At 39.8% G+C, this 139,091-nt stretch overlaps 11 protein-coding genes and 1 long non-coding RNA gene across 25 annotated transcripts in view; 6 read left to right on the top strand and 6 right to left on the bottom strand.

Moving 5' to 3' along the window:
* The first annotated feature begins 1,971 nt into the window (after positions 1-1,971).
* On the top strand, positions 1,972-9,209 carry LOC122822796. Of its 2 annotated transcripts, none has more exons than XM_044101728.1 (8): positions 1,972-2,128; positions 4,318-4,359; positions 4,436-4,660; positions 4,754-5,035; positions 5,942-6,217; positions 6,767-6,976; positions 7,873-7,986; positions 8,264-9,209. In XM_044101728.1, exons 1-8 carry the CDS (start codon positions 2,095-2,097, stop codon positions 8,692-8,694), a joined length of 1,614 nt encoding a protein of 537 aa, XP_043957663.1. In that variant the 5' UTR covers positions 1,972-2,094; the 3' UTR covers positions 8,695-9,209. The 2 variants fall into 2 exon arrangements, with proteins under 2 accessions (XP_043957663.1, XP_043957664.1); XM_044101729.1 differs by having other exon boundaries at positions 4,321-4,359.
* Positions 9,210-11,746: 2,537 nt separating this feature from the next.
* LOC122822797 (vesicular glutamate transporter 1-like) lies at positions 11,747-30,998 on the bottom strand. 2 transcript variants are annotated; one of them, XM_044101730.1, is made up of 13 exons: positions 30,652-30,998; positions 22,731-22,983; positions 21,006-21,124; positions 20,817-20,931; positions 20,058-20,145; positions 19,446-19,532; positions 18,984-19,120; positions 18,032-18,181; positions 17,363-17,495; positions 16,614-16,724; positions 16,026-16,153; positions 14,863-14,932; positions 11,747-14,459 (listed from the first exon to the last, which is right to left on the bottom strand). In XM_044101730.1, the coding sequence occupies exons 1-13, from the start codon at positions 30,711-30,713 to the stop codon at positions 14,188-14,190; spliced, it is 1,725 nt and encodes a 574-aa protein (XP_043957665.1). In that variant the 5' UTR covers positions 30,714-30,998; the 3' UTR covers positions 11,747-14,187. The 2 variants fall into 2 exon arrangements, with proteins under 2 accessions (XP_043957665.1, XP_043957666.1); XM_044101731.1 differs by lacking the exon at positions 30,652-30,998 and adding an exon at positions 25,857-26,040.
* A 6,147-nt stretch (positions 30,999-37,145) lies between these two features.
* LOC122822798 (sodium-dependent neutral amino acid transporter B(0)AT2-like) lies at positions 37,146-47,751 on the bottom strand. Of its 3 annotated transcripts, XM_044101734.1 has the most exons (13): positions 46,775-46,869; positions 45,246-45,456; positions 43,924-44,081; positions 42,999-43,119; positions 42,753-42,928; positions 42,042-42,152; positions 41,733-41,974; positions 41,273-41,444; positions 41,003-41,204; positions 40,750-40,909; positions 40,516-40,678; positions 39,992-40,185; positions 37,146-39,961 (listed from the first exon to the last, which is right to left on the bottom strand). In XM_044101734.1, exons 2-13 carry the CDS (start codon positions 45,454-45,456, stop codon positions 39,856-39,858), a joined length of 2,016 nt encoding a protein of 671 aa, XP_043957669.1. In that variant the 5' UTR covers positions 46,775-46,869; the 3' UTR covers positions 37,146-39,855. The 3 variants fall into 3 exon arrangements, with proteins under 3 accessions (XP_043957669.1, XP_043957668.1, XP_043957667.1); XM_044101733.1 differs by lacking the exon at positions 46,775-46,869 and adding an exon at positions 47,680-47,751 and having other exon boundaries at positions 37,146-40,185; XM_044101732.1 differs by having other exon boundaries at positions 37,146-40,185.
* Positions 47,752-49,538: 1,787 nt separating this feature from the next.
* On the top strand, positions 49,539-63,696 carry LOC122822800 (epidermal growth factor receptor kinase substrate 8-like protein 1). 2 transcript variants are annotated; one of them, XM_044101735.1, is made up of 19 exons: positions 49,555-49,574; positions 50,028-50,065; positions 50,654-50,812; positions 52,561-52,710; positions 52,793-52,872; positions 55,616-55,728; positions 55,816-55,868; positions 56,505-56,634; positions 56,713-56,801; positions 56,881-56,955; positions 57,631-57,779; positions 58,583-58,727; positions 59,635-59,693; positions 59,764-59,866; positions 60,611-60,736; positions 61,228-61,378; positions 62,173-62,338; positions 62,419-62,551; positions 63,470-63,696. In XM_044101735.1, exons 2-19 carry the CDS (start codon positions 50,036-50,038, stop codon positions 63,554-63,556), a joined length of 1,998 nt encoding a protein of 665 aa, XP_043957670.1. In that variant the 5' UTR covers positions 49,555-49,574; positions 50,028-50,035; the 3' UTR covers positions 63,557-63,696. The 2 variants fall into 2 exon arrangements, with proteins under 2 accessions (XP_043957671.1, XP_043957670.1); XM_044101736.1 differs by having other exon boundaries at positions 49,539-50,065; positions 59,638-59,693.
* LOC122822803 lies at positions 56,596-57,593 on the bottom strand. The gene is made up of 3 exons (XR_006369227.1): positions 57,346-57,593; positions 56,825-56,961; positions 56,596-56,717 (listed from the first exon to the last, which is right to left on the bottom strand). It is a non-coding gene; the product is annotated as an uncharacterized LOC122822803 (long non-coding RNA).
* Positions 63,697-63,752: 56 nt separating the features above from the next.
* On the bottom strand, positions 63,753-71,657 carry luc7l (LUC7-like (S. cerevisiae)). 2 transcript variants are annotated; one of them, XM_044101741.1, is made up of 11 exons: positions 71,367-71,459; positions 68,991-69,061; positions 67,716-67,810; positions 66,757-66,855; positions 66,562-66,672; positions 66,339-66,482; positions 66,070-66,246; positions 65,321-65,409; positions 65,220-65,249; positions 64,953-65,114; positions 63,753-64,579 (listed from the first exon to the last, which is right to left on the bottom strand). In XM_044101741.1, exons 4-11 carry the CDS (start codon positions 66,850-66,852, stop codon positions 64,456-64,458), a joined length of 933 nt encoding a protein of 310 aa, XP_043957676.1. In that variant the 5' UTR covers positions 66,853-66,855; positions 67,716-67,810; positions 68,991-69,061; positions 71,367-71,459; the 3' UTR covers positions 63,753-64,455. The 2 variants fall into 2 exon arrangements, with proteins under 2 accessions (XP_043957676.1, XP_043957675.1); XM_044101740.1 differs by lacking the exon at positions 68,991-69,061 and having other exon boundaries at positions 71,367-71,657.
* Positions 71,658-71,750: 93 nt separating this feature from the next.
* Positions 71,751-79,718, top strand: fam234a (family with sequence similarity 234 member A). 2 transcript variants are annotated; one of them, XM_044101738.1, is made up of 13 exons: positions 71,751-71,769; positions 71,890-71,954; positions 73,132-73,422; positions 74,102-74,212; positions 74,287-74,469; positions 75,445-75,569; positions 75,644-75,776; positions 76,569-76,701; positions 76,768-76,908; positions 77,261-77,348; positions 77,437-77,589; positions 77,658-77,760; positions 78,333-79,718. In XM_044101738.1, exons 3-13 carry the CDS (start codon positions 73,164-73,166, stop codon positions 78,545-78,547), a joined length of 1,644 nt encoding a protein of 547 aa, XP_043957673.1. In that variant the 5' UTR covers positions 71,751-71,769; positions 71,890-71,954; positions 73,132-73,163; the 3' UTR covers positions 78,548-79,718. The 2 variants fall into 2 exon arrangements, with proteins under 2 accessions (XP_043957673.1, XP_043957674.1); XM_044101739.1 differs by lacking the exon at positions 71,751-71,769 and having other exon boundaries at positions 71,838-71,954.
* Positions 79,719-80,579: 861 nt separating this feature from the next.
* On the bottom strand, positions 80,580-106,031 carry LOC122822804 (katanin-interacting protein). Of its 7 annotated transcripts, XR_006369230.1 has the most exons (31): positions 105,934-106,031; positions 105,417-105,517; positions 103,881-103,969; positions 103,185-103,345; positions 102,775-102,890; positions 101,407-101,508; positions 101,143-101,277; positions 100,796-101,033; positions 100,060-100,185; positions 99,723-99,877; positions 98,597-98,703; positions 98,451-98,529; positions 98,159-98,374; positions 97,250-97,387; positions 95,667-96,327; positions 94,527-95,291; positions 94,208-94,416; positions 94,050-94,128; positions 93,482-93,659; positions 92,712-92,877; positions 91,676-91,842; positions 91,537-91,601; positions 90,043-90,153; positions 89,453-89,592; positions 89,105-89,206; positions 88,856-89,016; positions 87,825-87,851; positions 87,324-87,409; positions 86,115-86,238; positions 81,095-81,176; positions 80,581-81,007 (listed from the first exon to the last, which is right to left on the bottom strand). XR_006369230.1 is itself a non-coding variant. In XM_044101743.1 (29 exons), the coding sequence occupies exons 2-29, from the start codon at positions 105,426-105,428 to the stop codon at positions 86,180-86,182; spliced, it is 4,647 nt and encodes a 1,548-aa protein (XP_043957678.1). In that variant the 5' UTR covers positions 105,429-105,517; positions 105,934-106,031; the 3' UTR covers positions 83,203-86,179. The 7 variants fall into 7 exon arrangements, 4 of the variants coding, with proteins under 4 accessions (XP_043957678.1, XP_043957677.1, XP_043957679.1 ...); XR_006369229.1 differs by having other exon boundaries at positions 80,580-81,176; XR_006369228.1 differs by lacking the exons at positions 80,581-81,007; positions 81,095-81,176 and adding an exon at positions 82,285-82,414.
* Positions 81,330-83,056, top strand: LOC122822806 (cytochrome c oxidase subunit 6B1). The gene is made up of 4 exons (XM_044101746.1): positions 81,330-81,677; positions 82,266-82,371; positions 82,518-82,618; positions 82,821-83,056. Exons 2-4 carry the CDS (start codon positions 82,266-82,268, stop codon positions 82,872-82,874), a joined length of 261 nt encoding a protein of 86 aa, XP_043957681.1. The 5' UTR covers positions 81,330-81,677; the 3' UTR covers positions 82,875-83,056.
* Positions 106,032-106,509: 478 nt separating the features above from the next.
* Positions 106,510-115,676, bottom strand: dcun1d3 (defective in cullin neddylation 1 domain containing 3). Its single transcript, XM_044101747.1, has 5 exons — positions 115,246-115,676; positions 113,656-113,722; positions 111,320-111,364; positions 110,713-111,239; positions 106,510-109,926 (listed from the first exon to the last, which is right to left on the bottom strand). The coding sequence occupies exons 4-5, from the start codon at positions 111,141-111,143 to the stop codon at positions 109,404-109,406; spliced, it is 954 nt and encodes a 317-aa protein (XP_043957682.1). The 5' UTR covers positions 111,144-111,239; positions 111,320-111,364; positions 113,656-113,722; positions 115,246-115,676; the 3' UTR covers positions 106,510-109,403.
* A 1,563-nt stretch (positions 115,677-117,239) lies between these two features.
* Positions 117,240-121,099, top strand: lyrm1 (LYR motif containing 1). The gene is made up of 5 exons (XM_044101749.1): positions 117,240-117,296; positions 119,621-119,785; positions 120,381-120,441; positions 120,668-120,699; positions 120,775-121,099. Exons 2-5 carry the CDS (start codon positions 119,627-119,629, stop codon positions 120,886-120,888), a joined length of 366 nt encoding a protein of 121 aa, XP_043957684.1. The 5' UTR covers positions 117,240-117,296; positions 119,621-119,626; the 3' UTR covers positions 120,889-121,099.
* Positions 121,100-123,165: 2,066 nt separating this feature from the next.
* The window catches only part of gucy2cb (guanylate cyclase 2Cb), a 21,971-nt gene continuing 6,045 nt past the window's right edge, over positions 123,166-139,091 (top strand). Inside the window, exons 1-21 of the mRNA XM_044101750.1 lie at positions 123,166-123,204; positions 124,499-124,934; positions 126,929-127,041; positions 128,683-128,750; positions 128,856-129,071; positions 130,332-130,441; positions 131,235-131,337; positions 131,800-131,911; positions 132,313-132,454; positions 132,547-132,629; positions 133,981-134,089; positions 134,984-135,077; positions 135,272-135,374; positions 135,840-135,896; positions 135,997-136,068; positions 136,614-136,718; positions 136,788-136,874; positions 137,658-137,790; positions 138,169-138,306; positions 138,378-138,454; positions 139,057-139,091. The exon at positions 139,057-139,091 is cut by the window's right edge and continues 57 nt beyond it. Of these exons, the coding sequence (XP_043957685.1) occupies positions 124,733-124,934; positions 126,929-127,041; positions 128,683-128,750; positions 128,856-129,071; positions 130,332-130,441; positions 131,235-131,337; positions 131,800-131,911; positions 132,313-132,454; positions 132,547-132,629; positions 133,981-134,089; positions 134,984-135,077; positions 135,272-135,374; positions 135,840-135,896; positions 135,997-136,068; positions 136,614-136,718; positions 136,788-136,874; positions 137,658-137,790; positions 138,169-138,306; positions 138,378-138,454; positions 139,057-139,091 (2,159 nt within the window). The 5' untranslated portion in view covers positions 123,166-123,204; positions 124,499-124,732. The remainder of the gene's footprint in view (positions 123,205-124,498; positions 124,935-126,928; positions 127,042-128,682; positions 128,751-128,855; positions 129,072-130,331; positions 130,442-131,234; positions 131,338-131,799; positions 131,912-132,312; positions 132,455-132,546; positions 132,630-133,980; positions 134,090-134,983; positions 135,078-135,271; positions 135,375-135,839; positions 135,897-135,996; positions 136,069-136,613; positions 136,719-136,787; positions 136,875-137,657; positions 137,791-138,168; positions 138,307-138,377; positions 138,455-139,056) is intronic.

A 139,091-nucleotide genomic window follows, 5' to 3' on the forward strand; every position in this document is an offset into this window, starting at 1 on the left:
ATGAATACATTATAATTATTCCAGTAACTTGGTGTTGGGCAGCTCCAGAAACTAACCAGGCTGCTGCATTAGTCTGAATGACTGTATAGACCATCTGGTTTGTTATGGTAACTGGCCATAACAAACCATAAGGTACTGGTACAGGGCCTCATGAAGTCCACAGGATCCCAAAGCACGTCACACTTCATAATTCACCCATTCACAAATGCATTCACACGCTGATGGTGGAGAGCTACTGGTCAGTAGCCACAGCTCCCCTGAGACACACTGGCAGAGTTGAGGCTGCCCTGCACCCTGGTCCACCAGAGGCGGGAGTAGAACCAGCAGCCCTCTGAGCCGGTGTGTATAGTACAGGACTGTGGGCTGGGATGGTTCGGTACGGTTCAGTTCTGCTGGTTCAGTTCTGCTGGTTCAGTTCTGCTGGTCCAGCTGTGGGTCCAGCTGTGGGTCGCCTCTCTGCAGCTCAGCGTTGGGATGTTTCTCGGATAGTTTCTTCTGTTCCTCTCTGACCTCTTGTCAACGATGTCGTCTGTATTTTTATATTTCATAAAACTACAGTAGGGTCACGCCCTCATTAAATGAAGAACATGATAAAGACCTGAGTTTCATTCTGCTTCCAAAAAAGTACAAGTGAGCTATTAAATAAAAATCCTGAATAAATAATTCATCAGAGTTTAAACTGCGAGCACGGTTTATAAACTTGTGAAGCAGCAGGTCTGATGAGCAGGGAGGGACTTTATCTCTCAGTCTCTGCAGAGCGTCAGCGGTTTCCTGTATTGCCAACTCCCTTGACTAAATGAAGAAGGTGACTCATAACTTTACATTCAAAATAAACTTCCTGTCATGTTTTAAATTCCCGTATTTATTGTTTTTGCAGGTTGATCCAGCCTCTCTGATCTCCATTGTATCTTCTGGTTTACCTGCTTTTAGCTCAGGAATGAGTTCTGATTATATTTTCATTTTGTGGTTATTGGATTCAAAGTCTTTCAAAAATTACTAAAAACAGCAGCAAGTTTTGGTTTGCAAATGCAGATTATGGTCAATCGGATCAAACCTGTAAATAATCACTAATCAATGGCCAGCATGAGGAAAAGAAGCAAAACTGAACATGAACTTGATTAAAATAGTTTTCTTCCATTTTGTCACACAAATCATAAAGTGAGTTTTTTCAACATGCTCTATTACTTCACTGTTTAGAAGGTGACCCCAGATGTGATTGGTCAGATGAGAAAATGGAGGGAAAACGTCCAGGAAAAACCAAACAGGGAGAATCCTGACTGGTAATTACAGGCCACTGACAGACTGAGGACTCAGAAACAGGACAGACGGTTGTCTCTACAGTTACACATGTTGGGGTTTATTGTGGCTTTACCTTGAAAGGTCAGGGTAATAAGTCATTAGAATGTTTAATTGCCTTTTTGTCCCATTTAAATGTCTTTGCAGGTCCCTGTCATTACGTAGAGGACAGATCTGTATTGGGTCCTTTCAGTGCTGGTGTAGAGGAGCAAAAGTTACGAGACGGAGCTTCGTCTTAATAAAAAACAGAAGTGAAACGGAGCGGACTAATTAAAAACCTGCTGCAGATCATCAGTCCATTTCTATCATCTGAAATGTTAATCAGAGGTTTGATAACTGCTGTCTTTAAAGCCTGGGGGGGGAAACACCTGATGAGAGCGATGAGTTTATTCAGATGAAGTGACAGGAAGGACTTTCTGAATAAGCTTAACTGATTTATAATATCTCCTCATTTTCTCTGCATTTGTTGTTTGGGCAAATCATTGATCCTGGGCTGGATGTGCAGATTGATATCTAATATTTTAAAATGTCTCTGTGAAGAAGTTGGTAAATTCGCTGCAGGCTGCAGTGGAGAGACGTTCAGACGCAGCACCGATAAAAAAAAATTTATTTTATTTTATTCAGAAAGTGTGATCTGTTTCCTTATTGCAGCATTTTTGTGTTTGCTCCAGCAGTCCAGCCTCTTAACACCACTGAACTTCCTCCACAGCAGTGAATATTTGACTCTACCCTTTTGACTGAGGTTATTTGTCGGTGCCCAGCAGATCAGCCGACTTCTCGTCTGATTTGTTAGGAACGATGACAGGTGGACGAGAACTGCTGCTCCTGGCAGGTAAGACAGGAAGTCATCATCAGATCGATACCAGTTGATCTCTAAACATTCACCTTTTACTGGTTTGGCTGGTGTTTTTACTTAATGAGTAACAAAAGCTTCTGCCTTCAGTTTCAGTTCAAGTCAGTTCAGTTTTATTGTTGACTCATCATTTCCCTTAAAACATTTCTAAACCAACAAATATAGAAGCAGCAACGTTTCTCACTTTTTCAGGGTTTTCCTGGTGCAGCAAAACCAAGAACAGTTGAGATGCAGAGATGAATCACATGATGCAACTGTTACATTTTCTGGTCAACCAGTCTTTAAAAAACCCGACTGGCCGATTTTTAAAAATAATTAACATCTAATTGTTGCAAGGTCAGAATAGTTCTGATGTTCCGATTTCATTGAAAAACATTGAACAACGCCTGTAAAATAGTAGAAACATGTTTTATTTGAGGCATTTCTATCAAACATAAATCAAAAATTTACAGCATTTTTGCCCAAACTACTAAACTAAGTAAACTATACTGAACAAAAGTATCAACGCCTCATATTGCTGCCATGTGGAGTTAAAGACTGTAAACGAGCATTTGCTGACATTTTTTCGTAAAAAAGTAATATTTTTCTTGATCTGTGTATAATTTTAAATTCAACTTCCTGTCAGTGAGTGTTAGTGAGTTGATGTTTTTCCCAGTGCATTGTGGGGCATGTCCACTGGGTGGTCAGACAAAATGACCAACAGCTGGACAGTCTTTGGCCTGGACGATAAAAGGCCCCAAAATGTCACATCGTGTCACCAGCAGTGAGTCGAACCGTTTTTTTCAGTAACCAGTAATCTAACGTGTTGCTATTTCAAATCCAGAAGTCAGACTACAGTTACTTATTGAAATCATTTTGTGTTTCTATTTTATTTTGTTATTGAATCGTATTTCCTCTACTCGTCTTGTCGAGTGACCGACGTCTATTTTAGTTATTTTAGTTAACGAAACTATTTTGAGTTTCTGTCACCAAGTCCGATTATTATAAGCAGCTTTGGGGTTTTTTTTAATTACTGAAAATATAATTTGAGTTTCTCTATACATTGCGTAACCCAAATGTTCATAAAACTCTTATATTTGACATGAAGAGTTTATATTTTTGTTCAGTGTAGAAGAAAACTTCAGTTCCTTTAATTTTTCATATTTAAAAGAAAAACAAACTTGCACAACAGGATAGATTACAAACTTGTTCTGAGCCTCTTGTTAAAAACAAAGTAACCAACCTAAAGCATGAAGCGTTGAGGGCTTTAGGTTTCCTTGTGGTGCAAAATGAAAGCGTCCAAATACAGCAGCTTTGTGCAGACGTGACCTGGGCACTGGGAGTTTGTCAGTCCTTCTCAAAATCTAAAGATTAGAAGAGGACAGCGGCAGACTTTCAGACCTTTGCGATGGTAGATAAGATCGGCGGATAAGGCTGGTTTCACATGAAACCAATCCCACCAGAATGTCACAATCGGCTGAACGCCAAACACTCAAAATGAAAGAAACTGGTGCTGAACGATCCTACAGCATCCTTATAAAACATCTATTCACTGAGCAAAAACCTCCAATATGTATTTATTGAACATCAGAATATCTTTTCGTTTAGAAACTTTAGTTTCCCACAAAAACCTTTTCAAATGAATTAATTTCAGTTTATGTGTTTTTGTGTAGGATAGAATAAAAATAGCTTTATCTATCCTTCTGAATGAAACTACATCAAAATAGGTAAAATAAAAACAAAAACAGAGGAAAGAAGTAGAGCAGCTAAATTTAAGCCATTTTGTGATTCTAAATATATAAATAATTTTAAGTAATAAATAAATAATGCAGATCTAAATACCAGATTGTATTTTTCTGACTTTAAACATCTGATTACCTGAATGTGAAAAAATGTAACCAATTGCTAGTTTTAAAACCAATTGTTATTTTTTTTTAAAAGATTATTTATATAATTACATTTAGGTGTATTATTTGTTAAAGGTACAAAATGTAATCAAATATGTAGTTTGTTTTATAATGGAAGTCCTTTTCCGTTACAAGACGACATGCAGATGAAAAAAATTATCAAAAGGTTTTTTACTGATAAATTTGTTAATTTCAACGCAAGTTTAAGAAATACTTCCAAACTGATCAGGAATGTGTTTGATTACTGAGAACAAATTAACTTTATTTTGATCAATATTGCAGCAGTGATCGCTCTCCTGGTGCCAACAGAGCAGAAACCAACAGGTAATCCAGTTTTCCTCCATGTTTCTTCCTCATGGTCATGATAACGCTCTGATTTTTAAATGCTGTGCATCTTTAGTGTCCATGACTCCCAGGCTGAAAGAGATCTTCACCGGAGACTTGCTTTACTTGCACTGTGATGATGGTGATCAGACTGGGAGCCCAGCAACCTGGGATTTTAATGGCAAGCAGGCAAAGCAAAGTAATTCCCTGAAGATAGCAGCTGCGTCCGCCAAGGACTCAGGAACCTATAAATGTACAATCAACGGCCAAACAAGTGACGACTTCAACTTAAAAGTTCTTGGTAAAAATTCAGATGGAAAATATGGAAACTCCTGAAGATGACAAATGAATAGTTCACTGATTGTTATGATGAATGTGTTTGTGTCCAACACAGAATACGTTCCCATGGCATCACTTAGCATCGCAACAGGCCAGCCAGTGACGCGCAAGAACACCATAGTTGTGCTGGAGCTTACAAACGATGAAGGACTGGAGGGATGGCTCTGCAAATTCAACTGGGAAAAGAACATCAGAAGAGTTAAACTGAAATTGAACAACGCAAATCCAACATCATTTACCATTGAAACTTCTCCACTGACGGTACCCGAGAACATCTACTGGTGTGAAAAGAACGATACAAATGAAAGAAGTAACCAAGTTGTTCTCAGGACCACTGGTAGGGTTAATATTAACTTTATAATAACTTTATAAGAGACGCATCACCAACAAGTTAATATATGGCTTAAAGAAAGCCTGGTTTAGTCTGATCAGTTTGGAAAGCCTTGCCCTCCAACCTCTAAACAAACTGTAAAAAACTACAGTGGACTCCCACCTATTCAAGGGTTTTTCTGTGGAAGGTAACTGCAGATTATTTGCCTAGTCACAGATTTTTCATAGAGCATATCTAAAATATTGTAAAGTAAAATGCTGCTGGGGTGTGCTGTGGTGGTGTAGGGGACAGCGCGACCCACGTTTGGAGGCCTTGTGTCCTCGACATGGCCGTCGCGGGTTCGATTCCTGGACCTGTCAACATTTACTGCATGTCTTCCCCTCTCTCCTTCTCCCTTTTCTGTCAGCCTACTTTCAAATAAGGGACACTAGAGCCACAAAAGACCCCCCAGAGGGGAGGAAAAAAAAAAAAAAATGAAGTAAAATGCTGCTTGGGAAGCTGAAATACTGCGGTGCTTTGCTACTGGACGCTGATTGGTAAACCCCAGGAACATAGGCAAGGAAGTTCTTGGGGTTCTACGTTTTCCTTGGCTATCTAAGGAAAGTCATAGATATTAACTTCTGTGATGGTGCTAAAACTGTTTCCACTGAACATATCAATGCATATTAAGGTATATTTGACCTTTGAACTATAAAATAGGCAGTTATAACTGAGTTTTCCAGTATTCACAGATTTTTAGCTATTTGCAGCATTAGCCACTCCAAATACTGGGAGTTCACTGTGGTCTGGTAGTTTATGAATATTAAACTTTACCAGTGCAAAATAATCATTCCCAAACAAACTTTAAATGGTGAAGTGTATCTGGGCTAAAATGTTCTTCTGTCATTTAATCCTGTTTGAACTGTTTTTCAGACAATGAAGTGATTCTGGAAATGTATCCGTTTCCTGCAATAGAAGGAGAGAAAATGACCCTGAGATGTATCGTGTGGGGAACAGAGAAAGTTACCAAATCTGTTTTCTACAAAGAGAACATCGAAACCAAGAGCGTTCATGGAGATGCGTTTGTTATCCCTGAAGTTACTGAGTCTCAGGTGGGAAGTTATAAGTGTAAAGCCACCTACAGATACAAGGACCAGACAGTCGGCCCACATGTAGATGATTCTGATGTCCAGGATTTACCTGTCCATGGTATGTAAACTCAGCTGTCCCTTTCTGAACGTCACTGTTCCACATACGACTGATGTCGTCCATTTACAGTTTGCTGTTCACTGCTAAGTAGTTTTACTGGAATCAGACTAGCAGCTGTTCTTCTCTCCAGAAGCTGCAGTCAATGCTCCACTGAAGGCCGTTGCTCTTAGCTGGGCTTTCTTTTTATCAGCTTCCTTCGTCTGGTTCTGATCTGGTGAACATGTTATCAGCTCCGATCGACAGAAAAAAAATACCCAAACATCTTCTGCTTTTTTATTTAGTTGTGACCAAACAGAAGCTGACATTGTTAGTTCTTTTGGGTCAGTAGTGGTGCAGATGTTGGCGTTCAGGCCTGGGGCCCATCAGTATCTTCCTAACGATGGACACCAAAACATCCAATTTGGATAAAATGCTTGTCAAATTTATTTTAACAAAGCTGTTCATGTTTCACTTAAGTATTGCAATTAGCTGACGGATTTATATATTTGCCAGTAAATTTAGTTTACTGTGAGGTTTGAATAACTTTTGGAGTCTTTCTGCCTGTTCCAGATCGTCCCGTCAGAGCGGTGCTGTCTGACACCATGAGCTGCTCCTGTCCGTCATGTGACAGACAGGACACCATGTCATACATGTACTACAAGCAAAATGGTAACTCCTGGACGATGCTTGGTCAAAACAAGCATCCAGACGGTGACGGTACTTTCCACTGCAGAGCTATTTTGCGCAACATGAGGACTTTACCCAGCAATGCTGTGACAAGTGAGTATCTACTTATAAATCAGCTTCTTCCTGCAAGCTGCAAATCTTGCAGTTTACCATAACAAGTAAACTGGTCAGTGAACTGAGCGAGTTAATCATCAGCGGTTAATCATCCAAACTAGACGATTGTGTAAATTAGTGTCTTCTAGTGACAGTCTATAGCTACTCTCCTCACTGAGGAGCTAGCAACAACGCTGAAAACAACTTCTAATGCTGCGTTCAGACCAAACACATTTCGCATTTCAGACGCTTGATATCAAGTGTCAGAATTGCTCTTGACGTACATTGGGAGGCGTCTCAAGGCTTTTTTCTTCTTCCAGTCTCTTTGTACAATGGTGGGTGAAAAATTGAGAGTCTTGGTTTTAGTTAACGAAAGCAAGTACGCCTCTGTGCTATGTTTGAATTCAGGTGAGTTTCACCACCTAGCTGCGTGTTTACAAAGCCCAGTTTGACAACCTGCTGATCTGCGTTGGTGCCTACTTCTCCTGGCAGGACACCAATTACATCCCACCACTCTGCTATTCACACAGGCCAGTGAATAGCATAGTGGAGTCTCTCTGATTGGTAAAAGTTCAGTTCCAGCATTGGTTGAGCATCAAATGCTCAAAGCATTTCAAATGTGAGACGTGCTGCCAGACTTCTCATCACGCCATAGACGAACATCCAGACATTGCATGTAAACCAGTCGCATCTGAGACTTTTGATCTGAATGCAGTATTACTTCACTTGCCAATTAAACTCGGCAGCCCTGACTTTCCAAGTTGACTTTCCAAGTTGACAGTCCAACCTTAGGAAGCTTTAGGAGTTCGAGCATAAAAACCCCAACTTTATGAAACCTTGCTCACCCTACATGTTTCTATTCTTTCATATGCTGATGTTCCACGTTTCTTTTTCAGATAATCAAAGTATTCTTTCACAAGTGATTGGGATCTTGGTTTTCGTCATTCTGTTGGGATTGCTCATTTTTGCCGTGGCATTTTATAAGTGGAATAAGAAGAGAAAAGCAAGAGGTTAGTGCCAGTCTTCTTGTTTTGCACTTTTTGACGAGGGTGGTGATGGTGGTAGGAGATCAGACCGCAATCAGTGGGTTGCTGGTTCGATTCCCGCTCTGGTCGCCTCTGTCATCATATCCTTGGGCAAAGCACGTCACCTGCTGAGTGCTCAGAGGATCCAGGGCTGCCAATGCAAGGCAGCCTCGGTTCTGACTGGATAAAACGCCATAGAAGTACAAGCCAATTACAATTCTGCTAACACACACCGTCACATTTCTCTCTTTTATTATTTTAGAGGACATTTACGAGGAAGTCACGATGAGGGGAGGGGATGCCCATTATGAGGCTATAAACATGAGGCAAGTGAAAGAGGGTGAATACGACACGCTTCAACCTGGAGCAGAGGGCCAACAGAAGACGGGTGGTGAATACCAAGCACTGATGAAACAGGAAGGCAAAGTCGAAGTTTACCACACTTTGGGAGAAAACGTAGCATCGGGAGGAGGAGACAGAGCTTACGAAGCTCTAAAAACGGCAGGAATCCAAAAGGATGAATACGACACCCTGACAACCAAGCAACCGGAGGGCGGGACGGGCGCAGATGGTGGAGGAGACAGAGCTTACGAAGCTCTGAAGACAGCAGGAATCCAAAAGGATGAATACGACACCCTGAAAACCAAGCAAGCAGAGCTGGAGAAAGTGGAAGAGATAAAAGAGGAGAAATGAGAGAGAGGCTAGTAGAAGAACGGTGGGTTTCCTTCCACTAGATCAGTGTTTCCCAACCCTGGTCCTCAAGGCTCACTGCCCTGCATGTTTTAGGTATTTCCTTGCTTCAGTGCAGCTGATTTCAATTGATGACTGATTAACAGGCGTTTGTTGAACTGCAATCAGTTGAATCAGGCACATTAAAGCAGGGAAACCTCTAAAACATGTAGGACAGTGTGCCTTGAGGACCAGGGTTGGGAAACACTGCACTAGATGGTGGACAGACCCGCCCAAAAGTGATCCTCAGAAAATCAGAAAATCAAAACTTTGATACATTTTCACTCAAGTAGAAGAGAAAAGTGCATCCAAAATGTTAAAAGTGTTTGGTAAAGGCAACTCAATATCGAGTAAAGGTTTCATCACTATATTTGATTTAATTTGTGTAAATTGATTATCGGACAAGAAAAAAAAGTTGTTTGCAGATCCTGGTATTCTAAAGATTATGAAAAAATTATTTTGTTCACAACATAATGTTTATGAAAACAATACTTATAGAAGGTAAAGTATGTATTATGTAAGAACAAAGTACTTCTACTGACAGTAAATACTGTTTACTGTACATTAACGTCACCTACCAATAACACAACATGCAGAAAATACTATAAAAATTAACATGTCCAAACAAAAACTGTAGATTTGTGTTTCCGATGTATTTTTCATTTTTCTTCAGTCAGTAAAGTAACTAGAGAGTTGGTGGCGTAGGGGATAGTGCGACCCACGTTTGGCATCCTTGAGTCCTCAACACGGCCGTTCGATTCCCAGATCCGTCGACATTTACCGCATGTTTTCCTCCCTCTCCTGTCAGCCTACTTTCATATAAGGGACTCTAGAGCCACAAAAGAGCCCTGGAGGAGAGGGAAAAACTCCTGCTAGAGCTACGGTTTTATTATAGTTACTAAAGTTAATGCCAGTTACTTCTCACCTCTTCAAAACAAGTCAGTGACAATATGTACATAAAAAGAATCATAATAAAATACATTTAATATATTTCAGTTCATATAAATTGTGCAATTATGGAGAGAAAACGTTTTTGGTTCACCTCTGTCATTTATGTTTATTATTTAAATCATTTTAATTACTAAAATATCAACAGATGGATAGAAGAACAACATTCATTTTGGGAGATAAACAACCAACAAACAAAGCAGGTCAGGAATCAGAGTTTCTACTTTTCTTATTTTTCAGACATTTTTATACATGTTTTATTGCTTACTTTCATATTTCATGTACTTTGAATCGCAGTGATAAACATTATTTACTCATCTTGCTTAAACAGATTAAGCTGATGTAACTCATACTTTCAGTTACTTAAAGTTCTGACAATGTTTCTGTTGCAAGACATACAACTTCAGAATAGAAAAGTTAATATTTATCAGTAAGCCATGCAGAAAATGCAATATTACATGCTTCAGTATTAATCTTACAGATTTCTCTATTTTTTTGCAAAAATCACATTTTTGTAAGCAGTTGTAAACATTTTAACAGTATTTTGTTTTTTATTCAAATCTGCTCAAATAAAAGTTGAATAAATCACTTTTTGATCCAGTTGTGTTTTACTTCAGAGTGATAATAAATTATGACAGTAATAAGTCATTTGATGTATTGTTTTAATGTCCAACCAGCTGAAACTTTGGTGATTTTGAACATTTATTACAAACAAAACACAAATATTTCAGTATAAATGAGACTTTCACGCTCCTACCTTTAGACTTTAGGAAATTATTATATTTTTAAATTAATTCTACATTTTTAAAATCATTTTTTATCTGATTCAGTTACTATCAGACTCCATGTTGTAAACTGAAGTTTCTAACATAATTTCTGAAAAACAGGAACTTGCAGAAATTACCAGAAGACTTTTATCTGTGTTTTAAGGAAAGCATGCAGAGCCTCGAATTCAAGAATAACTTTGACTTAAAAAAATTATAAAATAACTTCAAAATTAATCAATTAGAAAATTGCAAATTAATAATTTACCTCAATGACTGAGTTAGAAATGGTGCTACATGTGAAATAAAGAGTTACTGTCACATTCTTACTTCATTTTTTACAGTTTCTTTAAATCTTTTTCCTATTTGTCATCATGTGGGTCTCCATTTTCTTTTAGTACTATAATCCATGTTCATTTTCTCTTTCTTCTTATCTGTATTTGCCTCCATAGTAACATATTTGTTGAAATAAAATTCTTAACTAGGTCAGATTGGTGCTTTTGTTTAAAATCCACTAAACCTCCAACTTCAGAGTTTGTGTTGCTCTTCCAGCCAAACGGTGATAAATCAGCACTTACCCGAGACGACAGACGCAACAAGCTGGCCGGCTAGCTAGTGGTATCGTAGCAGCTAGTTAGCGATAGCATCAACCGCCAAGAATCAGAACGTAATAAGACGTGTTTGCGCGCGACTCAAAATAACGTTTGCAGACAGAAAGGTCTCGCGAGAAAAATAATATTTGTGGCAGTTGACAAGCAACATATAGCGTGACATTAGATTAGGACGCTAAACAAAATAAATAAAATATTCATAATACAAGAGGGAAAATGTCGGTACCTTAGCAAAAAAACAATAGGATTCAGAAGTGGACATTTTGTCCAGCTGTAATTTCTATAAATAATTGCTGTCAGAAATCCAAACACAATTCCTTTCACAGAGTTTCATTATTTTTCACAGTTGTCTGCCTCATTTTCCTTTGGAAACAAAGTTATTGGTTAAAATAAAGTGATTTCAAATCTGACCAGCAGTGTGCAGCCAGACCTGGGGGCTTTGAAAGCTCAGAATGGTGAAGTGAAACCAGTTTCTCATTAATGCAGAAGTCAGTTAAAAAAACAAACGGTCTTCATATCATCAAGATCTATTTTCCTTCTTTGTTGTCAGTTCTTAGTTTTTCTTCCCCATTTTAATTGATTTCCTCTTCTTGCCCTTTAAATCAGTAACCATGGCGATGGACATCTATTTAAAGAAAAACAGCTTCAACAAAAAACAACAATATGCGATAACTGCACAAAAATCAACACTTCTACATTTTATTATACATTTCCACATGTACAGGATTTTTTAAACAGTTCAGTTTCACAAAGGAGACAAATCAATAAAAAAAACAAAAACTAACATTTGTTGCCTTTACACCACTCAGTACAACAGTACCATCCTGTGACTTAAACCAATGACATTTCGTTACATTGAGCATTTATTCTGGGATTTATATGAGAACATGCCACTAAAAATAAAACTAAGTGTGTTTGTACAATACACCAGTTAATTGATTTGTTATCGGCTCGTTTATTTAAGAGTCTGTCAGAGTGATATAAGACTTAATGTGCTGATGCTGTTTGTGCTTTTCCTGGATCGTGTTTAGATCTATGCTAACGCCAGACGAAGCTGGTGAACAATAAATTAACATAAATACACATTTGACATATAAAACATATTTAACAGAAATTAAAATGATGGATTTGAATGAAAACGGAATTGTGAAGAATCTAAACTCAGACACTAATTCATGAAGACGATGTTATTTTGCGTAATAACTTTCCTTCAATAGGCAAAAAGGTCAAAGACTTTTGTATTTTCTGTTCATTTTACAAAATAATTTTCTTCTATATCACTACAGACTGTTCACTTCCTCATAAACCAATACTACAGAATACACCATTATTTTGTTGTATTGGCACAATGCTTTTCTTAAAGGATAAAAGATTAAAATAATATTTTGCAAAAACTTTCTGCTAAATTTCTGCTGGCTGAAAAAAACTTTAGATTTAGTCAAATATTCACCCAAGAGAAATGTTCACACAGAAACCTGCTGGGTTACGTCTTTAATCCAAACACCAGGTCAGAACATTAACCCAGTTTACTGAGTTACAGAATAAACTACAAGACGGCCATTTTGAACTACAGACCAACAACCAGATCCGACCTCGACGAACCTCGTATTCAGGATGAAGGAAAGTATTTAGCAGTGTAATAATTATAATGTCACAGTAATAATCACATCACAGAACAACTTTTTTCACTTATGCTAACGTCAGCCTGTTAGCTGCTAAGTAGCTAGCACAAGCTAGTGCTAGCTATGCTAAACATTCAGACACTGACTGAAGAACTGGTCGTTAAGTAATTAAAACAAACTATATTTCATACAGTGTTTTTAACTTTAGAATTAAAATTTAACTGTCAGGTAAAGTCATTTTAGGCATTGTTAGTTTAATTGGCTTATTTTTCTTTGGTATAATTACATTAATTTTTTGTGTAGATAATATGTAGCAGGTTTCAGATGAACACCATTACCTGAATATTTTATATTTTACTGTAATTTCATTCATTTTGGTTCTACGTAACCAAAATAAAAGAGATTATGATGATCAGATTTGTGACTTCCAGTTGGTAATTATAAAGGAAATGTGATTATATAACCAAATAAATAACCATATTTGGTCATAGAATCACATTTCCTTACAGCAGACTGTTGCTGAATATTATAATATTCAGGACTTAGTTGTCTAAGGACTTTGGCAACTAAATCTTTAGTTGCCACAGTACGTTGAATGTTTCCATCGTTGGTCCGAATCAATAAAACATTTTAGTTTGATGCACAGAAAACAAAATCATGTTGGTGAAACTACGCTGTGTAATAATGACTTTAGTTTTAGAGAATGAGTTCAGTCACTTAAGCTAAAGTTAGCCTTTCACCTGCTAATTAGCTAGTGCTAGCTTAGCTCAACAATAACAATCTGACCAAAGAATTGGTCATAAAGTTTGTCGGTTTCAGTTGTTTTGTTTTGAAATGATTCAGGTACAAATTTTCATTGTTCTACATATAGAGAAAAAAAGGAAATGTTGGTATCAATTAGAACTGGGAAGAAACGACCCGAAAACAAAATGAAGGTTCTGTTGTCTTCATTTCCTAAAGAGTCCCATCTGATGTGTTTTTATGACCAGTTTCCATTTTGTCCCTGTGAACAGACAGACTCTTTCTGGCTTCCTTCCACAGACTGAAAAACGTATTTAGATAAATTAAACTCTCTTGCTGTGAGTTTCTGGGAACAACATGAAGGATTTTCCAAGGTGTAACCAAACTCTTAACCATTATTTAGATTCAGTTATCCAGGACCCACGCCGTTAGATCCGTCTGTTTCAACGCTGATCTGTGATGTTTCAGTGGATAAAACAGAAACTCAAATTTAAATGAGCATCAAACCAATAAAAACCAAGTCATGATGGAAACACAGAGCCGTCTGCCGCTATTAAAGATGGACGCCTCATCTTAACAACAAGCCTGATTCCAGTGAAAGTTTGCAGAAAGGCTTCTGATTCCTGACTGCAGTCACACATTTAACTACCATCCTCACTTTAAATGTCTTTAAAGGTCAAAGGTCGGGCTTCCTGAAAAGCCTGGTTGCTGTTTTAGTTCCTTCAGTGTTTCCACGCGGCTGCTGAGCTGTTAGTGTTTCTCTGGCTGCTTCTATGTGAACTCTGGCTCGCCTCCGTAAGCGTAGCTGTTGGTCCCGGCCGGCTGGACGTACTCCTCGGTTCTGTCCCAGTCCGAGACCCAGCCGCCGCCGCCTCCGTTGGGGTCGGAGCCCTGGGTGGTGGCGCCGTAGCCGGCTCCCCCGCTGGAGCGGTACAGTTCCTCCGTCTCGTTGGCGAGCTCGTCTTCGTCCAGGATGCCGCACTTCTCCACGCTCAGCTCCTCCGGCTCGGCCCACGGCTGCTTCTCCCCAGAGGCAAAAATACCTGCACAGAAAGTCCGACATCAGCCGCGGTTCCCGCACAAATACTCACCTGCACCCTGCTAATGTCGGAAAAACACAATTTAACAACCGCAGTGGAAACATAAATTAAAATCATGCCTGAATCAGCTTGTTCAGGCGATAAGTTATTAAAAATCATAATTCAGCCAATCAGAGGAGACATTGGCGTCTTTTTCAGGCGCTGGAGCCACAACCCAAAACCTTTCTGGGGCCCTAAGCAGATCTTCATTTTCAACAAAATGTGATGATTCATCAGTCCTGAGTTACAGTGTAACAAAGATACTCATCATTAAATCTCCTCTGCTGCCCAGCAGGAAATGTTTCCAGAACTCAGTTTGATAAAAACCACACCAAGACTTCAGAGAACGATGACGAGTTGGACTCACCATAAAATATAACCCCGCCGTAATGAACGAGTGAGGCGATCAGAAACACACCCTGCCACTCCTCCCGCGTCTGAAAACAGAAAACAAACAGAACAATTAGAAAGAAGGACATCAGAACTAAGACTGATAAACACAAACTGTTTTAAAACTTTCATCCACCTCAGGGCTCTGCCTTGTGTAACTTATGGAAGTGGTTAAATAAAAATTAAAACAAGAAGTCTTTCAGAAGAACAAACTCTGCTGTGTGGCAACATTTTCCTTCACAAACTCAACAGAAAAATGAGATTTCTGCCGAGTCAGAGAGAAAATCAGTTTCAGTTTTTATAAAGTCAATGTGGTTCTGGTTTTATCTCCCTTTTAGGATCTTAGTCATTTATTTCCATCCTTCCTTTTTTCAGCAGCATGATAATTAAATATAGAAATGCTGTGCTTTTTGTCCAGAATCGATGCTCCACTGCAGGTTTACAGTCGGTTGGATCAGAGGCTCCAGTTTGAACTTTTATGAAAATGTTTTTTTACATGTTAGTCAAAACTGACAGAATCTGTGAGAAGATTGATCTCCAGCCATTACACTGAAAAAATGCACCAAAAACAACCAATCAGAGCCAGGAGGCGGGGCTTAGCGCTGTTAAACAGCCCCATGTACGTGCTGCTAAATGTGCTAATGGTGGCGAAACAAATTGAAGTTACAGGAAAATCATTTGTCTGATGTCATCGTTGAATAAACGGCTAACTGAAGTTAGCTAGTTAAGGCTAGCAGCAAGCCATAACTAGCTAACTAAGCCTTAGCTAGTTAGCTAACTAAACCCTCGTTAGCCTTAGTATTTACGACAGGCTGCGCTAGCTGCAGCGCAGCACAGAGAAAGATGTTGAGAGAGAGGGAGGGTGGAGCAGCACCACATGGAGGGTGATTGACAGCACTAAAACCTGCCTTCTGGCTCTGATTGGTTGTTTCTAGTTAGCACTAAGAGCTTCATTTTTTTGCAGATTATTTGTCACAACAAACTGTTACAACATGATAACAGTTTCCACAAATATGTAAAAATATTTTCATAAAAGCTTTTTGGGTCGTTCTGGAGAAGAGTGTTACGATCATAAACACCGTGACATCGTTTGACCCGTTTCTTCAACCAGATAATCAGTAAAGTCAGACCAGCTCCCACCTTGTGTTTGGTCATGGCGCCAACGATCAGCGGGCAGACCATGCCGGACAGCGTGCCCACGCCGTTGGAGATCCCCATGAGGATGCTGGCGTATCGCGGCGCGATGTCCAGGTGGTTGACGTTAAAACCTTCACAGGACAGAAAATGCCGACAAAATTACGCTAAAAATGTATTAAATTTACGTTCAAATTGTGGGTTAGTAACAGTTACATTTACTGCTGTAAGTGTTTTTACTACGCTGTATACTTTTATAATAATTTTATTATAAAGTATTTCTACTCTTACTTGAGTAAAATTTCTGGATTTTCTTCACACTGAATGAAAAACAAACATGTTTTAATTCAACAAACCTGATGTTCTAAAGTTTCATCAGTTTTTATTGAAGATTTTGTTTATTTGATCTGGAAACATTTTCTTTGGCTTGATTTTGTTATTCTGTCCTTTTTAGTCCTTAAAATACCAAAACCTCCACTTAGTTTTCCATTTTGATCCATCTGATGATGTAAATGACGGATCATTTGATCAGTTCTGACGTTTTATTCTCCCGTTTCTGTTTTCGGGTCGTTTCTCTGCGTGAACATTAAAAACCTGAAATGGCGAAGCCAGAAAATCCCACCGCCAGAACCAGGAAGGTGATGGCGACGCCCTTCGTGTGCGAGAAGCCGACCACCAGCAGCAGGGTGGCCTCCATCCCGAACCCTGGCGCAGACCAGAGGTCAGAGGTCAGAGGTCACAACAAACACAAACCTGAGTGCAGAAAGCTCACTGATCTGGAATCTGTCTGCTAAGCGCCGTTATCTAACGAAATCGAACCTCAGCTGACACTCAGTCATCGTTTGTGTTTTCACACTCTGACTGGAGGGTGAGCGCGTTAAAAACACACAGAGTCTGCTGAGTCACCAGAACAAAATCTAGAAACATACATCTAGAAAATGTTTTTTTTATTTGACCTGATCTTAATGCAGGTCAAACTTTCTGCACTGCAAAGACAAACAAAGTATTTTTGGTTTAGTTTCTAGTGCAAATATCCTCGTAGCTTTTCTAACTTATAATTAATTACCTGCAGTTTGTTGTGAATGAATAATTTATTAATATTGATGGAAATGTTCAGTGGCAGATTATTTCATTTGTAACAAGACATTTTTTCCTTGTTATAAGTGAAATTATCTGTGGCTGGAACTTGAACATTTCCATCAATATTAATAAATTATTCATTCACAACAAGCTGCAGGTAATTAATTATCAGTTAGAAAAGCTACGAGGATATTTGCACTAGAAACTAAAGAAATATTTGTTTAGATTTGTTGTTTTTACAGTGAGTTTCTTCTTCCTCTGACCTCCACAGTTCATGATCTTCCTGACGTTGGTGGTGGTCATGATGTGGTTGGACCGCAGGTAGTCGGCGATTTGGCCTCCGATGGGAACGATGATGGTCATGACCAGGTGAGGCAGAGCAGAAAGCATTCCCACCTGGAGGAAACGCAGGCCGTCACAAACTTTAAAGATCATTTCAGATGAAACACTCTGAGTGTTTTATTCTTTGTCCTGTTAGCTTCTCTGTTTAGCATCACCTCTTTCATGTAACAAAAAAATATTCTTTTGAGGAAATATTCTGAATTTATTGCATCAAGAACAAAGAAAAAATGTTTTTTTTAATTACCTTTACATTTTTAAACATCACTCAGTTGGTTACCATGTTTTTGTCGAGAGTTTAATAGAGCCACATGCAGCTCTAGAATGGCCTAGTCAAAGTTCAGGCCTAAATGCCAAGAGACTCTGAGGCAAAACATTATTCGTACAGAGCAACATTAAAGGCAAAAATGATGCTGCTGCTGCTGGTTGGCCTAGTCAAAGTCCAGGCCTAAAGCTGTGAAATGACTTGATAACTGATGTTCACAGTTTGTGAAGCTCAGTGACTTTGAGTTGCAATAAAAGTTTTTTTTTGTTTTTTTTTACTTCCTGCTCTGCTTTGTGTTTCCTGCCTCCTGAAATAAAGGCTGAATTACCTTGCTGATCTCGAAGCCAAACACTTCCTCGAAGTAGGCGGGCTGGCTGATGAGCAGCAGGTAGAAGGTCCAGCTGCGGCAGAAATTGGCCACGATGATGGCGTAGACCGGCATGGAGGTGAAGAACGATTTCCACGGAGTGTTGAACTTCTGCAACACCAAAACGCTCAGCGGTTCAACGTCTGAAACGTTTCTCACATTCAGATCAATTATTAGCAAAACCACAACGACCAACAGAAACTAGAGCTGTGGTCAGACTGGAAACTTTGGGCCCACAGAGAAACAGAGGCGCCGACAGATCTGTCCGTTTCTCTGACTCGACACGACTGACTGAGAGAAAACCGACTGACTCTGTTTCTGCATGATGAAGCGATTTGGCTGGAATTAACTGATCTTTGGTTGTTTAGTTTGTTTTCTATGACGGAGAACTAAAACAATAAAATAAAGTCAGAATTTATGAGAAACAACAAAAAGAATAAAGTCGTACAGCAGCAGGTTGAAATGAGGAAAAAGTCATAATAATATAAGAATAATGTTGAAATGAAACAATAAAGTCACAATGTTACAAGAATAAAGTTGTAATAATAAGAAAAAGTCATAATAATATTGGAAAAAAAATATAATAAAATGAGAAAAAACTAAAAATGATGGGAGAAAAATACCAATAATACGAGAAAAACGTCAAAACAAAACAAGTTGTAATGTGAGAAAATAAAACAGTTTTTATATCATCTGAATAAAATGATAATAATGAACAAATGTTCTTAGTTTCTTTCTGCTGCTTTCATTCATGATTTCTGTTTCATGTTCATGTTTATTTTTGAACGAACTGATCAAATAGGAGTGTGAACGAGTCTGTGCAGTTTCACGTTTACTCTGAATCAGCTGGTGACCGGCGGCCATGTTTGTTTGTTGTGTATTTAGCGCGGCGGCGGCGCGGCGGCCGACTGACCGTCACCGTGTGCTGAGCCGACTCGCCGATGCTCTCCTCGATGTACGTCCGCTCCTCCTCCGTGATGGTCGGGTGAGCCGCCGGACTCTCGTAGGAAACCAGGATCCAGAAGCAGTACCACATGACCCCGAAGGTCCCTGCAGGGAGGGAGAGGTCAAAAGGTCAAGACAACCAGTTTGTGACCAGGAATCAGAAAACATGTCAATATTTATGCAAAACATCCTAAAAACATGTAAAGAGCTGCTACATCTGCCAGTGGAACCAATTCATCGTTTTTATTAAATATTTACAGAAAACAAGCTGAAAATGTCTGAAAAGTTACTTTTAAGTTTTCTTACTTTGTACTAAGATTAAAACTAGACCAAAAATACTTTGTAAGATTTTGTTTTTCTGCCGTGTTTATCCTGCAAACAGGGTTCTTTCTGTGTTTTCTGAGAATGTCAGAGGTCAAAGGTCGCTCACCGTAGACGTAGAAGACGGAGGACCATCCTGAGTACTGGACCAGGATCCCAGCCAGCGGCATGGCGATCACCGCGCCCGCATAAGATCCTGCAGAACCAGTCAGACGCATTGATGCCTGAAAACTAATAAATCTGTTGATCACATTATAAACTGAAACAAAGTCGATTATTTCTATTTGCAGGTTTTATTGTTTTCTCTTTCTTCCGAAACCTGGAGGATAAAAGTCTTCAGTCTGCTGCTTTGGCCTCAACTAGCTCTTATTTTAAAAGATCATTTTGTTTACAGTGAATTATAATTCATTGTATTTGTTGTTTTGATTATTTATTTTAGATATTTAAAATGAGGTTAAATGTTCCTGAGAATGTAAAGTTTAGATCTTTGAGAGTTTGTTCTAACATGATGTTACTGTAAAATGGTCTCAAAACAACAATATTATCGTTTATCGCGATAATTTCTGGGCCGATTTATAATCCAGCAACATTTATGCCAGATATGCAGCAGCTTTAATCCACAGCTCTGTTGGATTCAGGTTATCGTGAAAATGCAGACATGATGATTGCAGAGACAACAGAAAGAAGCAGCAGTGTGATGTACGGCGGACCCTGAACGCACCACAGAAGGCCGTCGTGGCCAGCCGGCTTCGCTCCAGCGGCGGGGCCCATTTGGCCCAGATGCCGTGGCAGGCCGGGTAAGAGACGCCCTGCAGGAGAGGAGAGGAGGCAGGAACACACCGAGAGAGAAACCACGATTCACAACTAGTCATGAGATCAACCACAGAGACAGACGTCAACTGTTTCAAACACACACTGCAACACACACTGCAACACACACACACTGCAACACACACTGCAACACACACACACTGCAACACACACACTGCAACACACACTGCAACACACACTGCAACACACACACTGCAACACACACACTGCAACACACACACAGTGCAACACACACTGCAACACACACACACTGCAACACACCCTGATATTCTCGGTTCCCTTAAAATAAAACCAAACTAACTGAAAAGTAACTTTTCAGCAAGAGATTAATTTATGTAAATAATTCCTAACATTATAGCTATTTTTTTACTTTTGATTGTTTACTTTATTAGAAGTAATTTTCAGTTAACTTGATATTGTAAATATTAATAAAAATGTATTTTGCTGCCTCCTGTTCTAGACGTTGTTTCAGGGATTCAGAGGAAAGCAGGATAGATCTTTAGATTTTTACGTCTAATAAACTCTGAAATCAGTCAGATTTATTTTATTTTTCACTCCCATAAACATTAATAAAGCTTCAGGTTGTGAAGTGAAGAGTTCTGAGCTCCAACGGCTTGGACACTTTCTGGACCAGAATGTTTCTCCGTACCTCCACCAGGCCCTGACAGATCCTCACTATGATGACGCAGCCGAAGTGCATCCGCGCCGCCGTGGGGATCAGCATGTTCAGGCAGGAAGTGGCGACGATGGCGAAGCCAAACACCCTACAGAGGCACACAGAGGTCAAAGGTCAGGGGGAAGACACCCAGAAATGTGAACATCAGGAGGATTAGCTGACCTGTTTGCTGCGAACCTCTGACAGATGAAACCTCCGGGGATCTGAGTGACGATGTAACCCCAGAAGAAGGAACCGTGGATCATCCCAACCGTCTCTGGATCCCAGGTGAACTGAGCTTTCTGACGGGACACAAACGCATCACAGTCACATTTACTGAGGGGACTCAAACGCATCACAGTCACATTTACTGAGGGGACTCAAACGCATCACAGTCACATTTACTGAGGGGACTCAAACGCATCACGCCCACATAAACTAACATTTACTCTTTAAAGCCTCCTGTGAGGATTAAAGGTGAGATGATGAGATCTCAGGTGAAATAAAGTAAAACATCTAAAGTGGCGCAACAGTGACACCTGCTGTCCGTTCAGCAGTACTGCATCTCTTTTGTTTGTTTTTCTTTAATTTGGTGAACATCATTGTTTATCTCCTCTGTTCCCCAGGGGCTCCCAAAGTGAGGCTCAGGGGGCCAAAGTGTGGCCCCCAGGGGCCATCTGTGGCTTTTTGTGCAGCAATTCAAGAATGACACAAATCTGAGGCGTCGTTTTATTGTAATCTTAATCTTGTTATCATTTATGTATTTTTTACATTTATTTTCTTTTGGCCTCTTTAAAGCTGGGTTTACTCTGACATTTTCAGTCGCATCATTTAAATTAAACAGAATCTCCAGATTGTTTGAATAGAAAATTGTTTGACTCTAAAAATCTGAATCAAATTGAATTGTTGAAAGATTTTCTTCTCTAACGACATTTTTACAAACATTCAGAATCAGAACGGAGAACTGATCAAATGAAGAAAAAACACACTTTTTATTAACGAACAATCAGCATCAAAGTTTATGAATGTTTCAGCGTACTGAAGGGGTGCACAAACTCTTTGCCAAGAGACAAAAATATAAATATTTTTGCAAATAAAAATGTTAATGAACCTTTTTCCTTTTACCAGCTCAGAAATTAATTAAAATATATATATTGAAATGAACAAAATGTTAACATTTTTACAAACAGAAAAAGTGATCTATAAGTGATTATAGATTCAGAATATAAGTTATTATAAGGCACCACTGCAAAAACACAAAATCTTACTTTTAATGTAGTTTCACTTAGATTTGAAATTAGACTAAAATCATTTAGAAGTAACTTTTCTGTGAGGTTTGTCAGTTTGCTTTTAGTCAATAATTCCTTCATACTGATTTAAAAAAAAGATTATTTCACTTAAAACATTTTTCTCCATTGGTGAAATAATCTGTCAATGGAACTGAACTTTTTCATCCACATTAAGAAATTATTGATTTAAAAGAAGTTTGTTTTTTTTTCTGAAAAGTTAAATGTAACTTAGTTTTATTTTAAGGACTCAGATATTTGCACCAGAAACTAGATGAAAAAACCTGGTAATATTTTGTGTTTTTGCAGTGTAGTTTACAGTTTTCTGGTTTTAGTTTTTTAATCCAAACTTAGCAACAGGAAGTTGCTCTTACTGAAATGAAGCTGTTGGGTATTTGTCATTCCACTTACTACAAAAATAATTTGAAACCTGGTTAATAAAAGAGTTTAATTTGAGTTGTTTTTGTCTTTCTGTAAAAATTAAATGGCTCCATTGCAGAACTGTGATCGGGGCCACAATAAACAATCAGGAGGGCAGAGAACGGCCCTGGCGCCACCGGTTGGACACCGAGGTCCTGGCCGTTCAGAGGGGAAGCCCGGAGGAAGAGCTGATCCAACTCACCACGATGACCTCCTTGTTGTCCCTGAAGACGGTGTGGCTGTTGACCATGCTGACGATGGCCACGCCCAGGTTGCACCTGATGCCGAACGAGATGCAGAAGCCGATCCCGGACAGGATGGCGATGATGTAGCGGCGGGGCAGGCCGAAGCAGGTGCAGTCCACCACCGGCATCTCCTTCTCCTGCACCAGCTCCGGCCGGCCCTCCGCCGACAGCTCGATGGTTTCGCCATTTTCCTGCTTCTTCTCTAGCGCCCTGCAGCAACGAGAGACGTTTCCTTCATTCGGCAACAAAACGCAGAACTCCACGTTTCAGCTACAGAAAATTTATAGAAACTCCTCTGTTAGAATAATAAGTATCAACAGAATCCAGACTTTAATATTCTGCTAACGCGCTAACAGCAGAGCTCATTTTTAGCGGTTATGCTAATTTTTAAAATGCTTAGCATACTTAGCTTCCCCTAAAGTCAGAGGTCAGCAAATTTCCAAAAACTACACTTGAGTGAGAAGCACGATTTATTTTTACTCAGCTGAGTAAAAAGCAGAAATGACTCCAGAGTTAGAAAGTATTTGGTAAAACGTCTGAGTAACTGATCAAACTATCAATCTTTAAAAACGATCATCAGACGGACTGAAACAGAAAGTCAAGAGGAAATTTTGGTATTTTAACAACAAGAATAACAATAACTCATATAAGCAATAAAAAAAATAACAAAATGAGGCAAAAAATAATTTTTCCAAATCAGTTTTAATAAAATCTTCAGAAACTTGAACAAAATCTTCAGGTGTTAAAACATGTTTGTTTTTATTCAGTGGGAAGAAAAAACTGAAATTTATCAGTTTGAAAAAAAAAAAAACATGCTAGAAAAAAATCCCAGAAATTTTTAGATTAATCTCAGAAATACTTTTGGCAGAAATTATTATTTTTTAATCTATAATGACTCCAACACGCCGTTGTAGATGTAAATTATAATCCCAAAATGAAAACTGGTGCTTCGGGGTTGTAGTCTGATCATTTGAGTTGGAGTTAGCGCTTCAGCATTAGCTTCCGCTAACACTGTGTTGGTGTAGCAATTTAGCGTTAGCGTTGCTAATGGTCATGACTAGTGCTTTAGGGCTAGCATAGCTAGCATTTTGTTAGCCGTGCCCACCACTGTTTTCCAGAGAATCGGCTGTTTTCCCAACATGAAGCTTTTCTCTGCTGGCTGTTTAAAACCCGTCTGGATGCCAGATGGTTTCTGAATCCGTCAGGCTGAGTGGATATTCTCAGCCTCTCCAGAGGAACACCAGCGTTTGTTTCTTACTTCTGCTGGAGGTGTTAATATATTTTGGTTTTTGCTTTGCACACATTTATCTCCTGACAGAAGCAGCTCCTAACGCCACAGAAGGTGTTGGGAACTGCAGAGAGAAACAACAACATGTTTCTCCTCTTCTTCACGTTTCCTGAGCAGCTCTGACCTTTTTCTGCCTCCTGTCTGAAAAACATCAAATATGTATCCAAGGAGCCATAAATGAAACATGACATGTGAAACGCTGAGCAGAAACCTCTTCATATCAATTCCAACTATGAACAAACAAACCGTGGCATGAAAACGTTTTTACTTACAATCATTTTTGCTTTTTTATGTTTCAGATCAACTCATTTTAACAGCAGATACATCAGTTAGCAAAAATCTGTTTAAAAATTGGGATTTTATTTGTAAAGAGTGTGAAAAAGTAATGACATCATAAAACTGATAATTGGTTGTTCCACATTAAACATGCAGTGTTGGTGATAATCTGGAATTAGTTTTTATTGGACAGTTTGAGGAAGTGATGTGCATTTTAAATGTTTATCTGCTCAAAAACAAACTAAAGTAACATTTTATATTATTGTAGATACAAACATTAAAAGGTTTTACATGACAGAACCACGGCTGCAGACGTTTTGGGCTGAATTATCTTCTTATCTGGGTTGAATGTTTTGCCTCTTGATGTTTGTGGTTCTAGTTATTAAACAAATGAACAAACATCATTAATAATCTGTATTTTATGGAATTGAAGATAAAATTTCGTCTGATTTCTAGTTTTCTTTTTAAAGATTTTTTTGTTCTATTGACAACAGTGGCGGCCCAAGAGGGGGGGCTCAGAGGGCCACGGCCCCTACATAAAAAATGTCTCTCTCCCAAGAGAAAGATGTTCATGTCATAGAAAGGCATCATCTTCAATAAAGACATAAATGTACAACCCAATAAATGGATAAATTAATTAATTAATAAGTAATTTTTTTTCTGTTTTGTCCGTTTTTTTCTCTTGATTTCTCTTGACTTTTTGTGTTCAAAAATAATTTATTTTTATCAACTATATGAATCCTTTTTTGTTCCATTTAATCAAAATTATCCACCTGATTTATTTTGATGTCAAATAAACAAATAAATAAACTACATTGAATTATTTCTTTCTTTATTCCTAGCTAAATATTTTTGAGGACATGCATTTTGTTTTACGCTCTAATGGCTGAAGCCGTTTGTCATGTCGCTGGTTTTAGTTTTTCTGTCTGAAGACGCTGTAAAAACGAAATGTCAGATCTTTTCAATCAACTCATGAAACAGGGAGAAATAAAAGCCTCGCAATAATAAACCAGAGTTACTTTGAGCGTGCTTAAAGGTTGCAACAATCCTCAGCGGTGATGAAGTATTGATGATTCTCCAAGTTAAATTATTAATAGGCTATCTCTGGCTCACTCAGTCTATTTTTGTCCGGGCGGGTCCCTCTTCCTCCTTCCTGCCTCCTCCTCATCTTCACTTGCCTTTCCCACCAACAGTCCACAAAACTCCTTTCTCTCCAACAATCACTTCCTGGTCTGTGTCCACCACAAAAATACAAATATTCACCTTATTTTTATATGATCTCAAATCACTTTAAATAGATACACGCTAGAAAACAAAATGGCAGATCGGCGGCCTGAAATCGCTCTGAAACAAGGAAGTGAAAAAAAAAAAATCTAGATTTTTCAAAGATTTTATCTTAAAGTCAGAAAATTCAGTCATCGATTAAATCACTTTGAAACCATTTCCCTCCCTTTCACAATCATCACACAGCACAACATAAATGCCAATAAAAGTTTCGCCGTTAGAGAGAATAACAGACCTTCAATGTGTTCGGATATTTTCTCCAAGGCGCCATATTTGTTAGCATGAAGCTAATCTGTTGCGGTGACTGTTCATCGCTGACCTGTTCAGGAAAATCTGCTGTAATCCCTGAAAGCCACCTGACCTTCCGCTGGATGCCACCTGAAGAACGGAGCCGGACCAGAACCAGAACCAGAACCAGAACCGAGAATCAGGGCCAGAACCGATAATGCTAATGAAAGCAGAAGCACTTCCGGTGCAGGCAGATTTGAACACGAAAATTACAACAGTTTATTTATATTTTATAATGATAATGTATTTAGTGTTTCTTATCGTGATAAACAGATTCATTAGAAAGATTAATTTTATTTGATGAATTTTATTAATTGGTAACGAGTATCCAAGTATCCAAGTATCCAAGTGTCCGAGTATCATCGCTGCTTTAACATGTTTTTACTCAAATAAATGTAAAACTCATCCGTCCAAAATTACTCCAGAATAAAACAGTATTTGGTAAAAACTCAAATACTTAGTAGGTTTAACTAATCAAAATTTACTTTAATATTTCAAAATTACATCATCAAACAGAGCAAAATATAAAGTTCTGTGGAAATTTGGGTATTTTAAGAAGAAAAATGATCCCTTCAAATCATTTTAGGCAAATGGAAAATTAAGAAAATCAGGCAAAAGAAACATTTTTACAAATCAGATTCTTTCAAAATAAAACTCATGAAACTTTAACAGAAGCTGCAGGTGAGAGTCTGTCTGGTGAATCTTTGGTTAAAACAAGATGAATATTTATTCAGCAAAGTTTTTCACAGTCGGTGTCCAGAAATTTTGCTCAAATAACAGTAGTGATTAATATAATTATTGCTTTATTGTTAAATCATTATTAAAATTTGATTACTTCATGATAGAATTACTTTAGTAAAAGTAAAAAGTACAGCGTGGTAAAATTACTCCTAAAAGTTTTTTTTGTTTTTTGTTATTTTCAAAAAAATTACTCAGTATAAATATAACTGAGTAATTGTAACTAGTTACTGAACTCTGACAGAGTTGAGTTGGATTATCGGTTTTGAATCATTGACACAGAAAGTCCAGTAACAACTGGAGGGAAGTCCCAACTGGACCCAACTGGTACCAACTGGACCCAACTGGCCCCAATTGGTACCAACTGGACCCAACTGGTCCCAACTGGACCCAACTGGACCCAACTGGCCCCAATTGGTACCAACTGGACCCAACTGGTCCCAACTGGACCCAACTGGACCCAACTGGCCCCAATTGGTACCAACTGGATCCAACTGGACCCAACTGGTACCAACTGGACCCAACTGGACCCAACTGGTACCAACTGGTACCAACTGGTACCAACTGGACCCAACTGGTACCAACTTGTACCAACTGGACCCAACTGGCCCCAATTGGTACCAACTGGACCCAACTGGACCCAACTGGTACCAACTGGTCCCAACTGGACCCAACTGGACCCAACTGGTACCAACTTGTACCAACTGGACCCAACTGGCCCCAATTGGTACCAACTGGACCCAACTGGACCCAACTGGTCCCAACTGGACCCAACTGGACCCAACTGGTCCCAACTGGACCCAACTGGTACCAACTGGACCCAACTGGTACCAACTTGTACCAACTGGACCCAACTGGCCCCAATTGGTACCAACTGGACCCAACTGGTACCAACTGGTCCCAACTGGACCCAACTGGTACCAACTGGACCCAACTGGTCCCAACTGGACCCAATTGGTACCAACGGGACCCAACTGGTACCAACTGGTCCCAACTAGACCCAACTGGTCCCAATTGGTACCAACTAGACCCAACTGGCCCCAATTGGTACCAACTGGACCCAACTGGTACCAACTGGTCCCAACTGGACCCAACTGGTCCCAACTAGACCCAACTGGTCCCAACTGGACCCCACTGGCCCCAATTGGTACCAACTGGACCCAACTGGTACCAACTGGACCCAACTGGTACCAACTGGTCCCAACTGGACCCAATTGGTACCAACTGGACCCAACTGGACCCAACTGGTACCAACTGGACCCAACTGGTCCCAACTGGACCCAACTGGTACCAACTGGACCCAACTGGACCCAACTGGTACCAACTTGTACCAACTGGACCCAACTGGCCCCAATTGGTACCAACTGGACCCAACTGGTCCCAACTGGACCCCACTGGCCCCAACTGGTACCAACTGGACCCAACTGGTACCAACTGGTCCCAACTGGACCCAATTGGTACCAACTGGACCCAACTGGTACCAACTGGTCCCAACTGGACCCAACTGGTACCAACTGGACCCAACTGGTACCAACTGGTCCCAACTGGACCCAACTGGTACCAACTGGACCCAACTGGTCCCAACTGGACCCAATTGGTACCAACGGGACCCAACTGGTACCAACTGGTCCCAACTAGACCCAACTGGTCCCAATTGGTACCAACTGGTCCCAACTGGCCCCAATTGGTACCAACTGGACCCAACTGGTACCAACTGGTCCCAACTGGACCCAACTGGTACCAACTGGACCCAACTGGTAGCAACTGGTCCCAACTGGACCCCACTGACCAGCAGCCTCCCACGCGCGTTACGCGGCGCACCTGGTTGCACGTGCGCCGGGCGGAAGTGACGGCTTGCAGCCTGCTGCCGTTTAATGAGAGGACTAATCCCGGTAGTTGGGCGTCCCGCGGAGGGAGGGGCAGAGATCGGCCCAGGTGTTCATCCTGCGGGGATTTACGCAGGCCGACAGCTTGGAGAGGAGAAGCTATTTCTGGACAGGATTTAAGAGTTGAGACGCTGCATCAAATCCCAGGAGGGAGAAAGGCGAGTCCATCGATAACCTCCATGCTCTCAGATTCCTGAAAATGCTCCGAACTTTTCCCCTTTAGCCCTACACTGTAAAAAATGAACTCGGAGTTGACATTAGAACGACGGAGAATCCCAGCAGAAAACTGGGGAAATGAGAAAAAACTATTAATAAAATTACAAAACGTGTTCTTTAGTTATTCTTAATTTTGGCATATTTTTATATTTTTATTTTTTATCTTTATTTCTCCCTCTCTTTCCCAATACAATAAATATTAGTGACCCTAGATTAATCAAAGAATATTAGAGAAACAAAAATAACAGAAATGCAAATTAGTCAATTACTGCCAAAAAACTAAAATAAGATTCCTCTGTTTGTTCGTCTGTAAGGTTTCTGTCTGCACTAGTTGGTGAATAAATATAAAAATGTATAAAAGAAAATAAAAAATAAAACACTTGTGTCCCCAAACTAAATAAATAAACAAATATTTTAACAAAAAATGTTTACGTTGTTTTCACAGCAACAATATGTGAATATAATTAATTTCTTACATAAATATTGTAACAGTCGTAACAAAACAATTCTGTTAATGTTTCATTCAAATAGCAGAAAAACTTTTTAAAATACTAAACATTCACGTCACTTTGTGACTTTATGTTGTTGTTTTTACACTAAATTAAAACTTATTTCTGTAGATTTAACAGATTATTGATGTAATTCAGCTGTGAATTCAATCACTGAAACTTATTTCACATATTTTTTTAGTGCCGTTAATTATTTAATGTCTATCGTTTTCACAGGAAACAACATTTTTTACAGTGTAAGTGTTGAGGTTTTTATCCCTTTAGCCTTTTATGACTCAGTGTCAGATTTCTGCTGTGTTTAGTCATAATCTGTCATTAAATCTGCTAATCTGCAGCACAATCCCTGAAGTTTATGTATTAATCCAAACCTAAACACTCTGAGTTTTAACTGAAATATAATTAATTTGTGATAAACCTGCAGACGGTGTTTAAGCAGCCGCTGCAGCATAAAGCAGCAGAAATTGATCCAGAAATCGATCCGACGTTTCATCTTTCGCTGAAAGGACATTTCTGCCTGCGATGAAACCAGATTCTGTTCCTGGATCCCAGGAAGAGACGGCGACTAATTTTACTCCAACTGCAGGTTGGAGCTTCAGTTCGGGCTTCAGCCCTCAGAATGGACCAGAAAGTTCTGGAGTCGGAGCATAAATGCAGATGTGTCAGATAATCCAGGCTTGAGGACATCCTGATCTCCTCCGCTGCTCTTATCGGTCAGACGGGCCGGCCAGAGGCACAAGCACAGTTTGAGGGATTGAACTCAGACAGACGAGCTCAAGTTTGACCAAACGTGACAAATTAAAGGTAATAATTACAAATCTGAGGTGGGAAAATCATGAAATGTTACACTGAAAAAAGAGAATGGCGCTCCAACTAAAAAATAAAGAATTTGTAACATGTCAAACTTCAATTTATAAATTGAAGATATTTAAGAAAACCATAATTTGATTATTTTCAACAAATCAAGTTGGATCTCCTTCTTTTTTTATTTTAACGGTTATAAAACACTAACATGCATCAATACCAGAAAGAATAAATAAATCTCTGAATGAAACTTTTCAGAACAAATATGGAAATCAAATATGAAAAATATTTAAAGAACCAATATAAGACAGAAAGTTAGTCACTCTGGCTAAATCCGTCATATTTACGCAATGAATTAATGTTGATTAATATTCATTGTTCCCTTTAAGAAAATAATCACACGCTCTAAATTACCTCTTTATCTCAGCTAATTGTTTAACAGAAATGTAAAAACCTGTAGAGGAGAACTGGGCGCCCTCAGGTAATACTCCGCCCAGGGCCGCCGCCTCATCGGACCGGCCCTGCGGCAGATCGTGATAATTCCGGTTTTCGCTTTATGGATCAGTTTTAGGCATTAAGAGGATCGACCTACCCGTAAATCTTCCCCAGAGTCTTCGCTGCCGCAGCTTTGAACCTGTCCGGCCGGATCTCCATCCTCGCGGTCCGGTCCGGTTCCGAGCGCACAGCCTTCTCCTCTGCTTCCTAAAAAAATCCGCTTTTATTCACCTGATCATCAGATTCCTTCAAATTCCCAAATCTGAGGCGGCGGTCCCGGGATTTTCTGGTTTCTAATAATCATAAACACATTTTAAAAATCATTTCCAGCCCAACATTTGCTTCTGAATCCACACGAACTTGTTTTAATGTGGTTTGGGTCCGCGGCGGTTCCCTTCCAGGGAACTTTGGGGAGGATTCATGGCCAGGCGGTGCTGAAGCAGATTACCGCTGCCTGCCTGCGCGCTAATCTCCAGCAGTGAGTAGTGGAGAGCATGTCACTTCCTCCCGGCGCTCCGGCTTTTTTCAGCCGAGCCGGGCTATTCTGGGCGCGCAGCGGCCGTGAATGGAGGGAGTGGACCGGACCGGGACACCAGGACTCACCGGGCGGGAACCGCGGGATGCTCTCCGGACTCCGGAAGGCGCTTTATGCCTCCAGGAATCAACTTTAAACTCAGTTAAAATGTGTAAAGTGTTGCATACAACTTTATTATTTATATAAATTACAATTCCGCAGAGTTGGGTTGTAACTGTTTACTTGAGTAACTTTTTTGAAAATAAAAAATGTTCTTTTAGGAGTATTTTTACGACGTCGTACTTTTCACTTTTACGTGAGTAATTTTATTCTGAAGTATTTCTCCTCTTACTTGAGTGAATCTGGATTTTATTTTTATTTTTATCACTGAATGAAAATCAAACATGTTTAACCAAAACCTCTCCAGACACTCAGCTGCAGTTTCTGTTAAATCTCATCAGAATTTTATTGAAACTGATTTGGAAACATTTTATTTTGCCTGATTTTGTTTTTTGTTGCTATTTATATAAACTATTCTAATATTGGTCCTTAAAATACCAACATTTCCACTTTATAACTTTATATTTTGGTCCATCTGATGATGTAATTTTTCAATATTAAATTATTGATAATTTGATCAATGGACTTTTTACCAAATACCTTTTTATTCTTGAACGGCTCCTTTTTACTTTTACTTAAGTAAAAATATCTAATTGCTAGAACGTGTTACTATGACGAAGTATGAAAATTGTTGTGTGTGTATAACAAGGAGCAAATTTTCAGCAAAAACTCAAATATTTTGGGAATATTCTCAGAAATATTCCAGAAAATTTTCCAGAAAAAACAATTCTGAGCTCCAAAAGGGAAAAAACTGCAAGAGAAAAAAAACCCTAATAAATTTCAGTTTAATTTAATAAAAAAATTCTACAACAAATCGTAAATATCTGAGTTTGAAAAGTCAAATAATTGCTAGAAAAACCTCAGAATTTTCTAGAAAAAACTTTAATTTGAGATTAGTCTCAAAACAACACAGGCCACTAGAGTGCGCTACATCTCCAACTAGGAGCTTTAAATATCAAAGGTTTAATAATTACCTTCTTAAAGGGCCAGTACCAAGTGTTTTCCAGGCACATGGTGTCATTTTATAGTACAACCAGTAAATATGTTACCTTCAGTTATTATAAAACTGCCAAAAATATCAAATGTAACCTAATATAACACCTATTATAGAAATCAGTTTTCCTTTAAAGCTTCGTTCCACAGGTGGTTTAATCTGAGAGGAAATGACCTTTAATGACCCCACAATGAAAACCGTCTTCAACAAAAACAGCTTCAGACTTCAGGCACAGCTGATCCTGGGCTTTAATATTTCTCATTTATTCGTTTTATTTCCAGGAACAAAAAACAATGAAATCAGACCAACAGTTCGTCTGAGGCTTTTATTTCCTACTGAGCAAAACTTAGAGCTCACATTAGAGCTGCTGGTGAGGGGTCAGAGGTCACCGGGGTCATGGTTAATAGAGCTAGAGATAGACAGAGAATTAACTAGAAAGCACAGCTGTATGGAGCTAAATTGGGGCCGTAAAATTTGTTCAAGAGTAAAAAAATGAAAACCAAAAAAAACTTAAAACAAAAAAAAAAATAATGAGACACACAAATAATTTAGGAAATGATAAAATTTAGAAAGTGGAAAAAAAAATTAAGCTACAGGAGAAATTTAAAATTGAAAAAGATTTGAAAGGGAAAAAAGAAATTAAATTTGAAACAGGAAGTTCAAACCTAGTATTTCAGTTTCAGATCTTTTTTTAAGATGACTTGGTTTTTCTTGGAACAAACCTGATGGCCCTATTGGAGCTCCATACAGCGGCCTGTGCAGCCGCTTCAGATGCAGCTTTTCTCCAGATCCTGAGCCGATATGGTTCTCAGGGAACGAGAGGAGAGGAAGAGCGGTGGGAACGGCATGGCGGCCGGCGGCGGCGACAGGCGGGGCGCCACGGAGATGATGGACGGCGAGTCCGCCAGCGAGCCGTAGCCCGATCTCTGCAAACACATGGAGGACGAGTCGGCAGCAGGGCCGTGGAAAAACCCGGGAGGGTCCAGGGCGTCTGCGGTGCCCACTGGTCAGAAAATTCAACAAAAACACTCAAAGTTATGAAAAATACTTAAGAAGGCTAAAGGTCTATGACAATAGTCATAATAATAACAGAATAATGCAATAATATGATTAAATAAAATCATAATAATACCACAAGAAAAAATGCAATAATGAGCAAATAAAGTTGAACATTTCAAGAATAAGGTAATAATGCTACAAAAAGTCACATAACAGAATAAAGTTGTAATAATTTGAGAACGAGGTCATAATATTACCGGAACAAAATCAAAATTATATGTGAAAAAGTTACAATGATATCAGAATGAAGTCATAATAGAAAAATAAATGAATCATAGCAAAGATTTTATGTGAGAATAAAGTTCTAATAATATGAGAATAAAATTGTACAAAAATAAAGAAAATAAAACTGATGATAAAAGTCGTAATAATGAACAATAAAGTCTTACTGTACAACTTTATTCCCATCATTTTAAGACTTTAATCCCATAATTTAATCTTTTTCTGAGCTTGGCCTTGTGATGCTCCATCATATTTTAAAAAGGGAAAAAAAAAAAGAAGTAAATTTTTTCTAAACTTCTGTGGATTGGGGCCCAAACCAGCCTCCTGCCCCGGGCCCCAGATCCTCCTAAAACCAACCCTGGACGGATGACTCGGTTCTGATTGGAGGAACTTTCAATGTTTATAGTGAAGAAGCACAACAAATATGAGAGAAGCAGGTGAGTTTTGCTCAGGCATGTGAGCGGGCAGACCTGGGGGGTCCTGCAGCTGCGTGTGCAGGTATTGCTGTTTGGTGTAGAAGTTGTTGTAGATGCAGTAAACTGCCGCCATCAGAGCAACAGTCCCGACAGACGCGGCGATGAAGAGGAAAATCTTGGCGTTGTCTTTGTCTACATGAGCATCTGGATCAGAACCAGCAGAAAAAATAAAATTTTATTAAAATGTTTTTATGCTGCCAGAACGGTTTGGTATGACACATAAAAAAATAAAAATTCAGCTCCTTTTCTTTTTCAGTTGCTAACTAGAAACAACCAATCAGAGCCAGGAGGCGGGGCTTAGTGCTGTCAATCACCCTCCAGATCTCTGCTACGCTACAGCCTGTGGTAAATGCTAAAGCTAGTTAGCATAGCCACCAATGACGGCAGATAAATATTTTCCTGTAAGTTGCTTCTCTGCCATTAGTGCATTCAGCAGCGAGTGCATGAGCTTGATTGGCAGCGTTAAGCTCCTCCTCCTGATTGGTTGTTTTTGGTGAAAACTGCCAACATGGAGACAGTTAATTTATAAGAGTCACTGCAGCTTTAAATCCAGTGGATTTAAAGTCTGGGGAACTTACAAGTCCTCTTAGCGTTGAGAGGAGCTGCGTCGTCCTGAACGAGGAGGTCCCGGATGTGAGGAAGAGGAGGAGGAGGAGGAGGAAGAGCCGGGCTCGTCTTCCTCTCAGACTGCAGGGTGACCTGAGAGCTGCTGGGTGGAAACATCAGCAGCAGGCACAGAGCGGCGAGGCCTCCCATGACGACCAGCTGCTGAAACACAGAAACAAACTGCTCCACATCCTGAGCCTTAAAGGGCCGGTACCGAGTGTTTTCCAGCCACTTAGGGCCACTTCACTGCAGAACTAAGGTGTTGTGTTACTTTCAGTTGTTATAAAAATACTATATATCAAATATGACTTAGAAAAATGTTGAGCTAAATAATAAAACAAAAGTGAGACATTTTGTGGCGTTTTTAGGTAATAAAGCAGTAAATCACTGGATGCCACAACTTCAGACTCAGTGAGCAGGAACTGATCAGAATGGGGCACAAAAAGTGTCACATATCAAAAATAACTTAAAATAACATTTGACTTTCTAATTTATCGCCTTGAAATTGGGCCTCTGTCTCTTTAAGAACTCCTGCTGTTTCTGAAGCTCCGCCTCCAGGAAGTCCTCTCAACATGGCTCCTCTATTAACCCTTTAACGTTTTTACCAGCGTTGCAGTTCCACCACCTGGTTGCTAATTGCTGCTGGCTAGGAGGAGGAGGGGCTAGGTCCACCCAGGCTTTCAGCAACTGAATGGTTGTCATGGAGATGAAAAGATTTCGCTAACATTAAAGCAACTCCAGGTTTGCCTTGATGAGAAAAAAAACATTAAAATGGGACAGAAAGATTGTAATAAAGTCATTTTAAGTTACACTGCCCCTTTAATGGCTTTTATGAGCTTTTAATAAAAATGTTTTTCATTTTTATTTAACAATAAGACTAAAGCTGAAGCCCAGATTTCATCCAGCAGGACTTTCTTCCCCTTACAAACATTCAGACCTCTAAAGAAAAGCCGTCCATTATTAAAAATGAGTTTTTACCTGAGTTTTAGGAACCGAGACGCTGCTTTCCTCTCGCTGGTTGTTGTTCTTTCTGCCTTTCAGGCTGACTGAGGTGAGACTGGATCCAAGACGACAGAAATCCCCGAAGACGTCGATATTTCTTCAGGGAATCCTGCAGAAAAGCAGCATCACGTCCTGGAGACGGAGATTATTAAACGCTGATCTGCAGCACTTTGAACCACAGATAAAAAATAAAGAGGAAACTTCTGAGGATGCTGCATTTTATAATTAAAGTAAAGGATCTTTATTTTAACTAGTTAGTTAGTTAGTTTAACTAGTGATATAAAGAGTGACACAATTTAATTTGAATAAAAACGATCTTTTTACTTCTTCTGGTTTAAAACGAGTTTAAACTTGAAACTTCAGTAGCTAATATATAGAAATCAATTTAATGGAAAAACCCAGTAAGTTCAGGTTTTAGTTTGTAAAAATAAAAACTCAACATCTGAAACCGGAACAGGTTGTATTTGGAGGATGCAGCTCCCCCTTGTGGTCAGTGATGAGTACAGCAACTCAAGACGGCGTTATTTCTTTGCTTTATTTTTCAAGTAAAAAATATTTAATAATTAAATATTAAACAGTTTTTTTAGAATCAATAATCATACATATGTGTGTAACATTCAGACATGTTGGCTGAAAGATGTAAAAACTGTAGAAGAAAAATATTCAAATGAACCTGAAGCTCTAAATGAATTTACTTTGTTTCACCTTTTGAACTGAAACAGATTTATTTTTTCTCCTTCCTGACGTCAACAGAGCCGAGCGTTTCAACATTTTCTCCCCATAAAGCAACGTTCAGTCAGCTTCACATTTCAGACCAGACTGTTCCCCAAACACAGAACTTCCCATCAGTGTTTCATTTCCTGACCTTTGACCTCAGATGTCAAAGGTCAGGAAATGAAACCTTTATCTGCCTTTCCCAGGCAGATTCCGCACAGCAGGGAGCAGAAAGTGATACGGTGGAGAACCTGAGAGCAGAAATGTTTTATCAGCCGCATGTTCCTGCAGAAAACCCAAACAGAACTTTCTAGAATAAACCCTGAAATATCTGAACTTCAAAAGAAACAAATCGCAAGAAAAACAAAATTTAGATTAATCCCAGATAATTTTTAAAACTTTGAAATTAATTTAAACTTTTCTAGAAAAAACAAGAATATTTTCTGAGCAACAAAACTAAAAGATTTGAGAAAAAATAAATAAATTGTTGAATGAATCTCAGAAATGTTCTAGAAAAAAAGGCAATTTCTGAGCAACAAGTCAAAAATCCCTAAATGTTCAGATTAACCTCAGAAGATGTTTGATCTTGAAATTTGTAAAAAAAAAAAAAAAAAGGATAAAAATGACTGAAATTTTAAAATTAATCTCAGACACTTTAAACTTCTGGAAACCTGAATTTTTAAAGTCCTCAAGAGAAATGTCCAAGTTTTCTTCTAGAAAATTTCTTTGGCAGAACTGGAATATTTTTCCTCTTCCTGTGTCCAAATAAGGAAATCCTAAAAATTATCTGCTGAACTGAAACCAAAGAAATGCAGAAATGTTTTCCTAAATAAATTCATGCAGGTTCGTTTCCTTCCTTAAAGATCATTTAAGCAACAAAAAGATATTGCTGAAAAATCTTTATTTTGACAAATACAGACAAAATTCATTTTTACATTAGTTTAAAGTTTTAAAACATTAAATGATTTCAACATTTTGTTCTGCCTTATTTATGTTGAAGGCACTTAAAATGCAGATTTTTAAGTTCACGTGACTCAAGTTGAAGTCAAAATCAAAACATTTAGAGTGAAAAATAACAGAATAAAAACTAGAAATCCCAAAAAACACATAAAACCAGAAACTAAAAATATCTACAAGCTCATTTAATTTATCTTCAGTTTCTACTTTTTACATATTTACAGTGCAGACGTGGATGTAGTTCATGACTGATTCAGTCAGCAGAACGATTTTCCCTCTGAATCTCCTCCAGTGACGAGGTTGAAACCCAGAACCAGACCCAGAACCAGACCCAGAACCAGAACCAGACCCAGAACCAGAACCAGAACCAGAACCAGACCCAGAACCAGACCCAACACTGTAACGGTTCACATTATGGCAGCCGGTCCGGACCCGGCCAGAACAGAGTAAAGGAGAACAGATCCGATCTGGAGAGAAATCACAGTGGACTCAAAAAGCAGGAAGCACCGATTTACTAATTTGATCCAATACCAAAAACCGATATTTATCAGGCTGTTGAGATTTATAACCAACTGCAGTTTTCTGGCCAATAAATGTTTGAAAGTCTGACCTGCACATTCAGATTTTTCTTCTTCCTGAAAAGTCAAAAATCTTCTCAATGAAATAATTACGTTGGCAGCAGCGCTCTGACCTCTGCCAAGCCGGCTGGGTTGGCGCATCGTCAGTCACTTATTCGGCTATGGAAGAATAAAATAACAGAAAGTCAGTGGACTTTCAGGACAAGAGCAGCTTCACACGTTTCAGCCAAACGCCGAATGTTTTGGAAATGCAAGTAGAAGGAATGTAAATACATTTAGGGCTGCAGGAAGTGTCGGCTTTTATAACTACATTTAGTTTAATTAGAGTTTAACGCCTTAAAATTTGAACAAAATTGCATTTTTCTTCTAAGAACCTTCATATTCACACGTAACGCCGCTGTCTTATAGTGTCAAACGTCCCGATATAAATGGTATCGATTATCGGCTATAAGAGCAGGATTGATATCAATACCAGCCTGAATTTTCATATCTGTGCATCCCTAAATATTCTATTATCTTTTCTTTGGACCAGAACCGCTGACAGCATTTCAGCTGAACGTTCTGCATTTGTATCAGCAACAAGACAGAAAAAAACATCGGAAGCTGCGGTTTTACTTATCGGATCGATTCTGATAATGATACCGATGTTCACGCCGATATATCGTGAAAATAATAAACATTTCTGGTTTTCTCTGCTGAGTGGAAACTGTTCTGGACCAACAGTCATCGTAAACATCCAGGCAGCGACGAGCTGCAGAAACCGAAACGCGTCAAACAGCAGCTGGTGCTCATGAGGTCAGCAGGTCGGACACGCCGCCGCGTCGCTTCACTTCTGGACGTTAGCGTGACCATCAGAGTTCGTAAAAACACGAAGTCGTGAAACAATGGTTCATGGTTTCAGTTCCTCAAATATCAACTTTTAAAGACATTCCTGTTCCAAAAATAATTTAATCCATCCATAAACTTATGGATTTAATTTAACTTTGTCAAAATAAATAAGGGAAAAGGTTTTAAATATTTAGAAATGTAACTTTTTGCTCTGGAAATGGTGAATTAAAGTTCATTAGGGCAGAATTTTGGTCATTTCTGTGACGAAGCATTAAGGCCAGGACGAGAAAAAGAAAAAATAATGATGAGAATAAAGTCACAATATTATCTAAATAAAGTCGTAACATTACGAGAATAAACTCAGATGACAATAAAGTCATAATACCAAAAAAACTGAAAAGAAAAACAAAAGTGATACAACCAGAATAAAAATCGCAACAATATGAGAATAAAGTCGTACGACAAAAGTTACAATGTCGCAAGAATAATCCTAACCAGAAAAAAGTTGTAATAATAAAGTTATAATATTACATTATAGTCATATTACCAGAAGTTTTAATGATATGCGAAAAATAAAGATATTACCAGAATAAAGTTGTAATAATAATAAAAAACGAGAATAAAGTTGTACGGCAAAAGTTATAATATTGCATAAAAAATGTAATGATTGGAGAAAACGCTGGAAAGATGCGATAATAATAAAATAAATCTGTAAAAGTAGGAGAATAAAGAAACGTTACGATAACTAAAACAAAAAATGAGGAAATTTGAGCATCTGGTTCAGAAAACACATCGCGATATTATCGCTTTATCAGCCGATATCGATGATACACTGATGATGATTTTTATATTTCTGGTTTTTATTTTTTTAAAACTGCTGCTCCGTTACACGGCAGGTCGTTGCTAGGCAACCGAAGAGCCAGAGAATTGGTTAATGCCACCAACCTGCATGTTGAATATTCAACCAGATTATCTATTGAAACTGATCATGTTTATCACTATTTATGTTATTGATTTATTGTCCAGCCTGAAGGAAACTGATGTAAAAAAAAAAATAAATAAATAAAAAAAATATTTTGTGTCACAAGAAACCGAAAATCTGATCATCATTTTTCTGTCAGAACCACTTTTCTCGTAATTTTACGACTTTTCTTTTGGTAATAATAATATTTTATTATTGTAATTAAAAATAATCTCTTAGTCCGGCCCTAATCCTGCGTCGTGTTTTTCTCTAAGACTCAGACGGTGTGAAGCCGTTCCGGTGGTCCGGGTCGGTCCAGTCTGCGTCGGTCCGGTCCGGGTCGGTCCAGTCTGCGTCGGTCCGGTCCGGGTCGGTCCAGTCTGCGTCGGTCCGGTCCGGGTCGGTCATGTCTGTCATGGGCGTCTCGTCAGAGCTAACGATGCGGTAGAGACCCGTCTCCGTGTCCCTGCTGCTCGGCCGCCTGCGGTCCTGCAGAACCGAGTAGATGAACCCGACCGGGACGGGCAGCATGGCGAAGATGATCAGCAGAGCCAGAACCGCCAGAGCCCAGCCGGGATACGGCAGCCGGACCTCCGACGCCTGGAAAACAAAACATCCATCATTCAGACGGTTTATTAAAATCACAAAGGTTTTAGTTTTTGTTTTCCTCTTTGCAACAACAAACTTCAACATTTCAGAGTCAATAAACATTGTTTATGTTTACTAATAAAATCTGAAAAGTGCGTGGTGCATTTGTGTTATAACTTTGACTTTGTTGTTTCACAAACAGAAAGAAATAAAGAAATAAAGCAGGAAGTAAGAAGAAAATAAAAGCCTGTTAGAATCTCACAGTTTCAGGCTTTTATTTTCTTGGTTGTTTGTGAAAGTTTTCTAATGAGCCTCTGGAGGCGGTTCTGACCCGCTGCGTACCGTTTCCTGGTTCCAGCTCATGTACGTCGGCGTCTCCATCAACATGCGGACGCTGGTGGCGCCCAGCAGCCCCAGCATGGCCAGCAGACACACGTACTTCCACAGGTACTTGTACACCGCCGACGGCCTCCAGCCCAGCATGGCCTCCATGTCGTCCAGGAACCTGGAGGGACACCAGCGTCAGCGGGGAGGACGGCCGCCGCGGCGCCCCGGCGCTGGCGGCGGCGGCCTCACCTGTCGGCGCCGTAGAGCCACGAGACGCTGAAGGTCTCGAACACGACGACGATGATGAGCGGCAGCGTGGCGGAGTAATCGTCAAACATGGTCACAAAGTAGTTCCCACAGCGCTGCGTGAAGAGCAGGCCGATCAGGAAACCCGCCATGCAGCTGGCCACTGGAACCAAGATGGACGACCGTCAGGGGCAGAGGTCAAAAGGTCAACCAGTCAGAACGACGCTGAACTCAGAGGTATGAAGTGGAGAATCACCAGTGAGCTTGGTCTTGTTGCGGGCCAGCGAGGCGAAGCGGTCCCGGAGCGGCGCCAGGATTCCCTCCATGGTTCCGAACATGGTGCTGAGTCCGAGGTTCAGCAGCATGAGGAAGAACAGCGCCGACCAGAACGGGCTGCCGGGCAGCTGCATCATGGCCTCCGTGAAGGCGATGAAGGCCAGACCCGTCCCCTCCACGCCCTGCCACCAAACGCAGCCGCCGTCAGCGCCGACCAGAGGTCAAAGGTCAACCTGAGAACACGCCTCACCGTCTGCATCTCCTTCTCCAAATCGCAGTCGGTCAAATTGGCCAGAGTGTCTGCATGCTGGTTGAACCAGGAGCTGTAGGCCCGCCAGTCCACAGAGTCCGGGTCGGAAAGGTCAAAGGTCAGCGCAGGCAGCAGGCCGGCATGATGCTGCCACTGCAGCCGCTTCAGGTTCCTGCAGGAAACGAACGAGTGAGAGAGAAAAACGTCCCGACTTCAGCAGAAAATCTGAAATTAAACAAAGAATCTATGGAGGATAATAAATAAAAATAAATAAAACATGAAAATAAAAACAAAGAAAGAACAAAAATAATAAACAAGTGAAATGAAGAGAGGAGGAGAGAAAGAAAGAAAACAAAAAATAAAAACAAAAATATCAACAGAAGAAACGTTTAGAAGGAAGAAAATCCAGAAAAACAAAAAGTGAGGAAAGGAGAGCAACATGGACGACCTCTGACCCCACCTGGCCACGCAGGTCACGACCCTTTTCTTGGCGCGGAAGCCGAGCACGGCGAACACCACCAGCGTGGCGAGCAGCGAGGTCAGGAAGTTGATGGAGGAGACGGTGAAGGCGTCGCGGTGGCAGTTGTTGTTCTTGGGGTTGTAGGAGGAGTAGGCGATGATGGAGCCGAAACCCAAACCCAGAGCGAAGAACACCTGGGTGGCCGCCTGGCGCCACACCTGGATGTCCGCCCAGATCGACAGCTGCAAACACAGCGACAGGTCAAAGGTCGGCCCAGGGAAACCTCGGGTCGGGTCGGGTCGGCGTTACCTTGGGGTAGAACATGTGGGCGATTCCCTCGGCGGCGCCAGGCAGCATGAGGCCGCGGATCAGGAAGCAGATCAGAACCACGTAGGGGAAGATGGAGGAGAAATACATGACCTGGAACCGAACAGATCGATCTGATCGATTATTGGAAAACCTTCCAGGCCGATACGAGCAGCTGGACGGTTTGAGACGAGGCAGACGTTAGCTGCTGCCGTTAGCAGCTTAGCATTAGCGCCTGCTAACTAGCAGTTAGCATTATGATCCTTTATCCATCCCAGTTAAACTTAAAGCTAAAAAAACGTGTCACAATGTAAGAGTTTCATATCAGTCGATATCAATAATTATTGATCAGGTTTTTGTTTTAATTATCTGAAGTTTTCAAACTTTCCCAGTTTGGAGATAAAAATGGTACAAATAAAGTAAAAAAAGGAAACTTTAATTGACTATTTTATAATTTAAATATGACAAAATGTTTGTAAATATCGAGTCTCAGCTGGATGCAGCGTTTTCCAAATGAAACTTTTTAACCAAACTTTAGATTCTCCTCAATGGTTCGAATATTAAGAACTTTCAAGGACTGGATGAAGAAATCAAGCACTTTCCAAACCTTGAAAACACCAAATTGAAATGTAAGTAATTTCCAGACCCAGAACTGAAACTGAAATGTTTTCAATCACTGATGCAGAATCACTTTGGTAAAAACCGATGAACGACCTTGACGGAGGACTTGATGCCCTTGAACATCCCCAGGCAGACGACGGTCCAGGCGGCCAGCAGGCAGCCGACCATGTAGGGGTTGAAGGATCCCAGCTGGTCGATGGAGTCGGTGATGTTCAGCGCTCTGCGGTACCAGAAGAACGACGTCGGGGAACTCGCCTCGCATTCCTTCTCTGGAGCAAAACAAACCTTTAGAAAACCGTCAGATTAGTCCACCTGACCTGCAACGCTGCGTGTTCTTACCCGTCACGTTTCCGTGTTTGGGGCACTGTTGCCAAGGCAACGGGTACTGGAAGGAGTTGCCCAGGTAGAAGAGGCTCCAGGCGAGGATCACGTTGTAGTAAAGCGCCACGAAGAAACAGACCTGAGGAGAAAAGAACATCCAGTCCCACGACTCAGGAATCCGTTTCTGAATGATTTACAGTTTGTAACACAAAACGTTTTCTGTTGAACTGTAAACTTGTGGATTTTAATGAACCTTCAATGTGTTTAAATAAATCTTTTCCTCCAGTCTGAATTAAAAATCTGAATCGAATCTCCAGAAGCTCAAAGATTCATATAACTAATATTTATTTAGTTAATCAGATAAAAACAATAAAAACATTTTGCACATTTTGTGTTTAACCACATGAGCTCAAGTTATTCAATACTAAACGTTTTAATGGGAAACATTATGAGCAACATCATTAATTAGATCGTTCCAATTAAATTCTTATTTTTCTTGCCGTCAACAGTAGATGATAAATCTGCAGCTAAAAATCCTTCTAGTGTTTGAAAAACAGCAATTATTCTCCTGATTATTTTATTGATTAACTGATTAATAATTGGATGTTTATTGTGTTTTTTTAGGGAATATATAAAAATATATTCATTCACATATTTTTGTCCAGTTTTGGCTTCATTACTGATTTGAGAATCTTGTTCTTTAGAGTCGACATACTGCAGTTAACGATTAATTACTAAATTAGTTGACTTATTATTTCAATGATCAATTAATTGCAATTAATCATTTCAGTTTTCGTTCTGAGATCTGATCGCTGGTAGAACAGTAAATATTTCCAGGTAAATCATAAATCAGATGTTCTCTTGGTGTTTTTCTGCTCCGATTTCCTCTGAACTGTAAACGTTTCATGTTTCTCGCTGCGTTTTAAACTTCTAGTTTTCCTACCACACAGCTGGAGTAACCGATTCCCGCCAGCCTGGGAGAGATGTACTTCCAGACTCCGATGCTTCCCTGCCGGATGTCCTGGCCGGCCGCCAGCTCCAGGAAGAACAACGGGATTCCAACCAGCAGCATCAGCAGCACGTAGAGCAGCAGGAAGGCTCCTGCAGAGGAAACCAGAGGCTTCAGCCTGGTCACATTCAGACTAACCCCATTTGGAAATGTTGGCATTTTTATGGGAACGTCGATGTTCAGAGAACAGGGAGGGATGTTAGCAAAACGTTACAAATTTCCAATTGATAACAAAATACATTTTTTATGATTTCTGGGATTTGTTCTGGATTCCCAACTTAAAATGAGTAAATCTGTGAAAACGAATGTAAACGACGTTCCTGGGATCAGATCCTGTTTGTCTGAACATGCTGCTGGATTATGAACACATGAATTCATGCTGTCACACCTTTCTTACTGTGTAACTGCCTGAGGACAAACTGACCAACCTGCTTTAAAACCTGCCATGACTTCGTACTAACAAGTGTTTTAAGGCTGTTGTTGTTTTTGTTTGTTGTTGTCAAAACTTTATTTGTTTTCCATTTCCAGGTAATTGTGTCTTATTTCTATTTAGAGAAATAAAATCAATTTAGGCTTAGTCATGTTATGTTCTATTTTCAGCGTGCCAGATGATTATTTGTGCTGCGCAACGCTCTCACTTCTACCAAGTAACTGTTGACGAATGCTAACGCTAGTTAGCAGAGAGACAGAAAGAAGAGAAGGAAAAGATAAAAAGTTTCAAAAGTGTGGAATTGCCTTAAGTTAAATAGAAAAGAAAACGTCTCAGAGCAAAACGAAGTTCAGTTTCACAATAAAACAGCACATGATTAATGGATTATTTCAGTAACAAGACATTTTCCCAGGTCATCAGTGAAACAATCTGTCAGGACATTTTAAAATCAACATTAAGGAATTATTCACCTAAAACAAGATGGATCTGAAGAAAAGTTACCTTCAGGTTAGTTTTGTTTTCTTTCTTGTGTACTAACATATTTGTAGAAGAAACTAAACCAACAGTACTTGGTGGGATTTTGAGTTTTTGCAGTGCAGCACATTTTTTTGTTGTATTTTCCAGTTCTACATAAGTTTCTTTGTAATAGCAGTTTTACAGATGAACTCTTGTTCTGACGTTAGTTTGAGATGTTTCTTTGTATTGTTGGTTTTAAACTGCAGGCAGGACAACAGTTTCTTTTAGATGCAACATTGTTTCCTAATTTGTTTCAGCTGAAATAAATCTGAAATAAAATAAACATTCAGTCTGACCCAGAGCGGCTCACCTCCTCCATTCTGGTGGCAAAGATACGGAAACCTCCAGACGTTTCCCAGGCCGACGCTGAATCCCACCTGGGCTAAAAAATATTCCACCTTGCTGTTCCACCCGGCCCGGGACGGAGGTTCTGAGGCGGCCGGCGGCCCGGCGTCGGCGCCGCCGTCCGGGACCGCCGCTCCCGTCTTATCGCCGTCATCTGGCAGAGGCTGCTTCTCCATCTGGGAACAGAGCGAAGGAAGAAACCACCGAGCGTCACGACGCCTGATCAGCAGATGTTAGCAAACACAGAACAACGTGAATCTTGTGGATCGTTTTAGAAGATTTAACCGGTTCTGGGTTCCTTCACTACCAAATGGATCAGAAAACGTTGACCACTGGGAGGAGGAGTTACACTGAACCAACCGACACAAAACAGAAATAATATTGAATTATTTTAATATTTGGCTCTCTAATGCAAAGTCTGGGATGCAACTTTAGAGAAACAGACGTTAATCATCGCTGCCTGGCACTGAACGGAACGGAAATGTTTTCAGGTTTCTTTCTACAAACTTTTTGAGATTAATTTCTAAATTTTAGGTTTCTTTCTAGCAATTAGTTGATTTTTCAGACTGAGAAATTTTCATCTTTAATTTTTTTTTAAATTCTGAAGATAATCTGAAAATTTCAGGGTTATTTAAAACTAATTTTTGACTTTCCTAACTGAAAATTTTTTTTCTATATAATTTCTGCAACTGATCAAGAATTCTCTGTTTTTTTGGCAGAAATTTCCTTTTTTATTAACAGATCTATCAGAGTCGGTTTTCAGAAGTCAGAATTCTGGGCAGGCAGGTCGGGGACAGCTCAATCTCAAAATCCAATAGGAACATCCACAGAATCATTTTTTAAAATTATTTTTTCGGACTACCAATAGCTGCTGTTCTTGCTCAGAAGTTAGAACAGAAACACAAACAAGACAGAGAAACCAGTTACTATCGGCCCAGTTTTACTTATCGAACACATGCCGATGTTGTTGCCGATATATCTTGCATCGCTAATACACAATGAGAACGTACAGAAACAGGACAGGGAAGTAAAGGCATGTTGAGGTGAATGTGAAACTGCAATGCTAACCACCCGGCGAGTAAAGACAAGTCTATTTACCTGGGTTAGGATAATCCCAGATTAGGGGATTTACCTCGTAAATGTAAATTCCTCGTGCTTCAGATAGCTGAGACAGTGATAAAACACCAAGACTAGATAACTTGGTCACCATAACAACCCACACGAACAGGAGCATCTCCAGCTTTCAACACTGAACACAAATCAACTTTATAAGCAGCAGTTAAAGTTAGCAAACAGGTAGAGAACATGCGGAAAGATCAAAGAAACTAGCTGTTATCCTTTCGTTCACGCACGTGCGGCTGCGAATTCAACCGCCACGCTCACACGAAACCCGCGCGCCACCGTCTGTCGTCACGGTTTGAAGCAAACACTAAGCACGCGACGCTACAAATGTTACAGTTTAAGTGTAAAAATATTAAAGAGCCATAAATTTACCCGCGTGTTCTTCCCACCCAGCAGGACGTGGGCTCCGGCTCCTGCCCGTCTTCCGCCTGATGCAACGAGCCAGCCCGCCGCGATGCGTTCACAGTCCCCTCGGAACGGAGGAAGAGAGATATATTCATGTCCGTAGAGACTAGCTTAAATACGTAAAACCCTGGGGCGTTTACGTATTTAGAGGTTTGCAGAAGCTACTGCTCGATGCCGAAGTCCCGGGTTCGATTCCCAACCTTGACACATTTGCTGAATTTATTTTCTCCTTCTCATCTCCCCTCTGAATATTATCAATAAAAAATAATTGTGCCAAAAAATAAAATGAAAATAAATCTATAAATACATAAATAATAAAAGCCAAAAAGAATTTTGCTACTGATCCAGTTTATGTTTATCTGGCGCACAACACCGGTCACAGACTAGACGAAAATAAATTACACACGCTGTTTTCTGTAACTTGAACGTCGCCGATAACAAACGTGAATGAGCCGTAAATACTTGAAGAGATTAGGATTTAATTTTCCAACACGTGTCGGTGTTTTCAGTCAGGCTAAACAGCAGAATTATGCATCAGTTTATATAATAAAGAAAAACAGAGAGAATGTAACAGTTAAAACTGTTTTAAAATAACATTTCAATAGTTTACCACTCTCCTTTCATTTCAGTTTGCTGTATCTTTAATGGGTTTTCTCCTTATTTAGTGGTCAGACTTGGTTAAAATAATAATACAAACCAGTAGAAGCAATAACAACACACACACAGACACACATACACACACACACACACACTGGATGCCACGTAAGCCGCCTGCTCTGGAGGTAAATAAAACAGAAAATAACTGAGAAACTTCCCCTTTAAAGACGTGCGGAAAAGTCTCCTAATTAACCCAATAAATACTCTTTAATTACCTCTAATCGCAGGTAAAAACTTCTCCCAGGTTGACCAAATGTCGTCTCACCAGTCAACTCTTCAACCTTTACGTGGCGTGACTCCGCCCAAACATTTCCCATTGGAGGAAAACAGAGGCCGGTACAGACTGTAAAATTAATTTTAAGAATTTTCTTCCAGACTTCTGAGCGTAATTTTAACAACAAAAACTTTCTGAATGAAACTTTTCCAGAGGATTCATCCTTATGAGACCCAGAGTTTTGGACCTTTATGGGAAATCATAATATAAAATTTATCTCCCACATATTTAATGTTTTGTTTCGAAGTAGAGTTCAAATGAGAGAAAAATTCACCCGAAAACTGAAGTTCTTGACTCAAGGTGATTCCTCTCTAAAGCTTAGAGCGCCCTCCACTGGGCGCCGGTAAAATAGCAGGTTCTTTAACATTATATGTGATAAAGCAACATGAAGACAAAGTAATGCAGATTTACAAAGCAGAATAAAAAAAGATTAATTCCGTCAAAATATTTTACTGATCAAAACCTGAAAGGTGTGGTGTGCCTTTGAGTTCTGCCCCCTTTACTCTGACACCGCCAAACAAAACTAACTGCAGCTGATTAGTCAGAATATTTCATCTGATCTTAAATTCAACTCAACTTGAATTTTAGCACATTTTATATTTCTTTATCAACAATGTTGGTAAATTTGATTGTACAGTTTGTAGACAAATTAAAAGATGAATTTTTAAAAACATGTTAAGATTTAAAGGGTTTACTTTGTGACAGATTTTTATTGTAGAAATGTTGAAAGCTGTTTTTGTTCTTCCAGTTCCTGCATGTCCGCTACATGGTATGTTGTTCTGAGCTGAACTACGAAACGCTCCTCAGTCAGAGGCTTCTTCAAGGTCGCTGTAATACAGACTGCTACAGGAGCTCTTTCCTGCCAACAGTCATCACCAATTATTTGAAGTAATATGAATTACATTTACCTTCCATTTAGGATCAATAAAGTAATTGTGAATTTGAATCAAATTCAATTAAAAAATCAAAACAAAAAAATGAACAAAAGAAAAAATAATAGGAATGAATTTGTATGGAGAAACCTTAATGGCAATAATCAATTACTGAATATGGCAAGACCTTTTTAACAATAATGAACTCTTCAATAAAATGCAGCTACAAAACGTTTCTCCACTAAAATGAAGGAAAATGAAAGTTTTGTTTGTTATAATTTGTCGTTCTTCATGTTTTACTGAGTAAATATTGTCAGTTATAAACCTGATGCTGTTTGTTGAAGGTTGTGTTCAGTTAAATGTTTCACCTGATAAAAAGCTGATTCAGTTTCACAAAGAGACACAAAACTGAAGCAGAACTTTAAACCAAATAAATGTCATTATGTAACATTATAAGACATAAAACAGTTTTTCACTTTGTGTCGGTTTATTGGGAAACATTCATCCCTTCAAATACTTAAGATAATAAAAAATGTAAAATAAAGATCGGTTCTCAGATGATGATTTTATTCACAGTGACCAAAAATCAATAAAAATAAATACATAAATTGGTAATTAGTTGGTTAAATAACATTTAAATCTATGTTAATAACAGAGCTGTTATGTGTTGTGTTTGGGTTTCTGTTCAGTAAAAACATCTGAACTTTCTTTGGCTGGTTATTTTATAGATTTTCTTTGATTTCTTATCATTTAAAGAAACAAATTTCCATCTGTTTTCAAATACACAAAGCCTTCTTTATTAAAACCCTGTTATTTGCTGAGGATGTAGCAGGTGAGCCATCCAAAGTAAATATTTTCATCTCCTGGGTTCGGCTGTTTGGGCGGGATGGGACACACCTTTGCGTTGACGCGGAGGCGCCGGCGGACTGCAAACCCGTCAGCACAAGAACCGCAGCCGCTCCAGGTGAGTTCATTCATCACAGCTGTTCAGAAAACTGTCCAATTGTTACCGATTTAACAAGAACAGATCATGAAGGAGAGCTGGAAGAACTGACAAACTGGGTCATTCTTATGTTTCCAACCTGGAATGTCAAAGTTTACTGACTGACTAAACTGGATTTACTGACATTTCCAGAGTATCTCTAGTTTAATTCCTCTGATGGAGTCAGAAAGTGTTAGAGGAACAGAGTGTTTGCTCCGTGTGAGCGGCAGCAGCAGAAACGGTGAGAAACGGTGAGATTCCTCGCTGGCCGGACTGGTTGGGCGGCTCACAGGCGGAGACGGATCGGCTGGCAGGCGGAAAACAATCGGAGGTTGATTTGAATGAAGCCGGCTGTTCAGAGATACAACATCAGGTTTAGATAAAACATCCAAATCTGTTCAAAGCTCTGAGATTCATTTCCTGTCTTTCCTCCAGGCCAGAAGATGACGCGAGTCATGAAACATCTGGTAAACGTGAGTATCATCAGCGTAGAGAGTGATCTTCCATACAAACCTGGGCACAAAAAACTGATCACTAAGAGTTGATCAACTTCAAGTAAAAGTATAAAGTAGCCAAGAAAATACTCAAGAGTAAAACAGTATCTGGTAAAACATTATCCATCATTTAATGTTTAAAAATGACATCATCCCACAGACCAAAATATGAAGGTAAGTGGAAATTTGGTATTTTAAGGATGAAAAGGTCAATAATTCATATAAGTAACAAAAAATAACAAAATTAGGCAAAAGAAAATGTTTCCAAATCAGTTTCTTTCAAAATAAAACTCATGAAACTGTAACAGAAACTGCAGGTGAGTCTGGAGGTTAAAACATGTTTGTTTTCCATTTGGACCCAGAAAGTTTACTCAAGTAGGAGCAGAAATACTTCAGAATAAAATGACTCAAGTAAAAGTAAAAAGTACAGCGAGGTAAAAATATTTCTAAAAGTCCATTTTTCCAAAAAGGAGGTTACTCAAGTTAATGTAACTGAGTAAAACTAAACTCTGCTGGAAGAAATGAAGAGAAATGAATTTCTGATTTTCCTGTGTTTTATTTTTGCAGCACCTGCTGACGTTCTCGCTGCAGGACGGGAACGTCCAGGGCGTGGAGGAGGCGCAGGCCCGCCTCTCCTTCCTGGCCGACAACAACAAACTGTGGAGCCAGAAGATGCTGCTGGACATCGGGAGCAACTCGCTTCGTTTCCGAGACGCCAGCAGTCAGGTGAGGCTGAGCCGCATGTCCGTTTCAAACCTGCACAAATCTTTGTCCATATTCTGCCGACGTCGAAAACACAGTTTCAGAATTATGATGTTTCCACTAAAGGAGCAGTGCCATGTTTTCCATTCACATGGAGCCATTTTATAGCACAAGTTTCCTTCAGTTGATATAAAAATCCTATAAATATTAAATATGACTCAAAAGAAATTGAACTTCCTGATTTAACTGTAATTGTTCCTCTGTCTCTTTAAAACTCCTCCTCTTTCTGAAGCTCCGCCTCCAGGAAGTCATTCCCAACATGGCTCCACTATTAACCCATTAAGGGTCACTATGAGCAGCAGCTCCTATAATGAGCTCAGCAGCTGTTTGCTAACTGTTGCTGGCTAGTCTGGAGGAGCTGAGAAGGGGAGGAGCTACACCTCGAAGGCGGTGCTAAGTCCACCCAGGCGTTTTAACGGCTGAATGAAAACTATCTGTCTGTGATTGGCTGTTTTTTTGTTTTATTTACATACAACTTCAGTGTGTGAAAGACACATGAAATTTTGCTCATTGTTTTGGCTCTTTTGGTGTTCCATATGTGGGGAACAAGATGATCAGAGTGGATCCGTGTCAGACATGAATTCAGCAGCTGAGTGTGAGATTTAAGCGTTAAACGCCACAAACTGTTCAGTTTCATTGAATGAAATGTGTGGGAGGTGAAACAGAGCCGCTCATTGAAAACCAGAGAACCTGTCAAAATTAGTTGGTTTTTTTCCCCCACCAGGGGGTCTTTTTGTGGCTCTAGTGTCCCTTATGTGACACTAGGCAGACAGGAAAGGGGGGAAGACATGCGGCAAATGTCGGCCGGGTCCAGGAATCGAACCCGCGACGGCCGCGTCCAGGACTAAAGGCCTTCATATGTGGGTTGCGCTGTTCCCTACGCCACCACAGCACGCCCCACTTGTCAAAGTTAGTTAATCAGTTTGTTTAAATGTCTCAGTTAGTGGCGAAAAGCCAACTTTTAGCAAAGTTCATGAATTCCATTATTTTTATTAAAGCAGTTTAGATGTTTGGACCACCGTCCTGCTGGAACATACAATTATATCAGAGTTTCGATCATCTGACTCAGATTTGTTTGTTTGGCTTTCAGGCATAAATCCCTTCACTAACTGTGCAGCAAAGTGGTGGTGGCATCATGCTGTGGGCTGGTTTCACAGAAAGCGTTATAGTTTGGAAAAAATGAGGAAGCAGAAGGACTAAATACTAGTTCTTCAACTTTACAACAAATCATCAGCCAAATGGATGGAAATGTTTCATTCCAAATGTTTCCTAATTCTCCAAGCAGGGCCGGCCAAAACCTTTCTGGGGCCAAAAACGATTTTCACTGGGGCCCTCAAACCAAGATGTCAGCATCAGATGCGTCATCATTTCTCAGTTACTCTATGTGGAACAGACGTACACTAAATTTACAGTAAATAAGTTAACAAGTTTCATACCTTACATTTCATCAACAGCTGCTTTATTTTTGTCATTTTAATTTGCTCAATTTTATCGCCAACGGGATCAGCAGCAGAAGATTAATCTATTATTTGTGTACCAAATAGAAAAATATATAGAGATAGTTTTTCCCTGACTAACAGCATTTAGTTTGCATTATTCAATGGTATGTCGTTGCTCATGGGAGCCCCCTGGTGGTGTGGAGGCCTTAAGCAGCTGTTTAACTCGCATATGCAAAAGTTTGTGGACTCAAACTGAAGAGTGTTTTCATGCAGGACGAACTGGAGCGTTACTCGTTCCGAGACATCTACAGGTGCGACACCGTCGCCATAGAGAGGCACTTCCCCTCGCTGCTGCTGCTGATCTGCCAGCGATCCGACCAGAAGAAGCCGGACATTCACTTCTTCAACTGCGAGCCGATGCAGGTAGGAGCGGCGGCGGCGGCGGCGGCGGCGGCGGCGGCCGGCTCTGCTCGGCTTCCCTCGCTGACACTGGTTGTTCCCACAGGCAGAGCTGATCTGTGAAGACATTAAAGGCGCCGTTTCCAAAGTCTCCAGCGACAGCAAGATGGCTCCAGACGCCGAAAGGTACGAAATATATGGAGAGAAAATCCTGGAAAACATCTAATCTGATGTCATAAAAACTCCCAAAGATCTAATCGAGGTTTTGATTTCACCTCTTCTGTCGACATGGAGATAAACTCTCAAATTAACACAAAACTGCAGAAACAAAAACTGTTACCAAATATTTTGATTTAGTTTATACACTGAAAAAAAAGAATGGAGCTAAAAATCCGGGTTAATTTGTTACATGTAATAAAAATAAGTTTGTCAAATTTAATTTATTTCCATTTCTTTAATATGATAATTTCACAGATTTACTTCATTTAATTACTAATAAAAAATTAACTTGTTTTTTTAAAGTTGGATCACCTGTTTGTTTTTTCAGTGTAGAATAAATATCAAAACCAGAAATGAGTTCAGTACTAAAAAATAAAAATGGATTTGGTATCAAATACTTTCTGATACATATTTAATAATTACATCATTAGACAAATTAAAACTAAACTTTTCTGGAAATTTTGGTATTTTAAAGACCAAAATCTAAATTATTTATATAAATAACATAATCACATAAAATAAAATATAGAACAACAATATTAAAAGAAAATAACAAAATCAGTCAAAATAAAAAAAGTCTCCAAATGAATTTCTTTCAACTTGTTTGAATTTTTGGTTAAAGATTAAAAACTGAATTAAAAGAAACTTTTCAGTTTGTTTTACCTCAATAATTCCTTAATATTGATTTATTTTTAATAATTATTCCACTGGCAGATTATTTCAATTATAATGTGGGAAAATGTCTCATTATGAGTGAAACATTCAATATTAGCTAAAACAATAACGACGGATTAAATTATAACTAGTTACATTTTCTTCAGTGAATTTTGGAGCAAAAAGTATTTTTATGACACTTTATTATTTTCTACTCTTACTTGAGTTAAATTTCTGCATTTTTCTCCCCACTGAATGAAAAACTTTTAACTCACCTGCAGTTTGTTACTTATATGAATTATTGTCATTTTTAGCCTTAAAATACCAACATTTCCACTTAACTTTGTATTTTGATTTGTCTGATGATAATTTTAGATATTAAATATTGATAATTGATCAGTTACTCAGTAGTTGAGCAAACTTTTCTCCAAAAACCTTTTTACTCTTGGTTTTTGGGTTATTTGTTTGTGTGTGTGTTTCTAACAGACGTCCAGGTTGAGGTTTTTCCTCTCAGTCGGTTTTGATGTTGTGTCATTTTGAAGCCGTGGGGCTGAAAAGGCCGGCAGGGCGGCAGAAACGCAGCAGGACAGTGTAAACAGTGAGACCCGTTTTACCGGTTTGTGCATAACTTAAGAAGGTGTGACAGTGAGAGCGAGGCCAGTGAGACACAAACGGTTTGCTGACAGGATCTGCTGCTCTCTCTGGTTTCTCTTTCACTGAAGCTCCAAGGACAAACTGAACACGGTAAGACGGACAGAAACCCACTTTCTATCAAATTCACCCAGAAACAGAGGGAATTATCAGGTAGGATTTTTAAAATGTGAGATTTAAAAGTTAACTTCAAACTTCTTTTTTTATTTCTTTTTATTTTTTATTTTTATTTTTATTTTTAGCAGTAATTCTGGTTACAAGATTAAAAGGTTTTGCATTTAAATCAGGGAGTTCAAACTTTTTAGGCCAAGAACTGTTTTATTTTGACCAGCTAGTTAAACAATAAATGAAACACTAAATCCAGGATAATTATGTGGATTTCTGTAAATCATAAATTTAAAACAAGAAAACAAAAAAGAAGTAAACCATATCCTACATTTAAAATTGTCTTCTGAACTTTGTTTTATCCTTTTAGCAACCAGAACAGAATATGGTCAAATTTTGATGAGTTTCTTAAACTAAAACGCTGAGGTCAGCGATTTTCTTTTTACCATTCAGATTAATTAAATTCAAAGCAGAAACCTGGATGAATATTTTGCTTTACTTTACCTGATTTCAGTCAAAACTTCACCACAACATTGTTTTATATCTGCATCAGCTGCAGGAACTGTGATGAAGGGCCGCCAGGAGTCATTCTGAGGGCCGTAAACGGCCCCCGACCCGCACTTTGGACCCCCCTGATTTAAATATTCGGAGAGGAGAATTTGTGTTGCATGTTTTTGACTTCGTATTTGACTCTTCAGCCCTTGCCGAAGGGCGTTTACACAACAAACAGCAACTTTGACCTTTAACCCCTGGATGGAGCCCAGCAGGGGCGGTCCTAGCCGGTTGGTGCCCGGGGCCGACATGCATCATTTACATCTTCATGTACCTTCATAGGTTTGATTTGATCTATTATTTTATTTGAAACAATGTGAAAGTAACTATAATACTATAAACATGGAGTTAAAAGTAAATAAACAAACATAAAATATTAGTAAAAATTTAATAAATAAATGTAATAAATTAATATCTCACTAATAGTGATGTTTATGTTTACAAATTAAACATTGTCGTAGCAAGCTAAATATTTATTTCTCAAAACTGAATATTTTGTTAGCAAGCTAATATTTAAAATATAAACTAAATATTTTATTAGTAAGCAAAAATTTTAGTTAAACAAAATATTTTGTTAGCAATCTAAATATTTAGTTCCAAACTAAATACCCAGTTAGGAATATAAATGTTTAGTTTACAAACTAAATTCTGGAGAACGTGCCGCCCTACAGCGCAGGCCGCCCTGGGCAGCCGCCCACAAACGGCTCCTGAAGCCGAGGATTTAAAAGGTGCCTCTCGTCTCCGGCAGGATTCCTGAGAGCAAAGAGAAGATGTACGAGCTGTACGACATCCCGAACCCGCCGTTCCCGTTCGCGCCCACCCCGCCGCCGGTCAACCCGCCGCCCTACCCTGGACTGAGAGGTAAGAAACAAAACGCCGTCGTCAGTCTGTGGGTCAGCGGTGAACCCAAACCCGATTAAAAGGATCATAACTGAACCGATTCCACAGCAAACGGACCAAACGGGCCGGACGTCTCCTTCCTGCGCGCCGAGAGAGAAGTGGTACGTTTCAGTTCCTCACTTCTACACTGCAAAAACACAAAACCAAGGATTTACTAGATTCTCAAGCAAATATGGTTTTATACTGAAAATTAGACGAAACTAACTTATAGTAACTTTTCAACAAGATGGAGGAGCTTGGTTAAAGTCAATAATTCCTTAATATTTGAAAAAGTTTTAGTTCCACTCAAAACAAATCATTTTTCCAAATTATATAATTATAATAATCTGGAGCTAAAATCTTTTCATCAATATTAAAGAATTATTGACTTGAAATACAAAAAATCTGTAAATAAATTGCACCAACAGTCAAAGATGAATAAAATCTTGTTATAAAGTTGCATTTTGATCAAGTCATGTCACAGTTCAATACAAAATATTTACATGTTAAATATTTACTTAGAAACTATTAGCTCTACTTATAACAAGACATTTTCCTATGAGAGAAATAATCTTCCATTGGGACGTTTAGTTTTTCAGAAGTATTAAGGACTTATTTACCTAAAACAAACTGTTCTGGAAGTTTGTTTTGTCTTATTTGAAATAAACTCGACCAAAATACTTGGTAAGACTTTGTGTTTTTGCAGTGCAGTGTTTGTTCCCAAACAGAGTAAACACAGCTGTGCCTCCGTCCCTCAGACCATCCTGAACCACTGCTTCGACGACATCGAGTCGTTCATGGGGAAGCTGCAGCAGACGGCCGACGCCTCCGTCCTCCTGACCCAGAGGAAGAAGAAGAAGAAGAAAAGCAAGAAGCAGACGGCTGAAGGTAAACGCCGCCTGATTCTTTTCATATTAAAAGCTTCCCCTCACAGAGGGAATAACTGGTTTGTTCACTGGCCTCCAGATGATCTGTTGGCAGAAAAAGCCCGGCCGCCGTCAGAGGACGAGTTCATCGACATCTTCCAGAAGTTTAAATACAGTCTCTGCCTGCTGGTTCGTGTTTTCACTGGACTCACCGTTTATCGGCTGCCGAGCCTCCAGATGTAACGACCGGCTGTGGTTTTCCCTCCAGGCTCGGCTGAAATCCACCATCGCCAGTCCGTCGTCTGAGGAGCTGGTGCACCACGTCTTCAAACCTCTGGACATGGTAGGTCTGGAGCACAAAGACAGGAAACAGGAAACACATGAAGACAGGAGAAAAAAACGCCTCCATGTTTCCAAAGAAACGTGGAGACAAAAATGTTTTTAAAGGAAATCTGAAAGATTAAATCAGAAAAATAAAGGAAAATTTCTCCTCAATTCTCAAAACTGTAATATTACTGAAGATGATTATTTAAATCAACATTTAAATAATGAAAAATTATTAAAATGATATATTATTTAAATAAGAAACTGGACAAAAAGACAAGCAGCATAAAACTGCTAAATGTGATAAATGGAAAATGTTTAGAGTTTATCAAGTCCAAAGTTCTTCAGGTCGTTCTTTAAGGAACCAGAGAAGAAGAGCGGCTGAATTCAGCTGCAGGTGGAAAAACACCTGGAAACATGTTTCATCTCTAAATACTGGAAACCAGCAGCTTTACTGGAAACCAGCAGCTTTACTGTTTACAGTTCCCAGAGGAAGCAGCCGGGTTCTGGTCCGGTTCCTGAACCGATCCGGTTCCACTTGGAAGCTCAGAAATAATCTAGACCTGTTGAGTTTTTCTACTTCCTGTTTTCAGGCAGGGTCTGCCTCTGATTGGCTGAAGTTTAATTCTCCTCTGATTGGCTGTTGGATGTTTAATAACAGTTTAGTTTCGTCCTGGTTGGTTCTTTTCCTCAGATGGTGAAAACGACGGGCGGTCCGACGTTCGGGGCGTCGGTGTCCAGCCCGGCCATGACCAGCTCGGCCGTGTCCCTGCTGCGGGACACGCTGAGCGAGGACGAGGCGGCGCTCTGGACGGCTCTGGGGCCCAACTGGACGCTCCATCGGTCAGTGGCAACGGATCAATCAGTCCAGCCTCAAACTATTAATACTCTAAGACAGAAAGCCTGAAAGTAAATATTTGTTAGCAAGCTAAATATTTAGCTCCAATTTTAATATTTAGTGATATAGCTAGCAACATATTTGATTATAAAAACTACATATTTAGATAGCTGAGAGCTAAGTGTTTAGCTTGGAGCTAACTAGTTAGTTAATATTTAAATATTTAAGATTTTAGTGTCTAAGCTAAATATTAAGTCAGTAGACTAAATATTCAACTTGCTAAATAAATGTTTTCCAAATGTATCTCGCTAAATATTGGGTTTGTAAACTAAATATTTAGTTAGCTCCAAGATAGATAAATATTAATATTTACAATTAATATTAGAAATATTCATACTTATATATTTAGAGCTAAATTATTAACTTTAAATATTTCTATAAATATTTAAAGTTAAATATTTCTAGAATTATTTAGCTCAGAGCTTAATATTTTGTTTGCTTGCTATCTAAATATTTATTTCAGCCAGTTAAATATTTGCTAATGAAATATTTTGTTCCAAACTGTGGCATTTATAAGTGAATTAATAAAATATGATAATATTATGTCTTCTTGCAGGTTAAATAACCCAAATTAATGCTGTAAAATTGTTGCATTGTTTTTTTAAACTTGCTGCTATTCCAGCTGTTTCTGTTTATAGTTCCTGAAACCAAAAGCAGAACCAGCAGGTTAAAACTGAACACACCTGGGTTTTGAGCACACCTGAGCTCAGGTGACGACAGCAGTCAGTAACGCAGTGTTCCCTCCCAGCGCTCAGCTCAGAGGACCTGTCGCTCCGTACAACCCAGTGTTCCTGAGCGGCTGGAAGCCGGAAGCGGTGCGGGCGGACGGGCAGGTTTGGGAGGATCCGGTCGAGTCACAGCACAAACACGAGGCCCACCGAGTAAAACAGGAGGTACGGAATACCTGAGCCCGGCTCAGCTCACCTGGGTTCACCGAGGTCAGGAGACGGCAGCGGCGAATCAGCTGCACCTTAACGCTCCTCTGACTCTGAGGGGTCAAATGTCAAACCACCAGAACTGACACCAGAACCAACGTTTCTGGACCTTTAATCATCCCAGAAGTTATCACGATAAATTAGAATATTGTTGTTTTGAGTGATATAATGGTGGCTCATTAATGCAATAACTAAATCTCAAGCTAAATATTTAGCACCAAACTAAATATGTTATTTTTTAAAGTAAATGTTTCATTACCAAACTAAATACGGTAGTTTGTTAAATAGCAGTTAGAAAGTTAAACATTTAACTGCAAATTAAATATTTAGTTAGTAAACTAAATAATCTGTAACTTAGCAGTTAGCATGCTAAATATTTAGCACCAAGCTAACTATGTTGTTGCTTTTTTAAGTATTTAGTTACCAAGTTAAGTAAGTTGTTAAATAGCAGTTAGCAAGTATTTAACTCCAAAATAAATAATTAGGTATCAAGCTAAACATCTAGTGCTAATCTAGGTATGTTGTTATTTTTAACTAAGTATTTAGTTTTTAACAAACTAGATATTTAAATTGAAGCTAAACATCAGTCGGACTCGGATGAAATCACAAACAGCTGGACTTTATTTACTAATGACGTGGCGTCTGAAGGTTATCAGTAGAACCAGATTTTATTTAAGGTATCAAAGTAAACGAGGTGCTAAATATGAATGCAGAAAATCCTTCTTCATCTTTTAATAGGAGACAGAAATGAAGAAAGCAATGTTTTATTTTAATTTGACTTTGTGTTTTGTAATTTCAAACCCACTGAAACAGACTGAGATGAATGTTTTAACTCATGATGACATCACTTCCTGTTTACCTGCAGCAGCTGCAGCAGCAGGTGCAGCATCCAGCTCCCCCAGAAATCAGAATCTACAGCAAAGAGTAAGTCCTGTCCAGCAGCAGGCGGCTCTCTGGCTGCAGGGAACCTCATGGCTGCTTGTGCTGCTTTCAGGGACAAACTGCCGGCCGAAGCCGAGCGGCTCTACATGTGCAGCTACGACTTCATCGCCAGGAACAACAGCGAGCTGTCGGTGCAGCACGGGGAGACGCTGGAGGTCAGCCTACAGAAACCCAAATCATTTCTGATCAATACATTTTTTGTGTTCTTTTTAAAAAATCCAAAGTTAAGTCTTTTACCAACACTATACATATTTCACTGCCAACACCTTTGGAAAAAACACAAACAGATAAAAATAAATATCAGTTGCCCAGTTTTGTTTATGGGACTGATACTGATATGTTAAAAAAATGACAATATATTGGCACCAACGTGCTTCCATAGTTCATTCTAAACAAACAATAAGCAGTTTTTCTCTTTTTAAAATTAGTTTCAATATGACAGTGGTGGCCTAATAATGCCACGGCCATAAACAAACTGTTACTTTTCATAAAGTGCCAAACTTTTTATATAATCAAGGCATTTTCTTGATTAATGTGTGAATACACGTATATATGTATATTAGCTAGAGCTAGTTAAAAACCTAGTTCTAGCTCTGTAGCTAGCAGATTTTCGACTTATGAAACTGCAATATTACATTACCATCTGCAATAGTTTAGAAAAAAACTGGACATTTCTGAGATTACTCCAAAAAACTAATCTCTGAAAACATAAATATATGTTTTACATTTTAAATTAAACAATAGTTAAATAACTGTCTAGCTAGCTAGCTAGCTTATTAGCATCTATCATCGTTGTTGGCTCACTTCTGTTAACAATGCATATGATTTCCCTTTCCTGTACTTCTAATTTTTATGACGTGTTTTACCGGTTTTTCCTGATCATTTCCGTCTTTAACCAGGTGCTCGAGTCGTCCAAGCGCTGGTGGAAATGTCGTAATCGGTTCGGCCAGTCGGGCTTCGTCCCCTTCACCGTCCTGGAACCAGTAGAACATATAGAGAGTCCTACAAGCAGCAGGCCCCCCAGCGTAAGACACACACACACACACACACACACACACACACACACACACACACACACACACACAGACACACACACACACACACACACACAGAGACACAGACACACCCACACACACACACAGAGACACAGACACACACACACACACACACACACAGAGACACAGACACACACACACACACACACACAGACACACACACACACACACACAGAGACACACACAGTCTTGTTTTCATCACTTATGGGGACTTCATATTGACTTCCATTAATTTCTGCAGCCTAGCCCTTACCATAATCCTAATTCTAAACCCAACCATTCCAGAATTAAACCACTAACCCAAAAACACCAAGAAAATGTCCCCACTACTCCTTGTGGAGTATGGTCCCCATAACCCCACATTGTAGACAGAAATAGGTTCCCATAAGGATATAAAAACCTGGAACACACACACACCTGCACAGCAAGCTGCAGCATTGTTTACCTCCCCGTCGCTGCAGCTTCCTCCGCCGGCTCCGCTCATGAAGTCGGCCAGTCCGGTCCCGCCGAGCCCGCCGACCCTGAAGCTCACCCCGTCCCACTCCCCGCAGCGGCCCCGCGGGTCGCCCACCTACAGCCAACAAGGGCCGGTGGCAGACGAGACCGATAGAGGTGAGAATCTCTTTGTTCCATCGGCTGTGATTCTGAATTATTCAGTAGGTTTCCCTGAGGGGCTCCGGTGCTGAGGAGGATTTGGTCCAGAAATGACGATATTCAAAGTGGAAACAAATGATCTTTGCGTGTTTAATGCTTCAATTTCCTCTTAGAAACCAGAAATCAAAACGACTAAAGTATTTTAATCCTGGAATATAAAATATCTACGACGTGTTAGAACGAAAAAAGAGGAGTACATTTCTGCCAAAAAAGAGAGAAACTTCGAGATTAATCGAAGAGGTTTTCTGGGAAAAAAAGCTAAAAAAGTCGAAACATTTTGACTTATTTTTAATGGAAAGATTTCAGAATTTTTTCAAGAAAATTTTTGACCATCAGAAATCAGTAATTAAAAAAAATTTTCTAGAAAATTTCTACAAACTTTTAAACTTTTTCTAGTACATTTTCGACTTTTTGAACTCAAATGTTCACGTTTTTGTTTCAAAAATTTCTCTAAAAACTCTCATTTTTTATAGCAACTTTTAAACCTTTTAAACAAAAATATTTTGGTGTAAATTTCCTGTGTTTCTGCCACGCCATCACAGACTTTCTATTTAAATGTGTTGTTTTTATATGAAAAAGGGATTAACAAATTAATAAATTATATTTTCCATTTTGTGAAATTACTTTCCCTCTTGTCATAAAAACGTTTTCCTTTTTATTCTCCGTCGCTGTTTTCCATGATTTCTTCTGTCTTGTGATGGGAAGCGATGCGTTCAGGCCGGTTTATTGATTATTTGTGTGTGAACATGAAGTGATGCTGGTGAACGATGAGCTGCTGCAGAGGCTGACCAACGGGAAGGCCAGCCTGAGCAAACCGCTGGTCATCCACCGGTCCGCAGACACCGCCGTGCCGCTGGACTACCACTCCCCCCCGGAGGAGGTGGCCGAGTGGCTGCGGGGGAAGGGCTTCAGCGACCCGTGAGTGACCGCCGCCTGGTTCCCAGGCTGCTCAGGCAACCTGCGGGTCTCACCTGTGTGTGTGTGTGTGTGTGTGTCAGGACGGTCCAGTGCCTCAGCGTGCTGACGGGAGCGCAGCTTTTCTCGCTGAATAAGGAGGAACTGCGCGCCGTGCTGCCGGATGAAGGAGTCCGGGTCTACAGCCAGCTCACTGTGCAGAAATCCCTGCTGGAGGTGAAGCCGCTCTTCAAAATTCATTTCTCTGCCCTTCATTGAACGAGGTTTTCTTCAACACCGAAAACATTAAAGCATCAAACATTAAAACCATCAAACACGTCGGACAATACCGAGACACGTAATAAAAACCTCGGTCACATGACCGACGTCCTTCTCTGACCTCGATATTCCCATTATTCTAAAATGGGAATATCGTTGGGAATATCAGTACTGGGTAGTGTGATGGTCCTACGTGCTTAATACGTAATTTCCTTCAAAAAAAAATAAAAATTAACGAGGTTAATGTCAGAAATTTTCTAGAAAACCCTGGAAAGTCAAACATTTTCAAGAAAAACAGACTTCTTGCAAAAGGGAAAAAATTAAGACTTCTGAAATTCCCACGTTCCAGTTAGCTTAAAGCTAAATATTAGTTAGCAAGCTAGGCCGTTAGCTCCAAACTAATATGTAGCTAACTGAATGCTTAGTTAGCATTCTGAATGTTTAGTCCACAATTTAAGTAACTCCAAGCCAAATGTTAGCTTGCTAACAATTTAGTTTGAAGCTAATATTTAGCTACACGGTAAATGTTTAGCCCACTAATTAAAATATTTACTTTAAAGTTAAACATTTAGTTTTAATCTTCATTCATGGTGAAAATATGAATAATATAAATACTTTGTTGTTAAATTTTGACTAATTTTACAAACGGCCCCTTATTGCTTGTCTGGAATAAGAAAGTTTCCAAATTCAGACTTTTTTCACCACTTTCAAGTTTACAAATTTTTATCTTGGGAAAAAACAGAAATCTGTTTTTAGATAAAAAAAAGAATGTAAACCTTTAGGATTGTTGGTGGATGATTCTGAAGGGTTTTTTGTCCCGCCGGTACCGCTGACCGGGTCCAAACCGCCTGTAACCTGGTTGTTTTGGGTGTGCAGGACGCCAAGCGGGCCACGGAGCTGGAGGCCGTCATGGAGAAGCAGAAGCAGAAAGTGGATCTGAAGCTGGAGAGCAGCACGCTGTGAGCTGCAACGTGAAGACGCTCAGCTGGTTCTGATCCGACTCAGGCGGATAACGTGACGTTGGTTCTGCTCATTTAAAGCATCCGGCGGTTTCTGTGGATGAAGACGTTTTCTCTGCTGTGCAAAATAAATATTTAAGCTCCTTCTTGTCTTGGTTTCACTCATTTAGCTGAAAATCCAAATGAAACAAAAACGAGACGACAATAAAAGTTTTTTTTATTGTGACTTTAAAGAAAAGATTTCAGCCAAACTGAACAAATCAGGGGAGCAAAGCATCCATTCAATCTGCTCTCTACACTAAACGGGCCGTAAGGATCCATGGCGGGCGGATCGTTTCCGTGCCAACAGTAGATGTTAAATTAAAGAGACAAGGTGAAACTAACAGGAAACTCGTCACCAGAACTGAACAGAACCGGGTCGAACTCACTACTTTTATTTTTTTAGTTCCAGAATCAGAAAATAAAAGATTTTTTCATGTTTTTTTTTTTTTTTTAAGTGGAGATTCAGCAAGACTACAATTTAAAATCTGTTTGGGTCAAAATTAGAAATGTTTTTAAACTGGGAGACATTCAAGAAAAGCATGTGACCACGACAGCAGGAAGGAAGCCTCCGAGGGACAAAACAGGGCGGGCCTTCCAGACTAACATATTTACAGACCTTTATCAAAAACATCAGAAAAAAAGAAAAAAAGAGTAAAATCAGTTGCATTTTATGATTTTTTGACTAATTTAATACGTTTGCAGCCATCTGGTCTGATGAAACAGAAGTCATGTCATGGTTTAGCTGGAGGTGACTGCATGACCAAATATGGAGACGATGAGACGCAGGAAGGCAACGACTACGTTTAATAAAAACAGACAGAGTGGAGAGACGGGAGGCAACGAGTCGCCGTCGTTTGGTCTTCAGAAATCCCCGCCGGCGTCCCGCTCCTCCCCCCGGCGGGAGTCCGACCGGCCGTTCAAGCTGTCCCGCTTGTCTCGGTCCCGGGAGCGGTCTGGAGACGAACGCTCGCGGTCCCTGGACGACCTGAAAGAAACGGCCAATCAGACGGTCGATCAGCTGACAGGTAAGTGATAAAATCACAACAGCAGAAAGAAACGTTTACATCTGCAGTCATTATTTATTTCTTTCTGAACAAGACAAAGAAAGAAAGAAAAGCACAAAAACACAAAGAAAACAGGACAGAAAAAGCAAAACAAAGACAAAAAAGAAATACAGAAATAGGAAAAGAATACGAAGACAAAGGAAGCAAGATAGAAAGATAAAGACAGGCAGAAAGTGAGATGAGAGAAAGACAAAAGAAACGATAGAAAAAAGCCATGGATCTAGTGAAGCGCCCCCCCCCCCGCCCCCCCCCCCCCCCCAGCGCCCCATTGGCCGGCGCCCCCCTGCGTCCTACTTGTGTCTGGAGCTCTGCTCGTGGCTGTGGCGATGCCCTCGGCTGCGGGAGCGGGATCTGCTGCGGTGCCGCCGCTTCCTGTCCCTGGAGCGTGAGCGCGAGCGGCGCCGGTCCCGGGACGAGGAGCGTGAGCGCCTCCGTCTGCGGTCACGTGAACGGGACCTGAAGAAAAAAAACAGTAAACAAACACAACGAAGCGCTTCAAATCCAGAACTCACCCTAAAGCTTTTCATGAAATAAAAACTCCTCAACATCCAGTAAGCTCACCTTCTATGCTCTCTGCTGCGGGACCGAGTCCTGGGAATCAAACAGGGTCACGTTAACACGCTGCACCACAACAACCGCAGGCTCAACGTTTCCATTCTTACCTCTTCTTCATCCGTTCCTCTTTTTCTCTCTCCTCTCTTCTCTTTAGGCGCTCCTGGTTCCTTTTCTCCTGCTTCTCAACCACCGTTTTCTGATAAAAAAAAATATTTAAAAGAGAAAGAAACTCTATTTGAAGCAACACTTCTAATCTGGTTCCTTAATTCTTTATATTCACTGCAAGTTTAGTCAATATTACTTAAAATAACACATTAAAGGTGATCCAGTATGCTTCCACCTACAGGTCAGGATCTCTCTGCAGAACACTTTTTGAACAAAACTATTCTTAAATAATTAGATTTCCTTTCAGAATGAGCCGTTTTAGGGCGTATTGTCCCTTTAAATCCAAATAATCTGCAACTGGCCAACTCAACATTTACTCTCACATGAAAATGGCAGCAGAATAGACGTGCAATAATACAACCACATATTGTTGAAAAGCAGAAATGGATACGGCAGAGAAACCAGCTGACCAAACATGCTGGAACTTTCCTCAAGTTGCTAGGTAACAGGGAGTGGCTGCTGATTTGTGACGTTACGTTCAAAAAGGTTTTGAAACACTTCATTTTCCCGACACTAAAAGAAAATGAACTTATTGCAAAAAACACCTGGGTGTTTTTTTTAATTGCTTATGTTTGTGTGTTTGTTTAGAACCAGTAGAAACTTAAATCCAATTAGAAAAACGTGTGAAATGTGAATTTTGCACATCAGGTCACCTTTAAAAACAGTTTTTAAGGGGAAGTTCTGGACGTACCTTGAGTTGGTCCAGTTTCTCTCTGATCTGGATGAAGCCCAGGTGAAGCTTCCCACCAAAATGGTCAGCCAGGCGGCGGTCGTTGTCATGGAGACCCAAGTAGGCGGAGCAAACCTCACAGACGCGGAGTTTCTGTTGCTGGAAGCTGGAGGCCGGCATGGAGTTTCTGTATTCCTCCTGCCAGACGAAGACGAGGGGAAAAGAAAACCCGCGGTGTTACCTTTACGAAGAGGAAGCACTTCCTGTTCCTGGCGGCTCTCCTGACTCACCTCGGCATCCTTTTTCCTGGTGCGGACCTTCTCCACCTCCTGCAGAACCTTCTGGGCTTCGTCCACGTTGCCCTCAGCGCCGAGCTGCTCCGCCTTCGCCAGCAGCTTCCCGATCTCCTCGTTCAGCTCATGGACCTTCTCAGCCTGAAACGCAGCAATGCATGATGGGTTTAGCTGCACAGCTAACACACACACACACACACACACGTGAGCAAAGCTCCACCTTTGCAGCCACTTCTGCACTGATCTCCTCCTGCGTCTCAGCCAGCCGTTTCTTTGCTAACTCTGTCCGCCGGTCGCAGTCGGCGATGAACGTCTCCAGGTGATCCACGGCCTTCAGGGGGGAAACAAACATTTATCTGATCATTAAGGCTGATTAGCAATAACCAATCATCATTTTCTGAAGGTCGTTACTTACATCAAGCTCGAAGAACAGATCTCTCTCCTTGGAGGCAATTTCGTAGTCGGCTCGCAGCGCCAGGTCGTGGATCTTTGTGCATTCGCCCAGATCCATACGCTGCAAAACAACAGAAATTATTGAACACAATCAAACTCAAATAAACTCCTTTATGCATCTGAATATGTACAAAAAGGTTTTAATAAAAAAAAACATGCTGTGTCATCATCCTCAAACTACTTCCTGTCTTCTTTGTGGTTTCTGGCAGTGGTAACATCTTGTTTATGATCACATGACTTGTGTGATGCAAAAAAAAAAAGAGCATTTCCATTGCAGTTTTTGCAAAATAGACTAATTTTGATACAAACAAACCCAACTCGAAATTCTCATGTTTCCAATAAGCTAATTTAGTTTTAAAAAGTCTAATTATGAATTAAATGTTGAATGAAAATGCAGCCGGTGACTAAAAATCCTCAAGCCAAATGATCTGCTCTGCAGCTTCGCTAAATATTCTGTAAAGTCTTTTATTGCTCCCACCAAAGCGCAGCGTACCGAATTGTTTTTGAGTTTCACCAAAACGCTCACGCGCCATCGATGTGTGTATGCTAAGCTAAGCAGTAATTTTAGTTGAAGCTTTGTAAAATTTAATAGTGTTTATAGTAGCTAGCTGCTCAACCTCTCACTGCTAGCTAAGCTAGGTTGGTGGAAAAACTGACTCACCAACTCTCTGGTTGCCTAGCAACAACCTGCTACTACTAAAAAGATCTTATTTAGAGAAACTTCATAATTCATTTTGTTTGTTTATTTAAAATGTTTTCCAGATCCAGAGTTAAATATTCATCAGAATTTAAAGCCTGACAATCTGTTCTCATCATTATGCCATTAAAACAATATTATCGTTTATAGTGATAAAGTCTGGGCCAGTCGGTCGCCCAGTAACAGTTGCCGTGGTTACCGGCATATGTTGGGGTGTGACCCACCGTTCCAGACAGGATGTCATGCGGGCAGCAGTTGAGCAGGTGACTCTTGCAGACTCGCTCGTCGGTGAACTTGACTCTCTGCCGCGTCTCGTCGCCTGAAACAAGAGAAGAAGAGTGAGGAAGAGGAGGAGGAAGCGTTAGGCTACGCTAACGTTAGCTGCAGCTGTCACAGGTACAAACCTTCCCTTTAAGGGAACTGGACTCATATCTGTTTCTGTGTTAACCATAGTAAACATAGATGTTAAACATGTAGATCTTACTGCTGTATGTCTGGTTCTTACCTTCCCAAAGAATCAATAAATCATGTTAAAAGCCCACAATGCTGCTGGAAGCAGACACACTCCGACCCAGTATCAATATCTGTATCAGTGCCGATATTGGAAAAATATCAGTGGCAATGGGCCCAATCTATTCAGTGTATTTCTACTCACTTTACATTATATTAAGAACTGATAAACTTTCTGACAGTTTGCTGCCGTTTATATTAAATATTTGGTTTTTGTCTGATTTCTTTCTTTTGGCTGTTTGAATCCTAACCGACTGAACAAATTAAAGTCGTTTTGTTTTTCCATGTTTAACAGCAGAGTTAGTAAATACATTTCCAATTCAGTATGTTTATGTGTGTTTCAATAAATCCAGCAGTTTTTCTGCATCGGATCAGAACTAAACCTCAGACATCAACACTGAAAGTGAAAACGTGGATCGGTGCGTCTCCAGCTGGTGGCAGCAAAATGACATTTACTTCTAACTAAAAGCATAAATTATGTTTTTAATATGTTCCTGGACAGAAAAAAATGAACTAATGCACAAAAAAAAAAATCACTTTGATAAAAATCTCCAGCCAAGCCTTTCATAACAATAAAACACTTCAAAAAAGAATCCAAGGGAAAGAAATGCGGTTATACACACTGCGATCTGCACCACATACTGTACCCTTCTGCATCTTCAACACCTCAGCTGCAGAATTTTAAACCCGCTGCAGAAAAGTTTAAATGGGAACAGATTTCTGGCCCAAACCTGCAGTAAGAAGTTGGGAGTCATACACAAGTCAGATTGTAAATGAGTGGATTGCTAATCTCTAATCTGCCGTGTAAAGGCGTTGCAGCCAGTCGGCTCGTATGGAAACAACGCAACTAGACGTGTTAGCTGAATGTAACTGATGTGCCACTGAGGAATTATACGATTATTTAAATAAAAAGCTACAATAAACTCCGAAAGGCAGAGAAATTGTTTGGATATTGATCATAACAGCTTTAAAAATCATGTGTGACTCACGGCTCGATGAACATGAGGCTTTTCTGCAACTCCCTTGCAGATTGATGTAGGCTGGCAATGATACACTGAACCTTAATGAATAAAATAAAGGGGCCACAATTGTTCAGTTTGTATGCAACACATGTATGGGAAGAATCAGAAATGAATGTGATCACACACGCACACCACACAGACCCGCTCTGACTGAACAGATGGAGCCGCCAGCGCTTCAGAGGCCAGAAAAAAACGCAACAAATTAAACCTGAAAACGTTGATAAATGAATCCATTAACTAAGACAAACCCAATCGCTTCTATTCGCATCATTTATCGTTTTTCTACCAAAAACTGGATGATAAAAGTCTTTTATTTTGGTGTTTTGGTCTTTTATTTTGAAGGATAATTTTGTTGAATTCATTTCATTTGTTGTTTTTATTTTAGATATTCAAAATGTCTTCCAGTTCCAGAGTTAAAAGTTCATCACAATTTGATCTTGTATTATTATGTTACTGGAAAATGATCTCACAACAACGATACTATCGTTTATCGCAATAAATTCTGGACGACTGATCATTTCACATTAGTTATGGAGACAGGGCTGATAAATGATTAAATGCTTTCAGTGCCTCTAAAAGTATTGAGTCTTTTCAAATTTGTAATTTACAACCACAAGTTTTAATTTGATCTACGACAGGGATGTACAAAGTGTGGCCCAGGGCCATCTGTGGCCCTTGAGTTGACTTTGTGTGGCCCCTGACTGCCTGTCCAGAGTCAAGGTTCAAGTCAGGTCAAGGTCGGCCATCCAAACATCAAATTCAATTCTTCATGAAAAGAACATTTTTAGGTGAAAACCAGAGATTTTCTCTGTTAATTAAGCACAAAATTTCCTTTGACTTTAGGAAGACTGAAGACAAGATCAAACATTCAGTGATTCAAAGTAAAATCAGACACATTTCATAAACTGGGCTGAAGAAACAGACACATTTACAGCTCAGACAAACAATCATCCCCAAATTTAGCTAATGGTCCATTTATGCATCATCTATGATCCCTGTGATTTAAATATTCAGTTTCTTCAACAAAAACTTTTATTTATTTCATTTAAATATTGGATGTTTAGTTTATCCTACATAAAACTAAAACAATTAAAAAGTAAAAATAAAACATTTTTTGTGGCTCTCCTGACCTTTGAAGCTTCAGTTTTGGTAAAAGGTTTGGACAAGCCCCCGCAGCATGATGCTGCCACTACAGTTTTCTGCAGCCTTTACAAACCCAGCAGCCATATTTGCTCCCAGGCCAGATAGATCTGATTTTAGGTTTTAATATAAATCTAGAACTGAAACATTTTGTGATGCTAGAATTCATGGAAAATTAATGTATACAGTTTCCAACTTGACAAAAAATGGAACTAAAACAGTGACACAGGTATTTTTTAGTATCAATATATTATGGAAATCCAATTTATAACATAAAAAGATTACTTGAACCAGCAGTTTATATTTACATTGAATGATTATTTGACTCTTTATCATTTCAAGCCAGAGTTATTACCAGATGCAGGCCAGAACCAGGACATTGGCAGTTAGACGCAGATTAAGTTACAAACATGTGGACTGTATGTGAACATAACATGCTCACATAATGTGGACATAATTTATGGGAATTAAGTTCCAACAAACCTACTCTAAAAGGCACTATATTAAAGATACATGCCACAGACTTTTTTTTTACTTTATGTTTGTCCAGGGAAATATTTGGTTGTTTGTGGTCATAATGTCAAAAACTTCAATACTTATGCGAGGCACCTAAAACACGTAATCAACTGATGTTAGCGCAGAGTCATTGTTATTAATTATATATAATAAATATCAATTTAATGAACCACTGCATCGATTAAAATGCGTATGTTTGCCTAATACTTTGAAAGCAAATTTAATTCCACAGAAGCTAAATCAAATTAGCATATAAAGCCAATGTGGGGCAGAAATGTAAAATGTATTAAAATGTATTCAAAATGAAGAACAGTAGTTAGGAGTTAATTCTTCCGTTATAAGCGTAATCCGGTGGGTTAGTTGGACATGGTCCAGCGCGTGGCAGTATGGCGCCGGCAGCTTCCTAACTCCACAATAAACACTAGACGAGCTGGAGCTACCCTAGCCCACATTCTAGGAAGGATAAAATGCACATATTTATGTCAATTTAAAGTAAACACGGCGGATGGATACAGTAAGCGCTAAATTTAGAACTCATTTTAAGGCCTGGAAGCAGTTTTCCTGTGTTAAGAAGCAGCGCTCTGTGGTACATCCATTCAAGCAGGTCTGTCCACCACTCGCCAACACAAGCCAGCCTCAGCAGAGCCTCCATCTTGGCTAGCTCCGTTAGCTCCCACAGCTACTCACCATCCCTCGCTGTTCCCATCAGCTGGTCGAGCAGCGCTCTCATCTGAGCCTGGGCGGACATGGTCTACGGCGACTCCGTCGACAACCGAACAACTGAACCAGCTCTTCTATTTGTTTACCAGGTTGAACCGTATTTTTTTCCAACCATCACCGCTAACTGATTTTCTTTACGTCGCGAACTGATCAGTTTCCGTTTAAAATTACGGAAATGACGCGGTAACTTCAATGGCGTTACAGATCTAAGATCAACCAATCACAGTGCTCTAACACCAGTGCCTCGGCAACTATTAATCCCTGAATTAAGACTGTCAGGTTGCAGCTATTTAAAGCCCGTCACACTCCGTTAGGTTTTTATTTAAAAAAGGCTACATTTAATTTTAAATGGAATTGTCGTGGAAAAACGGTATTATCATTGTTTTATGCATTTTTTGTTGGTAGAAATTATAAATATTTCATATAGTAACACCTGTCAGACAAAGTAAAGGTAAAAACAGACATTTAGGTTCTGCTTATCTCTGATTAGTTTGCGCAGATCTGGGCAGCTGCAGAACAAGACCAGTGACCGACGAAGATCGGTTGAAAGTTAACGTAAGAAAAATTTATCCTTTTAATGCCGCTTTTTAATAGTTTTTGCTGAAATAATACTTGTTTGTAGTAAAGATACCGATCTCGCTGTTGTGTGGATTTAGCATTTGCTGAACAACTTGTGTTGGCAAAGTACCTTCACCTGTTTATGAACTAATTTCGCGAACTTATATGCCCAGTAAATACTAAATCTTTAATTTTATTTAAACAAATTTGAGTTGGGAGTTGTCTGAGTCCAGGAGAGAGTTTAATTTTCTTGTTATGAAGCTGTCCCTGGTTTAACTGGCAGTAAATAACCTGAGGCCACTGTGACTAACGGGGCGTGTTGTTCTGGTTGAAGATGGCAGGTTCTGCTGGGTGTTCTGTTTCTGGGCGCATATGTTTCTGGAACCAGTTCTGTCTAAATGGGCTCAGAGCCACAAAGGTTGATACAGCAAAGAAAACCGGACCGAAATTATTCTCCCACTCAAACATTTTCCAGACTCTGTCTCTTTAAAACAACAAACAGTGTGATAAAAATGAGGAAAATGAAAATGTTTACAATGAATAATTTATGGTTTGAAATCAACCTCACAGAAACAAACATTTTCACCAGATCTTTGCAAAACAGCTCATTAGTGATTCTCACCACAGGCTCCCATTTAGATTTATGTCTGGACTTCAACTAGGCCATTCTAACTGATGGTTGTGGGCTGGAAAGGAGCTCCTGTAGCAGTCTGTATTACAGAGACCCCTTAGAAGCCTCTGACTGAAGATGATGTTCATAAACCAGAACCAGCTTCATCGGCTTGTTTAAGCAGTCTATTAAAATAATTACTGCTAGCTTTAGCAGTTCTTAAAAGTATATATGATAAATATATATTTATCATATATTATATTTTCACAAAAGAATATTGTTTTTTTCTGGGTAATTTTTTTGTATATAAAAAAATAATCTCAGAGTCATGTTGCTGTTGTTGATCAGAAATAACAGGTTTAGTTAAACTGAAAGTTAGGGTGGTAAAGGTTGTTGACCTTTAACCTAATCCATCCCATAATAACCTCCAACAGGTTTTCTTGACATTCATCCATCTTCCCCTAACATGATGCTGCCACCACCATGCTTTTAAAAAGTTTAGTCTGGGGGAGAGTTTGAGCGTTTGCTCCTGGTTTTCCGTTCTCACGCCGCTTCCTGTTTCAGCTCTGCAGGCCGGTGATGCTGTAGGCGCCGCCATGGAGACCGCAGAGCAGGCCACCGAGGGCTCCCCTCTGAAGCCGGCAGGAGACGGGTCGGAGCCGGCCGCGGCTCCGGCAGAACTGCAGAAGAAGAGCTGCCAGGGGGGATTCTCCAGGATGAGCCACTGGAGGACGGCGGCGTTCTTCCTCTCCCTCTTCCTCTGCCTCACCGTGGTCTTCGCCTTCTCCTTCATCATCCCCTGCCCTGAGCGGCCGCAGTACAAACTGAACTGGAGCAGAGACTTCTCCGACGCAGGCAGGCGGATTATTCTAATCAATTATTCTGGACTATTATGATTAATTAATCTGATGATCGATTAATTGATTATTCGGAACATTAATTGACTGTTCTGATGGTTAATTGATGTAACAATTATTTGATTATAATGACGATCCATTACCCAGACAATTAAGTCAGATTTAAAAATTGCCACATCTTTTCTACTTTATATCATGTTTTTCATACAATATTAGAAATGCATTAAAAGATACAAATGTAATTCCCTTCTTCTATAAGAAAATGAACATTTAACTTCCTAAAACACAGTAATCCCTTTAGTGAACGTTTGATGGTAGCAGAAGTTTCATCTGCAGCATCAGCACGGCGTCTGGCCGACACGGGGATTATTTCATGGATTAACTGAGTGATAATTGGATAAAATAGGATTTTTTTAGCTAAAACTGGGAGGTTCAGACATTTTCTGGTTTTTGTTTTATCTTAAATGCAGAATGTTGATATTTTTGTGCAGCTTTGGCTCCATTACTGCTCTGAATGTCTTGTTGTTTCAGCTTACCACTTTTACTCCAGTGAAAGATTAATCGATTAAAGATTCAATGATCGATTAACGATTCAATGATCAATTAACCGATTAACGATTCAATGATCGATTAATCGTTTGAGCCGCAGATGCTAACTGCCGTCTCTCCTCTCACAGTGACCTACGACTTCCTGGCTGTTGAACACGCCAACAGCGACAAAGTGATGGACGTCCTGATCGTCATCAGAAGCCCAGAAAGTTCTCCAAACAAGTCGTGTTCTGACGAAGGTGGAGTCGCGTTCGGTCGGCGTTTCCCTGCAGCTGAGAGGTTGGTAGTTTGATTCTCAGAGTCTGTCTTCCAGGCCTGACTTCGCCGTGTCTGTTCCTGCTGGCGCTGGACGGGACCAAAGGAGAGACGCTGTGGGAGCGGCCGCTGGGGGGCGAGCTGAACTGGGCCCAGTGCAGCCTGCAGACTGGGACCAGTTCATCCTGGCACTGCCTGCTGTCCCATTCGGACAACCTGACCGCCGTCAACAAACACAGCGGTCAGAAAAGCTAATTATCTATCAAAACAGAAACGTTTCCTCTGTAAGAGCCTGAGGTCTTTGTGTAAACACTAAGAAGAAAACCGTAGTGCGTCCTGTACCTGTAGATAAACTAATTAGGACTGGGCCTAATAGATTAATTGTGATTAATCGATTATTACAATAACCGTAAATTAATGTAGTAATTGATTAATCATTATCTGGAGCATTCGGAATAAAACATGATTTTACTGAAAGAACATCACAGTCAGAGTGATGAAGCTAAAACTGAAGAGAAAATCTGAATATTTTTCCATTTTTAAGCTTTTTTAATGAGAAAAGATCTTAGAATCGTTTCAAAGACCTGATGTTGAGAATTTGATGCTGATGTTAAAAGATGAAATATTTCCTGATCTGTAAAAGTTATAACTCAACAAACCTCATTTTAATTTTTGGTATATTTTCTTTAGGAGTTGTTATAAAATTATTACTTTATTTTTATAACATTGTAACTTTATTCTGGAAATATTAACCCGACGCAGCGAAGCCTCAGGCAGGAAAATGATTCTTAAGTAAGAGCAGCTCTACTTTTTACTAAAGTAAAATAAAAATATTACTGAAGTACTGAGTAACTGATCAAATGATCAATATTTAAAAATTTTATCATGAGACGGAGGATTAATTATGTTATTTTAAGGATGAAAATGAAAATAATTGATGTAAATATCCAAAAATAACAAAATCAGGTAAAATAAAATGTTTCCAGTTCAGTTTCTTTTGATTAAAAATGTTAACAGAAACTCAGGCGTTTCTGTCTGGTTGGTTTTTCACTCAGTGGGGAGAAAATCCAGAAATTTGACTTAAGAGAATAAAAACTTCATAATGAAATTATTCAAGTAAAAGTGAAAAGTACAGCGCAGTAAAAATACTCCTAAAAGTACTTTAAAGAAGTTACTCTGGTAAATGTAACTGGTTACTACCCGGTTCTGGTTCCAGGCGCCGTGTTCTGGCAGCAGCCTCGGCCCTCGGTTCTGCCCGTCTCCCTGCCCGTCCTCAGTGTCCCGGATCTGGACGGGGACCGGGTCGGCGACGTGGTTCTGGTCCTGCTGAATGGCACACAGGTAGACCGGTCGCCGCGCCACGGCGGTTCTGATCCGACCCGCCGGATTTAACCGCTTCCTGTCCAAACCCGCAGACGCAGATGGTGCTGCTCTCCGGGCAGACGGGGGATCGGATCGGGTCGGAGGTCACCATCGGCGGCGGCGCCGTGCAGAGCCACCTGCTGCACCGCACCGAAGGTGGATCGTACTACGTGCTGCTGCAGAGAGGTTGGTAGCTCAAATCCTGTCCGACCCGGATCAGAGTGAATGTAGCGACTAAAACTAACGAAGACTGAAACTGAGAAAACATTTTCATCAAAGGAGATTTATAACAACCATGAAACTACTGTGTTGCCCTTAATTTTAGATATTTCAAAAGTGATAAGTTATTTTTAAAAACCAGGCGGGTTTCACCAGGAGCTGCAGGTTTTATTCTCTAGTTTTCTAAAAGTTTAAATTCAAACTCAGAAAATCTTTATTCATCAAAAACATCCATTAAATGTGGTCATATTTCATATCATTCAAATATCTTCAGTCATTATGGCTGATGTGAGCAGGAAGGATCTCCAGTAGCAGTCAGTCATCCAGCGAACTTAAGAAGCCTCTGACTGAAGACTGTTGCTGTATGACCCGTTCTCTAGTCTGACATGCTAACAGCTAACACGTTCTGGATGGAGCCAAATCGTTTTAGCTACATCTGCTAATCCTCCTCATTTACTTTTGATATGCAGAAAATTACAAAAACAATCTAATATTTGACATTTTATTAAATTTTTTTACTAGAAAATTTCTGATATAAATCTGAAAATGTCTGAGTTTTGGGTCATAGTTCAGGTGCTGTTTGAGGTTTTGAGATGCTAATCAGATGCTCCTGGCTGTAAAAACAATATCTTGTTGCCACGGTTACGTTTCATAATCCTTCCGAGTGCTCAGCATCCAGAAACAAAGAGCTGCGTTTCCTCTGGGCCCTGGAAGCAGCAGGGTCGGCGGCGCGAAGCTGACCTGAGCTCCTTCCTGCAGCCTCCGGCGTGTTCGGCCTGCCGCTCCGGGAGGTCGCAGCCAGAGCCAAACCGGGTCTGGGTCCGGATCTGAAGCGGGACAAACACCTGGAGAAAACAGCCAGCAACGCAATGGGCCTGGTGCCCATCTACCTGTAAGAGCCGGCCCGAGTTACCCAGCATGCACCAGGGGTTCTGGGGTCTCATGTCTCCATTTGCAGATCGGAGGCCAGACGTTTGCTGAGGATTAAAGACTGGGACGATTCCTCCGACCTGCTGGTTGTTTCTAGAAGAGAGGTGGCGCTAGTGGACGGACTTTCCTTGAAGCGAATCTGGAGATTCAACGGCAGCTCCACCGGGGGGTCAGGCGGCCTGTCTATGTCTATATATCTATATATATATATCTATATCTATATGTCTATATATCTATGTCTATATGTCTATGTCTATATGTCTATATATCTATGTCTATATATCTATGTCTATATTCTATATATCTATGTCTATATATCTATATCTATATGTCTATATATCTATGTCTATATATCTATATCTATATGTCTATATATCTATGTCTATATGTCTATATATCTATGTCTATATATCTATGTCTATATATCTATGTCTATATATATCTATGTCTATATATCTATGTCTATATATCTATGTCCAGGGCTGTCTAGCTCTCTCCTGATGCTTCTCTCTCTCCTCCAGGTTTCCGTCCTTCGGTCACTTCAACAGAGACGAGGTTCTTGATCTGGTGGTTGAAGTTGAAGATGATGATGTCAGAAACTCCACTAAGGTGAGTCCATCATCATCGTCATCTTCATCGTCAGACCTTCCTCCCCCACGTCGACCCGTTTCGACCCCTGGGCCCCTCTGTCCTGCAGGTCGCCATCTTGGACGGAGGGACCGGCGGTCTGCTGTGGGAGGAGCAGCTGCAGCCCGGCGCCGGCCCCCCCCGACTCAGCGCCGTCCACACCACCAACTCGGTGTCCGTCTTCATGTTCTGGGGCCTGATTCGGTCCGGGTCCAACTCATCGGTAGGTTCTGCTTGTGTTGGCCGGCGTCCGGCCCGGAGCCGCCGCTCAGCCGGTTCTGCTCTCTGCAGGAGTCGTCTGGCGGTTCTCAGCGCTCCTACATGCTGCACCCGCTCTACCCCAACGTCCTGCTGGAGTTCAGCCACGACGTGGAGCGCATCGTCGCCTACAGAGGTAAAACCAGGCGGAGGCAGCATCATGCTGGGGGGGAAGCCCAGGAAACCCAACCACATTATGGGATGGATTAGATCTGAGCAGATTCAACATGGAGGTCATGAAATCCTCATTTTTTATTTAAATCTATCATTTAAAAAAGGAACAAATTTCTGCCAGACAAACAGGAAATTTCTGAGTTTCAAGTCAAAAATGTTTGACTTTTGATACGGAGAAATTTTCCAAAGGTAATTAAAAAAAATTATATATATATATATATTAGAGTTTTAAAAGTCAGAAATTTTCTAAAAATCTCTAACAAAACTTTTCTAGAAAAACAAACATGGAAAGTTTCAAGACAAAAAATGGACTTTTGAAACTCATAAAACATCCGTGTTTTTTTTCTTCTATGCAAGTGGAACTCAGGGCGACTGAATACAAACACTCCACACTTTTCAGATTGTAGCTGTAAAATATTTTGAAAACTGAGAATCATTTCCTTAAGGACTTCCTGTCCAGATGAAATACTCCGAGGGTTAAAAGGTGAGGAAGTTGAGAAGCGTTTTATGGAACCGTTCTCCCGTCTTTTCCAGCCACCCTGATGGAGCGCGGTCGCCACGCCGCCTACTTCCTGCTGACGGGGCCGGAGGCGGGCGAGGCGGGCGGCGCCGTGGTTCTCACCAAGCGGAAGCTGAAGCAGGACGTCCCATTATGCAGCGTCCGCCACATCCGGACCAGCCAGCAGACGCACAGCGACGCCGAAATCCGGGAAGCGTTCAACCGACTGCGCTTCAGCAGTGACTGGTGAAACATGGCCGCCGGCTGGCGAAACATGGCCGCCACGCTACGACTGTTCCTCCCTACAAAGCCAAAGCTCTTACTTTTTCACAAGCCAAAGAAAGTCCTTCCTGCTTTACTTTAATGGAAAGATTCCTCCTGACACCTGGACAGGTGAAGGTGACGTTGCTATGACGATGTATTACGGCCATTAGAGATTGAAAAAATATTCATTACGTTTCAGAAATTTTGAAGAAAGTACTTCAAAATTTTAAGTACTTTGAAAAGTAAAAAATATGCTAAATCACATTTTTGAATTTAAAGTTGCGTCTTTAAATCTATATTTAACAGAAAAAAGCTTCATATATGAAACTTAAGGTTAATTTTGAGATTAACCTTAGAGATTTTCTAGAAAGAAGGTTGGAAATGTCTGAATTTGAATAGTCAAAACGTTTCTGGAAAAAACTCAAAATTTGTAGAAAACAAAACTTGGAAATTTATGATTTTCGAAAGTGAAACATTTTTCACTTTTTAAACTCAAATGTCCACATTTTTTCTACAGTTTCTGAAATTAAACTTTTCTTTTTAGAAAATTTTACTTTGTAAGCTAAAATTTTCAAGTTGTTTTTTCTAGAAAACCTCTGAGATTAATCTGGATGTTGGAGGTTTTTCTCTAGCGATGTCCCTGCTGCGCAGCCGTACGTCCAATCAGAACTCTAGAAAAGCCGCTGCATTCACTGACCCAGATCTGATCCAAGCTGGATGATTTTCACGTCTGTATCTTTGTGTCGTTTTTTGCCTTAAAGGAAACATTGCAGCCTCTTTAATTTTTTACAACTCAGCAGGAAACGGATCGCCTGGTTCTGATTCAGACCAGAACCAAACAAACACTTAAATGTTGTGGATTTGCTGTCAGTTTAGACATAAATGTTATGTGTTGAATCCAAGATGCTGGAAGTTTTAAGATCTGCAGGATTAGAGCTAAAACTTCATGAATCATTTCTGAAATTTGACACTGTGGTTCATTAGATCAGCTGTCTGCTTTCAGAAGTTTTCCTCCTCAATACGAGTGAAAACAGAAACACTTGGTTGTAGATTTTCTTGCTGTAATAGATTGAATGTTTGGGGTTGACATTTTATTTGATGAAATGTTTGGATTGAATAAATAACTTTTTAAAATAAAGACTCTAGTTTGAAATGTGGAACTGTGTTTGTGTTTCTTTAACAAGAGACCAGAACCTACAATCCAGATCAGATAAAACCTGGACTTCCTGTTTACAAAAAAAAAAAAAACATTTGAAAGAGCAAAAAATAAAAAACAAATGTATTAATACAGAAATACCTAATAATTTTGTATTAAATATCTTTTTGCTGGTTAGTGTCGCTGCTTTGCCACCCTCAGTCAATCAATCAATCAAACTTTATTTGTATAGCACATTTCAGCATCAAGGCATTTCAAAGAGCTTTACATCAAATCAAACACAAAGATACAATGCAACATAGAATCAACAATAAAAACACAACATAGTCAGATTCCATCAATAAATTTGCAATTGATCACCCTGTTTATATCAAGCAGGTTGTGGATGTGTTGGGAAAGGAAAGATCATCCCACCGGACCGGACCGGAAGGACCGGACCGCACCGGACAGACCGCAGCAATTAAAGGGAAAAAAACGTCCACAGGAAACAGAAACTAGACAAGACAGGAAGCTGCTGTTTTTTACTATAATTGGTTCCATAACAGCTCAGATGTGATTGGATGTAACTTTTTCGTGTGTTTTTAACAGTTTCAGATGTTTTCTTTGTTGACCTGTCTGCAATAAAGATTGTATATATATATATATATATATATATATATATATATATATATATATATATATATATATATATATATATATATATATATATATATATATATATATATATATATATATATATATATAAATAATCTCAGTCTAAGATTCTTCTAAAAAATTTCTGAGATTTTTCCTGCAAATTTTTTTTCTACAAAATTTGAGATAAATTTCAAAATTTCTGAGTTTTTTTCTTTTTGCAGAAATGTATCTATTTTTTTCTACTTATAATGGCCCTATCTATGTACAATAAGCTTCATATATGAAACTTAAGAAAATGTCTGAATTGCTCCCAGAGCATCTGGTTTTTGTGATTTATCTTTAAGAAATGAGACTCATCTGACAGTTGAGGCATCTTAACTTCATCAAAAGTTGTTAAAACTATAAATATTCGGGTAATGTAAAATATTTAAAAATGTCAGTTCAGCGATTATCAAAAATAAAAAGCAAGAAACCGGGCAGCTCTGTCGTTCACATCTTCATATAGAAAACCTAACAGACGGACACAAAAGCCAGAAGGTCGTAAAGAAAACTCCAGTCCTCGTTCCGAAGACAAAGCGCCTGCGCGGCTTACATGTCGGCAGAGGGGTGTGTCACACGTACAGACTGACGTACAGACGTAGAAACGCTCCGACGCTATAGTGAGAACACAACCAAAACAGACATGACACGTTCAGTACCGAGTGTGTTACTCCAGAGTTTTATTTTCTGTTTTATTCTGACCTTGGTGTGGAAAATATCCCGCAGTCTGCTCATCCCAACGAGCGCGTGTACATTACACCAGTAATTTCACTCGAACAGCGCCCTGCCAACATGTGCAAAATGTCAAAGATCCAGTAAACACGGAGTTTTCTGCACTTCCGCACGACGTGTCCCCCTTTGATTACAATGAATTTCTATAGGCTGAATGCCAAACGAAACACGTTTTCTCCTAAAAACTTCTGTTTTTAATTACCAGTAACTGTATGAGAAAGTACTTCCGCTTTATTCAACTTAATGTTTTTCTGTTGGACACTACTTTAAACACAATAAAACCTTCCTCCTGCTCCTTGATAGGGGGTTAAGGCTCTCCGGGATCTCCTCTCCCGTCCTCGGTCCTGCATACAGGAAGTCTAAACTTCAGACTCTCTCCGTTTGTCATTTCAATGTGACCTGAGCAGTCCGCCATAATATCATAACAGGGCTGCACGGATACGTTTCTCCGAACCTGAGCGCACGCGCTTCGCGCTCTTTGCCCATCAGTGAGGAAGCACGCGCACCGAACCGTCCGCTGTAAAGACTCTGAGCTCTCGCCGCATCTAAAAAGGTAATTTTCACCTTCATGGCGTCTCTAAGCGTTTAAACGGGCTTCCTAAAAAAGGGCTGGAGTGTGTTTCAGGCGGGGAACCACCTTAGCTGCCGGTGTTGAACATTATTTGATCTCCAGGCTGTTTACAACGACGTTTAATGAACGCCAACAGTAACATATAAAATAAAATAAAAAATACACCGACAAGCTGAACCTGGTTATGCGGAAAAAACGCTCCTTTAGCAGAGAGGAAATACCTCTGCGCCCTGGAGGAGTAGGGCAGGAATGTCGTTTAAGTCACAATATATGGAGGCTAAGCAACCAGCTGGTTTCGGTTTTTTCCGTGAAGGAGGAACCGGAGCTCAACGCCGCATTGGTGAACACAACTCCCGGTGCCGCATGCGACACCCCGAAAATAATCCCCTGCGTTACCAGAACCGGGCTTTCAGTGCGAACATTCAGGAACAGAACCGAGGCAATTTTTCTTTTATGTAGTTCACATAAAGGACTACATAAAGTGTCTACGGCACTGCCGGTGGCTAAATGAAGGTACAGCAGTGAGTCAGTTTTCATTGATATTGACTGTTTTATTGATGATTATTAAAGATGGCTGAAGACATTAAGACCAAACTGGACCAGTACCGAACCGCTCCCTTTGATGCCCGATTCCCGAACCAGAACCAGACGAGGAACTGCTGGTCCAACTACCTGGGTAAGGATACTCCTCAAGGCCACAGCACAACTGGCTAGTTTACCTGAGGAAGCAATAAGTTCAGCTTAAAGTCGGTTTATTTTCTGTCAGGATGATTTTAAAATGTGTAAATTTAGATTTTTTTTCTCCATTTTCTCTGATTCCAGACTATCACCGCTGCCAGAAAGCTCTGAATGCTAAAGGAGTAGACACCACCCCCTGTGAGTGGTACAGGAGGGTCTACAAATCCCTGTGCCCCATTGGCTGGGTAAATAGATTCAATACTTTCACTAATAACTTTACTTTTTAAAAATAAAATCAATATTGTATTCCTGAAGACAGACTGTCTGAGCATCTTAATGAGCCGCCATGTTTGGTCAGATGTGCTGAATTTCGCCTGGAAATGTCAGTAAATATCAGAGTGGATGAAAATCCTTCTAATTGTTTTCCTGTGAACTTTGACCTTTCAGATTGAGAAATGGGATGGGCAGAGAGACGACGGGACGTTTCCAGGGAAGATCTGAGGCTGCCGGCTCTGAGGATGTAACGCTGTTAGCTGAATGTTTGTAAAAGCGACGCCTGGTCGTCATCTTTCCACTACGACCACTCTGCTCAGCAGCAAACTGAAACCGAATGGTCATTCCTTACAAAAACCATTAAATGTACTGCAGATTCTGCATTAAAATGTCTCAGGATATTGATGGACTTCCAGTGTCTACTGAGTGCTTTCCCTCTAATAACGGCACCAATGCACAATGGCTCTTAAAACTAATTATGTTTTTGAACATACATATTATGAATAAATGCAGATTTTAGTCATTTTTCAGGAAATAAATCCATTGAATTTTCACAACAAAACACTAGAATGAAATTTAATTTCCCTTTGAGATCAATAAAATACTTTTAAATGTAAATAAAAATACCAGAAATAGTTTTTAGATAAAATTCGCTTGTCGCCTGGTTGGAAACGGCTTTTTTCTTCTTTTTTTTGCATTATTTTCACTATAATTAACATTTCATGGACATTTTTGCTAAAAATGTATTCTTTAAAAAGGATGACATACGTTTCAGGTCAGGTGACATTAATTGATCCAAATTAGTTTCATTGAGCTGGACTGATGGGGAAAATGGTTCTTAATGAAAAAATACAGGTTTTAGTTATTTTCAGGGAATAAATAGATTTAATTTCCACAACAGCATGAAAATAAAAAGTACCTCTAATTGTTTTTAGGTAAAATTTTCTCGTCCGGTTGGAAAATATTTTTTCTTTTTGTTTTTTTTACATTTTCAAAATTAACAAACTTAGTAAAATTAGTTTATTTAGCTCAGTTGGGAGAAGAACAGTTCTTTGGATGTAAAAGTTATGTCTGTAATGTAGAAATAAATCATAATTCATCAAAAAACCTTAATAATTTTAACATTTTATTCATTTAAATAAACCTACACCGAATACACATAATAAAGATTAAAAAAATAAATATTTAAAAACACTAAAAGTCAAATATACAACCATAACCACAATTAATATACAGAGAAGGATTAATGTTGATGTTGGACATTGAAAACCATAAAACTGCATTTCCTGCACAGTGAGTCCCAGAAGGAAGGAGAATATTTATGAATATGAACAGTTTTCATGCTCACACCGGCAAACATTTGAATTTAATCCACAGAGTCACAAATACAGACACACTTCTCTTAAACGCAAAACGGCTGAAATTTTTACTCGTTTTTTTTTTACTGGTTTTACCGTTTCTTCCAGTTAACCCAGTGGTGTCCAAACCTTTTGTCCTGGGGTCAAAACTGGCAAATTTAAAACAACCAGAGGGCCACAAAATTCATTCAAAAAAAGCAAAATGGAGTTTAATGTGACTTTTTGTTTTATTTTACCTGCACAAAAAACAAAATGTCTATGAAATCTGTTTATTACACTGCAAAAACTAAATTGTACCAAGTATATTTGGTTTCTAGTACAAATCTTAGTTTTCTTATTTCAAGTGTATTTACTTGGAAGTACATTTTCAGCAAGATACATCAGCTTGTTTTCAGTAAATAATTAGTACTGATTAAAAAAAGTTCCAGCTCCACTGAATATTATTTCACTTACAACTAGACAACAATATTTGGTAAGGTTTTATGTTTTTACAGTGCACTAAAGATCCAAAACATAAAAAAGACAACCTCCAATTGTTTTTTATTTTATTGGCTGTTTTTGACTTGACGTCGGCGGCCAAATAAAATCATTTGAAGGGCCAAAAACGGCCCCCGGGCCACGCTTTGGACACCCCTGATTTAATCAGAAGAGCTTGGCCGTTTCTGGTTTGTTCCTGAATTCACTCAATATTTAAGGACTCTGCTCAAATATCCACCAGTAACTGAACCAGAAGGTTGCCGACGGCAACAAAACGTGGGCAAACGCTTCAGCAAAAATGTGTGTTTTAAATAAAAACTCCAAACTGTGAATCTAAATCTTGTTTTCACGACAAGCTGAAGTCACGTTTTCATGATCAGGCCGCCTGGAAACCGAACTCCAGCCCAGGATGAGCGTGCCGTATGTAAACTTCTGGCCCAGCGAGGAAATTAAAGCCGTTTTCAGCTGATTCTGTCAGGGTGAATACACTGCAAAAACACAAATCTTACCAAGTCTATTCTTCTTGTGTCTGGTGCAAATACTTTACTACACGTAAAATAAGTCCAAAAATAACTTACAAGTAACTTTCCAGGAACATATAGAGCTTGTTTAGAGTCAATAATATTTGTTTTAAATATTTATAGTATAATCTTGACAGGTGCAACAATTAAATCTGCATTTCAGGTAAAGTTGAAAATTATTCGGATGAAGCTGTGGTGAAGAAGCTGAGGTTTGTTGCATATTTTTTGTTTATTTTAAATATGAGTTGAGTAGTTAATTTTATTTTATGTGAATTGGGGGCAGAAATGATAAGTTTATGCTTCTCTTTGCTCCTTTTTTCATTATTTTTCTAAGTTATTACATAAAATATTTGTATTTATGAGTTATTAATGAGTTTTAGTTCCACAGGCAGATTTTATTACTTGTAAATTAGTTTTGTCTTATTCAAATGAACTAAAATATTTGCCCTAGAAACTGAACAGTACTTGGTAACATTTTGTGTTTTTGCAGTGCATTTAATGAAGTACAGCGTTTAGCTGTGATGAATCCATATTTGTAATGTTTTTAACGCTGTATGTTTGGATTTGAGGTAAGTCGATAGTATTTGCATATCAAGTTACGTATTTAGAGAAAAATCCAACAGAAAAACGCTGAAGCTGCACTGAATCCACACAGTTAGGAAGGTCACTTATAATGAAGATCTGATGCAAAGCGGAGAAATAAATAAAGATTTTATTTAATTAATCAATCGATGTTTGCTATACACACACACTTTGCATAATTTCAGCTTTTTCTTTGAACTAGTGACAAATTTAGAAGGTTTTAATTACTCAAGCCACGGTTATAAATCAAAATGTTTTTTCTAAACTAGCATCATAACTGGTATTTTCATGCTAATGGCGCTATAAGCTAATGGTTTGGCTCATAGGGAGATATTTACATGCTGAAAGTTGCATTAAATATGCAGCAGCAGCAGCAGACGGGTTCAGTAATAGGCACTGTAAACGGAGTGAGGCGCCCCCTGCTGGAGGGTTAATGTCAGTTTTCACAGCCAAACATGGAGGAGAAATTCAACCAGAAAGCAGAAATCTGAGCCCAGCGTCCGAGCGCCGCAGTTTGTTCAGTTGCTCACCAGACTGTGGAGGAAAGGCGAGGTCTCCACGTCGCCGCGGCTCAGATAAAACTCCATGTTTGTGGTCAGAACCGCCTCTTCCCGTGTTTAGCGCCGTCAGTCATGCAGGTTTTGGGCCGGAGAGCTAAAAGGAAACGGAAAGAAGAAGATCAGGATAAAATGTAGCTTTCTAAATATCAGAATAAAATCTATGAATTTTTTCGTACCAGATCTGATTATTTTTTTAAAGACACTATCAATGACAGACAATATGATCAAAAAGTGGTTTATTTTGGCTGTATGATGGAGTATCAGGGCCAGACTACAATCATTTTTATTTTGTTATGAGGAAATGGAGATAATATTAGCAGAATAAAGACACAGTTTTACCAGAAGAACATCTTTATGAGATGTTTTAATTAGAAGTTATCAGGATCTAGATCAGTTGGTGATACTTTCAAATAAACTCAGGAGTTTGATCATTTAAAATTCTGTTACTGATAATAATTTGATGCTGATGTGTTAAAAGATTCAATATTTTATTATTCTTACAACAAATTTCTGAGTAAAACTTCACAACATGCTCTGTATTCCTCTTTTTAGTTTTTAATTTTCATGGAGGAATTCTCATTAAATTTATCTGATTCTACTAATATTATGACTTTTTGTAATATTATAACTTTATTATAATAGTATTAAAACTTCATTCTCGTATAACAACTTGTTTCTCATGTCTTGAGTTTATGCTCATATTCTTACAACTTTCTTACAACAATATGATTTTACTGTGTGACTTTATTATTGTGTTAATTTAACTATTTATTATTTATAACTATTTATTTCAACTTTATTGTGATGTTTTTTTTCTAATAACACTAAAACTTTGTTTTAGTAACATAATACACTTTATTCTTGCATTAATGACCTTATTGTTGTAGAACTTTATTCTCGTCTTATTACATAATTTCTTCAAATATTCTGACTTTTTCCTTATAAATATAAAATAATAAAATCTTAGCTTGGTCCTAATATTCTGTGATAAATTTAACCAGAATCCAAATTTAAAAAAGATGGCCGCCCTGGTTGTCCTCTGAGTTATGAAAACCAAAGGAGTTCAATGGTGGAAAAAAATCCTGATTTTCCAAAAATTACATCTTCAAAAATCAAAAATTCAATGAATCGCCCAGCATTAGTTCATGAATTATTAATTGATCAGTTTTGGTGAATCACCAGGATCAGCTGTCTGCTTCTTCTTGTTGTGATGAACGATCTGATTCTCATTGGTCATCTTCACATCCTGGTCCTCCACATGGTTGCTGCAACACACAAGTTAACACATTTATTCAGCCAGACCAGTGGACAGGAGCAGCAGAGACTGGGAGTGACCACTGGGGGCGCTGCATTACAGGGAGTGACCACTGGGGGCGCTGCATTACAGGGAGTGACCACTGGGGGCGCTGCATTACAGGGAGTGACCACTGGGGGCGCTGCATTACAGGGAGTGACCACTGGGGGCGCTGCATTACAGGGAATCACCACTGGGGGCGCTGCATTACAGGGAATCACCACTGGGGGCGCTGCATTACAGGGAGTGACCACTGGGGGCGCTGCAGTACAGGGAGTGACCACTGGGGGCGCTGCAGTACAGGGAGTGACCACTGGGGGCGCTGCAGTACAGGGAGTGACCACTGGGGGGCGCTCACACAAAGCCTTCAGGGCTTTAATACTTACCGTTGGTTGTGTCTGCTGCTTCGGGGGCTGAAGGAGAGAAAAATTATTAAAAATAACCAAATTACTGGAGTTTAATCGAATGTATTTTGTAATCTATCAATAACTTATGAAAAGTGTCTTATCTGGTGTGACGTGGAAGATTTGAGCTCTGGAAATCTTAAACTAAACATGAATTAGTTTGATAAAATAACATAACGTAGCCATTTTTTACCAAACATTTTTATTTCTAGGTTTGGCTTTTTAAAAGAAATACATGCAGTTAATTTTTTTCAAAGAGGGTAAATAATTTTTATTTTCTGCAATTAGAAAACAAAAACATTTATTCTCAAAGTTTTTTGATCCCTGTTGACTAACGTAACTTTAGTTAAGTTTAATTAAGCAGTTAAGAGCAGATTTGATCTATTGTTGTAGTACTTGAATAATATAATTATGACAACACACAGAGCAGTAATTAGTCAAAACTGTACAAACCTATAAACATCTTACATTTAAAATAAAAAACTGCGGCGGTTTGAGCTTCACCTGCTTCAAATTCTGTAAAATTTATCCTAAGAATCTTTTCCTGCCCATTTAGTAATATTAATTAATAATTAGTAGATAATTAGCTATAAATGTTCATGCATTCACTATTGTTCATTATTTGCTTATTCCAAAAGTAATTTAATTATTGGCAATTTGAAACTTTCAATGCATTTATATTATTGTGAAAAATGGTTTAAATGATTTAATGAAAACTCAGCAGATGATTATTGAATTAATTGCTTAATCATCAGAAAAACTGATTGTTGGAAAAAACTCTAGATAGTCTGTTACTAAAAGAGTCATTAGTTGCAGCTCCAGTTCTTTTATTTCAAAATCTAAAATTCTTGTACGAATTATAAAAAGAATCCGTTTTGTTTCAAAGAATCACGTTTTATCCAGTCTGGAGGCTCGAACGGTTCTGTGGGTCGTACCGGGCGCTGCTCTCGGTGTTAGCGGGGGTGTATGAATATATTTGAGCTTGTGGAAGCTCCTGTGTGTGGATCAGCCACCTGATGACGGTGCTCCTCTCGCGCTGCGCCACGTAGGCGTCGTCGGTGAACAGGACGGTGTGGTACGGCACCACGGGGTCACAGGTCGGCAGGATGCCTCTGGCGGCCTGGCTCACGCAGTCCAGGACGCCGTTATAGACCAGGAGGTCGTCCACCAGCAGCTGCACACACACACACACACACACACACACACACACAGCTGTGAGCAGGAAACTAAACACACCCTGCAGCAGATGCAGAGCTACTGACCCCGAACTCTTTGACGCCCCTCTGAGGCGTCTTGGAGTAGTTCCACAGCTTGATCATGGACACGGTCACCGGCTGATCGAAGATCACGTAAACACGGTTCACCTGCAGGGAAAACACACAGACCACAAGTTTACATACAATCAGCCCGGTCCGTTTTTATAGCACATTTCAGTAACAAGGCAGCTCAGAGTGATTTCTGTCATAAAAACAGAAAGTGACGTTTTATTCATTAACCCTGGAGTGTGATTTAAGGTCAGCCCGTGAGGACAACAGGTGTATGTAAACTTGTGGTTTCTCCTGCATGTTCTCGGTTTATCTGGTGGTTTTGGTCTGAATGGATTTCCTCACCGTTCCTGGGAGAACCGGGGCCAACCACATGTGCCTGCCGTCCTGCGTGTCGTTAACACCGTCGATCAGTTTATCGGGAGTCCGGACGTCGCCGCTCACGCTGTCCAGGACGTTCACGCTGTCGGGAAAAGCTGCGATGTCTGGCGCAGACGCAACGTCAGGGATCAATGAGACAAGTTCAGCAGAGCCCATAACAACACTACTCTGAGCTGGTCAGTCAGAGGACACATCAGGATAAAATCCATTCATATTTGTGGTTGGAGAACGTCCCGTTTCGCTCACCGCTGGAGGATACTCGTTTCCATCCGCAGCCTCACCGGAACCGAGGCTAATGAGAAAATAACACCGAAACACCGTTGAAGATCGTATCATCCTTTTACACGCTTTCTGCGTCGGCAACACAGACCCGTTGCCATAGCAACTGACTGTGTCAAAATTAATTTAGCACAACTGACCTTCCTCTCCCGCTATTTTTTAAGTAAAAGTTTTTTATGAACTTGTTACTCAGCTGTCGCAGTGTTGACAAGTCGTCGTATTCATGTCTTTGGTCGGCGAGCAGTTTGAAGACGTGACGTCACAGGAAAGGATACTGTTGTCTGTGAGGTGGATCTGCTGGTGGTTCTGGTTGTAGAACTCCAGTCCGTTCAGGCCGATGTAGTACGGGTCTCCCCAGGTGGTCAGCAGCTGCAGCTGGAAGATGACTGGATGACAAAGAGTCAAAGAAAATACAGAACCGGACCGAACCGCAGCAGTTCATCCGGGCTGCAAATTCCCAAACTAAAGATAAAATAACATCAGTAGCTGCGGATTATTTTAGCTGAAATTGGTTTATTAAAACAAACAAAACAAAAATAGTTTTCCTTCTTCAGTTTCCGGTGGTTTGGCCCGTCTCATTAAATTTAGCAGAACAATAAAGTAATTATTGCGATAAACAATAATGTTGTTTTGAGACCATTTTCAGGGAATCTGTTATGCTGCATTAGATGGAAGTTCATTCTCAGACACATTTAAATTTTGTAAAAAAAAAAAAAAGAACCAAAAAAACGAATAAAAAAAAACCAAACAATTGGTTTAATGATGGAACAAAACAAAACTGCTCTTTAATATACATTAATCATGGCGCTCATTGTTATTTTAAATTAACCATTAATTGCTTCTTTTGCGACATGTTGTCTGTTTTGCATCTTTTGTTTGTTTTTTTACGTTTGTTTCTGCAGCACATTTTGCACCTGCCAGCCACCGTTTCATTGTTCCTTTAAATTCTCCTGCTCAGCTGTTTTTCTTTTAGTCTGAGTAAATTATTTTATTAATAGTAATAGAATATTGTTTGTCTTATGTTGTGAATTTGCTGTGACTGTACAGAATCTGAAAACAGAAAACCTTCCATCATCACCTCCAGCTCTGCTGAAGTTTAAATCCAAACACCAGTAATAAATAAAGCGATGGTTGAATGTTTCCGGCCGGTCGAAGTGCTGCCGGTTCTGGATCAGCTGGGCTTCACTGAATCCACTTACTGAGTATTGATCAGTTAAAGTCCAGCGGGTCTGATCAATCTGGTCCAGAGAGCCCAGTACCTCCAGTTTCCTTACAGAAACCAGTTTTCTTTCCCAATTAAACAAGCATTTTCGTAAATATAAACAAGTATAAACACATTAATATCACAAACTATTTTATTTTTTCATTTTTAGCTGCTCACCATTAAAGTAAAACACAATATTTTATTGAAATGAGCAAAAATAGCCAAATTCCTGTAGAAACCAGATCTTGAAAATAGTATCCTAAAGTTGTCGGTCGATGTTTTTCTTTTTCTATATTTTTATTGATTTTTTATTTTATGAGTTTTAATTAAATTAAAAGCAAAAACGTGTTTGTTAAAGATGAATTCATTTTCCTCTTTAGGGAGATTTTATTTCATCTGTATGTGTTTAAACTCAGACTGAACATAAAGGATCTTCCATGGATAAACCTGCAGCTAGCAGCTTTTGTGATGCTAGCAACACAAACTGTTAGCATCAGATGCTAAAGTTAAAAATGAAGTTTGTGTTTTGAACTATGAGTGAGATCCTGGTTTCCAGGAAGGATACAGCCACAAGGCATGATGGGAGCTTCGTAGTCCATGCTGGGCTGCTCCGGCCTCTTCGAACCGCCTCTGAAAATCAACCAAAACCAGAAATGAGTCGATGTTTCGGTTTGCCTCGCTCTGGCGAGCGCTGTGCTGCGTGCCTCTGGGCGTCGTCGTGGCTCCAGCCGTCGGCCGGAGGCTGCAGGTAATCCACAAACAGAATCTCCTGGGCGAAGTCGAAGTGGCAGTTACCCGGTCCTTTCCGGACCAGGAACCCGTCCGGCGGGGAGATGGCCACCTCGTCCAAAAACAGATGAAGGACTTTCACCTGAATCAGGAACAATCAGACGCATCAGGTTACCAGATCCATCAGAGATCCGATTGGTCCGGATGGTCCGGACAGAACCATTCGGTACCAGACTGCAGGTTTACTGACACCCGTCTACTTCAAGCTGATAGTTTCATCCTCAACAATAAATACAGCATGAACTATTTTTAATTAAATGGATTTTCAGTTTTTCTTTTCTGAAGGATAAGAAGTTTTAAATCACTGCAGATCCAAAAAACTTTCTGCTTATTCTCACACTAACAGGGTTTTGTGTTTCTCTCTCTCTTTAAAAATGTTTGCTGCATCATGTGAAGTTTAATAACAAAAATAAAACAGATTTGGTTTTTCTAAAATCTGTTTCCAAGTACAGGTGAGCTGATAAATGTGATCCTATTGATTATGAATTACACAGAAACTTGTTTTTAGTTTGTTAAAACAAATATTTTGTGTCCTATAAATAAACTCCAGATTTCCAGGTCAGATCTCCCAGTTGGGTCATTTTAAAAAGCTTCTTAAAACTTATTTTTATTTGTTGGCATTTGAATTCAGGCCTGAAACTGAAACTTTTCTGTTGTGATGTTTTATTTTTATTTTTTCTTTGTCATTTGATTCTATTGTGTTGTTGTCTTGTGCAGTTTTAACCTGTTTTTAAAAGTGCCTTTAAATAAAATTAACATTGTGTTGCACTTAATATTTTCCTCAGTAAAAATTTTGCTCTAAATAAAGCAAATAAAAAAAGAAAATCTCGATCTGCATCAAACATCTGTTCTGCCGGGCCACACAGAGTCAGTCAATGGGCCATAAATGGCCCCCGAGCCACACTTTGGACACCAGCGGTGTCCATCAGTGCAGCAGAAAGCGCCTCTCACCCCTCTGTAGGAGTCCTCAGACGACTTGTTGTAGTTCCAGATGCGCAGCCCGGCGACGGCTTGCTGCCTGCTGAAGGCGACGCTCAGGGTGTGAGACTCTCCGGCGGAGAAAGGAATCAGCCACATGTGGAGGTCGTCAGAGGTGATGTTATGGCCGTCGATGAGCCTGACAGGGAGAGGACACGATGACGCCTGGACCCGAACAGCACAGACCCAAATAACCAGAACGGCACCGGCCCCAATGGCGCTGACCCGTTTGTCTCACTTCTGGTTTCCATCTGACTCTGGTGAATTTTGAGCAAACTTTTAAAATATTCCAAAATAGAAAAAGTTAATTTATTGTGTTTCCATCTGCTGGTTTAGAGCAACTAACTAACTAACTAACTAACTAACTAACTAACTAACTAACTAACTAACTAGCTAACTAACTAACTAACTAACTAACTAACTAACCAACCCATCAAAATGTGCAGAAAACAGGAAATGCCAGTTTGGTTGCATTTCAGATGTTTAAAACAAAAAACCAATCAATAATTATCAATATCGACTGTTATGAGACTCTTGGATTTCAGTCATATTGTCCATCCTGAGCTCAGAACCACGACTGGAGAGGAAAGTCTCTCCTTTATCGCATCATTTATTTTTTACAAGCTTAAAAACATTTTGGGGAAACTGAGGAAGTTATTTTGAATTTTTCCTTTTCTAAAGCGATTCTTCACAAAAAGAACTAAACAGAAACGCGTCTGTCGCTACAGATTTGATTGACGTACTTATCAAGGGTGCGAGAGTCGTTTTGGTACTCTGGCAGGTCGTTGAGGTCGCGCGGCGACGCCGCCATCATGGCGAGGTCCAGAGGTAAACTCTCCCCGTCCTTCCCCACCACCTCCAGCCCCGTCAGGCCCATGTAGTGGGAATCGCCCCACGTCGCCGTCATCTCCAGTCTGAGGCCTGGAGCAGCAGGAAGTACAAACATCACAGCAGGAAGTACAAACATCACAGCAGGAAGTACAAACATCACAGCAGGAAGTACAAACATCACAGCAGGAAGTACAAACATCACAGCAGGAAGTACAAACACGTCCTGAGGGTTAGCTTCTACATGCAGGTCAAAGTTCAGCACTGGACTTTACTTCCATGGCGCTCACGCTTCACTTGTTCTAGCAAAAGCTCTGAAACATTCAAGCTAGAATATAGAAACCCAAAAGTGCCATGAATCACCACTTTTACCACACATTTTAAGAAAAGTCGTCCAGCTCTAAATGGCTCCAGAGTTTGTGATGATGATGATAATGATGATGATGATGATGATGATGATGATGAAATGATCAGAGGACTCACATTTCCCAGAGAAGATCCCAGGAACGTTCTGCATGTTTTCCTCTGGTTGGTTCACCGCGGCGCTGAGCTGAAGCTTCAGCTAATAAAACATTAAAACACATCAATGAAAACAGAACGGAGAGGAAACGGGTCTGTTTGGTGATGAAGGTCGTACTCACTGCCAGGTCTTCCTCTCTGAACCCGGCCTGGGTGAAAGGTCGCTCGTCCCCCTCTCCGTCGGCGGTCCGCGGCCGCTGCAGCTCTTCCTCACACGCCGACCCGTCGGGTCGCTCGTCTCCGCCCAGAAACGTCTCGTCGTAGCGAGACATGGCCTCCAAGATGGCGTCATCTGTGGTGAAGAGGATGGTGTCCCCGAACTGGTCCAGGTCTGAAACGGCAGCGGAGGGGAGGAAACGGGACGGTACCGACCCGGTTAGCATGCTAGCATGTTAGCAGATGGTCCTGATGGTTGGTGACTCTTCGCTGTCGCTCTCGTACCTCCGGACAGCGTTCCCGACGCCTTGGCGATCTCGCCCCTGAAGATGCAGCGGCCGTCCAGCAGCATCTCCACCTCCCTGGCGCCGCGGAACGAGTGGATGCGCGACTTGTTGTAGTTCCAGACCCGGATCATGGCGATCTGCTGCGGAGCGGCGAAGTCCAGGAAGACGGAGTGGCGGCGGCCCGGCGTGAACGGCGCCAGCCACAGGTGCATGTCGTCCTGCGTGCGGTTCACGCCGTCCACCAGGTTGGCCGCCACGCGCGGGTCTTTGCCGTATGCCGGAAGCACGTTGATGTCCGGTGGGTCGGCGCTGATGGCGGCAGGGCGCAGCGGCTCGCCGCTGGCGCTGAACACCTCCAGGCCGTTGAGGCCCACGTAATGGCGGTCGCCCCAGGTGGACCGGATGTTGAGAACCAGCCGCTGACCCTGAGGCAGAACCGGGATCTCAAAGTCGTCGTCTCGCTCCGCGGCTGGGTCGTCGTCCGGGCCGTCGCTCTGCGGCGCCGCGCTGATGGAGGACGGGGGAGTTCTGGGGGTCGTGGCGGGGGTCACGGGGAGCGTGGGGGGCCCGCGACCCCGGCGCTGGAGGAACTCGTCGAAGACGTCGCCTTCGAAGGCCATGTTGGAGATGCGGCCGCGCTGGAACTGGTTGAACTTGGTGAGGGAGTCCCAGGACTCCATCAGGGAGTCGTCCTGCCGGCTGTGGCAACGGGACGGGCCGGAACCGGACTGCCGGGCAGCGCCGACCAGAGACATAGGCTCATCTGAGGAGCAGATAAAACATCACAGACTGAGGTGGAACGTCTGGAACTGCCTTCCTTGTTCACAACGTTAAGGGGCGGTGCTGTTTTCCTGCATGGCGGCCATTTTAAAGCTGTTACCTTCAGTAAAACGCTAAAAACATCAAATGTGCCTTAGAAGACATTAACTTTCTGATTTAACTCCTGACATCGGGCCCCTGCCTGTTTCAACAGCTGAATGGTTATCAAAGCAAAGCTGCAGTTTGTTTCTGATGAGGAAAAAACAAGTTGATTTTACACACACTGTCCCTTTAAAAGTGTGTGTATCTGCTTTTGTAATAAATGTGTTTTTATGCACAGAAGCAGAAAACCCGCCAGTCTGTAAGCAGGAGTTCCTACCGGCCACTAGGTGGCGCTGCTCCTTCGTCTGCCTGAAGGAGCTGCGGCGCCCGCTGACGGGCCGCTCCTCCAGCAGGTCGCAGCTCGGGTCCAGGGAGCGCTGCCCGCCGTTCATCAGCCCGTCCGCCCCTCTGCACACGCGGCCGGGGTTACAGGGCAGCATGGAGGAGGAAGAGGAGGAGGAAGGCTTGGTTTCCATGGAGAGCTGCGGTACCAGCCAGCGGGGCCGTTCCCTGCCGGCCTCACAGCCCTCTGGAGCGGCCCGGTTCGGCGGCTGCAGCCACTGGGGAGCGACCCGGCAGGCGGACGGCTGGGTGGTGACCGTCAGCTGCATGGGCGCCGCCTGATCCGCGGAGGCGGACCGGTCCAAGCCGCTCCTCTGGGCAGACGGACGGCGAGCGGCGATGGGCGGGAGCGGCGCGTCTAACATAGTCCTGTCCGTCGGGTCGGGCAGAACCGCACGGTGCTGCTGCGTGCCGCCGCCCTCCCCGGCCTGCAGGTGGCGCCCCGCGGGCCCGGCGCTGGGCAACAGGAAGGCCTTCAGGTCGACGGTGGAGCCGTAGTCGAAGACCTGGTTCCCGCAGCCTTTCTCCAGCTCGCCGTCAAACACCAGCTCGCTGTTCAGGTACAGACGGACGTGGCGCGCGCCGACGTCCAGGTCCTGCAGGACAAACGGCAGAGAAACGGCCAACAGATTGATCCATTATTCATGATTAATCGATTAATGAAACGGGGGTCAACTGGTTAAGCAATCGATTAATCGTAATACTTGATTATTGGAATAGTGACAGTTCTTAAATCATCAGTAAAGGAAAACATTTTATTGCACTTTATGCAATAAAATGTTTTTCTTATTTTTATATAACTGAATTATTTCTTTAGTATGGTATAAATAAAGTTAACAAAAAATCTTTTTTCTTTTCTGACTGATAATTTATTCTGATAATCGATTAATCGGTTGGGCGAAGCTGCAGCTGCAGCCAGAGGAGCATAAAGTGAAGTTAAAATGTGACATTTTTGGGACAAAAAGTTTGAACACCTCTGATCTAAAGTATCGACAGGTAGGTTGTGGTTAAGTAGAAAGTGCACACCACACTTTTCAGATTTGTTTATAAATAATTTGATGGCTCTCTGCTCCACGTCATCTTGGTGTTTATCCAGATAAAATCCTTTAAGGTTTGTGGCTGCAGTATCTCCTGCTAACTGCTGCTAACTGCTGCTAACTGCAGCTTTGCAGCAGCAGTCAGAGCGACTCCAGATCCGCTGAACCCAATCTGCACTCGACCTCCAGAAACTCCCTTCAGTCTGAACGGTCTTACCTCACATGGTGGTTCTGGGTGCATCTGAGAAGCTCCATCAACGTAATTTTAACGGTTCTAAGAACAGCAGAACCAAACGCTAGGCTAATCCTCTGAGCTAATCCCACTCTGCCCCACATCCAGACTGACTGGCAGCTCCACCAGCCACTGCTGGGGCTGAACCGACGCGACGCAGCTAAACCGGGTCGGCCGCCAGCAGTTCAACAGGAAATCTGTGAACCGGGTCGGTTCTGATGGGACGGAGGAGTACTTATGCTTGCGTACGGTTAGGCTTCTGTTGTAGTTCCAGATTTTAATGGAGGAGATGCCGAAGTCCAGAGCGCGCTCGGTGTTCCTGATGATGAAGTAGAGCTGGATGGGCGGGTGGAAGGGACACGTCCACATGTGGCGCCCCCTGGTGGTCTGACCAACCAGCAACAGGAGAAAAAAAACAGGAACAAGAACAAATCAGCTGATTTTACAAAACAATCCATTTAAATATAACTGTTGTTAACATCGTTACAATTGATAGCACCGCTAAAGACAATAATATTTTAATAATTATCACAACTTTTAAAATTAAATAAAAATAATTATTATGTTTAATAACAATAAATAATAAACATATTTTATTATCATTGACATATTTATTATTACTATTATTAAATGTAATCAAAAATAATTTTCACATCTAATAATAATTATCAACACCATCATATTTATTATGTTCAAGTCCATCTAAATTATTTTTATATCAAATATAATAACGTACTTAATATTATTAATCTAAATAAAAATTATTTTTAATGATAATAATTATATTTATTTTGTTATAGTTATCATGTTAGATTAATGTAAATAATTGTTAAACTTAATAATCATTTAATTTTAATATTACTACGACTATTATTAATATTACATTGATTATAATAAATGTAATCTAAATATTGATTATATTTAAGTAGCGTTATTACTATTATTATTATATATAGTTTTGTCTAATAAACTGAGGAAACTGAAGCTGCTCTTTTCTCCGGTTGAGTTTTTACACGATAATAAATCTACATTAAATGATTTTATATTTTTGCCTCTTTGTGTTTCAGTTCACACCCCAAACATTTGAACGTTTCCTGACAGGAAAAGTGAAGGTTCGACTCACAGCTCTATAGATTTTAGCAGCCAGAACGGACCCACCTTGACCTTCCCGTTGACCAGCGCCGCCAGGTTCCCCGGGTGGTCGGCGTTCCTGATGTCGATGTCGTGCGGCGACACGAACAGCTTCCTGTTTCTGCGGCAGAAGAACTGCAGCTCCGTCAGGCCGACCTGCAGCGCGTTGCCCCAGTTGGACAGGATCTCCATGGTAACGTACAGCGCAGGGGGAACGTCTGCTGGCGGCGGCGGCGGCTCTCTCTGCAACGCCGACAGAGCTGGTCACATCAGGCAGAGTGGACCGGTTCCGGTCCGGCAGCGTGTGCCGCTGACTCACCGGCAGCTTGGAGAGCTCTGGGTTCTGGTCGGGTTCTGCTTCCAGCTGCTCCAGGGCCTTTAGGAGCCTCTGCTGCTGCCTGCACAGAATCACAGAGGTCAGGCTGGGCTCGGCGCCCCGCAGGACGCCAGCGGCGTGAGACGGACCTGGGGTCCAGCAGGGTGATCCTCTGCATCGCCACGGAGACGCCGCTCTCATCCTTCCCATGACCACCAGGGGGCTTCACGTCATTGACCTCCTGATGACCCTCAACCTGGAGGAGAGGAGAGGTCAGCAGGACGCCACTTCCTACGCAACATTCTGATAAATCACTGCATGGATGATTAATTATTGATTAACGGTTTATTAGCTTAAAATTAGCTCCATCTGCTAGCTGGGAGTCTAGAGCTGGGTACTAAACAGTTACATTTACCCAATTAATTTACTTGAGTAATGTTTTGTAAATCACTTTTCCATAACTCCTGACATTGGTGTTTTTGGTTGCATATCTTATAACGTTAGGTGACGATAGTTACTTCTTTGTTGGGTAGGTTTTATTTTATTTTTCCTTGCTGTAATTGTGTACTTTATATATATTTTTTTGTATATAATGAAAAAACACTAAATTTAGCTCCAAACGACAAACTACGTAAAAACGTCTGCTTGGACGCCATCCAGCAGAGGGCGCCGCTGGTCATCCTGAGCGGAGCCAGAGACTGAAACAAAAATGGCGGACGGGAAAGAGAAACGGTCTAAAGTCCGGTGTGGGTTAAAAAACAACTTCATGCTGTTCTGTTTGTGAATATAAACTCCTTCATTCATGACGGAGCTCCGTTAACGTCTCGTCCAAATGTTACTGATGTGAAGGAAGGTGAGGATAAGATGACAGAAAACATTAACACGATGCAGAGTTCATTTTTAGGACTGTATTAAGTTTATGCTTTTCATGGAGAAGAGTTTTAACTTTCCTTTAAGAGCAACAACAGTCTGTGTGAACATCTCTGTGTTTACAGGGATTTACCTTTTTCATATATTACAATCTTTCATTTTTCTATTCAGGAACCTTAGAGGTTTGTGTCTCAGCCATTAGTTATGGAAATAGAAAATTACCGCCTATCAATTAATTAATCATTAGTCAATTAATAAGATCTGTCAACTTTATATTCACTTACTGATCAACAACGTGCGTCCATAGTTTCTATTCAAAGGGTGGAAGGTTGACGCCCAGCGACGCCCTGCTGTGTTTGTTTCAGTGTGTGTGTGTGTCAGTGTGTGTCAGTGTGTGTGTCGGACCGTGCTGCGGCTGCAGGCGCCGGCTCTCTGCCCAGGGCTGCAGTTCTCTCTCTGCATGGCGTCCCGGACGCTGCAGAAAACCTGAGCTGGGTCTGGCTCCTCAGCTGAAGCCTTCCTGGCTGCTGACAGCGGCCGCTCTGCACGACTCCTCGGCCCTGAAACACAAAACAAACAAGCTGTTGATGCAAAGTTATCTAAACTTTACCTCCACATTTTATAATGGAATAGAACGGCAGCATCGCACAAAAGCTCCAAAAGTGTTAATAATATATATAAAATCAAAATGAACAACAGGAACAACAGAGTTTAAATGTAAGCCTCATATTAAAACTCTCACTCTGTCCGTCCCAGCTGGAAGGCGGCCTGTCTAACGTTTTGCTCTTCACCAACAGCGGCCTGGTGGGAACCAACGAGTCGCTGCTTTCTCTCCTCCTCGCAGACAGAGAGCGCTCAACCCTACGCCCTACAGGAGGAAAATGTTTCAGAATAAGCATCACTAATTTCCACCTAAAACAAACTGCTACTGGTAATCCAACACCTGAAGAGTTTCATTATGGTCATGAAGGTTCACAGTTTGGGATTTTATGATTCAGTTTTTTTTCCCAAGAGGCAAAAAGTTACAATAATCTGAAGGATCAGAGGTTAACCAGATAAACTGTTTATCTCCTATTATTACTCTTTATTCTCACATTGCTGCAACATTTTTCTCTTATTTTCTCATATGTTACTTTATTCTGTATTATGACTTTTTGCATTTTCTTTTGTATTTTGACTTTTGCTTCACATTATTTTTACTTTTTCACTGTAATATTAATTTATTCTGTTAAGACGTTTTTCTCACAAGTTTAATTTATTTATTCTCATAATTTAAATTCATTTTTTCTAGCCTGGATCTAATTCTCCGTCACACCGATGAGTCGGTTCTTGTTTTCAAAAATCACTTCAGGTTTCTGTTGAACGATTCCTCAACCTGGAAATGAAAGGATCATCTCTAAAGCCTCATTAGAACCCATTATGGACCCATTATGGACCCAGTCTGGTCCCAGCCGTCGGTTCCTCTAAGCTGCAGCTACCTTTATGCGAGGGTCCAAAGTCCAGAACAATGAGGTCGGCGGGGTCGAACGGACTGCTGGGTTCGCTCTTCCTTGAGCTGTTGGAGGATTTGGAGAGCGGCAGGCCGAGCTCATCCAGGCTCTCGGTGCTCTCCTCCCTCTCTATCTGCTCCTCGATCCACTCCTCGTCCGACTCCTCCCCCGCTGAGCCTCTGCTGCTCCGCCGCATGCTGACCTCCAGGCTCCGCCGCAAAACCTGCTTCACAACCGCAGACGTTTGGCCAAACATCGAACTATCTAGCATGCACCCGAGCAGCGCTGCAGCTGAACTGTCTGAAAACACAAAGCACATTCAGACGGTTCCTCACCTTCACCTCCTCCAGGCTGAGGAGAACCTTCTCGCTGTGCTCCGGGTCGGCCGGGCCGCCCTGGACCTCCGGCCTGCAGCTGAAGGAGCGCTGAAGCTTGGAGGAATCTCTACATGGCGAGCGCCGGCCGGAGCTCTGCAGCGATGGAAGAAAGACGGGAAAATGGAGGAGATAGAGACACTAATTAGGAGAGACAGTTGCATCTCAGGCGCGGCCCTTCCTCTAAATAAAACACGACGGCGTCACAGGGAATCTCCCCTCTACCTCCATGTCCACGCTTTCATACGGCTCGAAATCCTCAGAGTAACGTAAATCAGGGGAGAGCTTCACTCTCAGGCCGTCCTCCGTCCGGATCTCAACAGATTCCTGCAGGAAGAGGAGATGAACGTCTGAACACAGCCGGACAGAAACCATCCCTCCATCCATCCATCCATCCATTTTCTGTTCACCCTTCTACCCTAATGGGGTCAGGAGGGTTGCTGGTTCCTCTCCAGGTCGCCAGTCTGTCGCAGGGCAACACAGAGACATACAACCATTCACACACACACACACACACCTAGGGAGAATTTAGAGAAACCAATTAACCTGACAGTCATGTTTTTGGACTGTGGGAGGAAGCCGGAGAACCCGGAGAGAACCCACCATGCACAGGGAGAACATGCAAACTCCATGCAGAAAGACCCCGGGCCGGGAATCGAACCCAGGACCTTCTTGCTGCAAGGCAGCAGCTCTACCAACTGCACCACTGTGCAGTCCAGGACAAAAACCAGCCACATTTAAAACTAAAAAGGTATTTTCTAGTTTTATTACAGTCATTTTATTATTGTTGCTATTTTTACTTGAGTAAAGTTTCTGTAACTTCACTGAATGAAGAAAAAGCTTCATTTTCCTTATTAAACTAAAATATTTTATTTTAATTAAATATTCACCAGAAACACACCTGCAGTTTTATTAAAGTTTCATAAGTTGTTTTTTTTTTTTTTTGAAAGAAACTGATGTGAAAAAAAGTTTCTTCTGCCTGATTTTCTTATTTTGTGATAATTTTCACTTTTTGTCTTTAAAACACTGAAATTTCCACATAATTTAATATTTTTAGTCCGTCTGATGATGTAATGTTTAAATATTAAATGCTGGATGTTTTGATCAGTTTCTCACCAAATACTGTTTTTATCTTACTTTAGTAAATTCTTGGCCAGAAAGGTTTTGGCTCCTCTATTCTGTCTCTGGGTTTTGGGTTTTGCACCAGAGTTAAAATAGTTTGATCGTTTTCATGCTGATTACCTCAATTAATTAACGAATGCTCAACAGAAGATACCATTTTAAAGAAACATGTTAATTGTTGTTGAACAACCAGCTGACTGAAGTTTCCTCCAAACTTCGTCGTTTAGCGTCAGAGTGAGGAGTACGTAATTAACGCCAACAAATGACGTTAATTACTGATTTCACATCAGTTTGAAAGGCTAATCAATAGATTCATAAACAAAAAACAAACAATATCACATCTACAGTTTTAGTTTTATAAACATACATTTAGTTACAGTTTTTATTTATTTCAGTTTACAGAAATGATTTCTCTTTTTCCGTCTTGGTTATCTGGTTGGTTTTAGTTAACTGTAGAACCTCGGTTCGTACCTGAACCCATTCCTTCCTGCGGATGCGTTCCGGCGCCGTCTGACTCCTCTTCCGGCTCGTCTCGGATCCCAGAATCCCGCTGTGCTCGGCTAGCTGCTGGGCGCTCCAGCAGACGTCTGCAGGCGAGTCAGAGAGGAGCGACTTCATCCACAGAGAACAGGAAACAGCATCGCTCATGCAGACGGCGGTCAGGAGCAGAAGGAAATAAAAGCTGTCACTATCGTTGATTCACTGGGCCGCTCAGAACCGGGCAGCTGTCAGAACTGTTGGAAGGAAACCCAAACCGTTTGACCCCAGGAGCTGTGTGTAAACGTCAGAAACTAAAGCAAGCTTTAAAACAAACAGAAATGATTCGGGTTAATCTACCGACCCAAACTAAAAACGACAGCAGTCGGTTTTTAACTGCATACCGGCGGCCCTCTGGTCCGGCAGAGAGCAGGCGGTTCTGGAAGCCTTGCTGTTCCTCCGACTGGACTCGGCGTTCGCTCCATTAAAGTAAATGGAAAAGCCTTCCTCCAGCCGCTCCAGCTCCACCTCCCGCTGACCTTTCACCCTGAGGCGCCGCAGAGCTCTGCTCAGAAAATAACATCAACTTTAGGTTATAGTTTAAATCTTTAAATCTGTTCTTCAACCATCAGGCTGATTAAGGTTCCAGTTTTGATCTTTTGTGTGTAAAAACAAACAGAAAAGGTGATTAAGTGAGTTACACTTTTTATCACCTTAAAATTTACATAATTAATTAAATGAAATTCTGGCTCTGAAAATAATCCAACATGATTCTGTAGCAGAACCTTGATGAAGCATTCATGGATAGTAATATAAAAAATCTGAATAATTCATTAAAATAAAATATAAATTTAAAGGAAATCACATTTATAAATAATTTATTATATGCTAAAAATTATTTAAGATTCATATTTTATAAAGAAAACTCCTGGGTAGACAGACAGATATTTTTTTTCTGGAGGAAACTTTTCCTAGCTGCTGTATTTTCATACGTTCACATTCATGCGTCGTTCCTAAGAGAAGAAACGACCCGGCGGCGCCGACAGTCAGGAAGTCGAGCATCAGAGTGAAATCCAAACCGACCTTCAGTCAAACTTCACCTGTTTTTCTGCTGGAGGCCGATTAAATATTCATCCAGAGTTTCATCTGCAGCAGAGACCAGCTCCGCCTGTCGGCACGATTTCCTCCCCTTTAACCACAGAAACACAACGGAGGAAACATTCACCCTAATTCACTCATTCATATTCATACAGATCTGTGGAGAACATTATCTACAGACTGAATGACTGGATGATGATTACAGAAAGAAATCTGACAGGAAGAGCAGAAATAATGTGTTAAAGCACTAAAACCTTAAAGTTTTATGGCTTTAATTTGGTTATTTTGATGTGCTGGATATTTAGAAACATTCATGCATGCAGACGGGTCAGCAACATCAAAACAGAAGCATTAATTTAAGGTAAAAGAAATGAAAGAAAGCAGGAAGTGCTGAATCACACCAAAACACAAACATCAGTCATGATGCGTTGAGGTTAAAGCTGCTTCCTGTGGCGAACCCAGAAAAAAACACTAAACCATCACAAATCAGCATCAGCAGCTTCCAGAAGTATCGACGTTTTTATCACATTACAGCCAAACCTGGAGGGACTTGGTTCAGATTTAGTGCATTAAAGCACAGCTGTGAAAATGAAGGAAAATGATACTCAGTCTATAATTTTTCATAACAAATTAAAACCAGAAAGTGTGGCAGGTAATTATTTTCTGTCAGGGCCGGCCCAAGCCTTTTTGGGGCCCAAAAGCCAGCATGTCAGCATCAGATGCCTTATCATTCCTGAGCCCCTCGGTGTGTGCAACAAACCTGCCATCATTAGCATCATTTGTACTTAGCTTACATCATCTCAGTGCTATCATGGATTTTAATTTCAACCTTACAGGAGTAGCAAACTAAAGACATAATTATCTGAATTTTGAAATGCAGAGTGGTATTTAAGTGTCCCACTTAATTTCTTACTTACTTTCAAATATTACTTTCAAATATTGATGTTACTTTCAATATTTGAAAGTAACATCAGCTGATAAACTCTAAGTTTACAGAAAAAAATTGAAACTGCCATCAACAGGAAGAAATAAACTATTATTTGTATAACAACTATAAGAACAATGTGGAAATTGTCCTTCCATGTATAATCACACTTAGTTTGTATGATTCAATGTTATTGTTAACATGTATACATTTATTTTATCATGCTACACCAGTGCTCTTGGGGGGCCCCTGGTGGTGTGGAGGCCCTAAGCAGCCGCTTAACCTGCATTGAATTGGGCCGGCCCTGTTCCAACATGTTAAAGGTGTATTAATACCTTATTCCTAAATAATATTTAACACCACCTGAAACCCATGCTCTGTGATTCTGACAACCATAACACATGACAATGGAAATAAATCAAAGGTCTTACTCCGTTTCTATTAGGCTAATAGTTACAGCATCTGAAGCGTCAGGAGCAAAGCGGAGAGAGCAAAAGATAGAAATTAGGTGTTAGTGATAGAGAACAGATACCAAGGCCTGCATCAGTGCATTGATCCCTGGTTGGATCACAGAGAATGAGGAGCAATAATCTAAAATCAGGCCAACAGTCACCTGGTTATCCATGGTGTCCTGCAGCTGCTGGAGGATCCCGCATCCTGCCAGCCGGAGACCATGGAGGTTTCTGTAATAACCGGAGCTCAGTCTGGTTCTCCCTGCAGGAGGACACAGAATAAAACCCCACGGTGAACCACGACAGGAGCCCTGAACCTGAATTTAACGGTTTGATGTGGGAGGCATCGATGCTGCTTCGCTAGCATCAACACAGCTGGTCAGCCCGACCCTGAACGAGCATTTTCCTCACAGCTGGCGGCTCATGACGCGTTTTCACCATGAATAACACCTGATTTATTTACAAATACAACCAAGCTTTTTTCTTTTTGTTCACCGGGTTTCATTTATTACACCTTAAATCTGACAGGCGAGGTTAAAACCTGTTAGCAAGCAGCTAGCGCTGCAGCTAATAACAACCTGAACGGCTGAGGGGTTTAACACCCAACAGCTCTAAATGTTCATAAAAACCCAAATAAAACTTTAATGTTTCCGCTGTGATAAACATAGAAGTACTTACAGGATATAGAAAGCCTAACTTTATCCGTCAAATGAATACAGAGTTTATTTATTTATTTATTTTTTTAACGTCTCGTGTGTTGATCGGTTACCAGGAGAGATTTCAGCCAATCAGAGGAGCCGCATCAGCGTTGGACACGCCCACCGACCCTCCCGGCGCCAGCTGTAACAAAGTTAATATCTATGGATGGATGAAACACAGATGGATGAATGGGTGGATGCTGCACACCTCTACATCATCTGATTGCGTTTCATCCGTCCGTCCGTCCATCCATCCATCCATCCATCCGTCCGTCCATCCATCTATCCATCCATCCATCCGTCCGTCCATCCATCCATCCATCCATCCGTCCGTCCATCCATCTATCCATCCATCCGTCCGTCCATCCATCTATCCATCTATCCATCCATCCGTCCGTCCATCCATCTATCCATCTATCCATCCATCCGTCCGTCCATCCATCTATCCATCTATCCATCCATCCGTCCGTCCATTCATCTATCCATCCGTCCGTCCGTCCATCCATCCATCCATCCATCCGTCCATCCATCCATAAACTCACTCAGGCCTTTAAGGTCAAAAATTCAACACTGTTTTTATTTATTATAAATCAGTACATTTCTTATAAAAAAAGTGGGCTTGAAAAAAAACCATATTAGATGTAAACCAAACAGATCAGGAAGTGGCCACCACCTCTATGACGTCACATCCTCTTCACCACCCAGCAGGTCTAATTCAGTCTGAACAGTAATCATGTGGTTAGCATCGATCTGTGCAAAGCATTCAAGTACAGCAATCAGCGGGCCGTTGGTCTGAGCAGCCAGCGCCAGCAGCATTAGTATTCGCATTATTCATTTTTATTTATCTTTTACTTTGGAAACTCCTGCCTGAGCTTCTGCATAAATTACTCACAAATCCTAGCTTTTAGTTCCTGCAGAAAGATGGCGGAGATCAACGTCAGGAGAAAAAATAAAAACAGGACGAGGCTGGTACCATGGAAACGACCTCGATAAAAATTAATCCTCCCCTCCCATCTTCAAATTAAACATTTGAGCTGCAAACATTTTTGTTATTTCACTGCAAAAACAAAATATTACCAAATCATCTTTGTTCTAGTTTCTGGCAAATATATTAATACACCTGAAATGAGACAAAACTAATTAACAACTAACTTTTCAGCTATTTATAGGAGCTTGATTTAAGTCAATAATTCCTTAATATTGATGAAAAGGTTCTAGTTCCACTGCTACGTTATTTCACCCGTAACCTGAGAAAATGTCTCGTTAAAAGTAGAATAATCTGCCTCTCATTTGTCTCATTTCAACTGTAATAATATTTGTACTAGAAACTAGACCAAGAATCAGAGGAAAGATTTCATTTCTGCAGTTAAACCTGAAAATGTGTCTATTTTTAACAAACAGGTTTAGTTTTTGACTAAAGGAATATAACACCATCTGTCGTTTTATTGCTTCAGCTACAAACGTTGCACTGCAAAAACAAAATCTCACCAAGCATTTTAGGTTTAGTTTCTAGAGCAAATATCTTACTGCATTTAAAACAAGACAAAACTAACTTCTAACAAACATTTCAGCAAAATGTAAAGGTTTGGTTAAAGATAATTCCTCAATATTGATGAAAAGGTTCTGGTTCGACTGGCAGGTTATTTCAAAATGTCTTTTAAGTTAAATAATCTTCAACATTTCAGCAACATCAAGGCATTATTAATGTAAAACAAGCTCAAAAGTTGTTTTTTTTTACAGCATAAAGAAATTTGCACCAGAAACTAGAGAAAAAAACTACTTGGTAAGATTTAGTGTTTTTACAGTGTTTAAAGATTTTAATAAATGTTTCCAGAGGTCATGAAAGGTCAACCAGCTGGTTCACATCAAGGAAACCAAACAAAATACAAATACTGTGTGCAGCAAAAATGTTTGTTATAATTTAATAAAAAGTTTTCCAATGTGACCAAAAACAAATCCAAAAATAATTGGTATAAATTAAGTTGATAAACTATTCCCTGCACACAAAGTCTGTTTGATTTTGTAAATGTTGGGGCCGATTGACCTCTGACCTCCTCATTTATTAATGTCTTTAAAATCATAGCGGCACAAACGCTGCACAAATGCCAATTGAGTTATATTTGAAGAAAGTGGGAGAGAAAAACAAATCTAAGTGATGCTTCTGCGTCGAAATGCCAGAAATAAATCCAGAACCGATCAACCCTTCAGACACTGCAGCGCCAATCTGGAGCCTGTTTACTGACTACAAAACAATAAGTTAAATAGAAGAAGTGCTTAAAAGAACCGTCCTCAGAGCCCTTTGAAGAGGAGAAAACTGGAGCTCACCGCAAACAAACAAAGTCACCAGTTAATGTCGGTCTGGTTTCTACTGGAGCTTACAGAGATAAAGCAGCTGGTTTTCAGTAAATGATTCACTGATAACAATGGATTATTTCATTTACAACATGGGAAAAAGTGAAATAATCTGCCAATTTTTCCATCTATATGATTGATTGATTGATTGAAGACAAGCTCTCATATCTTCATGGAAAGTTATTTTTACGTCAGTTTTGTCCCATTTCAGCTGTACCAAGATACTGGAAACCAAACAAAATATTTGGTAAGAAAGAAAACAAAAACGACTGATTAATTTGATTAATCATGATTAATCGATTACTACAATAATCGATTAATCATGATTGATCATTTCAGCAACATTTCAAATAAAACAAAACTGATTTAAGTAAAATTTCAGAAAGATATGAGCTTGTCTTCAGTAAAAAAATCATTAATGTCAATGAAAAGGTACTGGATCATTTCAAAATGTCTTCCTATGAGTGAAATCATCTGTCAGTGAAACCAACACTTTTTTATTAATATTAAGAAACAACTGACTTAAAACAAGCTACAGAGTTTCTCTTAGTTCAAGCTTACTAAAATATTTGCCACTTTCTTTTTGTCTGGTAGAAATTGTACAAAAATACAGAGTAAAAAATAAGAAAACTAACTTCAATTAATCAGGTTAATTGTGATCAATTATTACAATAATCAAATAATTTATCACGATTAATCGTTTCAGCCCTACTTAGGAAAAGACAAAACTGACTTCAGTAAAATTTCAGCAGGACATGAACTCGTTTTAAAACTGATGAGAAGATTATTTCTCTTATTTCACTCAAATGGGGAAAATGTTTTCTCAACAGTGAAATTATCTGCCAATGGAACAGGTACATTTTCATTAATATTAATAAATTATATTGAGCTACAAAGGCAGCTATAAGTTAGTTTTACTCAGACATTTGCAGTAGAAACTCAACCAAAATCAACGGGTGACATTTTGTGTTTTTGCAGTGCAGGAACCGAACAGGAGCGAAACCGAAAGCTGAAATGGTAATACTAATAATTCCCAGAAGTCTGCTTCACTTATAGATCATTTTCTTCCCTCTGATAGAAATATCTGGCGTTTGGAGGTCAGTGGCCCCCCCACGTCTGTGCGCCACGGCCCCCCTCGGCGTCCAGCCCGTCTGAGGCGGGACAGTCTGTCTCCTCGTCCTTCGTCAGCGCCGCCTCCTCCTCTCGTTTCCGGCGCTCCAGCTCCCACTCCACGAAGGTGTCGAAGAGGCTGGGCCAGGCCTCGTCCTCGCTGTAGTTGCTCAGGTCCGACCCGATGGCCTGCGTGAAGTTCAGGAACATGTTCCACGTGTCTCTGGAGATGCCGCGCACGCCCGACGGGTTCTCGGCCAGGAAGTCCAGCCAGCGCTCCAGGACGGGCGGCATGTCCTGCGTGAAGACGAGGCGCCACAGGGCGATGGCGATGTCGCGCTGCAGCGAGCGCTGGCCCTCGTCGGCATCCAGGCCGAACTGGAAGGTGAAGCGGTACAGGTCCTTGAAGCTCTCCTCGCCCTGCGCCTCCAGCAGCAGGAAGGGGAAGCGGGAGCAGATGCCCTCGATGCTGTCCGCCCCGATGGCCTTACAGCCCTCCACAAACTCCTTCCTGATGGGGAGAAACCAGACAGAGGATCAAACCGTCTGCAACGTTCAGCTGAGAAACACCAGGAAGGAAAAACGTTCCACAAAATATTACAGCCAACATCACCTTTGACCTTAAGACTTTACCAGGGTGAAGTCGTATTAAAGTTAGAATCAGAATCAGTTACAGTTCTGGGTTTTAATAAATCCTTGAATAGAAAAAAAGTTAAAAACTCAATTTCCCGTCAGTTTGAAAACCTAACAATAGATTTATTTTCCCCAAAACAGAGGATATCATATCTATAATTTCAGGATGTTTATTTTATAAAAGTACAACAAACTCAGAATCAGTTACAATTTTTCACATTCTTTACAGTTTTTATTTATTTCAGTTAAAGAAAATGTTTTCTCAGTTTTCATTAGTTTTAGTTAACTAATAAACTTTAGTGTCTGTGAGCTGATGTCACTTTCAAATAGTTAAAATAATAGTTCTGTTATTTTTAGTTAACGGTTCAGGGTTTTACCGCCCGGTGGAGGCCCCCCCCCCGGTGGAGGCGCCGCGTGTTTTAAAGTTTAAAAATGTTTAAAATTAACAGGAAATTTAAAAATACCACCAAGTTATTGGAAGACATTTTCAACAAATGGCTTAACACAAACATAAGATGACCAAACCAGCAGAGCTCAGCCTGGCGGGGTGTAATTAAAGCCTGGCGGGGTGTAATTAAAGCCTGGCGGGGTGTAATTAAAGCCTGGCTGCCCGCCAGGCTGATGAAACCCAGGGAAACCTGCTAAAACGACCTCGGCGCCGTACCGTGTAAACTTGCACATGGTGGCTGCCTGAAACTTCCAGGCCAGAACCAGAACCCGGAACTCGGCCGGGTCGACGCAGAGGTCGTTGCAGAACCGCTCCATGCCCTCCTCCAAGATGGCGTCCTCCAGCTCGTCCTTGTAGCACGCGAACAGCTCGCCGATGCGCGCCATGGACAGCCCGTCGCCGTCCTCCCTGCACGGCTCCCTCATGGCAGAGGAGATGACGGGCGTCTCCATGGTAACCTCTAAGGCCTTGGTGCCATTCAGCAGCTCGCTGGTGGATTTGCCAGAGGGGGCACTGCAGTCGTCTTTGTGCACGCCGCCGCTGGCGCTGTCGACCCGCTTGTGGGACTTGGACGTGTTGTCCTTGTCTCCGCTCTTGCTGCCCAGAGACGACGTCGGGTTCTTACACTTGGTGACACACTGGCCCATTTCTCTCGTCTCTGTCCTCCTCGACGTCAGTCCCCGTCCGAACCGCCCAGACACCTCTTCTCTAGCCGGACGAGGTGCCTCAACATACCCTCAGGCCTGAGAGACAAACAGGTGCATGCTGGGAATCTCTGCAGTCAATCTCTTTATTCAATCAGAGTAAAACACAACAGAACTACCTTTCCCAGATCTGCCAAAAGCTTCAACTGTCCAACCTAAAAACCCTGAAAGAGAAAAGGAGAAAAACATCAACTTCACTGAATTTAGGTCTGGACTTGGACTAGGCCATTCTAACCCTTTTATAGGTCCTATTATTTAATTTCTCTTTGTGATCAATAAAGTATTTTTTGAATCTCTCTGGCTGGATGCAAGTTTGGACAATAAATATATAATAATATGTATCACAATAAACATGTGATCAATGTCTGATATTTATTCTAATTTCTCTGGAATAAACCCAGAAATGTTAGGATTAGGCGTCTGATTCTCGCACTACCAGCAGTTTCTGATTTCTTTACCCAGAAAACAATCAGCCGCAATAAACGATGAGGATTTTTATAGGTGGATTCCAGATTTATGCGTCAGATCAGAACACGATGGCTTTGGGTGAACAGACAATAAAACGTAAATAATCCTATTTGTGGGATTATTATGGGGTTAAGTCACAATGTTCCCACGTTTTGGAGTGTTTTTCACCCACAGACTGTTTCTGTTTAAGTTCGTCGAGCTTCCTGGAGCTGTCAGCGTTTCGGCTCGTTCACCGAACAGATGATTCAGGATTTTCTCGGCTGGTTCTGGCCGCGCTCCAGACAAACGCAGATAAAACCTGGACTCATAAAACGGATTTTAATCACTAAAGTTGCAACATGATGCTGGGAGTTTCCTGGGTTTAGATGTGGGTTTGCATCAAGGCTGGATTAATCATGTGGTTCCGCTGGTTGGACCTAATCCGTGATTCAGAGCCGTTCCTGGGAAACATTCTGCAACGCACCAATGAAACATCAAGATTGCTCAACTTTGGTTGCAAAAGTTCATCCAGAATACTTTTGCAACCAAAACATTTTATATTTTACTGAACTAAAACCACAAACCTTCCACTTCGGTCAGATTGGATGAAGGGTAGGGGTCAGAATTTATTGTTTATCATTAACTTCTTATGATCAGAACTTTATTGCCTCAATAAATTTATATTAAAGGGTCAGTATCAATTTTTAAAAAAAATCTACTTTTTTGATCTTTTATCATGTTTTCATATTTTTCCCAATTCAAAAACTGGCCTGGAGCCTCAATGTTTAAGAAATCCTCTAATCTCCATAGCAACCATTCAAGTTGTTAAAACGCCTGGATGGACTTAGCCCCGCCTTCAAGGTGCAGCTCCTCCCCCTCTCAGCTCCTCCAGACTAGCCAGAAGCAATTAGCAAACATCTGCTGAGCTCATAGGAGCTGCTGGTAAAAACATTAAAGGGTTAATAGAGGAGCCATGTTGGGACAACTTCCTGGAGGCGGAGCTTCAGAAAGAGCAGGAGATTTTAAAGAGACGGAGGCCCAATTTCAAGGTGTTAAATCAGAAAGTCAAATTTTTTAAGTCATATTTTATATATAAAAGATTCTTATAACAACTGAAGGTAACAGTTACTTGACTATGTCATAATTTGGCACTTTGTACCTGGAAAACACCTAATGCTGCCCCTTTATGTTAAATTAAAAACAAACTGACAGTATTATCAGAAATGCTATTTTTACCCTTTTCTCCATGAGAGCATCAAAAAATATCAGAAAATGTGAAAACATGATTTAATGCAGTCACTGTGGCTTATATAAATGACTCTTGGTTAAGTGTCTTTTGTCCTGAAGAAGCCAGATTTAAATCCAATGTTTTGTTCTAGAACAGTATTTGTGCCTGCAGAAACACATTTTTTCCATCTTAGCTCATTAGATTAACTGACAATAAATACATTAAAAACTAGTGTTTTTGTGAGTCCGCTGCTTTATTATTTTTATTATTAAATTGGATATAATTTCAGATTTTTGTACTTAAAAATAAGCTATAAATGTTATAGGTTAATTTTATAAGATAAAGAAATGTATTTTTTAGAGATGCACAGATATAAACATTAATAAAAAATATTCATATTTGATATTACTGCCAGCTCAGCCATATTTACCAAAATTTTACTTGATTAATTATCATAATAATTAATAGATTCCTTTATTACTAAAATAATTGATAACAGCAATCAGTTTGTTTACTTATTAATTGAAAAAAAGATGTGAAGTTTGAGGCTGAAAATCTGAATTTATTCCCGGATTAAAGAACAAGAAGACAGTTTTCTTTTCAGTTAACGTCAGAAAGCTGGACGTTGTTTTAACATAAAGTAACAGAAGGGGGTTCATATAATGTAAAACTGATGATAAGCTTTTATTACTTGTATCTTTTAGGGAACCGTCAGGCTGTAATCATAGCCGGTGTGTTTCAGCTGAATGAGACGAAGATGATGACGATGATGATACTTACATAAAGTCTTTCAGAGGGCATCGTCTTTCAAATCTGCTCCATCATTGTGACCTTGACATCAGCAACGCTGCAAAGACACATTATCTTGTCGTCATAAGCAGAACGGGACACCTCATCATTCCCAAACCTGCAGGGAATATTTCCCTCATTTAGCCACAGTTCAACCCTAAACCTCTCCAAAAAAACATCACCACTGGTTTAAATCTGACTTACTGTGTGGCTTTGAGCAATTTTCTATGTCTCAAGTTTGAGGTTTCCTTCCTAACATCGTACACATTTCACAGCTCAAACACATGCTATTAATTACACATCAAGCTGCTGTTAAAGCTCAGCTCTAGTCTGTTTTGGATTGGTCCAGTGGTTTGGTCCATTCCTGATGCACAGAGGCGGTCTGACACCAAGTTGTCAGGGGGCCCAGGAACCGATCTAATAACTCAATCAAATTTGCAGTTTTTAAAAATACTTTTTTCCCCCAATGGGCTTCCATAGTTTAGGACAACCATCTAGTTTTACAGTTTGAATCTAGTTGGACTTTGAATTTATGTGAACTCCCAGAAGGAATGATTGAAATAAATATTTGTTGTTATTAGTATTTTCTTGAGAAGAAAATGAGAAAAATTAAACAAATCAGATTTGATCTGAAAAACAAGACCTTATTTTTAAAGGTATATAGCTCAGCCATTACAGCCATGGAGCCCAGAACAAAATAAATCAAAGGATAGCATTTCATCACTTAATATTAAATGAGACAGAGTCACTAGTGTGAGCTCTGATCTAGCAGGTGAAAACTGTCATTCTGTCTCAATACAGCTGAAAATGTGCAACACCTTCGTTTTTTTCCATTGTTAAAGTAAAACTCAGACCGTAAAAAATTTAACTGAGACAAAAAGTAAATTAGAAATGTTTACAAATGTCATAAGAAATGAATTTAATAATTTCTCCTCATAGAGGAGCGCTGGCCTCCCGTTGGCCCCCTTCTAGAAACGCCAATGCAGATACATTTAAAGGTATCCAGGATAATCTGCAGTGATCAATGCACCGGACATGTCGAGACACGTCTGCCTCAGTCCTAAACTGGCCAGCCTGAACGTCTGGAGGCCTACTTTTATCCACAACAAACCAGCACCATGTAACTCATCCAGACATCAGTTTAACCGGATTAGCTGGTCTGAAATCTGTCCGAGTCAAAGCACAGTTTCAATGTCAACATTTAACATCTGCAATACTGCTGTCAGCGGCTCACTTTGATCAGAAATCATCTTTTACGTCGTTTTAGGAAGTTAAGATTGCTTTAAAAAGGAAAAAGCCGAGCAAAACCGAGTGATTCTAACAGCAAAAACAGCCCCAACTGAGATGTAAACAGCGCTTTTAATCCGATGTAAAGGCGACACTCTAAGCTGTTACGAGCTAAATTAGTTATTACCCGCCGAGGAGCTGCTGATCAATAATCCATGATTGGTCAGGAGGACATTTAAACATCTCCATCTGAAGAGCCTGGCCCAGGCTGCGCCGCAGCTACAGCTTAGCTGCGGCTAAGCTAGCTCCTTAGCGGCTCACAGCACTGCAAAGATCCGACAGAAAAAGACTCACCTTCCCGGAAAATTACGTGTTGAGTGTTTTCAATGTACATCATTCCGAAAAAGATGATTAAAAAAAGAAACAAAGAAGTTAAATAAGTTGGTCGGAACCCCGAAGTGGAGCAAAAACTCGTAGAGAGCTAGCTAACTAGCGGGGACAGCAGGCGAAAGAAAACTTTAACACCAAAGTTGGTTGTTTTTCTGTTTTAGGGAAAAAATACGCGAAAACGCCGAGAGTCGGAGTTTGTCTTCGAGTCCATTTAGAGTCGAGTTCAGTGTGAGAAAAGAGAAACTCGGAGTAACGCTGCCTATTTCTTTGTGCTTCCCCTTCTAGTCATTGAGCGCAGCTACATTAGAGACATTTTCCTGCATCACTTCCTGCCTCCCAGCAGCCAACAGCTGATCTCCATCCGAACAGGGCCGAGCCCCCAGAATCTGGGGCCCGGTTCTCTCTGGCACCTTCCTGGGTTATAATAGTTAGAGGTTTTTCATTATCGTTGAGTTTAGTTTAGTTGTGACTTTTTGTTTGTTTAATTCAGTTAGTTTTAATTGGTTTTGTAGAGTGTTTTGCTAGATTTTATTAAATATTGTTTAGTCTTTAAGTTTATTTTATATTTGCCGTTGTAGTAGCTTTAGTTTTTCCATACTTTGGCTCATTTTTAAGTGCAGAATGCAAAAAGGGCAAAGTATTGTGCAGATGTATACACTGATTATTATTGAATAACCATCTGACTTTGGTAAGCTTCCTCTTTAGCAAGCTAAATATTTGGGTCTAATCTAATTATTTAGTATGGAAATAAATATTTAATAGAGATTTATTTGAGAACTAAATATTTAATTTAAAACTAAATATCTATCTTCAATTTGGTCACTAAATATTTAATTTATTAACTAAATATTTAATTTGAAAGCTAAAAATTTAGTTTGTGACATAAATATTTAGCATATTTATATGTTAGGTTTAGAAAATAGATATTTTGTAAGAAAAATACATTTTTAATTTGGATTTAAGAATTTAGTCTACAAACTAAATATTTAGCTTAGACTTAAACATTTAGTTGTGTTCTAAGTAATCAGTTCCTAGAGTATTTAATTGATATTTAGTTTACCTAAATATTTACTTTGTTAATTAAATATTTATTTTGGAACTCTGAGATTCATAAATGTAGGAGTAATATATGACTTTAAAAAATAAACACCCACACCTTTTTCTTTAAGACGGGCTAAATTAACCAAATTGTTGCTGCTAGTATTTCAATATGTAACTTTACAAACAGCACCCCAGAAATTATGACACTAAATATACCCTTTGCTATTAATAAAGTATTTTTGAACTGAACTGATGTACATACACTTCTTATTTAATTGCAATAATGCACAATAAATTACAATCTGCCATTTTATGAGGTAGGTTAAGTGTACCTTTTGAAAATAACAACTATTTACTTTTTACTATTTATATGTATATTTTATTGGAAATACTCATTGAGATTAAAACTTCTTTTCCAAAGTTAAGAGATGGACATGCTACTTCAATATATTTGGCGCTAATGTGATCTCAATAGTTACAATTAATCATAAAACACAAAAACTTGTGATTGTTGAAGTTTTATGGATTATGGAGACCTCCATAATCCATTAGATGGAGAATGAATGAAGTAATCTGGTGTGTTTTGATTTGGAGTAAGAAACACTTTTTGTTTCAGTAAAAGAATCTCAATTTAAGCCTCAGCTTAGAGAAGTTTGTCAATATCTCATATCAGAATACCTACGCATTTGTATAATCTGAAATCTTCAATTTCAGTCCTTATTAGGCTCATATTGTGGTCTATTTTTCCCCTATCTGTTGTAATATCCTAATATTAAATGTTTTGTTTTCATCATAATTGGTAGAAATAAAGGCCTGAAAACATCTGTATGTGTGGAATTAATCTATAGTTTCACTCAGGGATGGAGTTACTGAAATAAATGAACTTTTTAGTGACAAAATGCGAATTCACGAGCACTGTTGCTTTAAGACTACGTCATCAGCCAGCGACTATGTCACCTCTTTAGAAACAACAGGTAAGGTCGCATTTTACGCTTTAAATAAGAATAAATTATGTAATTTAAAAATAAACTAAGACTATTTCACATCGCTGTTGGCGTCTTAGCTCAGGTCTGTTATTTGAGACGCTGTTATCTTTCTAAAATTTATGTTTAGGAGCGAAGTTCGGCTGAATTGGTTCATTCCGGTGAAGCGAACAGGATCCAGATTTGCAACGGGATTATTTTAGGGTGTTTTATAACCCTCCGAGGAGATATTCAGCGGTTACTCAACAGTTTAAAATTTAATCTTTAATAAGTGATGAACAAATCATTTTATGTCGACTAGATTTCCTGCAGTAGCTGTAACTGAGTTATAAACACCAACCAAGTCAAGTAGCAATGAAAATATCAACTATTATTCATATTCCGTTCAAAAATACTTTATTTATATCACAAGAAAATTACATTTTGTAACTCGTATTATTCAAGGTTCTTCACAGAATTGTTGTAGATGGTGATTGCGGTGAGCTACAAGGATCTCCTGTAGAGGTCTGTGTTACAGCAGCTCTGACAAAGCTTCTGACTGAAGACTTTTGTTGTAAAGTAGTCTGATGAAGAGGATGCTCAGGATTGGTCATTATTTTCTCCATTACAGAAAAGGAAAATCACCAAATCTATTCAGAGGGAAAATACTTGACTGATTTTTTCAGTTTAAAATTCATTTGTAAAGTTAATAAAATTCCACAAATGCCAACTATTTTTGCAAATATTACATTATAAAATCTTTTATTCTAACTTTTGTTGTCAGACAATTTCTCTTTAAAGAACTTCAAGATTCTACAGACACTAATCAGAACAAAATTAGTTAATTACATGTGTCGAGTGCGAGAAATTAACAAAGTCCAAACCTTGTTAAAAATAGAACAAAACAGCTTTATTTCATCTGTACAGACGGAGAACCCAAAAGAGAGATCTGAGATCTGACTTGACAAAGGAATCACTTCTCTATATATTTACTGTTTAATGCCCTTTGCACACAGACAGGGTGTCATCGCTGATATTCTAAAAAAAAAACTTATCAGATTAATACACATAGTGAGAAAAATGCAACCTTTAGTTAAAAACCAGTTTCAGGCAGAATATTCTGTGCTTAATAATAATCACTCAGCCGTTGGGTCTGGTCTGTCACTCCGGAGGTTTGATAGTTATTTACTTATCGCACTGGAGCAAACTTGTGAAGGCCAGAAGAGAAACAATGACTCTGTGAGCCTGAGTAAAATATAATAAACTGATTAAACATGTAAGATTAATATTAAATAAACTTCTAATAACAGCAAACATACTGTAAGTAAATATTTTATTCCACACAGTAATTCATAATTTATATAAGGAAATTACCTCGTTCAAGTAGAAGCTAGTTGTTGTTTTTTCCCTTTAAGAAATAACATCAGTGCTTGAAAAACGTATTTCAGGTTTATTGTAGTTTCATAGTTTCTTATTAAACATTGTTTGATCAAAGGTGTTTGTAAGGGTCAAATCATTTTACACAATGCTGCATTTAAATGTTTGTTTTCTGTCACATTTATATTTAAACTTGCCCTGCAGAGACAAACGTGTTAAATAATGAACAGCTAAACAAATGAAAAGCTGTCAGGTTTTACATTTTTGATCCAACATTAGACATGTTTAAGGTATTTTCTATTACGTGGAGTGAGACAGTTTTTTGATATCTTGTTTTTGAAATCTAGCAGATGTCTAACTTTCCAGTATAAAGGTAAAGAAATATATAAATAACTGAATTAAACCATCAGTTAAAGCTGTAGTAGGAAACTTTTATAAAACATGTTTTTTACATATTTGTTTAAACTGTTAGGACACAGACAATCTGTGAAAACTTCAATCTCCTCCACTATAGCAGTCTGAAGAAATGCACCAAAAACAACCAATGAGAGCCATAAGGAGGCGGGTCTTAGTGCTGCCAATCATCCTTGTGAACTCACTGCTAAATGTGCTAATGGTGGAGAAATTACTTAACATACAGAAAAACTGTTTACCTGCCATCACTGGTGGCTAAGCTAATTAGACTTAGCATTCATTGTATTATAGGGAGCAGGGGATAATTGACAGCACTAAGACCCGCCTCCTGGCCCTGATTGGTTGTTTCTAATTAGCACTAGGAGAAGACAGAGGACACCGATCTTTTCCCAGATTATCTGTCTGGAACCAAAGAGTCTCGATTTGGTGGCAGCTAAAACAAACTATGTAAACAGATATTTTTAATAAAATCTACATGCTGTGTTCGTCGCAGCAGGTCCGCGTGTTTAAGGCGGTTCTGATGACTTCCTGGCTGCTTTCCTCAGGCCAGGATGGCGTTGTCCACTCGCTCTACCGTGTTATCGCTCTACATGCGGGTGTTTCGGATCGCCCGGGCCTGGCAGGCCCAGACCGGCGCCGTGAGCGACTCGGAGGCGGAGAGGCGGTTCATGGAGCAGGAGGCCCGGTCTCTGTTCAGGCAGAACCAGCAGGTGGAACAGCAGCTGCTGGTTTTATGTTATATTTATATTTTGTTTAATTCACTTAGTTTTAATTAGTCTTTGGAATATGTTTGCTAGTTTTCATGAGTTATTATTTGTTAAATATTGTTTAGTTTTAGCACCATTTTACTAAAACCTCTGGTGTTTTCTCCAAACGTTTTGTGGACTAAAAGAATTAGTTTTAGTTTTAGTTAACTGTGGTTACTTTGCTTCAAGCTGGATGATCTGGTTGAAAAACGAATCATGAAATAAACATTTGATATCATTCAGCCGATGTTGATAATTATTGATTAGTTTTTGGTTTTAAATAATTCAAATACTGCCAGACTGGCTTCGTGTCGTTTCCTGTTTAATCCAGTTTTCTCTACATGTTTATTTTTTAGCAGTTATGAGGCAAAGTGGGGAAACCAGAAGATTGTTGCTAGGCAACCAAAGAGAGTCAGTTGAATCCACCAACCTGAGATATTATGGAAGATTCTCTCAGATGTGTTCAGTATTGATATTGATCACTGCCTGTCCTTACATATAATATTATAGATTTATTGTCCAGTCATCGTTTCTTTCTAACTTTTCTTGCTGTTTTCAGCTCACAGATCCAGAATCCATACGGAGATGCATAGAGGAATGTGAAGCCAGGATAGAAATAGGTGAGGATGGATTCAGTCAGGACTTCATTTCAAACAAAGAAAAAAAAGTTTTTATGACATTTTTAACATCTAAAATAAACAAAACAACAGAAACAAAAAATAAAAGGATTCTAAAGTCTCAGGAAACAAAATAATTTTTTTATCATCCATCTTCATGTGATTACTGGTTTATTGCGACAGGCCTGATTTCATAATGAAACGTTAAAATCAGCCTCTTTCTGTTCAGGTCTGCATTACAGGAATCCGTACCCCAGAGCGGTGAGTAAGCGCCCCCTAGTGGCCGTGTTGTGAATGCATCAGGAATGCGGCCTGACGGCCCGGTTCTGCCCACAGACCTACCTGCCTCCTCTGGGTCTGGCCACGCAGCGGGGCAGGCGGCTGCGCGCTCAGCAGCGCCTCCGGAAGCAGGCCAAACCCGTCTACCTGCAGTCCCACGACGACACTTGACGACACCCCGGTTACCATGGTTACCTCACAGAGGAAGCCGGAGTCTGCATCAGGGGCCGAGCTTCTGCAAGCTGGTACTGATCCGAGATCGGACGTCGTTCAGGAGAAAAAACTTTATTTTTCAGTCAAAGTGTTGGGAAAGTCCAAATACTGTTTCATGTGTTATTCATCATCATGTCTAATTTAATTAATAAAGTGTCTGAATGTTCAATCTGTTGAACAGTTTCAACATCTTAGACCACAGAACTCTTCAACTTGAGGTTCGCATGAGATTTCTGAATAATCTGTGATTCATTTCTGATTAATTTGAGCTGAACGGGTTAGGATTGGTTTATGGCCTAAACAAAACATCTTAATTACACTTTTCGTAGAAAATCCTTCTTAGATAATAACATTTTCTTTCAGAATGAATTGTTTTAGGGCTCTGTCACTTTAATTCCAAATAATCTGCTGCTGGTCCCGCCCCCCCAACTCAACGTTTACACTTTGAAAATGGACGCAAACAGGTGCGCAATTATACAACTGTACGTCTTTGAAAAGCAGAAGTGGAGACTCCTGCGCAGCCAACCAGAATGCAGCAAATGGTTTCTGGATGGTGAGTCAATAACAAAACTCCTGTCTTTTCCAGCAGCCGTTGTACAGCGAATACAGCAGGAAAACCAGCTGACCAAATGTGCTGGAACTCTGCTGATGTTGCTAGGAAACAGGCAGAACTCTACTGGGGTTGCTAGGTAACAGGCAGAACTCTACTGGGGTTGCTAGGTAACGCGGAGTGCCTGCTGATTTGTTTACATTCCAGATGTTTTTTAAGCTGCTCATGGTTTTTAATGTCTTTGAATTCACATGAACATAAATCATACATGAAAATAACTGATAAAATTGTTAGAAATTCACACATCAATGAGAAAAATCTGTTAAAAGTTGCATTTTATGCAAAATGGTAGTTTGTTCATATTAATATTATTAGGCCGTGACTTTTGTTTTCAAACTTCTGCTTAAAATAAAAACTTGCTGCCTCTCTGCATCGCAGCTGAAAAACTTTGAGAAACACCAGCAGTCAGGAATATGACACGGTTCCTCAACACAAACAGGAAGTGATGCGTCTGCTGCACCGTGACTCTGTTTCCACGCAGCTGACAGATGTTTTAACTGCTCCCCATCCTGATCCAATAAACCAGAAGCTGCTGAAACAACAGACCTGCTCACCTCAAACCTTCAGCATCAAACAGGAGGAAAAGCAGCAGCTGCTTTTAGCAACTCTAGTGATGTAAAGGTGAAACATCTGCTGCTTTTTCATCACTAAATGTTCTGCAGCCTGAGCCTCTTTAAACCTTCACCTGAAAAGATATATATATAAAAAACTAAGAATGTTTTAAATATTTTAATAAACTCACATCTTACAGGTTTTTCTAGCTTTTTCATGGGCAACTGCATGTTTTTTTGTTTTTTTTAATTCATATTTATATCTACACCCTGTTGAAGAAAGTGTATCCACCATCTTTTTACTGTCATGTTTTAATTTAATATAAACAGAAATAAAGTTGTGATTCTTCAAATATAACTACATATTTTCCAAAGTAAACATTTCTCAGAAATGAAAGTTGCTTTTCTTCAAAACGTTGTTTAACATTTCCAGCAGTAAATGAGTTTTATTTTGACTTTATTGAAGGTAAAAACTTTAACATATCTCTGGTTTATTACTTTAAACTTTCTGCTCTTTTCTCCTAAATTACACTTTAAAAGTTTGAATCATGCAGAATGAAGGCACAATAATGGTTAAATATGTTAAATATGAATCCATTTGGTGTTTTATTTGCTGCTGTGCTGCAAGCTGCCGCATGGGGGAGCCATTTCACCGGAATCAGAATAAGAAGAACCAGAACTAAGGATCTAAAGCGCGGGGCTCAAACTCCAGTCCTCCAGTCGCCGTCCTGCAACTTTTAGATGCGTCTCTGCTACACCACACCTGAATAAAAATAATTAGGTCATTAAGGCTCTGGAGAACTTAGCTACACAAGAAGGAGGTAATTAAGCCATTTCATTCCAGTGTTTTTTACCTGTGGCACATCTAAAGACTGCAGGACAGCGGCCCTTGAGGACTGGAGTTTGACACCCCTGTTTTAGAGTCTCCCTGGTCCAACAACCAGCCGGGTTCTTCCGGAGAACCAGTCGGGTTCTTCCGGAGAACCAGTCGGGTTCTTCCGGAGAACCAGCTGGGTTCTTCCGGAGAACCAGTCGGGTGTGTTGAAGTAGAGACACATCTAAAAGTAGCAGACCGGTCCTCCAGGACCAGGAGTTTAACACCCCTGATTTAAGGTAATTGCAGTAAAAACTAGACCAAAAATAGTTTTTTCAGTGTAAAACAACTGTTTCTGCTGAGCTCTGAAACTTTGAATAACCTAAAGATAAATTATAATTTTATTACGGCAGTCGCAGTCAGGCTGTTCCTGTTTTGTTATCTGTGTGTCGAGTTCAGATCAATCTGCTCTTAATAAACTTTAACATTTTTATTTTAGTGTTTAAAACCTTCTGCATAAATCCAGCCATAAATTCCTGCTAACTACGTCAGAGGAATCATTTTTAAAATAAAACACTTCACTGACATTCAGACGACTTAGACTGCATTCATGTTTTAAATTTACACCTTTAATAAATGTTTTAGATGGTTTTTGTAGGCGCCACTTCCTTTTTATAAATGCTAATTTGTAGCATTGTGGGCTAAAAGAAAAGCAGTTAATTATTTCTTGTAATTTGCTGTAAATTATATGTTTGACTGTGTGTCAATTATTTTTCTAATATAACTGACACACACGGTAAATACAGAAGAAAATTCTGGTTTTTAAATGTATTTATGCTTATTAAAATTCACTATCCTTTATTCAAAATCAATTCAACTAAAAGAATTACTTTATTGATATCAAAGGGAAATTAAATGTTGTAACTCATATTAATTCACATTTTCAGTTATTGTAGATAATGATGGTTGTCATAAAGAAAGAGCTCCTGTAGCAGTCCATATTGCGGTGAATGTGAAGGAACCTCTGACTGAAGACAAGAGGATGGTCAGAGTTCCCCATAATTATTATCAGATAATATATAAATATAATTTATTTCATCATTTAAAATAAATAAATAAAACAACAACAAAAAACGTTACCAAATATTTTTAGCCTAATTTCTAGTACAGATTTACCAATAATATTGGAAAATGTTCTTATCAGTGAATTTATCCAACAGTAGATGCAGAACTTTATCAATATTTAGGAATTATTAAAATAAATACTTTTATCTTGCTGAAAAGTTACTTCTAAGTTAGTTTTCTCTTTTTTAATTTTACTACAATATTTGCAATAGAAAATAGACCAAAAATACTTTGTAAGATTTTGTGTTTTTGCAGTGAAAGTCAATTATAAAATCTGTGTAAACAAAATTGTCCTTCAAAAAATGTTGAGACTAAAACTCCAGACTCTCATCGTCCAGTTTGAAAGAAAAATAAAAAGATAAATCATGAAAATGAATAACAGTTTGTGTTTTAACTTTGTGCCATTAGTTGATTTATGGCTCGTTGTTTCTGGTTAAATCCACCAACTATCTGCTGCTTGTCTTTCAGACTTTGCACAACAATCCGGTGAAGTTTCCAAGCCCTCCCTCTGCGACTTTAAAGGTTGAACATTAACGAGGCGCCGAGGAGAGAGCAGCTCGGAGCGACTGAGGAAGTTCGGATCCGACACCCGGACAGAAACACCTGGACTCGGTTCATCAGGATTCTCCGTTTTCAGATAAATTCACCTTTGACCTCCCTGGGGAGCATGGCTTGTTTCTGAGCGACCCGCTGGAGGGGAAGATGCGGCGGTGCGGCTGGTGGCTGCTGCTCTGCGCCTTCGGGGTTGCCGCTGCCCGCAGTGCAGGCAAAGGGCAATGTTTGGACGGGATCGCCATCAACGTGATCCTGCTGGAGGACGAGGACTCTCCCTGGAGCCTGAAGTACGTGAAGAAGAAAATCCAGGAAGCCATAGAGAAAGACGCAGAGATTAACGCCGCAGAAGGTGAATCACAATGAATTACTGCGATAAGATAATCAGCTTTACTGCTCTGTTTGTTCATTTCTACAGCAGGGAAACAGAAAACCTCACAGTTTCCACCAAACTGTGTAAATCAAGCAGAGCCAATTCATCAGGAAAACAGATAAGACAGAAAGTTGCTGGTGCAATAAATTGTTAGAAAGCAGCCATTATGCTGCTTGCTTCATGTCAGGCCCGCTGCCCTGTAACTTCTAGCTGAGCCTCTGCTGCAGCAGCTGAACAGAATAATGAGGTCATGAAGGTTCTGGAGAACCGATCCAAACCAGGAGGAAATTCATTCCACTGTTTTGTACCTGAGGCTCATCTAAAAGCTGCAGGACGGCGACTGGAGGGCTGGAGTTTGAGAGCCCTGATTTATGTTTTCAGTAAACAGGTCAGTTCATGTGCAAGATTAAAGCAAACTGATTTGGGCCTCCACACCAACAGGGGGCGTCCAAGACCCGCAGCAGTCATGGAAAACTGGTTTGTAAATGTTTTATTAGGGAGTTAATCTAAAATAAATAAAATTATTCTGTTTGATCATTTTTATTCCCCGCTGCCAGTAATAACTCTAAAAACTACAAATAAACATTAAAAACCTTTTTAAACATGCTAGAAATACAACACTGCTGCAGATCCTGAAAGATGTTAAAATATTTGTATTTCTGTTTTTGTACATTAATTTTAATAATCTGAAACAGATAAAGTAGATATTAGCTGAGGGATCGTAGTGTGAAGGTTCCCCGGTCAGGTTCTGCTCAGGGCCCTGAATAACGTGGGACCGGCCCTGCTGCAGAAACAACAGAACGTTAAATAAAACCGAGATTTGGAAATGAATTTCCCTCAGGCTTGATGAAGAGGAATAAATATTTGAATAAATATTTACAAAATTCTTCTGAAGAGAAAAAAGTTTTAATCCAAAATAAGAGTTTTTAATAATTAATATTGTAATTATAATAATCATAAAAACATCAAACTGTTATTAAAGTAAAATAACAAATCCAGACCCAGAATTAAAACTAAACCAGAAATATAAAATAAATTCACTGGGAGAGTTTCAGGTGAAAACTGAAAGTTTTTCTCATGAGCAGATAAATATGAATAATTTATTCTGTAGGCATTTTATAGATTATTTGGTTTCACAATCCATTTATTTCATTTAGTTTTTTATGTTTTTACAAGCTGTTCTTGATCTGCTTGTAAAAAAAAAATATTGTTTTTGTTTTATTTCAGTACTGAAGAAATTTAAAAATTAAAATCGGTTCATATTAATTTTGTATAAATTTTATCAGTCAGGTCAACTCAATTTAACGCAGAATTTTTTTAAACTGAAGGAAAATAATTCATTCATTTAATTTATTTAAACAGGTGAAATCTGAAAAGTGTGGTGTATTTTATAAAACCACGTTTTGAGCCAGCTTTCCACATCTAGAGGAAACTTCTCATCAATAATTTGAGCAGATTCTCAGTTTGGTCTGGACTTTGACTAGGACATTCTAACACAGGAATCAGCTGTGATCTTAACCATCCCATAATATTTCTAGCTGCATGTTCAGGCTGGTTGACCTGCTGGAAGATCAAACTCCCAGAATTAGCAGGATTTACTAACTTAGCTCCGCCCACCGTCCCACAGCATGATGCTGCCAGTTCTCTGGACTGGTTTACTGGTCAGGATTATTTTTAGGGGTGTGGCAGTAAAGAGAGCTGGAAACGTGTAAAAAAGTTGATTTTCAGAGGAAGTCTCAGCTTGTTCTTTATTTTCTGTTTTTCTTTAAAACAGCAACAATTATTTTAAAAAGGTCTGAGGTTGTTTTTTTCAAATTTTTATTTTAAAAACGTTTTATTTTCTTATTGTTTTTTGTTTTTTTGATCTTTTCTGTTTTTTAGTTTTTATTTTAAAAACATAAGAAAATGTGGAAAAGTTGAAGAAGATTAAAATGAATAACTGGTTTGTTTGTTCCAACATGGCCGCCGTGAAGCGTTTGGATTTAATCTGACTGCGAACTTTGAAGGCATCAACACGACCATCTACGGTCAGGGCGGCTGCTACAGCAGCCCGTGTGAGGCGGTGGAGACGCTGCGCAACCTGATGGTCAGACTCCTTCAGCCCTCCACACTGTAAAAACAGAAAAACTCTCAGATGTCCTGCAAAAAGAGCAAATATTAAGAAGTTAATGCTACTAAAAATGTAAATGAATTTACAGTGATTGAAATCAGAGCTGAGTTACATTAATGATCTAATATTAATATTAAGTGTTAATTTTGCGTCACACGGTGTAAAAAGTAATGAAGTCATAAAACGACTTCTGTCAAAAACCGTTTTGTTTTTCCAGAATCTGAATGTCTTATTTACAGAATAGTTTTATAATTATTACAATGTTTTCTATTTTTTATCGCTATCTTTAGTTTAAGCAAATAAATCAAATTTATCTGGTTTATTTTACAGTGCTTTTCTGTTGTAATTTTACAGTTTTTATGTAAATCCAACATCCATTTTTACAGTACATGTTAAATATGTTGATTTAGGTCTTTTTTATTGTTTATCTTTTGTATTTTCCAAAGTTATGAACAATTAGATAACATCCAAAAAGGTTGAGAAGTTTTTTTATGAATCAAGGACAATGTGTGACGTCATATGACTCGTTATTCTCCAAATTATTTTATTAATAATCGATAGATTCATCCAGTGTAGTTAGAGAAATCGACTCGATCACCTGGAAGTCAACAACTCTGATCCGACTGAGAAACGACCAAATGTAATTTCCCTTCATTAGATTTTTGCTGCTCTGTTTCCAAACGTGATTCTTTTAGTTTTAACGTAACATTGATTATTAGCTTTTATTGCTAATATTAGTGAACAGGATGCCGTTTGTAAAGTTTCACAGTTGAAAAACAGCAGCAATAATTTGGTCATTCATTTATAAAAGTTTCAAGCTAAGAACTTAATTAGCATGCTAAATATTTAGCTTAGCAACTACACATTTAGTTGCAAACCTAAATATTTAATTAGCTCAAAGATAAATATTAAGTAGATAATATTTAAGCAGAAAGCTAAATATTTGGTTTACCATCTAATAACTATTTATCTGATTTAGAAAACGGATGTTTGCTCTTCCAGTAGCTGTAAGAACAGCAGAAAGCTCAGGCCTGTCATCAGAACAAATGTTTCTGCATGATAAATGTCCCACAAGTTATAAATAATACTGTGATCATTTTCAAGGAATATCATTTTAATTCACATTTTCAGAGGTGTTTCAGTCAGCTAAGGAACAATACAAATAATAAAAAAAAAACATTTTGTGTAATTATAACAAAAGAGAAATACAACCATAAACTTTCAATTCTAATAAACATTTAACACTGGAACTGGAAACAGTTTAAAAATCCAAAATAAGCATCAAAACAACAAATAAAATGAACAAAAAGGGCCAGTTGAGACCAAAACACCAGACTGGAGATTTTTATCATCCAGTTTTTGGTAGAAAGAGAAAAAAATAAATTATTGAGTTTGTTTTAATCTATAATGTTATTAATTGATTTGTTGCTAATTGCAAATGTAATGATAGTGAAGAAGAATCTGATGTTGACATGCTAGCCTGCGGGGCCCAGATGAAGATCTGCTCCAGGCCCCATAAAGGCTATGGCCGGCCCTGCTGAGCCTCTCTGTGATGAAAACCAGAACCACAGATGAGACTAAAAGTCCAAACCCAACACCGTCTGTTTTCTCCGGCAGAGTGCAGATAAACTCGGCTGCGCTGTTCTCGGACCCACCTGCACCATAGCGACGTTCCCGTTAGTGGAGTGAGTTACGTCATTGCTCTGAAACAGCCAATCACAGTTCATTCCTGAGAGGTTTAGTTTCCAGCCTCCCTGGTTTCTGTTGTTTGTGTCGTTGGGTCCCGCCAGCGCAGAGAAAGGTTTCGGGCTGAGCACGCCCATCATCTCGGCGGGAAGCTTCGGCCCGTCCTGTGACTTCGCCCTCAACCTGCAGCGGGTTCTGCCTCCGGCGCGGAAGATCTCCGACTTCTTCAGCGGCTTTTGGCAGGAAGAAAACCCCCTGAAGCCCGAGTGGAAGACGGCCTACATCTACAAAAAAACCAACAACACGGAGGACTGCTTCTGGTCAGTGGCATCTCAACTCCTCCATTCACAATACACTGTAAAAAATAATCCAGCTCGGGTTATTAATCCTGAATCAAATGTGGACCCATCCTGCTTTTGGTTAATTTAACAGAACATGTCGGGTTTGATCCGGTGTGGATAGAGACTTTAAAATGGAATCACAATCCATCCATTTCCTGTTCACCCTTCGTCCCTAAAGGGGTCAGGAGGGTTGCTGGTTCCTCTCCAGCTACGTTCCGGGTGAGAGGCGGGGTCACGGGGTCACGGGGTCACCCTGGACAGGTCGCCAGTTTGTCGCAGGGCAACACAGAGACACACAGGACAGTCGTGTTTTTGGACTGTGGGAGGAAGCCGGAGAACCCGGAGAGAACCCACCATGCACAGGGAGAACATGCAAACTGCAGAAAGACCCCGGGCCGGGAATCGAACCCAGGACCTTCTTGCTGCAAGGCAGCAGCTCTACCAACTGCACCACTGTGCAGCCCCATATATCAGCCAAGATCAGGAATTATTAATTAGTTTTTAATTTTAAATATTGCCAGCTGAAGCTGAAGCGTTTCCTGTTTTATCTCTCCATGTTGTTAAACTGCTGCTGTGGAAGTTACTCAGCAGGTTGTTGCTAGGTAACCAAAGAGTGAGTGAGTTGCTAGGCAACCATAGGGTCAGGGTTAGGGCAGGCTAGCGAGAGCTAGTTGACCTTTAGTACTCTATTTATTGAATATGCATGTGTTCATATCAATGGATATTATTTATTGATCATGTGTCTGCTGTGACACATGATCAATAAATAAGATTTATAATCGAGACCAAGTCAAGTTTGTTTGTATAAAACATTTTAGCAGCATTGCAGTTCAAAGTGCTTTAAACCATAAAAACATTTTACAGCAGTAATTAAAACCAAAATATTTAAACATTTTGCATTTAAAATAAAAACGTGTTTGTCTGTAAATCTGTTTTAGAAGTTTCTAATTTACTAAAGAAACGCTGTTATTACATCATTTAAATGTTCTTTCTTAAATGTTTTGAATTATTTGCATCTTTTATTATATTTCTAAAAGGTTTAAGTAGTTAAATGAAGAATCTGTGGAACGTGTCGGTTTCTTATCCGATTAACTGATTGAATTCTTGATCACTAAAATAATTGCTAGTTGCCAGCAGCAACCAATAAAAACAGCAACTGATCAGGACGTCCTGCTGCTGACTTTACCTTCACTACACTGTAAAAAGTGTTTGTTCATTTAATGGTGAATTGTTTTTCAGGTATATCAACGCGCTGGATGCCGACGGCATCAAAAACGTTTCGAAAACGGTTCTGCGCGGACCAAAGGAAATGGAAGCCGTTCTCTCACAGACTAACAGGACGAGCAACCGTAAGTTGGTCAATGGCTGCCGGTCCACAAAGCCAGACTGGGTATGACAGGAAGTATTCAGGAAAATTATAATACTCCACATAATTCATCTTCATAGCAGTTCTCAATAGAGAGAGTTTGTTTGAGAAGCTTCTTGTGCAGCTTCTGTTTATTTGGATCTTGAATTCAGGTTGAATCTACAACATAAAATTAAGACCAGGCTAAAATTTATTATGTTTAATTATGAAAGTAAAATCATAAGGTTCTTAGCGCTGTCAATCAATCTCATGTACTTGCTGCTCAATGTGGTGAGTTAGCTGTAGCTTAGCAGAGAGCGAGCAGGAGGAGGCGAGCATCAGAGTGATTGACAGCGATAAGGCCCGCCTCCTGGCTCTGATTGGTGGTTTGCAGTTAGCTCTGGATTATCTTGTATTATACAACATAATGATAATTGGAATAAATCCTTAAAAAACATTTATGTTTTTTTAATAAAAGTTATAGAGGATTTTTAATGCCAAACCTGAATATGTTCTAAACTATGATTTTTGTAACTGTGGCCAGGCCAACTAAAATATGATTAATGTCATATTTAAATATGTTTTACAGGTTGAATCCAAGTGATCAATTTATGTGATGTATTGTCCGTTTAGTTTTTACATCTGACCGTTTTTAGTTTTTAGATTTGACCGTTTAGTTTTCTTAGATCTGACCGTTTAGTTTTTTTAGATCTGACCGTTTAGTTTTTTTAGATCTGACCGTTTGGTTTTTAGATCTGACCGTTTGGTTTTTAGATCTGACCGTTGTTTGTTTACAGTGATCATCATCTGCGGCTCGGTGTCGGACTTACTGGAGATGAAGAACGAGTCCAGAGGAGCCGACAGCAGCGACTTCCTCTTCGTCCTCATTGATCTGTACAAGTCAGTTCTGACTTCACCTCAGCCTCTTTTCACATCTCCAAATTTAATTTGCTTTAGCAACTTTTTCTTTTTATCTGTTTATTTCTGCTTAATCTACTTTACTGTTGTTTTTTTAACAAACTGTTTATAACACAGAAACTTGGTTCTTTCTGTAAAGTTCAAACATTATTAGAAAACAAAAGAAAAATCCATTTACAGAGTCCAAAAGCAATGTCAATGTTCAATAAATAATGATGCATAACAATATTAAGTGTAATTAAATGACTGGAGCACAAGATGAAAAAAGGAAAATATTTACTGGTAAAACGCCTCCAGGGCGTTTCACCACAACGCTTCACACTACAACCTTTTCTCTCTGATAAATTTGTTTATTTCATGTTACATAAAGGATTTGCATTTGAATTTATCTGTTGAATATCTACGATCTGCAGAACCTAACTGTATTTTTCTTACTTAACTCAGTGATATTTACTACAAGAGTCCGTCGCGGCCGGAGATGAGGAACGTTCTGGTGCTGACCATGCCCAACTCCAGGCAGTACGACGTCAACGCCGACCTGAAGGACGACAACATGGTGAGGAAACGGCGTGAGAACATGACCATCTGCAGCAGATTTACAGATATAGAGAATATTTAGTTTATATTTCATTAGGCAAAATAAATTAGATTGAAGATTAAATTAGATTAAATATTACAGCTAGGTATTTAGTTAGAACATTAAATATTTAGATTAATAATTCAACATTTAGTTTATTGTTAAATATTTAGTTAGCAAGCTAAACAGTTAGTTTACAAACTAAATACTTTGTTCTGAAGTATTTAGTTCAGCACTAGATATTCACTGGCCAGTAAAAGGAAATGTATCACTGAAATAAAAGCTTTAAGACTCAGACATTTGCTAGTGAGTCTGAATCACTTCATCATCATCATCATCATCATCATCATCATCATCATCATTTCTTTTCCTCCCTGCAGATGAACGACTACATGGCTGCGTATCACGACTCAGTGCTGCATATAGGAAACGTGATGAGGAAACTCGCCAGCAAAAATCAGTCAGAGAGTCAAGAAATGGACTTTGTGAATGTGAATTACTTCAGAAATGTTGTCTTTAATGGTAAAGATGAGGAGTAATTGCTCGTTGTGTCACAGATGTAGTTCCGTACTTTAAAACATGTCAAAGTTTGAGTGTTTTCATTTCTCGCCCAGGAATTGCAGGAGAATATAAATTAGACAAGTACGGAGACAGAGATGTTAATTTTTCCATCATGTACACAACAACTGACCACCAGGTAAACTTAACTCACATCTTTATAGTAAAGTTTAGTTTCTCAAAAACATGTTATGTGACTTGAAAAAGGATTATTTTGTCTGCCAGATCTCACAAAGAAAAAATATCCTTCAAACATTAACATGTGAAAAGTTCTGGGTTTCTGCTAAACTGAATACAGTGAAGGGCTGATCTGGGGATTATTTGTAGATGAATCGATTAATTAGATAGCAAAAAGTGATTATGATTAAAAAATCTCCAATTGGAGATGAGACTTTCTAATCTTTTTCTTCAGAATTTGAGCCAAATGAAACTGAAATACTGACAGAGGGACAGTCTGCTAATGTTTGAGTTAATTGCTACTCAAAAATTATTAATATGATTAATCATTTCATCCCTAATTGGAGCCTAAATGTAGAGTATTGACCCTGTTGTACTGATGGGTGAAAATTCTCTTTTAATCTGAACATGGTTATTGTTTTTCAAAATAATTTAAATAGTTCCTTCTAATATCGCTCCAGCCTGGAAAACAAAACATCTAAATGTGTCACTGAAGCAAAACTAGGCAAACGATTAATTGGCTTATGATTAACTGTCGATTAATGGTTTATTAGATTAAAATTAGTTTTAATCGATCAATAGCGGCATCCCTGACCGTCTTTCCGTGTTGTAGTTTGGCCGCCGTCCAGCAGAGGGCGCTGCCGGTCATTCTGAGCGGAGCATGGCTTACACGTAGAATTAAAGATGGCGGCGCTATTCCAGAACAGTAAGAATAAGTAACAGTCGGTGTGGGATGAAAAGTGTATTTTTCGCGGTTCTGTTTTAAAACATAAAATCTCGACAAACTCCTGAAGTTTCAGTTTAATGGCGCTTCGTTCGGCGGAGCTCCGTTAACTTTTCAACCAGAAGTTACTGACTTGCTAACAGCGGTAAAATCTGCGCTCCTCACTGACCGAATGAACTTTCTTCACATCTTTTATTTTTTTGATTCAGCAGCATTAAAAGACTCCTAAAAATGCATTTTTTGAAAAATGTTACTCCAGTAAATGTAATTGAGTAAAAGCACCTGGCATCTCTGTTCATGGGAGATTTGGTGGTTCACATATTTTTCTTTTCATCTTTGTTATATTTTATTATGTCTGAGTTTAATAATGTGAACAACCACAATTATCCGGTTGATAATTTATTGTGTCAGCAGTATTTAACTGCTGAAAAAATAAAGAAAATGGCCGCTTAATTAAATATTCGATTGATGAGATCAATTCAACTTTAGATCAACTCATTAATCGATAACTAGCATGTCTATTTGAAACCAATTCGACATGTTGCTGATATGTAAACAGTTCATGTTGGTTCTGTTGTCTCTTCCTCAGTATAAATGTTTATTCACCTTCGACACTGAAAACGCCAAAACTACAACGAAGGATGAATCTCCGGCCTTCATCTGGGGGAAAAAGCTTCCCGACTACAAGCCAGAGAATGGTAAACTTGAAAACACACACACACACACACACACACACACACACACCCTGGAGCTGCAATCATTAACCACTCACCTGCACATGATCAGACGCACACAGCCCCTGTTTGGCGTTATGAACTCATGAGGTTCCAGCCGGAGATTCTATTGTGTGACCCTAAACTGATAAGAGGATAAATTTAGCAAACATTTATTGTCTCTGAGGAAGCGGGAAAAATGCCAGCTTCAGAGATTTTAGTGTCGCAAGATTACAAAGAGACTTCTTCAGCTGATAAGGCATTATAAATAGGTTATATATTATTTTCTGGATTTTAATAGATTATTTTTGACACCTGAACCTTGAACCTTTTAACTGGTTTGCTTTTGATGTTTTTAACCTTTAAAAAGTTAAACAGTGAAAACACAGAAATGAAAGTAGAACCAATAAAAATGATGCAGTGATGTCGAGAAACCAAGAGGAAATTTGGAAATGAGGCCAAATGAGTTTTTAATTAATTCAGATCATTTTTTTCTGCTGCAGACAGAAACTCTGAACTGATTGATTTTATTTTTTGACAGTGTTCAAACCTTCCTGTTTATTATCCACAGCTGAACATCAGAGACAGATAAAGATGGTTACAAAGCCGGCCTTTCATCACCTGAGTATAATAATAATAATAATAATTAATAATAAACTTCCATAAAACATTTGAAACACTGAGACTCCTTGACTTAAAGCTTAAAACCCAGAACTGCCTTTGATCCATCATAACTGGAACATTGATCAATATATTTGATGTGTTTTGATTAGTTTAATATTTGATTGTGATATTTGATCAAATGTAATGTTTATTTATGATTTCATCCCTTTTAACTGCCTCCCTGCTGAAATGTTCTTGATAAATAAACTTTACTAGACGTGTCGACCGGCCCTCCGATCCAAGACATCATTGTGGGCGTCCTGGCTGTCACAGTGGTTGTCGTGGCAACTATCGCATTTATCTTCTACAGGTGAGTCGTTGTGTAGAGACACAGAGGATCACATGAAGCCGAGGATGTTTGTCCTTTTTACTGTGACAATAAATAGGATTTAAAAGCCAGAATGAGAACAAGATGGCGGGTTTTTACCTTCCAGCATCACGATGATGATGAAGATAATGATGATGATGATGATGATGAAGATGGTGATGTTTTTGTTGTTTCAGACAGAACAGGAAGGACCGGCTCCTCAGGAAGCGCTGGTCCCACATCAACTCTGACCTCATCTCTCTCCTGGAGGACGGCGAACACAACATCGTCTCCCTACAGGTGAACCAACATCAGAGTTTCACATCCAGCTGCTGCGTCTTTAAAAATGTTGATTCTTCTTGTTTACTTTGAGTTCTGTAGAAAAACATTTTTTATCTTATTTTATGTTTTAACAACAACCTCCACTTTTATTAGTATTTTGGTGAAAAAATGTATTAAAAAGAAACTAAAATTTTCAGGGCCACATTTATTTACTTTATGCAACAACTTTTGTACCGTTGCTTTAAACCCGAGCTCATAACTAATAGAAACTGTTTGTTTGCATATATTCTGTACAAATGTCTACAAAGTGTATATTTTTAAAGCAAATATTTTTTAGCTGAGCGTTTTCCTGAATGATCTCCTATTGAATGTTTCTAAACATTTTTGCAGTTCCACTGATTCACCAGAGGGGGCAGTAAGCCTGGGCGTTGCAGATAAATGCTAAATGTTTTTACAACTTTCAAAATCTTATTATTTCTTTAGATAGAAGAAGAAAGAAAGAAGAAATTCAAGATCCTCCGAGCGCTTTACGACAGAAAGGTAGTTGGAAGGAAAACCTGCAGCTGATATAGATGTTCAAACCTTTTCCTCTGAACACAAACAAGCAGATAAACAATGATTCTGTTCTGGTTCTGCTCAGATTGTGATTCTGAAGGAGCTGAAGAACTGTGAAGGGAACTTCAACAAAGAGCAGACAAGAGATCTGAATGCGGTGAGATGAAGACCGAGCTGGACTCGTACGGAGCTAAACTGGTGCCACAAAGTTTGGTCCAAAAAATTTTCTTGAAACTGGAAAAATTAAACAAGAAATTTTAAATAGGAGAAAAGATGTATTGTAAAAATATTTTTTGTATAACCAAAAATATAAATATAAATAAATATAAAAATAATTTTTATACTGTGAAAAAAATTAAAACTCAGCATCGTAAAACTTTAAGGATTTGAAACTGAAAAATTTTAAACAGAAATAAAATATTCGAAAGAAAAGATACTTGAAACAGCACAAAATGTGAAATAAAAAAATGAACTTGAAAAGTTCATCTAAAAAGTAGTCTTTAATTCTTTTTGTTTCAAATTATATTTTCAGTTACATTTTTTTTGTTGTTGCTCGTTTTAAAACAAACTTTATGGCCCCAGTGTAGCTCCATAGATCCTGGTCTGTCATCTTTTATTTGCCCCTTGTCTCAGATTTTTATGACCTCTGTTAATATTTGCCGAAGCTCACCATGCCGTGGATTCTTTCCTTTTTCCTGGCAGCTTCTGCTCATCGACTATTCCAACCTCACAAAGTTTTATGGCACGGTGCGGTTTGACGAGGGCGTGTTCGGCGTCTTTGAGTACGGAGAGCGGGGGTCGCTCCGGGTACGTACGCCGCAACCCGCTCATGTTTCCACAGAAGAGTGGCAGAAATGACTGGAGTTTCTCCAACAGTACGTGCTGAACGACAAAGTGTCGTACCCAGAGGACACGTTCATGGACTGGGAGTTCAAGATCTCCGTCATGTACGACATCGCCAAGGTGAGACTTCACAGATTGCTCAACCGGAGGAACGGCAACGGTTTGATGTGATGTGGAGCATGAAGCTCATAAACGAAAGGTTTAATCAATAACAGCAGCTGGGCTAATGCTCCACGCTACTAAAGTATTCACACCACTTAGACTGTTTAGTGTTTTGGGATTATGCAACCGCTAACGTCTCGTATTAAACTTAATACTTAAAGTATCTGTTTTAGGGTGCTTTTCAAAGTAAAAGTCCACACAGCTGGTAAATCTAATATGTCAAATATTAAAATTGATCATAAAATCATCAATAACTTCTTTGACATTAGTCAGTGTTTAAATATAATTTTTTAATTACATGTTTTAAATCATGTGAGGGTTAAATTAAATTTCACAGATTATTGAATTGATTTATAAGGAAGCATCAGTTCCATCTGGCGGTATGGAGCAAAATTACGATCATAAAGTTGGTTCAAAAAAGGAATGTTGAAAAACATTTAAAACAGAAAAACAGTTTTTCAGCTGACAAAGGGTTTGAAACTGGAAAATATTTAGATTTAAAATAAATAAAAACGTAAACAAAAAGATCTTTGAAAAAGCAATTAGAATAAAAAATATTATTTTCAACTGTTAAACAAAAAGGTGGAAGAAAGACTGGATATCCAAAAAATCCTTCAGTCTGAAAAATTGTTTGTTATTGTCACTGTCAAATTAATGTTTTCAGCAAACTTATGACCCCAGTGTAGCTCCATACAGTCTGTATTTATTAGCGTCTGAGTGTTGTTCGCTGCGTCCCTGCAGGGCATGTCGTACCTCCACTCCAGCAACATCCAGGTCCACGGCCGCCTCAAGTCCACCAACTGCGTGGTGGACAACCGCATGGTGGTGAAGATCACCGACTTCGGCTGCAACGCCTTCCTCAGCAGCAGCAAAGGTAACCACAGCGCCCCCCACAGGCCCCATGGGTAACCACAGCGCCCCCCACAGGCCCCATGGGTAACTACAGCGCCCCCCACAGGCCCCATGGGTAACCACAGCGCCCCCCACAGGCCCCATGGGTAACCACAGCGCCCCCCACAGGCCCCATGGGTAACCACAGCGCCCCCCACAGGCCCCATGGGTAACCACAGCGCCCCCCACAGGCCTCATGGGTAACTACAGCGCCCCCACAGGCCTCATGGGTAACTACATGGGTAACTGCTTTGAAAATATTAATTAAAGGTCAAAGGTCACCCAGACTCTCCCACATCACCCAATTCTGACATGATTGGTGTCAAATTTTGTGCAGTAATAATTTCTGTCGCTTGACCAGACCTGTGGACGGCTCCAGAGCACCTGAGGAACCAGGGAACGTCGCAGAAAGGAGACGTGTACAGCTTCGCCATCATCTCCCAGGAGATCGTTCTGAGGCGCAGCACCTTCTACTCCAAGTCCTGCTCCAACCGCTCAGGTGTGAAACCTTCCTCCAGAATCTGAGCCGATGTTGACGCCGTTTGAGCTGAACTGAAGCGTTTCTTACAGAGAAGCTGTCCAGGGTGATGACATCCTACTTCAGACCGGACCTCGACGTTGAGATGGCTTCAGAGAAAGAACGGGAGGTCGGCGCCGTTCTTAAAGATACAGTCAGAAATTAAAATCTGCTTATTTAGCCAAATAAGAGAAAAACTTTAAAATGGGGGCTTAACTTTTAAAGTCATATTTTACCGTGTTATTCAACAAATGTCAAAGTTTCTAATTATTAAGTTAGCAAGCTAAATGTATAGCGTCAAAATAAATATTGAGTTAGCAAGTCAAATATCAAGTTAAACCATTAAATATTTAGCACTAGACTAAATGTTTAAGTACATTTAAAGTAAATATTTAGTTAGCAAGCTACAGATTAATATTTAGTGACTGACCAAATTTCTATCTTCACAGTAAATATGAACTTCTCAAGCTGAATGGTTTGAAGCTAAATATTTAGCTAATATGCTAATTCATTTGCTGCTTTCAAATTGCTTCATCATTTATTTTCCTCTTTTCTCCTCCAGCATTTTAAAGGCAATACAGATGTTCACCAGCAACTCTGTCAGCATTACAGGAACATCCAGCTTTTATTTTGATAGTCCCCATATTTTTATCTGTTAATTTTTGACACCAATTATTTTCATTTTTCTTTCGTTCTGATTGATTTTTTTTTTAGCTCTGCTATGTCCTTCAGGTTTACATGATGATAAAAAGCTGCTGGGATGAAGA

Source organism: Gambusia affinis, linkage group LG20, assembly GCF_019740435.1.
Source record: "Gambusia affinis linkage group LG20, SWU_Gaff_1.0, whole genome shotgun sequence".
NCBI lineage: Eukaryota > Metazoa > Chordata > Actinopteri > Cyprinodontiformes > Poeciliidae > Gambusia > Gambusia affinis.

Excerpts from the sequence above, each read along its gene's own strand:
- LOC122822796 (XM_044101728.1), top strand. The coding sequence starts at position 2,095 with ATGACAGGTGGACGAGAACTGCTGCTCCTGGCAG. Across the intron at positions 6,218-6,766 it reads CCAGGATTTACCTGTCCATG|ATCGTCCCGTCAGAGCGGTG; the intron begins GTATGTAAACTC and ends TGCCTGTTCCAG. Across the intron at positions 6,977-7,872 it reads ACCCAGCAATGCTGTGACAA|ATAATCAAAGTATTCTTTCA; the intron begins GTGAGTATCTAC and ends TTTCTTTTTCAG.
- LOC122822797 (XM_044101730.1), bottom strand. The coding sequence starts at position 30,713 with ATGGAGATCCGGCCGGACAGGTTCAAAGCTGCGGCAGCGAAGACTCTG. Across the intron at positions 17,496-18,031 it reads TTGGCTTCGAGATCAGCAAG|GTGGGAATGCTTTCTGCTCT; the intron begins GTAATTCAGCCT and ends CGTTTCCTCCAG. Across the intron at positions 16,725-17,362 it reads GAAGATCATGAACTGTGGAG|GGTTCGGGATGGAGGCCACC; the intron begins GTCAGAGGAAGA and ends GGTCTGCGCCAG.
- LOC122822806 (XM_044101746.1), top strand. The coding sequence starts at position 82,266 with ATGGCTGAAGACATTAAGACCAAACTGGACCAGTACCGAACCGCTCCC. Across the intron at positions 82,372-82,517 it reads CTGCTGGTCCAACTACCTGG|ACTATCACCGCTGCCAGAAA; the intron begins GTAAGGATACTC and ends CTCTGATTCCAG. Across the intron at positions 82,619-82,820 it reads CCCTGTGCCCCATTGGCTGG|ATTGAGAAATGGGATGGGCA; the intron begins GTAAATAGATTC and ends TTGACCTTTCAG.
- LOC122822804 (XM_044101742.1), bottom strand. Across the intron at positions 101,034-101,142 it reads TCAGCCTGGAGGAGGTGAAG|CAGGTTTTGCGGCGGAGCCT; the intron begins GTGAGGAACCGT and ends GCGGTTGTGAAG. Across the intron at positions 87,410-87,824 it reads AGCAGCAGACACAACCAACG|CAACCATGTGGAGGACCAGG; the intron begins GTAAGTATTAAA and ends TGTGTGTTGCAG.
- LOC122822798 (XM_044101733.1), bottom strand. The coding sequence starts at position 45,456 with ATGGAGAAGCAGCCTCTGCCAGATGACGGCGATAAGACGGGAGCGGCG. Across the intron at positions 44,082-45,245 it reads TTGCCACCAGAATGGAGGAG|GAGCCTTCCTGCTGCTCTAC; the intron begins GTGAGCCGCTCT and ends TTTCCTCTGCAG. Across the intron at positions 41,205-41,272 it reads TGGAGAAGGAGATGCAGACG|GGCGTGGAGGGGACGGGTCT; the intron begins GTGAGGCGTGTT and ends GTTTGGTGGCAG.
- fam234a (XM_044101738.1), top strand. The coding sequence starts at position 73,164 with ATGGAGACCGCAGAGCAGGCCACCGAGGGCTCCCCTCTGAAGCCGGCA. Across the intron at positions 76,909-77,260 it reads AACGGCAGCTCCACCGGGGG|GTTTCCGTCCTTCGGTCACT; the intron begins GTCAGGCGGCCT and ends TCTCTCCTCCAG. Across the intron at positions 77,590-77,657 it reads GGTCCGGGTCCAACTCATCG|GAGTCGTCTGGCGGTTCTCA; the intron begins GTAGGTTCTGCT and ends TGCTCTCTGCAG.
- luc7l (XM_044101740.1), bottom strand. The coding sequence starts at position 71,427 with ATGTCCGCCCAGGCTCAGATGAGAGCGCTGCTCGACCAGCTGATGGGA. Across the intron at positions 66,483-66,561 it reads GTGCAGAAGTGGCTGCAAAG|GCTGAGAAGGTCCATGAGCT; the intron begins GTGGAGCTTTGC and ends GCTGCGTTTCAG. Across the intron at positions 65,410-66,069 it reads AGAAACTGGACCAACTCAAG|AAAACGGTGGTTGAGAAGCA; the intron begins GTACGTCCAGAA and ends TTTTTTTATCAG.
- dcun1d3 (XM_044101747.1), bottom strand. The coding sequence starts at position 111,143 with ATGGGCCAGTGTGTCACCAAGTGTAAGAACCCGACGTCGTCTCTGGGC. Across the intron at positions 109,927-110,712 it reads ACCATGTGCAAGTTTACACG|GAAGGAGTTTGTGGAGGGCT; the intron begins GTACGGCGCCGA and ends TCTCCCCATCAG.
- lyrm1 (XM_044101749.1), top strand. The coding sequence starts at position 119,627 with ATGGCGTTGTCCACTCGCTCTACCGTGTTATCGCTCTACATGCGGGTG. Across the intron at positions 119,786-120,380 it reads TGTTCAGGCAGAACCAGCAG|CTCACAGATCCAGAATCCAT; the intron begins GTGGAACAGCAG and ends TGCTGTTTTCAG. Across the intron at positions 120,442-120,667 it reads TGAAGCCAGGATAGAAATAG|GTCTGCATTACAGGAATCCG; the intron begins GTGAGGATGGAT and ends CTTTCTGTTCAG.
- LOC122822800 (XM_044101735.1), top strand. The coding sequence starts at position 50,036 with ATGACGCGAGTCATGAAACATCTGGTAAAC. Across the intron at positions 52,873-55,615 it reads ATGGCTCCAGACGCCGAAAG|GATTCCTGAGAGCAAAGAGA; the intron begins GTACGAAATATA and ends CGTCTCCGGCAG. Across the intron at positions 59,867-60,610 it reads AGCACGGGGAGACGCTGGAG|GTGCTCGAGTCGTCCAAGCG; the intron begins GTCAGCCTACAG and ends GTCTTTAACCAG.